We start from the raw sequence: 143,448 nt of genomic DNA, 5'->3' as shown, positions 1-143,448 counted from the left end.
GGCAGTTATCAATGCGGTGGTATGATATGATATATAGAGAATAACAGGTTACTGTCCCATAGTTTTGTAATATATCAGGCGAGGCTTAGAATAATATAACGGCGAGGCTTGCCGAGCCGTTAGTTTATTCGTGCCGAGCCTCATATGTTACAAAACGATGGGACAGTAACCTGTTTTTCTGTTTATCATTCCACACTTTCCTAAAAATCTGCAAAACAATCCATTTTTGATATTTAAAAAGTACGCTGATTTTGCTGAGCCGGCTTTTAAACGTTGACATACATGTAGCAACGGCGTTCTAAAAGACGACACGAATAATCGCTTAGTTTAAACATCGTATTGTTTTCACTACGAATGGGAAGAGTACACCCGCTTTAATTATAAACGTCTTGTATTGGAGATCAGGAATGGATTGCAACGAAAATTTAATCGAAGAAAACACTTCACCGAATAGTTTGGAGACGCCATTTTGGAGATGTGTATTGAAATTGACATTTTATGATGGTGTCAACATTGACATAATCGCGTTAAATCGTTTGATCAAATAGTTGAGGATTAGCATACAGTTATCATTTGTCTTGACTTTCTGTGCAACACTAACACTTGCGAGTGCAACAACTATATCGATATTTAAGACTAATTGTCCCATTGATGACGTCATTAAACTTCTGTAGTACGGGCTGTGGTGATTTTTTTAAAATAAACGTTTTTGTGATTTATGACTTTAAACTAGAATAAAATATGTACGTTCTTGGTATCAACTTGTTTGTTTTGTTGAACCTGATTCATGTTGATAGAAATAGTTGACTTTATTGCAAATCCCACGTAACTCCAAACATTGACTGATATAAGAACTTCCTGTTGACCATGATATACAAAATATATCAGGCAACGTTATATCAGGCAGATATCAATGCGTAGGTATGATAAAAAATTTTTATCATGGTCAACAGCTAGGAAGTTCTTATATCAGTCAATGTTTGGAGTAATGTGGGATTTGCAATAAAGTCGACAATTTCTATCAACATAAATCAGGTTCAACAAAACTAACAATTTGATGCCAAGAACGTACATATTTTATTCTAGTTTTAAGTAATAAATCACAAAAACGTTTATTTTTTAAAAATCACCACAGCCCGCACTACAGAAGTAAGATAACGTCATCAATGGGACAATAAATCTTAAATATCTATATAGTAATTGCACTCGCAAGTGTTGCGCAGAAAGTCAAGACAAATGCTCACTGTATGCTTATCCTCAACTATTTAAACAAACGATTTAACACACTTATGCCAATATTGACACCATCATCAATATGTCAATTTCAATACACATCTCCAAAATGGCGTCTCCAAACTATTCGGTGAAGTGTGTTCTTCGATTGAATTTGTCGCCGCAGTCCATTCCTGATCTCAAATTCAAGACGTGTATAATTAAAGCGGGTGTACTTTTCCCATTCGTTGTGCAAACTACTTTTTTCTCTATACGATGTTTAAAATAAGCGATTATTCGTTTCGTCTTTTCGTACGCCGTTGCTACATGTATGTCAACGTGTACAAGCCGGATCAGCAAAATCAGCGGGGATCCGTACATTTTAAATATAAAAATGGATTGTTTTGCAGATTTTTAGGAAAATGTGGAATGATAAAAAGAAAAACAGGTTACTGTCCCATCGTTTTGTAGTATATCAGGCTCGGCACGAATAAAATAACGGCTCCGCAAGCCTCGCCTTTATATTATTCTAAGCCTCGCCTGATATATTACAAAACGATGGGACAGTAACCTGTTATTCTCTATATATCAGACAGATATCAACGCGGTGGTATGATTAAAGACAACTCAATGACGCGAATAAATAAAAACAGAAAACAGTGCTAAGGTTGCTTATTAACGTCAATAGTTTATTTCGGCGATCGCATTCCTAAATTCGGAATATGGTGTCCTAACTATTAAGTTAATGTGAGCAGGAGTTATCTTTCGTATGTGATTATATTTATATATTTATCGTAACACAATAAGAGTCAAATTTGGGTATGCTAGCTGAGTGCTCGTACAAAATATCTTACAGTTTTAAGCTTTTTAATAAACATTTTACTGCATACCTTTAACATTCTTTATCTTTTTGTCCATTTCAAGTATAATGCCGTTATACATAACATCACTCAAGTCCGCGAAAAAGCGCGGGCGTTTTTATCAATTTTTAACGTCGTGTTACGTTAGCTGTAAACATAATCTCTTTGACAACGCCCTTTTAGAACATTTAACCCTTAGCATTGTTTTGCAGATTTTCGTTATTGAAACGCTCGCATTGGCTCGGGAATGATGGTTTAATAACTGTCCAATATTGGTAATAATGAATGCACGCACGCACACAAAGGCAAAATATTGTCCACCACATTGTATGAAGGACACATACGTCCAGTACTTATTTGATGTATTAAATACTTATATAATAAGCAGGAAAATGGCAGAAAATGGCAGACAAACATTTTTACCTCAGCTTTCTCGGTCTATTTGGCTCAATACCAGTGTACATTGTATATAATTTTACATTCAATGGCCCTCCTGGCAATACTTGTATTACATGTTTGATATATAATAATGTTATGTCGACGTTTTGCTGCATGTAAACGTTAATAATCATCAAATCGTTTTCCTCGTTGAATCGTGACGACAAATTACTGTAATGGTATATCAGTGTGTTACGACAATGTAAGACAATGTAAATTACACGTGTAAACAAATATATATCTTCAATATGCTGCGAACGATTTGCCAGTCAAACAAATCTAACACAGAGATGTGAATTACCTCAGTGAATTAAGGAGATGTTTTTTTCAATCTTGCAATCGATTAGTGACTTACACAAACGGTATCGGTGTTCGACTTATTATGGGCCATAGCTATTTTTTGCATTAATGGCTTTGTCCGGACTATGATAATTCTTCGAGATACCGTATGTTTTGTTAGGTTTAATTCACGGTGTACATGTACAATATTTTGTACTAGACTGTATCATGTTCAGTCGCAGTCAGTCATTTTATGAATTTTTAACTTTTAACAGATACTTTATGCCTTCTTTCTAAGCTGTTCGGCATGTTCCCGTGCTATGTGTGTAATTGTTTATAGCAAATGTGTTAAATGTAAGCATCAGAAATGCCGCCTTTTATACATCCACTGTCTATTATCGTGTTTGATTGAATATTTGGAGCTAAAAGGAAAATTGTTAGCAGAAGTTCAAACAAAGCGCTCAAAACGAATTTTGCTGCCCAGAAATGTAGTATTTTGACTTTGGGTAAATAAAGATACATTCGAAATATATATTTTAAGACGAGCAATGTTACGTTGTACATAAGTTTAAAACAATTTCTCTGTCATCGTGTATTGAATCAAAGGCATTTGACACACTGTGTCCGAACTTATCGTGTTTCGTGTCGCTGTGGTTGACTGATTTCACTGATTGAGAAAACATCATATTATTTTGCATAGACGGGTATGATAGTAAACTTTTGTAATAAGCGTCCAGAATAAGTGGATCAATATGGGCGAACGAAGACAGTCTGAATGCTGGATGCACTTCCTGTATTCGCGTGGAGGGAACATAGACCGGTAATGTTTGGTTTGAGATGAAAACTGGACGCATTCCCTGTTTCGTATAATCGAAGCCTGCTGATAACGTTGAAAGAGGGCTGGTCGATTTTTTGTTGGTTTGCAAGCCCTGAGTTGAAACGGGTCCGCGAAACGCCGGGTACAATGTTGGTATAGATGGTGACCCTGAATAGCAGCTCCCGGATATATTTAGACATGCCAAGTTATGTGTCGAGTAGGACGATTGGCTAGCAGATATTGAAACGTGATTGTCTGTGGACTTTGCATCTGAAAAAAGTTTATTGTTTAGATAAAATCGCATGTAAAAACAAGCGGCCATAGTATGTGCTGACAATACATCGTTATCAAACATACTACTCGATACGAAATAATGTTATACTTTGCATTTACACAATGGCTGATATTGAATGCACTTGTATTTCAAATACTGAAAAACAAGTATAAGTAACAAGTGTTTTTTTCTCTCTATGCATACGTCACTCGCTACAATCAAGCTACAACAGAATATCGCTTTAAACAATAATCAATCAGGAAATCATACTTAAAGTAGTACAATTTACAATATTAACAACTTTGAATTAATCGTTCATATTATTGTGTGCCCAAATTGAGCACAGGTTTAAGGTCAATACATGGCATTACCTGTGCATTCCTCGTCCATCTCGGACAGTTTCCTTTTGAGCGGAGGTGTTAAGTTCTTTCTGCCGTCAAGAACAACTCCAAAGCTGGCCATCATGGCTTCCAGAGAACTTCTGTAAGCAACAGATATATAAAATATATGATAAATATGTCGCTGAAGAAATTGTGTACCGAAACGGGGTATTTAGTAACTACAGCTCATTGCTTTACCGTTTGATTTGCCAATTTAGTTAGAAAGCACTTAGTATGTGAAGCAAATCGCGAGTGTATTACTACGTATGTTGTTTTGAAATATGAGAACATAACTTTAGGTCAATCTATCGCCGTCTGGAATTGGTATGTTTATTATATTAGTCTCTTTCTGGAAAAACTGGGTTTGATGCATGTGCGTAATATGTCGTCCCATATTGGCCCGTGCAGTGCGCACTTGCTAATCATGGGCGGCAGTTTCCGCGTTAACTGGATTTACGTTTTGAAGAGTATTCCTTCAAACGGAACATTCCATAAAAGCGGAATGTTTATTCCCTGATTAGCCTGTATACACCGCATAGACTTATATGTGGTGAAACTTTTCCCACATTTATTAACCTCGGTTTTCTTCGGTGGCATAAAGGGGACGTAGGCAATATTTTATTTAACAGTCTCTATGACGTGCGCACGTCATAGCTATGCCGTGCGCACGTCATAGAGTTACATAAAGGGGGCATAGGCAATATTTTATTTGACAGTCTCTATGACGTGCGCACGTCGTAGCTATGACGAGCGCACGCCATAGTTATGACGTGCGCACGGCAATGGTCATAGCCTTGACGTGCGCACGTCATAGAAATAGTGAAATAATATAGCATAGGAAATATTTTATTTAACTACTTCTATGACGTGCGCACGTCATAGAAATAGTTAAATAAAAAATAAAATATTTCCTATGTCCCCTTTATGCCGCCGTAGTTTTCCCAGTACGAGGCTCACATTTTTAGGAAGAATCCTAGTACAACATGCATGTCATAACAAAGCTTCAACAGAGTATATAGTGTCATTTTGTTTTATTAATACAATAAAGTAAACTGTAAGTGTGTCCTATACGAACATATGATTAATCGGGACTTCATAACGCGTTTTTAAATTAAACAGTATTCCTGTGGTGAAAACTACTAACAAAACGTGCAAACAATCTGCAGACGACATTGTTTTGACATTTCAGATAAGATTTTGGATGCAATAGTGCGATATTTAATAAGTGGCCCGTTTATGGCCAAGACTCATGATAAGTTGACAGCTGTAATCAGCGCTCACACCACGCGCGCTGCGAGTTCTCACACGTTATCGCGAGATTATGACGCGCGATGATTGGTCCCGGCGTTCCCACCAGTGGGCACTGGGCTGCAGTCTCTTTCGCCGCGGGGGAACGTGGAAATTTAAAACTTGAATAAACAGTCGACAGTATGCATAAACGCCTTAAATTGCTTATTGACTACTTTTTCTTGTTTAAACCCCTTTTATAACAACAGAAAAGTAAATCGCTTTTCTTAGCTATGTAGGAGTTATTATTAGGACAAGTCTTTAAGTATGTTCATGTTGGTTGAACAAATATACATGCTGCATACGAATAACGTCGAATCGTATGATTTGGCACATTGCCTCGAATGTGTCCTTGTTTCATGAGCAATCTTGACAACCTACTCTCAGATAATTTGCTGGTTCCAAATATGCAAATGTACTTTTTTTTATAGTTCCCAACATTAAAGAAACATCCACTTAATTATAAAATATAAACGAAAATTTGAAGAACGAACAAACGTGTTCGATTTTCGTTATGATTCTTATTGAAATAAAACTAAAGCTAAATTATATATGATAATCATTCAACACACTTATGGAAAGTTTCACTCGTAGTAACTTAAACAGCTTGGAGAAAAGTTATACGCCGCCATAATCAGTTTTAAAGTAGTATGCGCAATATATGACTTGTTATCTGCAATTCATTCAGATTGGTATCCACCATACACGTTTGTTGAAGTGCAGAAAGTTATCATATCGTTTTGTCGATTAAAACTAGCCAATACATCTACGGTTGATGAGCCACAAAAAAGGTCCTGATTATAAATGAACGAACACCCAGTAGCTCTATATATACATGTAATATATATTTTTTGTGTATGCGATTTTATAACGTGCAATTATCACTGAACCGGTTTTATGCGAAATATTGGTTAAACCTCAGATGACTGAAAATTAATTATTTTATTCAGAGCAAAGTTTAAAGCCGGTGTATGGAAAAAATATTACCTGCATTTGCCTGCTTCTCGAAAACCCTTTGCAAATGGATTCCGTGCGATCTTCAAACGGGTAATCTGGGATATAACAAGGATGAGTTTATTAAGCTATAATAATGCTCAAGTGTAGGTTATCCCATTTAACCAAATACTAGTAATATACATTTGTTTGTAAGTGTGTGTTTTTTTAACGGGACAAAATCAATTTTCCAACGAAACACAACCCATGAATGCCTATAACAATGCGTTTTGAGTTAAACACTTTTAAGGAAACAGACAAACCTAAAACACAACTACTTTATAGACACCAAAGCCTTAGATGCGAAATATGTAGAAAAACGAACGCGACACTATATGGTCGATAGATTGTTAAATAATGAATGTTAGAACCATGCGCTAAAAGAGCACCACATGGAAGCACTGAATACAATGAAAATGTTGTAAAATCTTCAGTCGATGTTTTATGCCAACAATATTTATTTTACGTGCCCTTAAGGATATAAAAACAGAATCATAATATAAATGGAATAAAATACGCATTTGCTGATGTTATCAAAGTCGGCAGGCTTTTGAACATTGAAGTGCTGTTATAATGACACTTTTTCCCTAAAACAATGATAACGTATCTGCTTGAACCTTGCTTAAACAAATCCGAGCCTGCTGAAACACTTGGTTCTCGACACAAACAGCTCATTTTGATTGTTAGCGCCGAAAACGCATGCTACTTTCGGAAAACGACAATTTTATCAAATTCTGTAATGGTTTTATCAAACTTTAGAACAAACGGTTTAGTACTTGAGATAATTATTTTAGATATATAGTAGCGAAACACTTCAGACAGGCGACAACAATATCTTTTTGAAGATTTTCTTCAGGAAATCGTAGATTTTGTTAATCGATTAAGGTATTGGCGCTAATCCTGGTAGAACTCGATTAACGCAAACATCCGCCATTTTTATCGGAGTTGACTTTGATAACAACAATACTTTACACAATTAAACAAGCATTAACTGGTTTAAGAGCCCAATATGGATGGAATACACTTAAAAGTATCTCTGTGTCAACTCAGTGTTTGTTTTCGATTCGATTACGTTTGTCACTATAAGCAGAGAAGGGGCAAAGGTGGCATTTCAATGATTGTCGTATCGCTGTAATTTTATTGTCATCGTCAATTTGAATGCTATCCACCGGTACATGCAATCATTTCCTCGCATTCTATTTTGAACACAAAACAATATAAACGTTTTGCATTTCAACTACACGTACAACTAATGGTTTCACTTAAAACATGGGGGCGTGATTTTTCACAACCGTTTCGGTATAAATGATTATATTTGTATTTTTGATTTAATATGATTGCGTGGACCTATCATCGAACTATATTTCAGACATTCCCATGTATGTGAGATGCCTGACTGTAGTGGTCAACAACAAATAGCGAAACATATGCTTTGGCTGGACTCATGTGTAAAATATCAAATGATGTAAAGTCTTTAAAACCGCATATCAAACTTTTAATGTTTGACATCATAGGGTATGATTGGCGGCAACATGAACTAGTACAGGCAAATATCGAGCGCACGTGGTGTGATTTTGTATACTACAAAGGCTTCAAGTTTGGTCGGCTCATTTCGGTTTATTGGACATTGAACTGGCGCGACGTCTGGATTGCGACTTTCGAGACATCACGTGTCCGTCTGTATGGGTTACTTCCGTGCGACCTATGAAAGTACGCCTGTCTGACAATTTTAATATATCTTATACGTATCGCTTACAACTGATCATAATAAAGATAGTTGGCTTGATAAGACCGGTTATCCCATGTTATCACCTGAAATCACAGTGTATCACATTGAAGGTAAACGAGTAAATCGATTGTAGAATCAGGTGAGACTGAATTATCAGATCACACCATACAGGGACATGTATGTGTAAATAACAGTCAAATATTGCATCACTTTAATGATGTATTACACCGTCTGGCAGATCAGATGGTTGCAACTTAGTCTCTAATTTGGTAGCGTATACAAAACGCAACCATCAATAGATTCGAATCGTTAACATGCATCCGTTCGAGACGAGTATTCGGCTTCGATGACACAGTGGAACACAAATTATTATTTACCGGAATTGAGCACGATTATCCTGACAAAATCGTATTTCACCATATGAACATTAAATATCCACACGGCATGATTGTATGCAACCGTATGCTATCGTTTACCAATGCTGTGAAATTGACCCACTCAATCATTTATTGACATGAAGCAAACGTTCAAAGCACTGCCTCCTACATGTATAGTAGCGGTTTAACTCTTTTGCAACGTACTTCCTCCTGTTTTTTTGGCAGTTTGGTTCTAATAAGGATCTATAAATTAGCCGCTATCTTTAAAGACTGTGCTTCATGCATACTAGTATCGCCCCAGATAAGCCTGTGTTGTTCACACAATCAAACCAGAAAAGAAACTTTCTGCTTTTATGGTACTTTTAGTTGAAAGGAAGTGTAAGTCGGAAAGGGTCGTCCCAGATTAGCCTATGCTGTCCGCACAATCTAAGCAGGAACGAAACTTTCCGCTTGTATGGTACTTTTAGTTGAAAGGAAGTGTAAGTCGGAAAGGGTCGTCACTGATTATCCTTAGCGGGCTGCACAGTCTAATCTATGACGACACTAAACGCCCGTGCATTAAGCCAAGTTGTTCCAGAACGAGGCTCAAATGAACACATGTTTTAATAAGCAATGCTTATTCAAGTACATGCTGGTAGTTTACTAAAAGCACGGTCCCGTGCAAGAACACATTGTACATAATGCATTACCTCCTGGTTTTGGTACGCGGTGACTGCGATGAAAGATGTCTGAGGGAACGTAACGGAAACGCTGCACGAACTGTCGCCCTTGTCTGTGATAGTGATGCGCGGTTGGAACTTCTGCATCGACAGTAGGGATATCTGAAACATACAGCGGGATTTGTAGCGCGATATTTTCTCACGCAATAGAGTACAACTGTGGACTTGGCTGTTTTTCAGCATGTACAAATAGGTATTTTACTGTCGTGTCAATATTGGTGAAAACATTCTATGTTTGTAATGCTAGAGCATCCATTGGGGAGTTGTCGTATAAAAAGTATACATCATATAAATAAGATAATAGTTTGAAACAATAACAGGCATTAATATTGATAATAAGTCAAAATATATCATTACTTTGATTTTTAAATATTGTTATACGAGCTCTATGAACCTTAATCTCAAATGTAAAAACATATTAAAAACTTACATGTAATTAAATCATATGATTACATTTCCGTATGCATTCTAATAACACATGTACACATGCGAATATAGTTTTATCAAACATTTTGGTTATCAACTCTTTTCCTTTAAAGATTTCAGAATTATGCACAATACATTCTGCCATTGGCACAACTTTCAAGATAGTACGTTGCGTGGGATCCATTGATTGAACGCGACCTGCCCTGGTGCTGGGGCCTGGTTATTGTGGTGTATGATTCATAAGGTACAAACTGTTGATGTTAACGTTGATGGATTATGTGCAGACCTGTCCTGATGCAGGGGCCTCATTGTTGGTGAGTATGGTCAATTTGGTATGAATCTTTCTGGCTACGGGAGCGTTTTGTTTGTGAGTATATTTGATTTTGTACGAACATTTCCATTATCCATTGGGTAAGAATCTGTCTAAGAGCAGGTACCTCATTGTTGGTGATTTAGATGCATTGGGTACGAACCTGGCCGGGTGCAAGAGCCTCGTTGTTGGTGAGTTTGATCAATTGGTAATGAATCTTTCTGGCTACGAGTAAGTTTTGTTGGTGAGTACATTTGATTTAGTACGAACACGTCCATTATCCATTTGGTAAGAACCTGTCTAAGTGCATGTACCTCATTGTTGGTGAGTTAGATGTATTGGGTACGAACCTGGCCGGGCGCGGGAGCCTCGTTGTTGGTGAGTTTGATCTTCTCGAAGGAGACTACCTGCGCGCTGAGCACCTCCCCCGCCATCGGGGATTCCGGATGTTCGTACGACTGGTTCCCCTTCAGTGAGTCACCCACGCCAGCTACCATCCATCGGGAGCTGGAAGCATATACATGTATGTACACGAATGTTACCATAAACGTAAAATTAATGTACATATAGTTGCACTTTGCAAAAATTCAAGAAGCTCTAAGACGTGGTTTTTTTAACCAACGACGTTTTTTCTGCTTTGGCATTGTGAAGACACACGTCAAGCGGTTCGACGTAGGCGTCACGGTTCGACGAACGTGATACGATAAAGGGATTAGTTTCAAAGAAAAGGGTTCGTACTCTTCTTTGCAATTTTTTCTCTAATTATTTTGGCAAGTCAAACCGATATGAGCATGTCGACAATTGAAAACTGCGCTCAAAATGTATAAACAATATAGAATTTTCAGTTCAGTGCATTATAAATAAGGAGATATTTTTGCTTAAAAATATATGACAAACAAGTTCAATTAAGTTATTACACCGCAAACGTACGTAGAAATACATGTTTTATTATTATATTATTCTTGTTGAAAAGTTAGCCTTCGGCGTTGTTCAATGTGCATGTTCAAAGACGGCCATGATTATGAGTAATAATAGTTTCTGTTTTATTGGTATAGTTTCACATGCGAATACAACGTCAGCGAATGATTTGAAGTTAATGTAAAAAAAATCGCTACCTGTGGTACACGTATCTGTACTTGTGCTTGTCCACAGGCACAAAATCCATGGCGACCCGGTACTTCGTGAGTTTCTTCAAACCGGAAACCCGGATCCGAAGCGCGGGAAACATGCGTCTGCAAGAATATATGGTGTTATTTGTTCTATTCTGTATTTTTAAATTGCAATTACCAGTCTTGATATTATAAATAAAGCTTTAAATTTATATGTATTATAAAGCGTATTTTTCAGTTAACAGTTGATTTTCGCCATATTATTTTGTTATTGTTTAATGTAGTACCAACGACATAGCTTTTTTTCATATCTTTATTAACCTTATTTTACTGTGTAAGTTAAAACAATCTGTATTTAAATAGCTAATTAATGTAGATGTTATTTAACCTAATCGTAAGATCTTGTATAAGCGTCTTGGTTTATACAATAGCATAACAATTAATGTATAATTACCTTCCAGTCTTAGTGATGATCATCTCTGTCCCGAGTGAGTGAAATGCCTGCCAGAGTTCACCTTGACACAACTCCATCTTGATGACGTCACCATGTTTGTCTGCAACAGAGGTTAGTTCACGATTACATTTGTTATTTACTCCAAATACAATCACGAGTACACAGTTAATAATTTGTGTACGGTTGTTTTAATACCAAAACAACAGATACCTATAATCAACATAGTAAAGTTATTTTAACCTGCTCGAGGCATCGTTGCAAACGGACAATATTTTAATTATTGTTTTAATAATACACTTAAGTAGAGTAAAAGAATCGCACTGTCTTTTAAAAGTCCCCGAATACTGTGTATGTATTATTTTATAATACCACCCAAGGTTATGTAGCGATATAATCAAATAATAATTCAAAGCCTTCAGTACAACGTGTATATGTAATTGTGCAGTATTCCAAATTTTGAAATTCATATGAGCCGTGCTTTGGAAAAAATGGTTTGATGTTTTTGTGTACAGTATCGTTCAAGATAAGGCAATGAAGGGACCACACTATCCGTTTTAATGGAATTGTTTGGTTTTAGGAAGTCTCTAATACACCATTACCTAGTATGTGCGGAAAGTTTCCTCTCAGATTAGCCTGAACGGACTGCACAGGCTAATCTGGGACGACACTTTTCGCGCATGCAATAGGCCCGGATATCCCAGATCGCGGCTCACATATAATGCGAACAATTAATCATCGCCAAGAAACTGAACGCACATTACTAATGATGTTACGTGATTGACATGAAAGGTACAGCATGATAAACCCCATAATGTGTAAAACATTGGCAGTTTTAAAATTGCAATACATAATTAGCTTGTATACACGCAGTACTCACCTGTCATTGGGAAATATATCATATAGATCGCTTTAAAACACACTCGTACATTTAAATTTAAATCGACACTATTCAATGCAACAGATGTGAAATATCAACCACTTCATTGTAAATGCACATGTTACAACGATTAAAGGTTAGAGCCAATATATGCATTATAACATTTATAATAAATGTCAGAAAACATGACTATTTTCAAAACAAATTGTTGAGCGTTGAAACGTCGTTGCTCTTTTTCGGATATTTAATATCTCTGTATATTTAATGAACTTTGGCAATTCAAATTCACGAAAGTGTTATGTATCATACTACGTCGGGACAGTTACAGTGAGAAAACTGCATTTAAAAAATACATTTCGGGATATTTGACACAAGAACTGGTTCCATAAATGCGATATAACATGAAATACCAGTCTGGTTTACGTTAATGTATACATTACGCAAAATCATGCTTATATTTTTTAAACCGGTAAAGGACGAATTAATCCGTACATCTTTTAAAGATTATTTTTTCCATATATGTTGGGATGCATATCGAACATGCAAATTACATCTTCTGTTAAAAGGCATGCATTAAAAAATACACATGAAAAATAAAAATCAAAGAAATAAATTCTTATCTTAACTGTTTCACTGTATGCGCATTTATTTTCATGTCATCATGTAAATATTGCAGTTTTGCGCCATATTAGTAATTTATTTTAATTTTATCAACATAAACAAACTGTCTTAATTTGTTAAATAAAACAAGATATAAAATTAAATAGAAGGCTATATGAAGATCTTAACAGTAAGTTTTCTTATATACAAAACACAACTTCATTTAAAATACTCATAATCTCGAATGTATAAGTAATTAAACAATCAGTACATTTACAATGAAAATGTTGGTCTATTTAAATAATCGTCATTAATATTTAAGTATTTTTAGTTAAGTAAAATATCGAAATTCAATGCGTATTTTTTTGGAATTTCATTGTGCAACTCAATTTATAACAAAACGTTCAGAAATGTATGTAAACAATGTTCAAACCCACCCGTCGTTTCCACTACGGTCTGATGGGCGCATCCCGACTCTTCACCCATGGAAGCGCACAGAGACTCTGCGTCCTGGTAACGGGAGTGCCGACCATGAATTCCTTTTCGCGTCTCCTCACCACTTTTGTCAACTGTGTTGGGAGTGTCCGCAACCAGTGTCCGAGCGCGTCTTTCATGGGGAACCAGAAGCTCATCAGTAGAGTCGCATGGTTCCATCGATGGATTAGGCGGACATCCGTCCCTTGAATCTCCTCTAAGGTTTATATCATTCACAAGTCGCTCCCTGACTGTCGCTTCAATAGAATCGCCCATTTGGCTCAGAATTTCAGCAGCGTCCGCGGCCTCCCTTGCTTGCTGCTTATTGTTTAACAATTCATCAACGAAAAACGCGCGCGCTTTTGCACTGAGGCAAGCCATGTTGATCTATAATCGCGATATTTTTGTCTGCGGTTTATTATTCCTTTCTAACTGTTTGGCGATGGTTTTAACCAGTAATTAGATTCACTTACAATATCGTTTCTTCAAATATGTATGCGCTAATTTAAATTTGCAATAAAGTACTATTGCGCCCAACATGTTATTAAACAATAACATGTAATAGACATGTATACATTTGATCCGTGAAATGCATAAACAGTCAAATGTAGTCGCTGTCAACCGTTTTATTGAATGCTAAATATCAATAATTTATATGAATTCAGTCGTTTAGTCGATTACAAATTTAAGTACACGCATCCCATGTTTAAGAATGTAAACCAAAGCAAATTCATTTTGTTTTCGTAGAAAAATTCAAAATCATGTTCTCAAACCAATTAACAACCCACGATTGAGAACGAATCAAAATCAAAATACCGGTATCAACATTTTCACAGACAATAACCCCATATCTTTCAAACACCAATGATAGGGCGAAAATCTCTTGTTTTAGTAAATTTGAGAGTAATTCAAATGATACATTATCTACGACGGTGTGAATATTTTCAACTCGAACAGTTGTCCGTGAGACTTTGGGACCGCCTCTCGTTGTCGGATTGGTCATTATGTTCGTGTTTGCCGATAACGTTTTGTCAATTATTATAGCAATATTAAACGACTCATCATCAAATGTAATTCAATAGGATTTTACATACCCGTAAAACACGTGATACGCATTTAGCGATTAACGCCAAAATGTCATCAGCATGAATATTTGTAAGAGCTTTTCATATTTTGTATGTCTTTTACCGCAGTGTTTTATTGATTTGAATAGAAAATAGGTTTATCCGTCCGTCAAACGTTCCGTCCGGGAAGTGAACCTTGAATCACGACAAAATACATATGGTGCAGAAGTCAGCAATATTTAGAGTATTTAAAAACGTTATGAGCAATATGTGCAAAAAATTATATAAATCAAATTAGGTTGTATATGTACTTTATAGCATAATTTGAGAAAGTTTCGACTGATTAGTATATGAAAGGTACTATGTCTTTGAACAGTTAAAACTGCTTGATTTTTTTTAATATGTAAAATGCTTTCCAAAGCAACTTCCCCGCATGCCAAAACGAACAAAAAATTGTTTATATGGAGCTCATTTTCTAACTTTTTACAGAGGTGCGGTTATGTAACCTTATACATCGGTAAGCGTTATTAGCCTATCCTTATTTATATCGATTGTAATGTTAATTTGGATGTATGGTGAATATAGGACAGTTATGGTATTATGAATTTCTTCAGTAAATTATTATCACCAAGTTTGATATACTAGTATATGAGGCTAGCTCTGGGAAAAGTGTGTTTAATTCATGTGCACACAGGCTAATCATGGACGACACTTTCCGCCTAGACTGAATTTTTGTTTAGAAGGGACTCCCATATAAACGGAAAGTGTCGACCTTATTAGCCTGTGCGCAATGCACAGGCTTAACTTAACGCATATGTATTTAACCCTGTTTTCACAGAGCGGGACTCAATTATAGTTGCGTTAGTATTGTCTTTTGTTTTTTGTCAATCCCTCGCGTATAAAAATATGTTCGTTTCGAGTTACTTCAGTTTAAAGTATTGTATATTAATTGATATACTTATTAAACGCATTTGTATTATTTAAACTGTTTGTTAATGTAGTTGAGTTGTATTAACAAAGTAAAGAAAATGCCGAACATGAAAATAATGGAAAACAATAACAAATGACGTTGAATTTATGACCATGTAATAAAAAAATGAGCGAATTAGGTTCGAGACCCAAATATCTTAAGTTGGTCCTTAATTGGAAGCTATAAACAATAAATCTGTAATAAGGTATTTCACTCCGTATCATATGTACCAACGCCGAAAAAAAAGAGCAGTCTAATTTGTATACAGTTTTAATGGCTGGACACTTGATGAAAATGTCGAATCAAAGTTAGAGAATTTATCATTATCACCGTCATATTTGCACCTTTCTTTTCACTTTATCTTATAAATGCTAGCTGCCCAAAACTGTTTATTTCATCGATGATTGATAACCATTAGCTAATCTCAGTTAAAGACGTTATCCAAATGAAATCGTCTGTAATAATTTGTAGGAGGCCTTCACACCTTGGCTGACATATGCCTTGACCACAAGGTTTTGACACCGTTGACAAGGAATGTGACCATAAGCCAGGTGTTACATTACCCGAATACCAAACATTATGACCTAGTTCCAATTTCGACGACCGTTCCTTTTCTTCAACCCTGTAGTTTTTGTGATGTTCTGGTAGACACAACGAGTCTATTGTTTTTATAATCGTGCTCATGGAATATCCGACCAAAACTTGTTCAGTATGGCTGCCGTGGCGTAGTGGATATCGTGTCTGCCTAGCAACCGTGATGTCAATGGTTCGATCCCTACTGTGGGAGCGTTCTTTAGAACTCCTTTAAAGACACCAAGAACCTAGTGCCATGAAACGGACTCAATGGCGTTTCAATAAGCAAAACACTATCGATGAGACATGTATTATAGGAATCATTTTATGTAGATAGCACGGGATTATTCCCATAGTGGGTCACTTCAATACCAATCCTGGTCAGTGAAATTATTTTCATGTCGGGGGAGTTGTAGATATTATTATCAGTGTCATGTTCCGTATGCACTATTGTGCCATGCTTTAATGTTGATCAATTATGTGAGGCGCGCGTCGATTCATTACAACTTACGACCATTTCACTAAAGGCCATCCTTAAGACATTATAGAAATAGAAAGAACTGTTTTTGACATCTTCGGTAAGAATCACTTTAAGTAGTAAAGTTGTATTTAATCTGTTGATGTAAGTGGCGTTTCATTGTCAGCACGAATCATGACAATTGCCACAAGGATCTTCGTTAATTGGATCATGTACAGAGGGATAATTATTTAATGGGATCTTTACTTGCATCTCATACTATACCACATATTCACGTTTCAAGCATTAAGGAGACTTGCTATGTGACAATGGGTATTAATGCAGGTTCAAAAGGTTTGTTCCAGATAGGCCCGTGCGGGCTTCACAGGCTAATCAAGGATACCATAAACTGGAGTTTATCTAAGAAGAGACTTCCTTTCAAACGATATAATGCCATAAACGCGGAAACGATTATCCCTGATAAGTCTGTGTGGACTACTCATGCTTATATTGGACGAAACTCGAGGCACATGCGATATGTCCCATTTTCCCAAAGCAAGGCTGAACTCAATGTATTAGGACGGGATTGAACAGTGAAGATATGTTATTTTTATTGAACTATGTACCTAAGACAACCACATTTACTTTAATCAAACAAATCTAAATACGAAATGTAACTGCGAAACAAGTTGTCAGTCCCGTGTATAAATTATCGTATTTGTCTTTCATACGGAAACCACGCGGCTCAACCTCGTCACAATCACAGGTTAATCTCAGCGTCATCAAAGCTTCATAATGGCTCATTTATTTCTGCCCGAAGTTGACAATTACAGATTACTCGTCGATCCCAAGGGTCAAACAGAGCTGCGTTTGTCAACTGAGTGAAGACCCAAGTATCTGTATCCGTTGACTCCCTAATCCTTGATACAACATCGGGGGATATCACATGGGATTACGGGGTTATCTCCTCTTGTGTAAGAATGAAATAATAGCTTTACCTTTGGCTTGTCGTCAATGATCTTCGATACATTAATAATACAGGAGATATATACTATACAGCCCACGGGGACTATCGACCATTTTGCTCATTTAGACGATGAAGAATTCTGGCTGCTTTTTAACGGGACGAGATGTGAATCTAAAATTATTATCACTTTGATAAACACTCATAATTATTTTAAATATCAGTAGCAGTAGTAGTCGTAGAAGCAGCAGAACTAGTAGTGGTAGTAATAGTAGAAGTAGTAGAAGTAATAGAAGTTGTTGTTGTTGGTGTTTTAGTTGTTGTTGTTGTTGTTGTAGATGTTATTGTTATAATGGCTCAAATACAACTGTGGTTTTGTTTTGCTGAAATACAATTATGTTTTCTAAAGCAGAAAATCAGCGTGACATTATACAATTTAAACCAATTTATTTAGGGCTTATTTGCCAATTCGATGCCCATTTTCAAACAAGCGCTGTTATTTACTTTCGCTCCGAGATTAAGCGCTTATTTGTAGTGACAGAAAGATACTGCTTAACATCATGCTGTGAAATTAATTATTTGTTTGTCATTAAATTTCGAGTTTCAAGATATTCCAACACCTGAACAAATACGTAAAATGTAACGCCTGTTTTCGACCATGTATTTAAGGCGCAATGATAATATTACGACAAATTAGATAATCTTATCCAGTGAGCATCATCATTTTAAATGGAGAAGGATACGGGCCAAATCGCCCGCATGAAGTAGCAAACAGTTATGCGCATATACAATATACATACATATCTTATTATCACAACCTCGAATTAAAACTAATACATGGCAGAGCAAAAGTAGGTGGATATTTCCTGGTATAAGAAATTCACTATTAATCATTTTAAACGCCATGTCTTCAAAGTTTAATTATTGGCAATTTGATTAAACTGAAGAGTTGAGCTATTCCAAACCTCAAATGTATACTTTTAATTTAGAATATAAGTATGAATTTTCATAAATAGTAGCATAGATATTCAATGAGATTAGCTTATTTTATATTTAAGGTAAACCACCAATTGCGATTACAATACAGGACAACATATACAACCCTGAAATGAACATTAAAAAATTATTATATGTTTATTTCAGCATCGGTACTGTAAATGCAAAGCATGTGAGGTGTACAACAGATTAATGGGATGACATTTAGCCGAGCAATAATCACTTAGGGAGAGTGAAATAATTGACGCGTACACAGCATCGCGATTAAAACTTAAAAGCAATAAAGTGGAATATACATTTACCATGGTACACAACTACCATCTCTCTAAGGCACTATACAATGTACAAGTATTAGCTTATTGTGAATTGACTCGATTGCGATTGTTGAATTTTGTTTTTATGGATTTTATCGCATTTGCACGCGTTTGGAACGATATAATGTCATCGTCCTTGTTTAGCAGCCTTTGATAGGAATGTATTGGGTTGTAGTATGTCATAATATAAATCAAACTTGTAGAGTTTCAACTCTTTTAATTATCAGCAAACTTAGCATGCTTAAATTCTTTAATTGTTTAGCTACGATAATATTGGAATAAGAGAGTGAAATATATCAAAGCTCGCGTATCGCATATTACCTGCTGTATAAGGTATTTCGCTATTTTTAAGCGGTAATTGCGTGATTCGTCACCTTAATGTTAGTACCTTGTGACAGCACTGGCACGCGATGAGATTAAAGACGTTACCGCTGTTATTTGAAGATAATGAACTGAAAATTAAAGGAATATTAATTGTTTGTTTGACTTTAGATTATCGCTGGCAGTTGTTAATGACCATTGACACCTGCTTTGAAGTGCGTCAGCGAAAAGTTGCATATGCGGTAGAACAATCTTCGATCGGGACGTTTATACAGTGGATGAGTAAGTAAACAAAACTGCATTAAATGTGAAATTAAAAAAAGTAGCAACATCGCTCTTCAATTAAACGACTCCCTTAACTTAATGCCACTTTACCCGTATAATCTGCATTTGAGTTAAATTACCAGCAGGCAGATAAGCTAGTCACACATTTCAGGACAACGTCTGTGGTAAGATAACCAATTCACACTTTCGATGGTTTTATCAGTAATAAGTTAACCTATTCACACTTTCCAGGGCAATATCAGTGGTCAGATAATCTATTCACCCTTTCCAGGGTAATATCAGTGGTCAGATAATCTATTCACACTTCCCAGGGCATTTTTAGTGGTCAGATAATCTATTCACACTTTCCAAGGCAATATCAGCGGTCAGATAATCTATTCACACTTTCCAGGGCTATATCAGCGGTTAGATAAAATATTCACACTTTCCAAGGCAATATCAGCGGTCAGATAACCTCTTCAAACTCTTTCGAGCAATATCAGCGATCCGATAACATACTCACACTTGTCTAGGGAAAGCTTGGCAGATCGCAGCTTGTCGGCAACTAGAGCCCCGATCCTTGGCGCGGGGGTCGCAGAATAAAGCTAATTTCAGAGACCTTTCGAAATGAAATAAGCGGAGCGTTTTTATGAAGCAACCTTGGCATGTACTCACGCGCAGTATCGCAAACGAAATATTGCGGTTTTCACATCGCCGAATAGGGGGGAGACACGTGGAAACATGCCGACTTTTCCAAAATTAGCTCTCGTGTTGTTACAGATGTTGATGAAAGGTCGCAGTTAGATTGAAGAAAATGCTTAGGAGTAGCGTATTTGTTTTCGATACAGTTATAACGTGTCGAATTCCGAATTCTTTGTAAATCGGAAAGCTCTTAAAACCGAACATTCACATAATAGTTTAACGTTGAAATTAAAGATTTTCGCTTGACACATATTGACACCTTTATCCGAACTTTGACCTAACAACACTGTTCTTAATTAAGTTCAAAGTTCGTCAATGCATGAGATCGTTCAAAACATTTAAACTTAATCAACTTTACTTAATTCGTGTGTGTATTTTAGTTATTAAAATATTTAAAATGTACAACTTCGTTTTTGTATTTTATTTATTAAAATATTTTTTTTATCGTGTATTGAGAATTGAACAAATTCGACCGATCCAAAGATCAACAGACTGACAGACCGAACTTGACAAAGCGATTCCTATGCACACCAGTGCTGTTTCATTCCCTGCATTTACAACAATATTCTACAATCGAACCCGGGTCACAAACAACGGGGCTCTGAGCAGTGGCCGTACGGCATGACGCATTTTCAGGACTCTTAAAGCCCACAGTTTGAATCACTCTCGCTCCTCTCCGCCCATGTACATATATAGGTAATAACGGAGAGGGACATTAACCAATTCGTATTGGCCATTTTACGGTCAATAAATGAACATAGCGCAAAAGAACGCTCCCATTTGTTGTATCATTATTCATATATCAGATACTGGATTTGACAAGTGCTGATTAGAACCGCAGGGCAAATGTCAGCCATAGCTGAACATCCCTCTTAACACAATCTATGCCCGTTGATGTCAGAAGCCTTTAAATAACACCTCGGGATATCCCGGTTTTGACCCCTGGGTTGTAGAAGTCATTCATCATTGTATTCGTTACATAATATTTGCACGACGGATTTTGAAGGCTTAATATCGTCAACAAACGCAAATCAGCAAGCGATCGTAAACATGACGATTTATTTTTAAGACATAAGGTTCTTAATACAAATTAATGAGTTTATGATATTTTTTTGATTGTTTTAGTTAACAAGAATGGAAGTCATGAATCTCCGTTAATGGTACAGTGGTGAAATAGACATACTGATAGTGTCCACACTGTAACTGTTGGTTCGTGAGCTACCGCCTACCGGTAGTGTCCCTGTTACGAGGGCTGCTATAATTCAAGTGCTGTACACAGTATGCATGCAATATGTTATATGTAAAGAGATACATTAATGGTTAAAATATGTAACGTAATAGAGAAGTAATGCAGTAGCATGTTCTTAGATAAGCAATTATTTAATTAAGTGTGTATTAGTGTTTGTTGGTTTTGCTCGTGTCATGTCTACACATGCACGTTATCATTGTCTTTGTACGTACCATTGTTGACGGCTACAATGTCACTTTCATAAAAGCAAATTTTATTCATAAATTTTGCAAAAGTTTCAAATTGTTGTACTACTGTGTTGTTATCACATGTATCAGAAATTGTTTTACATACACATGTCTTTATAAAGCACATTTATGTATATTTTAATTTAATTGAATCCAACTTTTCAAGGACATATAATCTTTTAAAAAATCCTTCTTACAAAAAACACACACAAACGGTGCTTATTCGGCAAACGTTTGACATTATATTTGTATTAGAATAATATAGCAGTTGATTGTTGATATTTACTATTTACCCATGGCATATGTATTGGCAATACTAGCACCATTTGAAATTCAATGCATCTCCTGTTCGCTGCTCTCACAATCGGCTATCCAGTCGCGGTCAAGAGAATGAGTAGACTTATACGTTTTTGCCCCTTGAAGTCAGACTCCAAAGTCGACTAATAAGCCACCGACTTAACACAAGATTAAATCCCCATACATAAGGAGATTGCATAGTTTTAGTCTGCCAATTATTCCAAACCAAACACTGATATTTCACTATCGCCTGTTGTCTTCACTGTATTCGTAAATGAATTTGGTGCAAAATGATTCGATGACGAAATATTCATTGAATATGTAGCTTAAGTTCATTTGCAGTCTCTTCGACTCAATTATAAATAACATTTAGCCTTAACCACGCGTTTGATTTACCACCTAATGATATATTACAGCAAGATAGACCAATTCATGACCTACGTGTATTACACGCCACGTAATAGTACAAGGGCATCACTTGCTAGTTTTGTCTGTTGACCAATTATTGCAGTCGTTTTCCGACGTCCTTGTCCAATACAGTCATTTAGAAGAATAACTACACAGAAATAGTAAAAATAAAAGAAATGACATTCAACAGTTTGTTGAAACATTATAGGTAATTTTAAAACTTCGATAAATAATAACATTATTGTTGGTATCTTGCTCAATGATCAAACAGAAATGAAGAAATACAAAATCTAAAATAATATTCACTGATCTGTTCAAATAAGGAGAACACAAATATCACTGTAGTATTTATACAATAAACATATTTAAAAGTTCTTATTCTCCTGGTCGCAACATTGTTAAATATACTAAAAGCTTTTGTTTTAATCGCAAAAAATGCTCAATAAAATCATCCGACCTTGCCAGACTCTAAAATATCACATAAAACCAGATTGGCGATAGTCCGACTGAAAAGAATAAAAGTAACGCGTCGAAAAGACACATATCTCATGCCTTGAAAACAATGATAGTAAATCTTTATAAAACATTCACTTTTATTGGTTTTTGTATGTAATACAAAGTCCATACTAATAATGAGTATAAACCCTGTTAAATGACAGTGTGTATTGATGACTTTTTGAAGATAGACATAATTATTATTAAAAGAAAGGTTAAGTTTAAAGGATGATTACTTTTGGTTCTGTATGTATGTACCATAATGTGGTACTGTATGTATGTTCCATAATGTACCGTACTGTGAACAAAGAATCGCTTTTTAAAACTGGTTTAAGTATACGTGGACATTGAGCGATCTTGTGAAGATTCACAATTAACTTGCCGAACACACTGAACTTACATTTCAGATATACAAAGTTGCAAAACACAGCATTCGAAATCGGTCGGAGCACACGTAACAAAGTATTTCAGACTTTATAATGCCGTTTAGTACCTTTAATGTTATGCATACCTCATATTTCAGACTCTTACACAATGCATAGTACACCACGAGAATAATCAACATATGCGTCATTTATATTCCATCTAAACGTATAATTACTCTTTATTCGGTAAAATAATTAATTTGGTTTAAAATGATCTGTAAAACCCTTTTACATAAATATTGATAAATGGAGTTTAATTGTCCTTGAAACCATTCTAGATTTGTAGTAAATCAGCAATTAACAAAAGAAATATTGACAATAAAAGGTAAATATTTATCAGGTTAATTATCAAAATTAATAAAATAATTTAAGGAACTTCCTGACATATTATTACAATGTCACATGTTTAATGTTTGTGTCATACATTCAACAAATACAAGCAGTATGTATATCAGAAAACACAATTAAAATAAGAAATAGAGTCTTATTATAAACTCAATTTAGATTATGAGTTATCCTCACTTGAAATTGTTAAACCATAAAGCGTAATAAAAGCGAAATAATATGGAGTGTTTCGGTCGTTTACGTGAAAGTTTGATCGCTTCTTTAAAATGCATGCTATAATACAACAAGTCCGTTTAAGGTGATATGCTTTTAGACCAAATGATACTGGTTCGAGAACGTGCAAACAGAAGGGGTAATCACTTGACGATCAAGATGGTGACTTCCGTGCCGAGACAGGTATTTTTCATTCATATTTGCTCTATATCTCGACTTTACTCGCTACGAATAATCTTTGCGGGACCTGTAATTTGTTATCCCGCTAAGAAAGTTCTTAGCGAGTTAAGTCTTGATAGAGAGCGAATAATAATTCGAAATAAACACTAATCATTTTCTCGCTGACATGGCAAGAAAGTAACAGGAATTAAAAACACAGAAATAATTGAAGTAATAACAGGTATACAACGGCGAAAAAATACATGACTCGGCATGGACGTCGGCATCGTGATCGTCACGTGATTACCCCTTCTAATTTCTTTCCGTTTTTTTGTGTTCGTAAATTCGAATTGTGCTGTTATACTAGATCAATGAAGTTCCGATAATAAATCAAGCAATGTTAGTTCTTTATGAAATCGTAATAAATAGAGGATATTTGTTGAAACTAGAGGAATATCGATTTTAATTCACTAGTGATCATAGAAAATGATATTTTCACAAGTGGCGCAGTCACGAGTAAAAATATATTTTTTCTATGATCACGTGTAAATTATAATCGATATTCCACCAAATCTAACACATTGTCTTTTTATTGTATGCTTCAAAAATGATCAATTTTGTATTTTTGCCATTCCGGACCTTATAATTCCCCATCGGTCGTCCCGAAATGTTATTACATATGAATGTTCAAATGAAGCTAATCCATATTTTCATAAACATTCAATGCAGATAGTAGTCGCCCTTGGTACAATCGGGTTCGCAATTGGGAAACCAAAGATACCTAACAATAGTTCAAGTAAAACAATGAAAATTATCGATACTTTTCATTGTTATTTTTCACTGTTTGAAACAGTGAAACATCAGTTTTAATTGACTGATATCTCTCTTTCAACCAATGGAAAGCATAGAATACATGTATACATTATAAGGAAAACCATAAAATATGCCCGTCCTGCGGATCGAACCCGGGTCATCGAGGCGCGAAAGCTTACTCGCTACCGCTACACCATGCGGACATTTATATGAGCCGTGCTCTATGAAAAAGGGTTTTAATGCATGTGCGTTGAGTGTCGTTCTAGATAAGCCTGAGCAGACCGCACAGGCTTATCAGTGACGACACGTTCCGCTTAAACTGGATTTTTTGTTAAGAAGAGAAAAAAATATCATACACGCGGAAAGTTTCGTCCTTGATAAGCCTGTGCGGACTGCACAGGCTAACCTGGGACGACACTTTGCGCACATGCATTAAAACCCGTTTTCACAGAGCACGGTAAATATATATTGTGTTGATATAACACTCTGTCAGTAATCCTCTGTTTTTTTTTCGAAGTTAACAGCGCTTTTAACGCTTTGTAACTTTTACAATTTCTAATGACGATTTTTCCATAAACGAATATATATTTGTAAAATTTTATTTTTTGTATATTTAACGCTATGTCGGTGATACACTGATACGCCTAGTTATCGAATAAAAAGTGTTTTAAACTTTCTGTAATATTTACGAGTTGTAATGATGATAATCAATAAACGGACATATACTTTTAACATTTTCTTTATCGGGAATCTTATTTTTCTTGCTTGAATATACTGCATATATTATTATTTTTACATATTTTGCAGTTTTGGAAAACTGTTAACTAGTATACTTAATGCATTTAATGACAACCTTTAATATGCCGTGGACAAGTTTCTTTAATATCGTTTGCATATGAACTGAAAAGTAATCACGGTTATACAATGACTCACCCTGTTTAATAACTAATGTAATATGAAATAAGCTAAGGATAAGACTTATAGTTTGTTTTGTTTTTTTACAATATTTAACGTTTTGGTAGATTGTCTCCAGCATTGTTAACTACGACATATATCTATGTAAGTCATATTCTTGTGCACTGAGTTACACGGAAAAACCCCGCACGTAATCATTACTCAACATGACATTAAGTAAATAATATCAACGGGATCTATTTTCACAAATACATGTAGCATTTTGTACTTAGAAGAGGAATTACACATGGTGTGCACATTTCAACTTTAATAATAGCAATAACCAATAGGACAAATAGAATCTATAACTAGTTAAACAATCATAATTATGTAAACGTGTATAATTTCGACATTGACACCTGTTATAATGGGTTAACTTTTGTTTTCATGGCATTTTCATATCCGTCTTTCAGTTTACTGATCATGAATTCCAACACACGCCGCCATGTTTCTTTCATTGAATCAGTCAATTTTCTACCCATCTCGTGTTGCAGCACCTCTAAAATCGCAGCAACAAAAATGTCAAAGTTCTCGGGCTTGAACCCTTGGTAATGCACGTGTTGCTGTCCCAACCCGAACAGCAAAGGCGCCATTGCGTTTTCGAGGTCATCAATATTGTCGACTGCCGCTCCTACCGCTTGCATGAATCTCGAGGCGTGTCCGCGGAAATCTTTGTCTCGCACACATAAGTCATCCGGAACGTCGCGGAACGGAAATAGTTTCTTCACGTGCGGATTCAGGGCGAAAATGAGTAGAAATATTTTGGCTCCGACTGCCGGCATGTTATTGGACACGAGTTGCCAGCTCTTTTGAATGCTATGCTTGTCACTTTCAGTTAAAACGATGTTGGCTTTGTGACTTTGAGAACACATGTGTTTTAGTTTTTCTTTTTTATTTGCTACAACTAGCGACGATGTGCAACCCATATTTATATAGCGTAGCGCTTCGCTATCACGAATATGATGTTTTCGGGATAAAATTTAACACGCTTTTTACATTACTAGTATACTCCCCATAACAAGATTTTAAAAAATAAAATAAAAATGACGCACATATGTCCAGTTCAGAAACTGTTTAATATCGCAGATCGCTGTGTAATTCGCATGAACACCTATTAATTACGCTTACATTCTTTATGTTTAGTCCCTCATTAACATGTATTCACTGGTTGCTGCAATGTTCATCTGTATATCTTTACAATACACTAAACTCATATATGGTTTAGTCATTTGTGAACATGTCCATTTACTTAGTGCTTTGGACATAATTTGTTCAAAATTATTGTTGGCAGTAAAATATCTTAATTATCTTTAAATTCCAAATTTTCCATGTGAATGTTCTTCGTATAGTCCAACTACACATTCTAATGTAAACTGACGTCACTATCGTAACGAATCCAGTCAAATATTGCACATTGTTTATATCGTGGCCGACTGTTCATCCTTTGATCTCTTTCGACACACGAACGTGATCGCTTACCGTTTCCGGTTTTATTTCCGGGAAATCATGCGCCGCTGCAATTGCCTCTGCTAATGAGACATGTGTACCATTGATTTCCAGTTAGGTAAATACACCTTTAATGATTCTGTATGTGGTAAACAATGTCTAACGAACGTTTGAATCCGATATAATATTATACTGTAACCATAAATCATCAGTCGTTATAAAATGCTCCGATCAATTCAGGTCCTATTCAAAACGGAGAGTACGGCAAATCTTGTCTTTTGATATTGGGCATTTACCTTTAGAGTTATCGAGCAATGCGATACAAATCTACTTTTCTCTAATTTCCATTGTGTCAAACACACATTTACGATTTTTGTTTTTGGATATTTTTTTTAAATGGGACTAAGTGCAAACAAGGTTGTTATAAAACAAAGATGAATGTTGAAATTATATGTAGTTCTACTAAAATACCATTTGAAAACTTAAAATTTTTTGTGTACGAAAAACGACAATATGAGGCAACGTTAAATAATTTCTGAACTATCACCCATTTAAAGGTAACAAATTAATGCATATGTATATTAAGATGATATATTTGTTTCATTACAAATTGATAACGATAATGTAACTATGGATGACATAGCCTGCATAAAATATTTTGCTTGATAGTTTGCATCCGCTAAAAGACAATTTTCAATATCTATTGTGCAATCTTTCTAGATTGCATATATGTATGCAGTATTTTGATATATATGTGGTATAATTTTGATTTTTGTGTTGTATAATTTTCAAAATATGTTTATGTTATAAACTTGCATATTTGTGTGCAATAATTTCATTTGTTCGTTGCAAAATGTTCATATATATGTTCTATAATTTGCATCCTGGGAAATATTTTGAACAGGCGTGACTGAAAAGCGGAGATGGCTAAATCCCGCGTAAAGGGCTTTACTTGGAAGGAAAAGGACTTAAAAATATTAAAGCTGAAATTTCAATAATTAGATGTATGCGTTATTTATTAAGATTATTAGTACATTTATGTTGTATATATTGGAAAATATTCAAAATAAAACATATGAGGCCCTTTATGTTTATAGAAAGCCCTGTCCTTGGAAAGGGACACTTCCCGCTATTCAGTCATACCGATTTGAAACGAAGGATTTCATTTGACAGAACTTCTTTCATCATTGTGAAATTTAACCTCGGAGGTGATTCAGGAAACTTAACAGATACAATTTAATGAATATTTAAGTTATTCACAATTTTAGAATGTTTTAACATATCTTATTGTGGTAAATTGTTAAGTAAACTTTACGAGAATCGATCGGAATTTGTGCGATCAGTTTTGTTGGTAGAATTTCGTAAAAAAAGGACTTATCATGTGAGCGCCTTCGAACTGGAGAAAACGATATGGTGTTTAAGTTAAAAGAACATGTTAAATTAAAAATAGGGTCGAAAAGCCCCGTTGATTTTGGTCAGAATAAGGCTGAAGCCAAATAGACACAGGCATTAGGGCTTACTGGGTCATTGTCGACCTGAAATGGCCCACAAGTCATCCGGGTAAGACTAGAAGCCGATTCATGTCACCCTGCGCTTACTTCAAGCCGACCTAAGTCATCCCCGCCAGACTAGAATCGGCTTCATGTCACCATAGGGGGACATGAATCGGCTTCTTGCCAACCCCGGATGACAAGAATCGGCTTCCAGTCACCCGTTTTTTTTAACCAAACGGCATCGCATCCAGGTATCTAATGTAGGCAACGACATCTGACCTCCGCAATTAATTAATTTAGTTTTTTAGACATTTAGCTCTACTTTCGTTTTTTTGTAGTATTTTTACACACATTCCCTCGCATATGAACGACCAAATCGTGTATTTTTTGTTGAAAAAGTAAAATTGTTGCCGAGGGTTGCCTCTATGCTGATTTCGAGGGTGACTAGAATCGGCTTGAAGTCACCCCCGGGTGACAAGAACCGGTTTCATGTCACCCCGGTTGACTACAATCGGCTTCATGTCAACCGGGTATTATAGGACATATATATGAAAATTTTACAACAAAACATATGGAATTATTGCACACATATATGAAAGTTTAGAACACACAAATATTTTGAGAATTATACCACACATATATCAGAATTATACCACATATATATCGAAATATTGCATACATATATGAACTTTTAGAACAAATATATAAAAATATCGAAAATAAATACGAAATTATGCAGCATATATGTGTTATGCAATACATATATAGGATTTTACCATATAAATATATGAATTAATACAACATATATATGTAACTATACCACACACAAATGGAAATATAGAACATACATATTCAAATACACCACATAAATTATATGGAAACATTGAATTTTGCAATGTATGACACGCCATAATAAACGACAGGCTTACCTCAATGGCAACGTTAATCTAATGCTAATAACAATAAAGTTACAACGATATACACTTCCAGTGTCTGTTCTTAAGGTGTTATGCATGACAAACACAGATGGAAGTAACGTACCCTGGATAGTATATGGGCACAGTAGCACAATATATTCAAATAAATATATAAAATCATGTTTAATGAGAGAAAAATTGACAAAGAGCCATGAAAAAAATCCCCACCCTCTGATATTGGATTCATAACAAGGTCATTAACAAGAATTTTTCATAGACCTGTATTCGCTGGCCGCAAAAATAGCTTTAGTCCAAAGCATCCCTTGGTCCTCTTATGGGCAATTGGACAAACTTTCAAAAACAATACTTCAAAAAAATCTGTCAAGCCGTTTACTCACAGTCGGCCCATAACCAAGCAATATTTTTGAGCCCGTTTTTGAGAATAAATCTTGCACATACTTTCAAACAATATTTTTTGAGTTTTCTCCTCTTAATCGATAGCTCGCGTCCTATTCCTTTAAAACAACGAGGCATGTCACACAAAGTAGTACGGGGTTTAAGCAATATGTGTACTCTTCAACTGGAGGTGAAAATGTACTGCAGACTTGTTCATAAACAAAAGTTTATAAGAAATCGGATGGCTCGAATTCCGGATGGCTCGACTGTACTTGTATTGCTTATATATGATTTCAAGCACGTGCCGTTATGATTTCTTTCACATTATGCACTCTTTACAGAAATGTGCGAGAATCCAATTGATCCCAGCCAGAACGGCTGCTTGAGGGCTGGGGTTTGGAAGAATGATCTTAACTCAGTCATGCAAATCACGAGCAGTTACGGGCAAATAAGGGGCTTCTACTGCAGTGTAGTTGGGCAGGCGACGTCCTCCTACATGTTGTCAGGGAGATACCTCGTTGGCACTCCTAACACGGTCATCATGGGATGGACCGTCGCCTGGCAGAATTTCAAAATGAAAACTGAGTCGTCGACGTCATGGTCCGCCATATCGTACACGGGTGACGTCATCGAGTCAGTGTCTTCTGACGTCATACCAGACTCAGCTTTGGAACGCCGTTAGGACAAATCGCGATCGGTTTACAAACGTTAATTGTAAGCTAAATTAAACGTCAAGAAGAATCATCTTCCCTGATTGGACGCTTAATAAGAACTTAACATGTCCTTTAAATGACTTACCTTCTACACAATATAATCGTCTTGCAGTTTTTGCCTTTATACTGTCTAGTTATTACATTGCCTAACGTGTTAAGGATGTAGTGAGGGCCGCTGCGACGTGATGCATGCGTAGATGAGACCTTTAACAACCGGGTACTACGGAATACCGTTAGTGCCATCGTGGCTACACATTAAAATCCAGAGGGCGATAATGCGAGAACGCGATAGTACGATGGCGACAATGCGACAATACGATGACGACAGTGCGACAATACGATGGCGACAATGCGATAGTACGATGGCGACAATGCGACAACACGATAGTACCATGACGATAATGCGAAAGTGCGACAATACGATGGCGAAAGTGCGATAGTACGATGGCGACAATGTGATAGTCATGTCGTAAAGTCGCCATCGTATCATCGAATTGTCGCCATCTTACTATCGCATTGTCGCCGTCATATTGTGGCAATGTCGGTATCGTATTGTCGCATTGTCACCATCGTACTATCGTGTTTTCGCATTCTCACATTGTCGTCATCGTGAAAATGGGTTGAATTCTTTGAACTTGGTTATATAAAATTATCAGCGCGTTTTAGGATTTGACCCTTACCTGTGCATGAGAGGCGAATATGCAGACCGCGACGCTTGTAATTTTGAACTTATTGTTCGTAAGGTTGGCGGCCCCGGAAGTGAAATTGATTGGTTAGTTTCGTACACGAAGTAATTATCACAAACATCGAACAGAGATATAAATAACTGAAAGGTTTTTTAAATGGACTTAAACGAATGAGTTCAAATTGCTAAACCAGTGAGATGGGAAAATAAATGATAGGCTTTTTTTTCAGCTTGATGTGTTTATCTGCAAGTAAACCGTGACGTGACTAGAGTGGTTTTATATACATTCATGCGTTATAGCAAGTGACAAATAAAACTCGAAATGTATTTATTTATCAGAGTAGATTGCATTTACTATAAGAAATTTTGGTGCGAATCCCGACCATTATTTGCAAAAACGTTCATTTCTATCTAAGTGGTGGCTGTAGTTCCTTTGCATGCACATTTATGTAACGATTTTACTTTTGTAATAAATTAATCAATTTGTTTGAAATCGCCCTTTTTTTGCAACAGATGAAAAGGTCTCTTTAAAATGAGATTTATAAGGACTTGCAACAATTTTGTTGCTGTTACATATTTTATAATTTACATATATTCTGAAATCTGAATTTACTGCGCTTGTGCATTTCGTGGGATTGTGTTCTTCACGGGTCCTTTTATAGTAGGAACATGCATATTGGACAAGATCATTGCATTTGATAAGAGTAATTTATTTTTCAACTTGTTCATCTCCGTAGTATACGTTTAGTTGTGAGATGTTAACGGTTTCCTTCCCAAAAAACAGGCCTTCGCTGCGAAGTCAAAGTGGGTGGGGAACACTACTGCTTGTGGATTTCGAGTTGCTGGAACTTTGGAAGGAAGCTGCTTTTGTGCAATATTCAGCGATTTTGCGAGCTGTGTGTTTGAAGTCGGAGATATATATTGCTGAGATTATTGATGTTGTGTACGCTGTCGTGACAAATGATCCGTTGAGTAATTGCCAAGTTTGACTACGAGGAATAATAGTAGACAAAAAATGTCCAAAAACGGAACACAATGAACAGTGACGTCAGCGCACACACCTATAGTGCGTTCAGTAAGCGGAACGTTTCCGGTTTTCTGTTTATTAATAGAACACAGTCTGTTGAACGACCCGTTCGATTGCAACAGTTTCAAGATGGCGGAGCGTATTGCATTACTGTCGTTTTTACTCGATGGATTAACCGATAATTCGGAAATAGAACAGATTCAGATAAATAACTCGATTGCATATGATCATATTCAAGTCATGCCAGGTATTTATGTGTATTTATGTGTACTATTTTGTTAAATTGTGTAAAACTATTCGATTATAATGCTGATCATCGTTAAAGTTATCGTTATGCAAGTATATTTTTTCAACATATTCAGGCTATTGTTAAAAATGGCAATGATCAAGTAATGTTTCGAATCCGTTATTCATTGTTCAATCTTGTTAAAGCTGACGTAGACCAAAACATATATATTAATATAAGCGTTTTCTTTATACAAATAAATAAGTTATATTTTAATATAGTTTATTCATTTTTAGGTGTGTTGTTCCATGAGAGAAATGAGCCAGTTAGGGTGGAAGGCTATGCTGAGCAAATTGTTCCACTCTATACAGACATAGATTTCAGGTCACATTTCCGACTACAAAGGTCAACTTATCAGGTTTGTCAGCTATTGGTTTGTTTTCTCATCCACATACTATGACTCGATTGGTCATTGTCGGCTCGCATACTACTTACATGTACCCCGGGTACTTGTAAGTATACGAACATGTTCCCCGGGTACGATAAATATACTTACATGTACCCGGGCGATATAAGACTGTACCCAAGCTGTATTCCTGTCCAAAATCCGATGTCGTAAAATGTGCTACCCATTAGCATGAAACGATATTGTTTACCTTAAACATACTTTTCTTTAAAAAAAAAGCATCAACGTGCTTTTTGAGTATGAGTTCTGATAATATCTGAGCCCATTAAACAGAAAATTTACATGATTAATTTAAAAAAAATAGCCGACAACGAGCAGGAATAACTGGATAACTGAAATATTCAATTATAGCTATCAATTTCAGTTAACCAGTTATTCCTGCTGCTGTGTCATAGTATGCTCGATTGGTCATTGTCGGCTGGGGTACTACTTACATGTACCCCTATTAATTTACATCATGCATGTTTCTTAATCAATAATCATGCAAATAACCAAATTCTCCTCTTGAACGTGTTGTATGTTTGAAGTTTTTGTGACAAAAACTGGGCGTATGTTACTTACAAACTTCTTCGAGAAAGTGGTAAGTGATGGAAAATCTGCCTGGGGCGTACAAGACCCTTTAGTATCGATTACTGAATTGTTTATTTATGATTAATTTAGCTAGTCAAAGTTCATTTCTGTTCAATATGTATTAATATTTGGAAGTTTATATTATAATAAAAGTTATTTATAGGGAATTAAATAAACTACACATTCTTTTGCAAGAAATTTTTATTGTAAATGTATGTTTCATTTATTTTGTAGGAACTCTGTGAAGCTGTGGCCCTTTTATGGTACGTGAGCGATCAATGTCTGTGGACAAAAGAATTTTGGCAACTTTGTGGATGCTTGGGAACCAAGAATCGTACAGGAGCGTGGCTGACCGATTTGGGATAAGTAAAGGTAAGCAAAGGAAAATTGATGCCTTCTCAACTGCAAATATGGTTAGTTTTTTCCTCGGTTTGCAGGAAAGGGCTCTAGCATTCAATGTAAATAAACAAATGAACGAGTATTTATGAAAGATCCTTTAATCAAATGTGCTATCCGTAACAGTATTTACAATAAAATGAGACTTAACTTAGAAGCTGCACTTCATTTACTCAATAATTTGTCAAGCTGGCATAGTGGATACGGTGTCCTAGTGATGGGGACCTTTTGGGTTCCACCCTTTTTGTGAGCGTTCTAATTTTCTTCTCCATACACACCAACTTTTGATTCTTCCAGAAAATGGACTTGTGAGTCTCAAAATAAGCGTAATGTAATCAAGCTACATTTAAAAAGGCTAAACACTATCATGAATTATTCCATTTCTATTACAGGAACTTTACATCTTACAGTCATTGCAACATGTAGAGTCTTGTCTGCGATGATGGAGCAGCATATCAAATTTCCGGAATCTCGGCATGAGCTGAAGACCATTGCCGATGGATTTCAGCAACGATGTGGAATGCCGGGTGTTGTAGGGGCTGTTGACGGGACTCACATTGCATGTCCTGCTCCAATATCGGAGCATAGGTCCTCATTTTTCAACAGGAAAGGGTTCGCCAATTTAGTTCTCCAAGTAGTATGCGACAGCAATTTTAAAAGTTTTGGACATATACACAGGATGGCCAGGTTCTGTTCACGATGCCCGTGTATATAGGAACAGTCCAGTGGCACAAAAAATTGAAAATCTCCCAGATGAGTTCCATGTGCTCGGGGATTCAGCATACCCCCTGACAAGACATCTCCTTGTTCCATATAGAGATAATGGACATTTGGATTAATTACAATTTTTTTAACAAGTGCCGTTCGTCGACAAGAGTTGATGTGGAACGTGTCATTGGTCTATTGAAATGTAAATTCCGGCGGCTGAAATACTTGGACATACTCATGGAGCTGGAGATACCCGTCGTGATCTCTGCTTGGTGTGTCCTTCACAACTTCATTCTGCAGAGAGAGTCAGACACAGAACCTGAAGTGGACACATTTGATGATATAGGCATGGATGCCTCTGAGGCAGTGGCAGACGGTCAGGCCCGCCCAGAAGCAGAGGAGAAGAAACGTGCCATTACCCTGGAATTGTGATGAGAAATCCCTACTTCGATATGTGTGCATATGTTCATGCTAAATGTGTTATTAACAATTGGAAGCCAATACCTGTTTTGTAGGATGATGTTTTTTGTGGTGGACTAATGATTTTGTGAAGGTAAAACGCCTGGAAAATATTATTTAAATTCAAATGGTATTGCTATTATTAAGCATGCTTTATTGTTTTGTATTGTTGGAAAGATTATGAGCAGAATAAAAGGTCAATTATTTGAGTATTAGATTGATTTTTGCAACATTAATGTTTAATACAGTACAAAATGCTGTTTCCTGTAATATCATGTTCTGTGTCATGAACAATGGCGTTTACAACACAATATGAACATTTTTAAATAACAATAATACGCCCATATAATGTATTGCAGTCTGTCCATTACATTCAGTGCTTTCACTGACAAAAAGTTGGAGAAACAGTATCAAACACCTTTATGAGAACTGAAATGTAAACAAATAACAATTTTATTTACTTTGTCACAGTAGTTCAAACATCCAAACATCACATTAATGAAATCTATGTATATTTAATAATGTATCAGTGGGTGATACACGCGTAAGCCCTATCATTAGCCCAAGAAGGTATTGTTTTTAACTTTATGGGGAGGTTTTCCACCTTAAGGAGATAACGACTTCTCATGAACAATTGCATATGCGAGTCTATGGCTAGTAAAATTCGAGTCCTTTGAGTAAACCTAGGTGACAGATTTATGTTGAATGAATTTGCAATATAAGCAATGACAGAATTTTCCAACATAATAAAGTGGAAGCTGATTTAAAGTGTAATTATTACTAACACACATTAATATGCTACTTTGATTAAAAGTTTGTGTTTTTACTAGAACCGGCAAACATAGTAAGCTTAACTGGTATGGCAACTAAATAAATTCTTCAGCTTTAAAGTGTATTATATGAATGCGCTAAATGATACATATATGTTCAATTAACCAAAGAAAATCGTAAACAAACTGAGAATTTAATAATAACACAACGACAATTATACTAATTTTAATATATACATAGATAAAAGATAAGCTCTGAATTCCCCATAATGCAAGTTCATCTTGGCCTAAAATAACTGGAAACTTTACAATGAGACAATGACGAAACACAACTCAACACATTAACACTCGCTGTTTGCAGGAGAAATGGAAATCTCTAGACAGTTCAACTTTTATTGGAGGTCAGAGCCTCAACAAGTCGCTCCAGTAGACGATTTTTTGCTCCGCGAAAGCAGTCAAACGCTCGTTATGGGCATCCAAGTGGTCTAGTCTCTGCGAATGTTCTAGCATGTAGCCCCGGAACCATTCTGGAGGGTCTTGGCTCCCACTTTTTCTTTTTCTGATAAGAGGGGTAGCAACAAGATCATCAGTCCCCTCTGTAGAAGGGGTGGTTGCCCTTCCTGCTGGCTGGTCAATTGGTGGGGGAGTTGGTGCTTTATGAACCGTGGGTCTACGTGGCCCAGGTGGCGGCTTTGCAGTTACAGTAACATCTTGCTTTAAGGTTCTATAAAGGTGAAGATCCGTAATTATTTACCGATTTTTAAATATATTTTCATATTTTATTTATAAAGGTTATAAAAAAACAATATATATATATGTTATTGGACATTACAATAAAAAATGAGCAATAAAACTTGTTTTGAGCTCAAAATAAAGTGTCCTCCAAGTCAATTGTGTTTACAAACAATCAGTTTATTTACATCGCTGTTTACTCGGAAAAGAGAAAGTGAAAGTGACTCAGGTCACCAAAAATATAACGATGATTTTTAACGTTTTCCGGTATCACCCACAAAGTAGGTCTCTTCTTAATGGTTAAAACGTTTGTAGTGATCAAATAAGTTAGTTTCTGCTTGTTGAAAGTTGTTTAAAATATAATTAAAATTGAATTTTCTTTTGGCTATTTTTAGCATATGTCAACGCTCTGGGCTACACATCACGTTAGTTGCAAAAATGTAAACATTTCTTCCAACTATGAAACGGGTTTATCTTCCATAATTCTTGACAACGTTATACCTAAGCTGTTTTATTAGCAGTTTTTATGCACGAGTAACTGAAATCCGGTAAAAAACAGACCAGATGATATGCATAATAACTGGTTTTGTCACCTTTATAGAGCCTTTAACTGCAACAAAGCAAACAGCATGGTTACAAGTGAGATGGTATATGCATGTTTTAATAACAAGTGATGTGTTTAAGAAACACTATGCCCCCTCTTGAGCGATTTTTATCCATATATTTGACCTTGAAGGATAACCGTGACCTTTCACCACTCAAAATCTGCAGACCCATGAGATACACTGAGATACACATGCATGCCAAATATCAAGTTTCTATGTTCAATATTGCAAAAGTTATGACCAAGGTCAAGGTTATGGGACAGAATGAAAGACAGACAGGCCAAAAACAATATACCCCCTCTTCTTCGAGGAAGGGGACATAAAAACTTATTTGCTTACTAGAACATTAACTAAAACAATACATTATTTTTTTAGAAAATTGTCTCAGTGAATAAATACTAAACAGGAAATCTCATAAATTGTATCACAACCTTTTTTAACAGTTAACCCTTAATTATAATAACAAATACAAAAACAAAAACGAACCGGGCATTGACGACACAACCATCGCTGGTCTTACAGATGGATCTCCAGCAAATAGCTCATCCATCCTTTGGAAGTATTCCCAGCTTTTTCCCCCGCTCCCACTAGTGGCATGCTGGTCCACTATCTTCTTGTCCCTGAAAAAACACACTCATCAGGCTTAATAAATTGATTTTTGCATTGATTGAATATATTTTGTTTTTAGTTGACATATAATGAATGAAACACTTTATTTTTAGACATGACATTGAACTCAATAATCACTTTTTCAGTTCTATGTGTGTGTTGTTTAATTCAACCAATCCAAGCAAGACATTTTAACAAAATCAAAACAACAGTATCTATAGAAAGATGAATAACAGAAAAAGTTGCATATTATGGTTTGCATATTACTTGAACTTCATCAGCCGGAATTTACTGTCACAGGCCTCACCTGTAACATGATTTCCTTTGTACTAACAATAACAAGAGATGTGTTCGTCAGAAACACAATGCCCCCTACTGCGCTTTGAACCCATATATTTGACCTTTGACCTTGAAGGATGACCTTGACCTTTCACTACTCAAAATGTGCAGGTCCATGAATACACAAGCATGCCAAATATCAAGTTGCTATGTTCAATATTGCAAAATTTATGCGCAAGGTTAAAGGTTTGGGACAGACAGCATGACTGACAGGCCAAAAACCATATTTCCCCTCTTCTATAATACGAATTAAAAACTTACTTAAACTTCATCAACCGGAATTTACTGTCACAGGCTTCACCCGTGACAGTAATTCCTTTGTGTGCCATCTCTTCTGCTTTCAATCTCCACACGTTTTTGTTTTTGAAGGATGCGGAATCAAATTTCAGTTTATGTTCTTCATAAAGAGACAGCATCAACAATAACCCTTCATGGGTCCATCGAACACCTAAAAACAGATCAACCAGCCATCACATTTTAAGCTTTGAAGTCATTTTACCATATGTGTATACAAAAGTAACAGTGTTTTCCACAGGCCATTTAGTGGTCCATCGTCGGGACGCGTGAATTGCGAAATCAGTGTCCGAGGGGCGTCTGAAACTTTCTGATCAGTGTATTATTGCAGTTACTGCCACTAATCAGTCTTAAGATCAAAGCCATATTAACTTCGAAGAAAATTTTGAAAGCCGAATAATATCCTCTGTCAATTACATATATCGCTTTACCCAACTAAAGCCCCCTATAGGCGGAGCGACGTCATATTGGAAAATCAATACTGGCCACTTAGAGTGTACGCTTTGTATGAGCGACAGCACTCGTAGCAGGCCAGTTACTTAGAAGACTGATGGCAACAGGTTGTAATCCACATGGAAATTGTGCATTTCATGCATAAAACTGTAAAAATTATTTGACTTGTTTAACAAATTAACATTAAATTCATTACGCAACTGTTCATGTTTTGTAGAAATCTCAAATGAGCATCATTAAATTTGTAATTTGAATGTAAATGTTTACAAGTTATCAATCCGAAATACACATCCGAATGTTAAAGCGACATTAACAAATTTAAACTTCAAATAAACAGTGCTTTTTTGTTTCGAACTTTTGTTTTAATATAAAGGACGCAAAAGTTATGCAGCATATACAAAATCGTTTAATTTGATGGAAAGCGTGAATGTATTGATTAATTATATTATTGCATGCATCACGTCGGGTGATTTACGCATGCTCAGTGGCAATATTTCATCAAATCTTTGGTCACTTATGCAGATATTCCCTTGATACTTTAAACGAATGGCAATATTTGTGTTTATGAATTTCTCGAGCAATATTATCATTAATATTAACCAGCATTTGCTTTTATTAAAAATGGACCATACAGGATTATAGGGTAATAATAGAAACTGGAAAATTAGCAATTATGCAGTAATATAGTCGGTATGATACAGATGTATTAGGGGAATATTCAAGTCAGGATTATACTATTTATGCTGGGAAAGTTTAAAACCATTAAAAACAATTTAAAAATGATTTTTATAATTGATTTTATAGCTGTTTTTTTCTTGAAGAGTCATGGCGCACAAAATGACGCCATATGACTCTTAAAATGTATCAAAAAAATAAAATGAAGTAAAGAGGGGACAGTCCTCCCTTACCCACCCCATCGGCCCGGGACTTCTGAAAAAATCTTGAGTAAAGCACTGAGTGACTATCTATATTTCTAGGATTCTGATTTTGTACTTTTAACAATACCAGAGATTGTGTCCATGAAAAAAATCATGACATACCTTTCATAACACAATAGCACCAATATGGTTAAACAAGTATTTAATATTGCGTGTGTACAAACAGGAGTTTTATTAATTAATTATTAAAAAATAACCTGATGCAGATGCAGTCGCAGCTCCTGAGTCTGCAGTTCTGGAGTCCAAACTACTTGCATCAACTGATTGATCTTCGGTGGCCGGAACATCTGATAAATCTGAAAAATCCTTCCTGTTTTACAAACATGGAAATTAATTCATAAATAATTTTTTATTTTGTAGGTCAAGAAAGTGTTTTTCAGATAAAACAGCCAAAGCCAAAAATATGAAACAGAACAAATGGACTGAGAGAAACGATATGTTAATTGTAATACTCAGAATTAAATAAACTGAAATTCAAGAAATTCTCTCAGGGGAAGGGGCCTTTATAAGGCCATTGCTTAAGAAGCAATACAGCCCTGAACTGAGTTTACTTTCAAATGTATGAGCTTTTGACTTGAACCGAACTTAGTTAACAAGTTCAACTACAATAATTATTGTCAAGAAACTTTATTTTTGTAACTAGCACTTAGAAATTAAACAATGTTCTATTCAGTTTTAACGAGATTATATAAATTCACTATGTAACAAAATCTGCTCATTTAAGTGATTCTAGTATGTAAAGCTTAGTAAATAGTGTATGTGATCATGTGACCTAATCAGCTAGTACAATACCAGAATCTTGCTCTCCATCAACTGTCTGACTGACAAGATAGCGAATAGTGTCTTCATCTAAAAGATAAACAAAATACATGATTAAAAAAGTTGATTTGTGTGGAATATGTAATTTATGTAGTGTAATTATTGTTTTATTTAATACATTTCTAAATGAGCGCACACATCGTTTAGACTTTCTTTAACAAATCAATATAACTAGGCCGAGTAAGACCTGACCTAGTTAGTAACTCGGCTGAATAGGATTAAGAAAGTCAGATCATTTCTGGCTAAGTTTAATTCCTTGGTACAAACCCTTTTCATCCACAGCAAGCCTGTACGTCTCCTCATCAACATGGAAGGAAACCCTTGTTCCATCAGGCAACTGCAGAGTCAGCTTCTTCAATGAACTAAACATAAAACACAACATTATACGGGCAAAAGCCCGCGAAGCGGGCGTTGACCGTTCATACATATGGGAATTTAGACCTAAAATTACATAAGAATACCACATATGGATACGTCTCAAAAAAATTTGCCACGCGACATATATTTTCGCGATGCTATTTATGGCCTTGAACAAATCAAAAACACTTTGACATATGCTAAATCACATGTAAATACATACCTCAGGAAAAGTTATATCAATGACATCATAATTGTGTAGCGAATCGCACTAAATATTCTCGCATTATTTGTTTTTCTTCGCAACCGTTCCAGAATTAAGTCATTACTCAATTATCTCCCCTGAATGCTCTTCTTCAGTGAGTATAAGCCGAAGACTGGTTCACTACATATAGTTACAGTCTTTACCAAACACAATTTAAGTGAACATAACCCGTCTTAAATATATTGCCGAATCTTAGATTTCTGTCGAATTTATTTGCTTTGATCTTTTCGATATCTTATTGTTATTATTATCCTGACAAATCACAAACGCTTGTTAAAAAAGTATTTGTTTTAAACATTATAGTTGGCATCTCTATTCTTCCAGTATTCTCGCGGTATTTCAATAACGACACCCTACTGTTTATTTGTCAGAATATGTGACGCATTTTCATTCGCTCTCAGAAAGCATTCTATACATAGATGGTGACGTCACTTCGTTATTGTGAGTAAGACCGGTGTGTACACAAAGTCTCAGAAAGACGTTTTACGTGTGATTATGAGCAATATTCTGGTAAGTTGTCGTTGTTATCCACCAGAAACACATTTATTCACAAAATTTAAAGATATTCCGATCTAACTGTTTAGTCTTTTAGCTTTAATTTTTAACGTATTTACACCTCGTCTGCTCGCACTTTACCGATATCCCGAAAGGTTACATATCACTATAATTAGTTTAGGCCTAAAACCACAAAATCCGATACCGTTGGATTTTCGTACTACAATCTTACGTAAAAAATCTTCCAGATTCGAAATCAACAAAAAAACAAGACATTTATAAATTGTCTGCATTATTGATCAAATTTTAAGATATTTGTTGGTTTTCCGTTTTTAGAAGCTGTTCTGCGAAGCCGAAGGCAAGAGCTGAGCATCATACAAGCCATTCTATCCAGCAAAACTGACAGTTTTGGTTTACAGAAATCAACAAAGGAGGGATTCCTGATCTATCAAATTTCCAAGCTATACACACAGTTATTATCTGTGGTGATCTTTATTGGTTCTGCTTGTTTACTTGGATGGAACATGTGTGAACTTTTATAGAACTTTGAAAAGTCTATATATGTCTATCTATAAACAAAAATCAGCTATTGTATAATAAGATCAGATGTGCAAACAATGTCAAAGGGTTGTTAAATTAACAATTTGAAGGCAATTATGCTGAAAAAAAAGGAAGTTCCCATGCAAATTTTGTCTGTATATCGACAAGTGTCTGCCGATAATTGTCAAACTAGTAATACAAAACTTACCACAAGTATGTAAAAGCACTAAGTACCTGTGATCATTTTTAGTAAGATAGTGTAATTCTAAACAGTAGCAAATAGCTTGTTTAGTAAATGCATAATGTAATTATTATGATTTCCGTTCTATTGTGTAATTAATAAATTGGTTGTTACTTGTTAATCCATGATAAATGTTTTATGGCTAGTACAAAACCAGCAATGTTAATTTTGTAAAAGGTAATACAATAACACCACTTAGTAATTTCATATACGTAAATATTCTTGAAATGTAGGTTGATGATTGTGTTTTAGTTTTACTTATTTTGTAACTATTATTTTATGTGCAAATAAATGATGTGAAGTGTTTTGTATCTCCACACAATACCACATACCTTTTTATATATGTACTGTGTTATGTGTTATTTGAATGTTTAAATAAAAAAAATGGATGATATAACATGATGCATTCTATTATTTGCATTCATATTGTAACTATAGAGCTAAGTGTATGCAGTTTAGACTGTGATTTTAGAATTGCTACAAAATGGCTAGTTTTTTAGTGGCGACAAAATTTAAACTATTCAACAATAGTTTGCGAAAGAAAATTAGAAACCTGCAAGATACCTGTATTTATTAAATATTTTAATTGCGAATCAAGTATGTTGTTATGCTGTTACACTAATTATACATTGATAATAAATAAGAAGACAATTAGTGGTGTTAACGTTTCCCAACAGTAGAAATCATTCTTCTGATGAAGTCAGTGATATACAGACGAAAGCTGTTATTTGACAGTCTAAAACTTATTGGATTAAACAAAAATCCTGTCAAATTTGTCAATCAAAATTGATTTGACACATCACATGATTTTGATTATGTTAAATCAGTGTACTGTATGCTAAATGCAACTGCTTTAGCAAGCTGTCAAGTTGAATTGAGACATTTGATGAAACAAACTGTTTCCTGAGTAGGAACAGTACTTAGCGTCTATATGACGTACCATGACGTCGAAAGTCTGCAAGACCTACTAAGTAGATCGAGAAATGTACTTCGACGTACAATTTTCACCGACCCTTGAGTGTTAGCCAATCAGAAGACACCTTACGTCTGTTGCTTTTAGAGATTTTTGACATTGAACATTATTATTATTATTTATACCGAATTATGCCACAATCGACCGCTTACTCATAGATATTGTGCGTATTTATGAAACATTATTATTATTATAATTTATACCAAATTATGCGACTATCGACCGCTAACTCATAGATATTGTGCGTATATATTGACCTGGCGTGGCGGAATTAACCTCTGACTTATGCAAGTTATGGTTATCACAAAATACCACCAACGGGGAGTTTATAATACATTATTTATCCCATTAATGCTTGGTAACTGGTTACCGTTGGGAATTTCCAACACAGTAATGCGCTGGACGGTCGTGATACTCCGCCCCGCATGATCATTTCAGACACACAATATGCTGAACAATTTAAATTTTAAAAAGGTAACAATTGAATCTTCTTCAAATTTGTATATAATCTATTTCAATGCATTAAATACTTGAAACTTCTATGTGACGTTATTTTGCCATTCTGATATTTTTATTCATTTTGTCCTCAACTAAAGTTTTAAACATTTATTATGAATAAATCTGAAGGAAAAGCGGCTCAAGAGACTAGTGTTTTGATTGGCTGTTCAGAAAATGTGTACGTAGAAGTACAAACATGTATGTCGAAGTACAAATTGTACTTTGTCGTACAAATATATACTTTGAATTCCTGTGGCTAGAAAACAAAAAAATATATAAGATGCTAGATCTTCAAGCTTGGAACATGTAACTCGTTTTAAGATTGATTTTTTTGGATGCATTACTAAATTATTGCAACAATTATCATATTTTGAACACAATCATGTCCATATATTTATTAATAATACATGGTTATCAAAAAAACTTAAAAAGCTTTTGCCCGTAAATTAGGTAGCACCTATAATCATATTATTAGAATTTACTATTAGTTAACAAAAGTATAAAATAAACTTTTTTCGCAGTCAGAGTGAATTGAATAGTGTTCTAAACATGAATTGATATAACATATTATACACTGAAATAAAAAATGTGTATTTAAACAACATAATAACGTATCATTTGGGTATGATTTAGTCTATCTGTTTCATAAAGACTATAGGCCGAACGCCTGTAAAGATACAAACAACATCAAATAAATAAGTTGCTTTTAATAAAATAAACACATTTTTATTTTAAATATACGCACAAACGTAAAATACATAAATAATGTACAACTTTACCGATGTTGCATTCAGAATTTTGCATAAAATTAAAAATATCAAAAATGAACAACAAATTTCTACAACCTGTCCGCCATCTTTGTTCGCTATGAGGTCATAATACACCAAATAGTTTCCCTATATAATTCAATGTAAAAGCGACAACTTTGAGCGAAAATAAATGCAACATTTTGCACATAGAGACCCCCATAACCATACCTTTTCTTAAAGGCCATTCTAAGCGGAATCGATTTATGCAATAAAAAAGATATGTCATGTACAATGCAAGAAAGAACTTGACACAAATCAAAATCGACTGTTTTTGCAACTTTTTTTTTCGGCCGTTTCTTAGTGGAATGTAACCTTTTCTAGTGCAATGGTTTACTATAGTCTTCAAGTGTATCATATTTCAGGGATTCAGTAGTGAACACCTATTCATGCCCTACCATTATCTCCGCAAGATAACACCTGAATAATGGTAAAAAGTGTAAAACATGCCTTCCTGTCAACTATGATATTTTTTTAGAGAGTACAGCCCTACATGAAGCGTTCATTTAGTGTATTGTAACCTATAAGACAACGTTTACTGTTAACATCGCGAAAAATAAGCACTTCTCGATATTTATTAACCAATTTTCTATGTGCATGCCAATTTTCAGACCGATCTTTCACGTAGAAATGCTTTAAAATGCATTTTATTATAACGCCTGATAAGCCATGTGGCTTTCGCGTTCGGAGCTTTGATTTATAACGGGCGTTCAGGCGTAAAACGATTACCCTAAATAATTACAATCGGTCAAAATACTGGAATATTGTTACAAGCTTTGTAGAAAAAGAAGTAAACAACTATTAAAACGTGTTCATGAGCTCTTTCAGCACAAATTGTTGCGATTTGAGATGCTCAAGACGAGTTTTTGTACATTTTTTTTCTTATTTTCCTCTGAAAACGTATTTTTTTCTTAAAAACTCACGATGCTCCTTAAATTCGTGAAACAAACGCATTTATTCCGTGAAATTTGCCAAAACGCATCATATCTCACTAAAAAAATGATGATTTTCTGTAAATACAGCTTCTTTGTGACTAGGCCTGGTTTTGCGTTTAGGTCATAATACACCAAATAGTTTCCCTATATAATTCAATGTAAAAGCGACAACTTTGAGCGAAAATAAATGCAACATTTTGCACATAGAGACCCCCATAACCATACCTTTTCTTAAAGGCCATTCTAAGCGGAATCGATTTATGCAATAAAAAAGATATGTCATGTACAATGCAAGAAAGAACTTGACACAAATCAAAATCGACTGTTTTTGCAACTTTTTTTTTCGGCCGTTTCTTAGTGGAATGTAACCTTTTCTAGTGCAATGGTTTACTATAGTCTTCAAGTGTATCATATTTCAGGGATTCAGTAGTGAACACCTATTCATGCCCTACCATTATCTCCGCAAGATAACACCTGAATAATGGTAAAAAGTGTAAAACATGCCTTCCTGTCAACTATGATATTTTTTTAGAGAGTACAGCCCTACATGAAGCGTTCATTTAGTGTATTGTAACCTATGAAAACGACCGCCCAAATGCGTTTCGTTTCGTTGCGGAACGTTCTCGCCGAACGGTCCGTTCAGTTACGGAAACGCGCGAACTGTTCCGAATGTTCGTAAAACGTTCCGTTTACTGAACGCACTACTATTATTACGAATGAAAAATATACCGGCCAAGTCCTAAATTTGAATATTTAAATAATCACAGGAGTTTGAAATTCTATCCATAAAGCTAATCTAATGGCTAAATAAAAAAATACCCCTATATAGTATAAAGACTACAGGAGTGAAACGCAGCAGACCCCCGGACCCGCCCATTTTCCAGTAAACAAGGGAAATTACTGGAAAAACAGGGTACCCTACATAAACCCACGGTATAATAATCAAAAGGCCGGGGAAAGAAACTACGAACACTGCTTACCGTGCACTACCTTCCTCTTAATTCACAATTATTCAACACTTTCGGCTCATCGTCGGATCCATTGTGTGTTGTTGTTGTTTTTTAGGCTAGATTGCACTCTACCGGTACCCAGTTGTTTACCGCTATCGACAAAGCGGGCGTTTGGGGGCGGTAGCTCCCGATACTAAGGAAATATATAGGATAAAAAGGATTATTAGGTGTTGCGTTAGGTGTTAGGTATTGGGCGCTTAGCAACGATACAATTATACGTTTTTCCATTCTTGTTTACGTACCGGTAACGTGCAATCGTCCCGTTTTTCTTCCAGTAGTTCTTCTGTCATTGGTCTGTGTGCTTGTTGAACGTAAAAAGGGTTGTTTAGCTCCATTAAGCCATGTGGGTTTTTTTGGATAAAATTTCTGACAGTGGGCTTTTTTTATCTTTGTGAAAACATTAGGCGCACACTGTTCATATTGTGGAAAAATGAGTCGCGCAATGTTCAAAGTGAGAAAAATTGGTGGTTACTATTTAACATTGTGAAAAAATTTGTCGCGCATTATTTAAAATTCCTAAAATATCAGTTGCAAACTTTTAAAAATTGTGAAAACAAGTGTCTCGCAATGTTGAAAATTGTGAAAAATGAGTCGCGCAATGTTGAAGATTTTAACTATGAGCCCCGCCATATTGACAATTATGGAAAAATAAGTTGCACACTTTTAAAAATTGTGAACAAATGAGTTGTTACTGTTGAAAATTGTGAAAATAATTAATTGAGAATTGTTCAAATTTGTGAAAATATGAGTCTCAGTAACGACATCAGCACCCATATGCCACTCAGCGTAACAACATCAGCATTAGTCGCTTACTGTTGAAAAATGTGAAACATGAGCACCGCCTTGCGGGTGCAGACCGCTCATCTATTTTTCTTTTAAAAGGTGTAGGGACCTATCTCAATTTGAAACACAAAGAAGGGAGGGGTGGAGTGGAGAGGGGTGTATAGTGTGGGGGTGTGGTCATTTATTACATTAACTTCCAAAAATGCAAAAAAAATGCAAAATCAAAAAAAACTTTAGGGGGGGGGGATTTTTGGGTGGGATGGTTGGACGGTATTTCAAAAATAAAAATAAATATTTGTGCTTTTGAATCATGTTTGAAAAAAAAACAAGAGATGTGTTTGTCAGAAACACAATGCCTCCTATTTCGCCGCTTTGAATTTTTTTATTTTTTTTACCTTAGACCTTGAAGGATGACCTTGACCTTGAACTTTCACCAATCAAATGTGCAGCTTTATGAGAACACCACTTTGAAATATTATTTCTTTGACCTTTGACCTTGAAGGATGAACTTGACCTTGAAGGATGACCTTGACCTTCCACTACTCAAAATGTGCAGCATCATGAGAACGCCGCTTTGATTTTATTTTTTTACCTTTGACCTTGAAGGATGACCTTGACCTTGAAGGATGACCTTGACCTTGAACTTACACCACTCAAAATGTTCAGCTTCATAAGAACGCCGCTTTGAATTTTTTTAAATACTTTTTTTTAACCTTGAAGGATGACATTGACCTTGAACTTCCACCACTCAAAATGTGATGCTTCATGAGATACACATGCATGCCAAATATCAAGTTGCTATCTTCAATATTAAAAAAGTGATAGCCAATGTTAAAGTTTTCGGACGGACAGACGCCATTTATTTGACATTTGACCTTGAAGGATGACCTTGACCTTCACCTTTTACCACTCAAAATGTACAACTTCATGAGATACACATACATGCCAAATATCAAGTTGCTATCTTCAATATTGAAAAAGTAATGGCCAATGTTAAAGTTTTCGGACGGACAGACACCATAAATTTGACATTTGACCTTGAAGGATGTCCTTGACCTTTCACCACTTAAAAAGTGCAGCTCCATGAGATACACATGCATGCCAAATATCAAGTTGCTATTTTTCAAAGTGAAAAAGTTATGGTCAATGTTAAAGTTTTTTTCGGACGGAAGGACAGACTGACTGACATACTGACGGACAGTTCAACTGCTATATGCCATCCTACTGGGGGGCATAAAAAAAAAATTCTGGGGTGGGGTATATAGTGTGAGGGTGTGGTGGTCATTTATAAGACGATCTTTAATTAAATAATGGGGGATTGAGGGGGGATTCGAGGGGGGGGGGTGGTTTGGGTGGAGTCTATTGTGGTATGTCAGGTAAGAGTTTTTTTGTCAAAGTATCAATCAAATCTAATCATAAATAAAGAAGTTATGGAAATTTTAGCAAAATTTAATAACTTGACATTGAAAGTCAAGGTCATTCAAAGGTCAAGGTAAAATTCAACTTGCCAGGTACAGTATCCTCATAATAGCATGAAAGTTTTTGAAGTTTAAAAGCAATAGCCTTGATACTTTAGAAGTAAAGTGGATCTTAACACAAAATGTATCCATATATTCAAAGTTACTTAGTCGAAAAAGGGCCATAATTCCGTAAAAATGACAATCAGAGTTATGCAACTTGTCTTTTACTGTCCCATTATGATAGTTTGCGAGTGTTCCAAGTATGAAAGCAATATCTATGATACTTTAGGGGTAAAGTGGACTAAAACACAAAACTTAACAAAATTTTCAAGTATAAAGGGCCCATGATACCGTCAAAATGCCAGACAGAGTTACATTACTTTGCCTGCACAGTCCCCTTACGATAGTTATTAAGTGTTGCAAGTATGAAAGCAATAGCTTTGATACTTTAGGAATAAAGTGGACCTAAACACAAAACTTAACCAAATTTTCAATTTTCTAAGTATAGAAAGGGCACATTATTCTGTCAAAATGCCAGTCAGAGTTACATAACTTTTGCCTGCACAGTCCCCTTATGATAGTTAGTAATGTTTAGCAAGTATGAAAGCAATAGCTTTGATACTTAAGGAATAAAATGGACCTAAACACAAAACTTAACCAAAATTTTCAATTTTCATAGTATAAAAAGGGCACATAATTCTGTCAAAATGCAAGCCAGAATTAGCTTACTTTGCCTGCCCAGTCCCCTCATGACAGTCAGTAAGTGCACAAAGTTTGAATGCAATAGCATTGATACATTATGAGAAAAGTGGACCTAAACGCAAAACTTAACCGGACGCCGAGGCCAAGGTGATGACAATAGCTCATTTTTTTTTCAAAAAATAGATGAGCTAAAAATAAGTTGCACGCTTTTTTAAATATTGACCATTTGCATCGCGAATTCCTATAATTTGTGCAAAACAGCTATCGCTATTAATAATTTAGGAAAAAAAACAAGTCTATCATAAAAAAGTTTTCAGTTTAAAAAAATTCGTAATTATTTTTTATTTAAAGTTGTTTACGGCCATTTCATATTACTATGATATTTTTTTATAATGATATTGTGTGCCTGTCTAATTTGTAATTTGTTCAAGTTGTGCTATTTTTTCTTACTTGGTACCTGGCGACACACATTTTCAAGTCTATTTCATTAAATTTGGCATAGATATTTATAAAAATGGCATCTTATGAACCAGTAGTCATAGTATAAGCAACATTGAAGCCTAATATGCATTCATCTATTATTATTTTGGGCACAAATAATTTTACTGTGTATGGTCTCTACATAAAAATGCTGATTTTTTTCTTACTTGGTACCTTGAGACAAACATTTTCAAGTCTATTTCATTAAATTTTGCATATATATTAATAAAAATGGCATTGTATGAACATGTAGTCATAGTATAAGCAACATTGAAGCCTAATATGCATTCATCTATTATTATTTTGGCACAAACAATTTTACCGTGTGAAGACCTTACATAAAAATGCTGATTTTTTTCTTACTTGGTACCTGGCGACACACATTTTCAAGTCTATTTCATTAAATTTGGCATATATATTAATAAAAATGGCATTGTATGAACATGTTGTCATAGTATAAGCAACATTGAAGCCTAATATGCTTTCATCTATTATTATTAAGGGCACAAATAATTTTACCGTGTGAAGACCCTACTTAAAATGCTGATTTTTATCTTACTTGGTACCTGGCGACACACATTTTCAAGTCTATTTCATTAAATTTGGCATAAAAATGGCATCGTATGAACCAGTAGTCATAGTATAAGCAACATTGAAGCCAAATATGCATTCATCTATTATTATATTATTTGGGCACAAATAATTTTACCGTGTAAAGACCCTAGATAAAAATGCTGATTTTCTTCTTACTTGGTACCTGGCGACACACATTTTCAAGTCTATTTCATTAAATTTGGTATGGATATTTATAAAAATTGCATTGTATGAACCAGAAGTCATAGTATAAGCAACATTGAAGCCTAATATGCATTCATCTATTATTATTTTGGGCACAAATAATTTTACCGTGTGAAGACCGTACATATATTAAAATGCTGATTTTTTTTACTTGGTATCTTGCGACACACATTTTTAAGTCCATTTCATTAAATTTGGCATATATATTAATAAAAATGGCATTGTATGAACATGTCGTCATAGTATAAGCATAGAAGCATAATACGCATTCATCCATTATATTTTGGGCTCATACAATTTTACCATGTTAGCACCATATATCAAGTTGCAGATTTTTTAAATATTCGCCACATACCCACAGGCATTTTCATTAAAGAGGCCTTTTCACAGATGTTGGCATATTTTGAAGTGTGTCATTAAATGCTTTATATTGATAAATGTAAACATTGGATCTTAAAAGCTCCAGTAAAAAATCAAGAAAAAAATTAAAAAAATGAAAAACAAGTAGACGCTGTCAGGGATCGAACCAGTGACCCCCGGAGTCCTGGAGTTAGTCTAAAGTAAAACCGCATTAGCCCTCTAGGCTATTCCGCCGGGTATACACAGTGTAAGTATTTTATACCTTATATAAGCAATCTTCGTAGTTTCGTAAATTTAAACGACAACAACAGAACTCTCCAAATTATTCAATCGTTTCGCCTTGCAACGCTTTATATTTTTTAGGTTTTCAAATCGTCAAAGATACATATAATGGCTATATTGGACTAAGGTAAATGTTCAGTAATACTGTTTCCTCACAAATATCATAACTAAAACGAAAATTTGCGAATCGAAAACAACATTTTTCAATTTTGTCAATTTACAAAACCGTGAAAAGATCCCTTTAATATCTCAGAACAATAGACCTATATATTAAAACACATGGCATCTAAAGAACATTTTATCATAGTTCAACATGGTTCCCAGCCAACCTGGAAATCAGGGAAAACCTGGAAAAAGACTTTCACTTTTTCCAGTCAGGGAAAAGTCAGGGAATTTGGGAAAAGTTCCTAAAATCAGGGAAAAATCAGGGAATTTTGTTTGGTCAGACTTTCCCGACTAATGTCGAGAAGTCCATACAATTAAAGCAAATTATTTCCTCTGCATGGCTATGGTGACTTTGTAGTATACATGTAGCTTAGTTATGTCTGCAACTGCTCTTTATTCAGGGTGTCTAAAAAACACTGTATAATGTGAATTGGGAATAAGACATCAATTAGGGAAAAAATTGTGTTTTATCAAAAGTGCATAATATGCAGTTTTATCTGTTGTATTTATCTAGTTTTACAAATTATAATTAAAACATATACTTGCATATATAATAGCATCATTTAAATTGATTTTACATCAAAACTGGATTTTTTATTAATTAAAAAAAATCCTCATGAAATGAAACTGTGTCCATGCCGCGCATGGACACGGTTTTAAAAATACACTTTAAATGATAAAAATTCAATCACTGTTAATGAAAAGTCATGGAAAAATTCTTATTAAGCTTAAATTATAGATAATATATTACAAAAATATAGGTAGATCATGAAATGAATAGTTTTGTTTGAGAAAATCGTCAAAATGATGTCCATTCCCAGTTTGATGTCTTATTCCCAATTCACATAATACAGTGTTAAAACAAGAAATATGTCGAAATTATGATCCTGGAAGTTTTATTTTCCATCAGGGAATAATCAGGAAATTTTGTTCATACAAAAAGCTGGGAACCCTGTAATAAAGCAATATAGAGGCATGAAATGCATTTTTCTATTATGATATGTCCACAAATTATTTCACTAAGTGATGACCCAGCTTGAATATGAGGATTTGTTGAATATTTTATGCTAACCGACATACATTTGTAGTCGTATATCAGGATTCAATACCTATACCTTAGTGAAAATGGCATCGGAAGAACATTTGTTCATTGTACTAGATAGAATGAAACATTATATCTATCCATCTTATAGTTTATTGCAGTTTCAGTAATATTCTGTCTATAAATGATTTCAACATGATATAATTATAAATCATTGCTAGCAAATGTGTATATATGAAACAAAAATTAAAAATAGACGGGTTATTTATTTCCCATTTATGTATATATATATATCTATGTATACATCTTTTGTTGTAAACAGTTATGCGACATGTGTCAGAACACGGCCAGTACAAATATATGGACGGAATGATTTGTTCACTTATGTGGGTGCACATGTAAGTTGGCTCCACTTCACACGATACAGTCATTGTAGTTTAATTGAAAAACGCATCTTACAATGTGAGATGAGTTCTGGGTTCAAGCCCCAGCAGTGGCCTATCAAGTGTGAAATACGGAGCCATTTTGATTAAATATACACAGTTATCTATTTAAACAATACAATTAAATATAAGGAATAATGTTAAAGGGGCATTGCTGCTTAGCCATTTTTGGGATTGTATTGTGATTTTTGGCCAAATTTGACATTGAATAACAGGGTTTAAATACATCCAACGCATAAATGCTTCTAAATTTGTAAAAACAAAACAAGTCGAAGTGTGCAGAAAATTAAAAATTTGCAACTTTCTGATGTCTAAAAGTCATTAAATGCCACTTAAAGTTTTCATTTTTTGTACAAAATGACCGATTTAGTGCTGTCCATTATTGGTTAATATTTAAAGCTGTCAGGTCCAAAAGCGCTCATTCTGTAGTTGCAATAATTCAACTCTAATTAAGCTTTATAGCCAAATGGGCTGCTTATAGTTGCAATGAGCTCTCTCTTGTCCATGGGTGCAAAATGTTATCAACAATGCAAGGGTTAAGGAACACTGAAACTGCAAGAACTTATTAAAGTTTACCTATCTAAACCACAAGCTCATCCAAATGGTACCATTAAAGCAAGAAATAATTGATTTTATTGACTTATGTTATGTTTTGTACGCTGCATCCGCAGTACACCAATATTTTGCACGTCGGGTTATATGCCCCAGCCTTTAAAGTCGATTACGATGTGGTATTCGATACAGAATACACTGTTTCAAATTTAAACATAAACATATCAGCGAGAAATGTGTATTTAAACATCGTCGTTTTTTATAGGGTGCATGCAAAGGATTACATTGTTGTACATCCGTATGTAGTCCATATAAACGGACTGCCAGAGCCTTTGATAACTCTTGCTATGGCGGCTCTGGCAGTCCATATGCACCACTTCATAAACATGGGTGCCGTTCAGCGCAGCGAATCCGTGCGCTTCACTAAACAGACGTCGTTCGAGACAAATTGAGGAAAATAATGAATAAACTTCATGAACATGTTACTGAATGGCAACCTACGGATGTTATCCTTTGCATGCGCCCTATAAAAACACGACGATGTTTCAACACACTATTCTCGTTGGCATTTCTATGTTGAAATTTGAAACAGGTTATTCTGTGTCGAATATGGTTATGGTTGTCGACTTAAGGCTACATAACACTATTGAATATAGGCAAGTTTTTAATGCAGTTCTGAACAGTATACGTTAGCCATCCGGCAAACAACATGTTTTGTTTTGTTAATATTTTTGTTGTATGTGTTGTATTTTGTCTGTATTGGTATTTTTATACCTCATATCGCATTTGTTAATGTGGTGAGTCTAATAATAAACTGGTAAACTTAGTTCATGTCACGGCCAACGAAGCTATCTACATTAAATTTCCTTAGTGTGGTTTCTACAACCCGAAATGATGCTCTTAAAATATGTTACGATAGTATGTTTTCATTTCATACTTTGATTGATATAACAAGAAGACTATCAGAATGTCCGTTATATAATTAAATGAACAACGGCGGTCATTTCGTTTAAGCTGTGTAACATTACGGAGTAAAATTATAAAATTAATAACATAAAATAAAAAAAGTTAGTATTATGCAGAAAGAAATATATTCAACATTATACGTAACACAATACAAATAATAATTAAGAATTATATGAGCACATATGAGTAAAACCTAAATATGATAACAAAATAAAATTGTTTTGCATATAGAGATGTATTGTAAAACAAAATACAATCATGCACTTGTAATTTCCCATATGTACATAATTAACGAACAACCTCCTTCACCCAACCACCATCTACTGTCCAATTTCTGCGAAAGCTGCCTCATCTTTGTCACAAAAGTTTTCCGCGATACCGATCGTTTTTCGCTTTGCATATTTGTAAATGTTTTATGGGACCTCGTTCCGACGACTCTGCATAGATTCTCTGCTTGTAAAAAAAGTGACGATGGCTTTTAAGTCCTCTTCCCGGCGGAATTCTTTTTCCCCGGAGAACTGTTTGACGCCATTCTCGAAAAGGTTGGTGTAAGTCTCCTGAACTTTTCTGGAGAAGCCACCGGCAATCTTTCCGTGCCTTTCCAGGGTGTCCGCAGTCGTTCTGGCTCCAACCGAGCTAATGCTCTCTGATGAAAATAACAATGCAAATGCAGCACGGTCGTTTTTATTAATTAAATAGATAAAATAAAAATGCATAACTATCAAAAGATATAGAATATCTCCATAGACTTTGACTTAATTGAGTCCGTGTATAAGCAAGACTCTAAGATATTTTAAATAGCATGCTGCAAAATGTCATTCGTTCAGAAACGTTTTATATTTGAATTACCTTTAAACTCTCGATTTAGGAATTCGTTGACAAGGTCCGCCTCCAGCTTGTTACCGATCCCACCTGGCAGATTGACGGTTCGATTCCATATGAGGTCATTTCTTAGACGTTCTGGCAACCATCCGTTCATTGCTGGAAAGATATATCAGATACTGTTTAAGGACATCTGAGAAGAACTCAATGCACACGCACGCACCCCAAGCCCCACACACAAAGATGATATATACGTATGTTGATGTTGTTTAAAAGCGTACAAGTAGAACCATCGTGGGACGTAAATAGTAGTCAAGTTATTGCGTAAGCTTACATGATATTAGTCGATGACCTAGTATAATGTACTTCGGATGGTTGCGAAGAAAGAACTGCAACAAGTCTGATTTCCAGAATGCCACAATCGTATTTCCGTCATTGTGACGTACCGCGTCTCTCCGACATAGATCGTTGAGGCTTTCCCAAACCAGCCTCTGTGTATACCGGAATTTTGCATCGGCGTACGGTTTACGGGCAGCCCTCTTATCAGCCCTCTTGCAGTCTACGCTGCAGTACCACACCGGAAGCCCTGCGATCCCCAACCTGGCGCAAACTCATCCTCAGCCCCGAGATGAAAGAAAGACTATGCCTGCTGGCCGTTGACAAAGCTCATTGTGTGTCGCAATTGTACGTGTTTTAATACAACAGAACTCAACATCTATATACGAAACACGATACGCGAATAATACTTATAGCATAACGTGTACACAGTACTTATGAAGATCAGGCGACTTGTTTAGCAGTACTTATGTAATTACACGTCGTGTTAAATTATGTATAATAGGTTTATACCTTTGTACCCAGCATTAAAGGTATTTATGTTTTTTTATACCGATATGTAAACACAATTATGTCTAAATATTTTTCTATATGAGAACAAAACAAAAACAAGAGCAGCGCCTTGCGGGTGCAGACCGCTCATCTATTTTCTTTTTAAAGGTGAAGGGACTCTCATTTTCAATCACAAAGGAGGGAGGGGTGGAGTGAAGAGGGGTGTATAGTGTGGGTGTGTGGACATTTATTACATTATCTTCCAAAAATGCGGAAAAAAATGCAAAAAAAAAATTCAGGTGGGGGGTGGGAGGGTGGGTGGGGGATTCTTGGGTGCGATGGTTGGACGGTATTTCAAACATGAAATAATAAAAATAAATATTTGTATTTTTAACCGTTTCAAAAAAAAAAATTGGGGGGTGGGGTGGGGGGGGTATAGTGTCAGGGTGTGGTCGTCATTTGTGAGATGATCTTAAAAAAAAAATAGGGGGTGGATTCGGGGGGTTGGGGGAGGGGGTGGGGTGGGGGGTGATTCTTGGGTGCGATGGTTGGAAGTATTTCAAACATAAAATAATAAAAATAAATATTTGTGTTTTTTAACCGTTTCCAAAAAATAATTCGGGGGGGGGGTCGGTGGGGGGGTATAGTGTGAGGGTGTGATGGTCATTTGTGAGATGATTTAAAAAAATAATAATAGGGGGGGATTCGGTGGGGGGGGGGGCGGAGGGCACGGGGGATGGTTTGGGTGGAGTCTATTGTGGTATGTCAGATAAGAGTAGTTTTGTCCAAGTATCAATCAAATCTAATCATAAATAAAGAAGTTATGGCAATTTTAGCAAAATTTAATAATTTGACCTTGAGAGTCAAGGTCATTCAAAGGTCAAGGTAAAATTCAACTTGCCAGGTACAGTAACCTCATGATAGCATGAAAGTATTTGAAGTTTGAAAGCAATAGCCTTGATACTTTAGAAGTAAAGTTGATCGAAACACAAAATTTAACCATATATTCAAAGTTACTAAGTAAAAAAGGGCCATAATTCCATAAAAATGACAACCAGAGTTATGCAACTTGTCCTTTTACTGTACCCTTATGATATTTTTCGAGTGTTCCAAGTATGGAAGCAATATCTATGATACTTTAGGGGTAAAGAGGACTAAAACACAAAACTTAACCAAATTTTCAATTTTCTAAGTATAAAGGGCCCATAATTCCGTCCAAATGCCAGTCAGAGTTACATAACTTTGCCTGCACAGTCCCCTTATGATAGTTGATAAGTGTTGCACGTATGAAAGCAATAGCTTTGATACTGTAGGAATAAAGTGGACCTAAACACAAAACTTAACCAAATTTTCAATTTTCTAAGTATAAAAAGGGCACATAATTCTGTCAAAATGCCAGTCAGAGTTACATTACTTTGCCTGCACAGTCCCCTTATGATAGTTAGTAAGTGTTGCAAGTATGAAAGCAATAGCTTTGATACTTAAGGAATAAAATGGACCTAAACACAAAACTTAACCAAAATTTTCAATTTTCATAGTATAAAAAGGGCACATAATTCTGTCAAAATGCACGCCAGAGTTATCCAACTTTGCCTGCCCAGTCCCCTTATGATAGTTAGTAAGTGTACCAAGTTTGAATGCAATAGCATTGATACTTTCAGAGAAAAGTGGACCTAAACGCAAAACTTAACCGGACGCCGACGCCGAAGCCAAGGTGATGACAATAGCTCATAATTTTTTTTCAAAAAATAGATGAGCTAATAAATTGTACTTATTAACAGTATAACATTATTAGGGGCGAAGATTTCCGACCAGAGTTCCGACAAATTGGGGAACTGCGCAGCCTGACAGAGGTACCCTTACTTGCAGTTACTGCCACAGCAACAGAGAAGGTACAGCAGGATATACCGGTACACCAAGGTCTGCTGTTGTCCGACGATGCGTTATCCGTCGGCGTATTAACCGACAGGTAAATGAGACAAAATACCACAATCCTCGTAGCAAATATTAAATGCTTAGCAGTAGTTTTACATAATTGCAATTAACAGCAAACGTCGTATAAATAAAACTGTATCCACTAATAAACGGTTTTATGAATCGAAAATGATTCTAAGTTATGTAAAATCGCAGGGCGGATAGGAAGTGTGCCATTTGGTTGACTCATTTTGCATAACGTGTCATCCAATCGGTGGGAATTGTGCCAGTAAGTTGCCTAATTTTGTATAACGGGTCAGCCAATCGAGTCACGTTCACTTGACAGTTAACGTTTCCCGCGCCTAGCGTCCTTTAGTAAAGCGCACGGATTCGCTGCGCTAAACTGCACCCATGTTTATGAAGGGGTGCATATGGGCTCCCAGAGCCGCCAAAGCAAAACATTATCAAAGGCTCTGGGAGTCCGTTTATATGGACTAGCTCATTCTGTAGCTTGTTTGGACTATAATCTATAATGCCGCCAAGTTTCAGCAGATTCGGCCCAGTGGTTCTGATTTTATACGCCGTGACTAGCTTTTATTGAGTATTACTCACTGACTTATGCATATGAGCTCGGCTGTTTTCGGAGCATACCTGAGGTATTGCCATAGCCAGCTCATCGTGTCATGTCGTGTCTTTTCGCCGTCCGGCGTCTGCCATGCTAAAACCTTAACATTGACCCATTGTACCCACAATTTTCGTACCCACATTTTTATTTCGTAACCAAAATTTTCGTACCCACCTTTGTTTTGTACCCAAAATTTTTGTCCTCACATTTTTCTTACTCAAAATTTTCGAACCCACATTTTTAGTTCGACTATTATATGAAATATAAAGTGGAGCTTTCCTACTCACCCCGGCGTCGGCGTTAGCGTGCAAATGTTAAAGTTTGCTACTAACACAAATATTTCCGATGTCCCTTGACATATTGCTTTCATATTTTGCATACTTGTTTACCAACATGACCCAAACCTATAAACAAGAGCAGACCACTGTATCAAGCATTTTGACAGAATTATTGCCCCTTTTATACTTAGAATATAAATATTATTGATAAAGCTATGTTAATGTTTGTGTACTACCCCAAATATTTCCTTTGCCCCTTGACATATTGCTTTCATATTTTGCATACTTGTTTACCAACATGACCCCAACATACACTGTAACTCCAATATAACGCTCTCCGTTATAACACTGAATCCAATATAAGAAGAGCAGACAACTGTATCAAGCATTTTGACAGAATTATTGCCCCTTTTATACTTAGATAATTGAACACTTTGCTTACATTGCCATAACTTCTTTATCTATGATCAGATTTTATTAATAATTTGACAAACCAACACTTACCTGTATACCACAATGGATTCCACCCAAACAATAACCCCGCCCCAGTTTTTAAAATTTGTTTTCCTTTTTAAATTTTTGAAAGATCATCTAATAAATGACCACGCCCCACATTATACCCCCCTCTCAACCCCCCTACCCTCCCATCCCCCCAAAAAAATTTGTTTCCTTTTTTTATTTTCAGAAACATAGTCTAATAAATGACCACACCCCACATTATACCCCCCTCTAAACCCCCCTACCCCCCCCCCCCCCGATTTTTTTGTTTCCCCTTTTTTTATCTTCGAAAGATCATCTTATAAATTATTGAATATGAAAATTTTCCCCATAATGGCTTACGTTATAATGTCAAGCACTCGAATAGTCGAGCGCGCTGTCCTTTGACAGCTCTTGTTTAGTCCCCACTCATTCCATCCCGCGAAACCCTTAAGGTTTCGCAACTCTAGTAATCAAATAAATTATTAAAATTATTTGATAAATAGGTATTTGTTTTGATATTCGTGATTTGCTATATATATATATATATATATCTATGATCCTGGACGTGGTTGGTTGTTAGGCGACAGCGGATATCCCTGTCGACCATTCCTAATGACACCCATATTGCATCCAAGTAAGATTAGTTGTGATTTTAAAAATCATAATTTGTTAAAACCAGTTTATTTAACAAAATCCTTTCTATTGTTGGTATAATTTGCAAAATAATCTAGGTAAAAATGATTTTTATTATATCAATAATATGATTTATTTATTAAATACTCATAAAGATATTACCTGTAATAATTATTAGATAATAAATTGCTTAATACAATAAAAACAACATAAATACTAATATGCTGTTAAAAAAATAAGGTTAAATTAAAAAAAGATTAATTATTATGAGCATGATATAATAATCATTATTGCCACCATTACCACAGGAAATGAAGCCGAGGTGCGGTACATAACCAGGCACACACGAGCACGAGAAATATTATTGAGAGGTGCTTTAGGGTTTGGGAGCGAACCTTCCATATATTGCATGTGGAGGTAAATTTAATATTTGATTAAATAATAATAAATTTAATAATTGAATGAATAGCATATGTTTGTCAATACAAAAGCAGTAAAAAATCAAGATTCATTAATATTTTATCCAGGAAGATTTAAAAGCAACGTTAATGAAGGTTGATATTAAATAATTGGTACTTCAGTTCATATTCAACATCCTTGTTTATACTAATATATAATTGTCATGAATGCATACTTAAGTATTTACTGCCAAGATTGCCAATATGAAAATAATGACTAACATATTATGTGAATAATGCAGTAAGAATTTTATTTTTAAATTAATTATTATAGTCCGCCATAGGCGAATGGATATTGTTTTGGTGTTGCCCGTCCGTTCCTCCGTCTGTTCGGCACTTTATTGCCGGAGCCATATCTTGGAAGAGCTTTGGGGGATTTCATTGAAACTTGGTATGAGTATATATGGATAAGGCACGCCTAATGGCATTGTACACCATCTGTTAATAACGGAGTTAAGGCTCTTTGTATCTTGAAAAAAATGCTTTTTAATAGCAGCTTAGAGTTTTATCTCCATTAACACATGAGCCAGAGTCATGATACTTTATTATTTAGCCATTATTGTTCTATGCATCAATGGATTCTGTAATAACCTTCCATAATTCTCCCCCCTCTTCTTCCTTGCTGTGTGTCAGATTCATATCTCGGGGTAAGGTCATGGTTCATGTCTAGGGTTATGGTCCACCTAACAAAATATACTTCATGTAAGGTCATACCATTCACATCAAGGGTCAAGGTTACACAAATGCTTGATGTAATGTCGTACGCTAAACTTCTAAAGTGACCAGCATTTTTCTAGGATTAGTATACATCTTTGTACTTAGAAATTACAGGTTATAGATTTTGTGCTCCAACAAGGGAGAGCATATAGTCGCTGACTTGTCTGTCCTTTATTCTGCCATAATTTTATCTGTTTTGGCGTTGTCCATCCGTACTCTTTATCTGAATGAGATTGTTTTGGCGTTGTTCATCCGTTTGTCATATTATTTCAACGAATTTTCTTGTTATTATTAGTATTTAATTATTAATTACAAATACATTATGGCATTTTTCAGATTAGAATGAAGCCTGCAAAGGTAACGAGGATAGTGTTGGCGTGCGCTGTACTTCACAACATGAGACGGATGTGGGGGGAACCGAACCCGGATATTCAAGACGACCTTGACGAACAACCGGACGTACAGAACTTTGATGTACCATTGAACGGACGTAGTGTTAGAAATCGATTGATTGAACAGTATTTTGTATGATGTTAAAGAGTTTTGATGATGTTTTTTTATTTATTTAATGTTCAATTTTAAAATATCACATGCATTTGCTATTCTTGTTTACATGTAAATGCCATTATTTCTTCTGTAATTTTTATAAAGAAATAGTGCAATTTATGTGCACTACAAGCTTTGCATTGTTTCTAAACAGTAACAACTTTGTAAAGGAAAATGAATTTTTTATTGCAATTAACATTGTGAAAATACATGAACATAATGAAGTCAAATAAATAATATTATATTAACTGTTGTTGTTATTAACAAATCAATGAATCAAAGAAAAAGAGTTAACAGTAAAATAACATTAACACGAATAATGTTTTTAATGTTTTTCTAATTTGTCTTTAAGTAAGTCTGCAAGCCGGACCACTTTCTGAAGCATTCTGCTCCCGCTCTGCTCATCTCTGTCCGGCTTTCCAGTGCCTCTAATTGGGCATCTTTGAGAGTCCTTAAAGAACAATGTTCAAAAAGTATGTCACAAAGAACAATGTTCAAAAAGTATGTCCCAAATAACAAGTAATTGATCTTACATTTTAATGCACATTCTTTTAATGAAATTGAAGGTTAAACAAAAATACATAATGATATCGAGCATTAACATTTCATGAACTTGCCAATTAAAAAAATAATCCCACAAAAAGAATAGTCCTGATTTATCAATAATTATAGTACTCAAGTTTACAAATTCCAATGTATACCTCTTTCTGCTTCTGTCACTGGACATTTCTGTTGAGGCTGATGTAACAGATTTGCTAGAATTGAACAACAAATATTCGAATATATTTTAATTTTAAGTTATTTAACTGAATAAAAGAGGAAAAAAGAAGAAAATGTGGTGGTGGTAGTGGTGGAGGTTGTAGTAGAAGTAGTAAAAGTAGTAGTTTCATAAGTATGAGTAGTAGCAGTAGAAGTAGTATTAGTACTTAGCACTAGATGAAGCAGTGGTAGTAGATATAGTAGCACTAGAAGTAGCAGTAGCATAGTATTTGTACTGGTAGTTGTAGCACTTGTAATGTTAGTGGTACTGCAAGAAGTATTTGTAATAGTAGCATTACATTTCATAATGTATACAATTCATTATAATAAATAATATAGGCAATGTTAAAATTTACAAATAAAAAATATTATTTCGTACATGTTCCTTTAAAGACTTTAATAATTTTGATGAAAGAACTTACCGGTAGTTTTTTCCTTGGTTTTTGACGAAATTAAATTAAACAAATCTGAATCTATTACGATAAATAAGTTTCCCCTCATTTGACCCCTACACATTGCACCAACACGGTGTCTTTTTGGAATCGCTCATTAATAACACGGGTAAATTTTGCGAAGAAAAAACTACACATATTCATATGAATAGCATGGAACTTATCAAAACCGCATTTTCAAACATATATGTGCATCAAACGTATAAGTGGCGAATATTTGTGCACTTTTGATATAATTATAACTAAGGAAAAACTTTCTATTTACACAAAGCACGTGTCAAATAATAAAAATTGAGTTCACCCAAATATTTTTGGAACAGTCGCTGTGTAAAGTAAACGTCATTCAGTCTGTGGATGTTGAAGTGGACAGTCGCATTTCGGTGCTTAAACGTTAAAGGGGCCGTTTCACAGATTTCGGCATATTTTGAAGTTTGTCATTAAATGCTTTATATTGATAAATGTAAACATTGGATGTTAAAAGCACCGGTAAAAAATCAAGAATAAAAATTTAAAAAAAGTATAAAAAAGTAGCCGGTACCAGGGCTCGAACCAGTGACCCCCGGAGTCCTGGAGTTAGTCTGAAACAAAAACGCAGCCCTCTCGGCTATTCCGCCGGGTATACACAGTGTATGTATTTTATACCTTATATAAGCAATCTTCGTAGTTTCGTCAATTTAAACGACAACAACAGAACTCTCCAAATTATTCAATCGTTTCGCGTTGCAAAGCTGTATAATGTTTAGGTTTTCAAATCGTCAAAAGATAGATATAATGGCTATATTTGACTATGGTAAATGTTCAGTAATACTGTTTCCTCACAAATATCATAACTAAAACGAAAATTTGCGAATCTGAAACAACTCTTTTCAATTTTGTCAATTTACCAAACCGTGAAAAGATCCCTTTAAAGGATGCAGTTTTAAGTGTTTGTAGGCCTACTTACTGTCTTCAACGGTTTCCGCCACACCGAAGGGATCTGGGATGTCCATGGCGGTAATAATATCAATCATGGGCAGCCCCAGGAAACTCGGCGATGGAGGAGTAACCGCTAAAACGATTTGGATTTAATTTAAATTAATGCGTGAATGTGTTAAGAGTGTAACTGATTTTGTTTCGAAAATGATTGGAAAGGATCTTATGTATCAATGACAATCATCAATGGATAATTAATAGCACAAGGTATGAAACGAAATCGTTTAAATTATTCGATTATTTTTCATACTGGTATTGATTATATTTGGGTATGTTAAACATATTTATTTATGTAGATGAAATATCGGGAATATCTTTCATGTATATTATTTTAATCTTCAAACAATATTGAACAAACCGATGACGGTATCTGCGTCGTCCACGATGCCGTGAAAAGAGGCCGAGGTTGCGAAAAGACTCGCCACCGCCTGCGAGGTTTGTGACATCTCTGGCAGTGACGGTCCTCCCCCGTAGCGGCAGCGTGGTTTCGCTCTCTTGAAACCTCGGATTTCGCGTTTTTTGTCTAAAATAAATATAACACAGGTGGATACATTTCATTTCGCCTCTTAAATTTCTTTAATATGCTTGCATTTCTAGGTGAATTGTTAACCTATGAATTGCAAAAAAAACAACAACGTGTTTTTACTAAAGCAGTCGAGGGTTCGAGCCACTCTCGGGCAAAATATATATCCCTTAGTGCTTAATTTTGTCATAAGTTAAATCTCTTTCACTCGTTAAATAGAAATTCGTCTTTTTATGTAAATCTATAATAAAAGACATACTAATTCTATATTTACCGTGTTTCTCCACTTTATTTTTACTTGTTGGAGAGTCCTGGGGCCGTTGCCGCAAGCATTTACCCCCGCTAAAAGTTCACCCCCGATTTCTCTTACTCGAGCAACCATGCCCGGACCGCCCGAGCCATGGTTCGCTCTAAGCTTGTGAATGTTTGTTTTCATGAAATCTGTAATCACGTCAATTTCTCTGTCGCTAAAAGCTTTAGCCCGTTTTGCAAAGTCCATTGTTTAAACGTTGTCTGTAAAATTGACAATTTGCGCGAAAATGACGTCATGTTTAGTATTGCATTGTTGGTAATTTTACTGCGGTAAGTTCACAAATTTCAATGGTTAGGTAACCGCGCAGTAACCATCGTTTATACAAATGAAAATAAACGGTGGTAACTTACCATGTAAATAACTGCGGTAATCAAATTACAACAGTTAATTTAAACCATCGTTTATACAATTGGCTGCTTCTGCAGTCGTGTATAGCCTCAGAGAAACTTACGAGTATAACACTCCATTTGGTCAGGGGTAAGTATGAGTAAGCCGGCATTACAAGTTCAAATTTAATATAAATCGTAATGAATACACAAAGCTCCCAAAACAACATAATGAATGCTAAAAAAGAAAGGCCAAGGTGAAATAATAGTAAGGTTAACAGTTCGTAAAAACTTTATCATTTTATGCAGAACGGAACAGAACAAACATTATATAAAGACTTATACATAAGTACCTCGTCTTAATACACACAGTATAGAAATAAGTATGTCACGTTTTCAATATATTTAAGTTCAATACAAATTAAAAGTATGCAAAAAGTAAACTTTCAAAACATATAGTCTTTAAATGACAGAAAGAATGTGTAATAAATAACGGTTATATGGTATTATTACTCAATGAATTGCGAATTACAAATGTTTCCTTTATATGTTTATACAACTTGACCATATTCGTGTTTTTTCGGAAAAAGTCAGTAATTGGTGATACTTAAGCACATATGGATTAACATATACATAACGTTTAAGGTATTATTTGTCTTATAACACTATAACATGGACAAATACAAACGAAATGAAACTCATCTTTAATATCTCTACTATTGCAACATAAACAGTATCTTCCTTTGCGTGGTAAATATTGCAGGCATACCTCTCTGTTTAAAAACTCTATACATGTCCAATACAGGACTTGTACTTTATTTGCCGATGCCATTCTTGTTTAAATGTATCTATAAGTCTATTTCTAAACTGGCATATAAAAGAAGTAGCACACACAGAGCTATGGTTTTTAAAACATATCCATAACTATCGGTTATCAGCTTTTTAATATGTGAAACCCAATTGATGTGTCCTTTATGACACTCTTAAATATTCATATCATACACAGTATGGAGAATAATATGATTTCTAAATTTTATTTTAAACCATTATTTTAACATTCTTATAAAACGATTAATCTAAAGAAGGTTAATCTACCCAACTCTACATAAACACATGTATTACAACTGTTGAGTCTTACTTGTAGCATACGTTTACATAACTTTAAATGAAAACGTTCTATTTCTTTAGACTTTGTAAAAACCCATGTTTCGGAGGCATAATTAATAATCGAACCAACAAATGCATCAAATAACTTACAATGAATTTTAGGTTTAAGACACTTTACGCTTGAATAAAAGAGTGTTCATAGCTTTAAGGGCTTTAGCTACTAAAAATTCTTGGTTTAATGTGAAACTACCTGTATGATGTATAACAGTACCTGAGTAATTAAAATTATTAACTGTTTTGATGCTATGGCCATCGTATGTCCATGTTTCCTTTTGGCGTAAACGTAGTTTAGTTTGTGAAGTGTTTACTTTATGACCCCAAGTATCACAATACAATAGAAGATTATCCAAAATGGGGTTGGACTTATTCGGGAATTTTACCCAATATGGCCATGTCATCTGCTAAAAGGAGTTACATGAGTAAAATATCGTCTATAGTTTAACTTGATACATTATGTTGTAAAAACATTCAAGGTCCTCTACAAACAGAGAAAAGAGCAAACGGGACATTACCTTCACCTTGGCGTACACCAACCAAGTAACGGATGGTACACGTCCCAGTTCTCCATAAACGAAGTTATTTTGTGTTTGCAACCTCACACCTAACACTTGTTTACAGTATCGTATATGTATTCTTTCTATCTGAACACTATTATTTAACCCCCATACTTCACAACCATAGCTTAGAAAAGGTTCAATAATTTATTAAAAAGATCAAGTCTATGATTAACTGATATATCTGGGTATTTAACTAAATTAGATTTCAGCTTGTATATTGCTTTAAGAGCCTGTCCTGAGAGTGCATCATACGTTAATGAAAAAGAACCCCCAGTGGTAAATACTATGCCTAGGTATGTAAAACTATTCACTATTTCTACAATGTGTCCTTTGTAATAAAAATTTAAATTTCGTCTATTCTGTCCTCCTTTTTTAAAAATCAATATTTTTGTTTTATTCACATTAACGCATAGCTTCCATTTAGTACAATACTGCTCTAATAAATCTAATCCATTTTGCAGTCCGGCTTCCGATTCTGCAAATAATACAATATCATCAGCATATAACAATAAAAAAAGTTTTAACATACCAAGATTAACTCCTTCAAACTTATTTAGCATAACATGTTCCTCGATATCATTGAAATACATTGAGAACAAAAATGGCGATAAAGATTCACCTTGTCTCACTCCCAAATAGCATGTAAACGAATCGTGACTGGTTTAATTATTAAATTTCATTTTTGATTAAACAACATTGTACATCGATCTAACTATATTCAACATTTTACCACGTACCCCTAATTTTATCAATTTATACCATATGATATCTCTTACTATAAAGTCAAATGCTTTCGTAAAATCGACAAAAGCTGTGTTTAGTTTTTTATTTTGTTTTAAAGGGGCCTTTTCACAGATTTCGTCATTTTTTAACTTATTCATTAAATGCTTTATATCGATAAATGTAAACATTGGATCGTAAAAGCTCCAGTAAAAAATCAAGAATAAAATTTAAAAAAGGAATAGAACATTGCCCGGACCAGGTTTCGAACCAGTGACCCCTGGAGTCCTGCCAGAGTCCTGAAGTAAAAACGCTTTAGCCAACTGAGCTATTCCGCCGAGTACACATATGTATCGTATTTTATACCTTATATAAGCAATCTTCGTAGTTTCACAAAATTTAACGACAAAAACAGAACTCTCCAAATTATTCAATCGTTTCGCGTTGCAACGCTTTATAATTTTTAGGTTTTAAAATCGTCAAAAGATGCATATAATGGCTATATTAGACCATGGTAAATGTTCAGTATTACTGTTTCCTCACAAATATCATAACTAAAACGAAAATGTGCGATTCTGAAACAATTTTTTTCAATTTTGTCAATTTACCAAAGCGTGAAAAGATCCCTTTAAAATATGGTTAATAATACCCTGCAGTACAAAAATATTGTCAACTGTTCCCATACCTTTTCGGTATCCGGCTTGAGCTTCTATGTACACATTGTATGTTTCACCCCACATGTTCAATCGACTATTAATTATTTTACTAAATAATTTTCTTATCGTACTTAACAGTGTTATTCCTCTATAATAATTATTCGGGTCACCTAAATCCCCCTTCTTATGCAGCGGAACAATAAATCCTTCGCTCCAAGCCTCTGGGAAATAACCTTTATCAAACATTTTATTAAAAAGTAAATGTAAAACCCTAAGAGAGGATTCATTTGTAACACCGTGTTTAAGAAACTCATTTAAAACGTAATCAGGGCCAGCAGATTAACCATTTTTTTTTAAGATTTACATGCCTTTTTAATTTCGTCTTGAGATATTTTAATGTTTAAATCATCGAACATTACCTGAAATTCCTCATTTAGGTATCTTTCATTAAACAACAAAATGTCTTCATCTGGCTGATAAAAATGGGTGTCTGGATCATTAATGGATTTGAAGTATCGAAAAAAAATCATCAGTCTTTAATTTATCTGACTTGCATGGCTTTACCGATCCCTTTAATAAATTCCAATATTGTTTTGCATCTAATAATCGGTTATGTTCTAAAATCTTTCTCTGCTCCAAATCATAATTATATTTATGTTTTCTAACTAAACATTTATAGTTGCTACGGGATTGAACCATCAAAATTCTATTTTCATCCGACCTGTCCGTTCTATATATGTTCAAGTTATTATAAAATTCAGATTTTGCCCTTTGACACTCGTCATTAAACCATTGATTACTGTTATTATCGCGATGTTTACCTCTAACTTGAGTGTTTATGGTCTTTTTGAAAAAGGTGAACAGACATCATCAATTACAGTACACATTTTTTCTAAACAATTATCTAATGACGCCGAACTATTTGTAAGATCGATATCATTACATATATTAATCAAACATTGAGTAGTTCCTGGATTATTGAAAGATTGTATATATATATCTTTTTTTTCATTATCCCATTTGAATACTTGCGGTACTTTATCGCACTCATTTATAACCCTGTCATTAACACAACAATTATTTTTAACAGAAGTCATGTGAAATTGTACTACACAGTGGTCAGATAATACATTCGAATCAAGTACTTCAAACTGATCAATACATGAAAATAACAACGGCGTACACATAACCAGATCAATAACACTCGATCCTCGATTCGTTACACAAGTAAACTTTCCTAATTGACAATCGGCCCCTACTCTACCATTTAACACTTTTAAACCAGACATTTTACAAAAATCAAGTTAACATTTACCATTCTCGTTTTCATTTTTATCTTGACTTATCCGCGGTAAAATAATATCTACAACTTAATCATCTGGTAATAAATTGAAACGGTGTAAACCATCATTTTCGACATAATCAGGTTTACTACCAATTCTTGAATTAAAGTCACCACAAACAAGAAACTCACAGTTATTATTAAAATTACATTGCAATTGAATCATATCGTTTAAAATTAGATCAAATATGCTTTCATTAACAAACATTTCTCTACTACTTCCTTGTGGCACATTATATGCTAAACAGAGTAAAACATCGCTCTTGCTTTTAAACAAATTGACTTTTAATTTAACCCATATAAAACAATCATCGGTATTTTTAAGAATTCAACATCGTTTTTCAATTGATCAGAGATAAATATTATTATCCCCCCACAATCTCTTTTTGAGCCTTTTAATTTAACACTTTTGTTTAATATATAAGAATGAAACCCATCCACCGAATAATCGTACAGTTTGTTCGACCATGTTTCAGTAAATAATAAAATACAGTGGAACCCCTCTTAACCGGACATCCCCGGGACCAAGAGGAAATTCCGGTTTACAGAGGATTCCGGTTTAGAGGGGACATTGTCTATTTTACTGTCAGAAGCTCAATTACATAGCTGATGTGGAAAAAACACTTTCAGCAAAATTCAATAGTTTATTTACATATAACATTTATTGATACTGCATCACATAAGAACAACACATGTCACTTAATCTATTGATTCGAAAGCAATATCATTCACAACATAAAACAAACAGTGCAACCTGAAAAACAAACAATTTTACACATGTATGCATTATTTAGGTGAATTTAGTTCCTTTTTACACTGAAAACAATCTTCCAACCACACAGCCACCCATTAGACGCTTTAAAGTCACCAATTCCTAGTTCCTTAGCAAAGCTTCGTGCCTTTTCCTGTATGATCGGACCAGAGATCGACAATGACTTAGTCCTTACAATTCTGAACCAGTCCAATACAAGTTCGTTGATGTTTCTAAATTTAATTTCATTGTTAACCCGACTTTTGTTTGGTGAAGAGTTGTTTTCCCAATGAGATATGTACGTAGACTTTTTTCGCACGATATCCCCGATCGTCGACTTACCTACCCTATATTTCTCTGACAAGAATCTTGAGTGTAGGTTTAGGGAACATCTCTGATTCTTTTATGAATTTGATTTTGTCTTCTAGAGACAATTCCACGCGCCTTCGCTTAAAGGAGGTTCGGACATTTTTAGTCTTGGTTATCTTAATTAACAATTTGAAAATTTTAATGAATATCTTATTGCAACTGCTTCAAGAACTCTGCAAATCACCATTTTATATGACACTAAATTAGAATTTGTAATAAACTACACAAAATATAATAGCATTAAGATTATTAAAATTGTACACTGCTTCCTACATCAACAACAAAACACACTTAAGAACTCTGTTTGTTATCAGTAATTATAATCAGTATTATCACCTCTATTGATTGATATAAACATCACAGGACAAGTATCTTTAAATTGGTTTGCGATTTTTACAGTTTACAAATTTTCGACTACCTTTATTAATTTCACGCGTCTTTATTCCGCTATTCACAACTTTTCGACACTAGGTCTGAGGTGCGATAAACCGGCCCTGAGCGGTTTAGAAGGGTACAATTACGTATAGAATGACCCAATTTTGAGCCAAAGAATGACCGGTATTCGGAATTGAGGGGATTCTGGTCTCGAGGAGATATTTTACGCATGGTATTATAGGGAAAAAAATGGGACCGGACAATTTGTCCCGTTAAGAGAGGATTCCGGTATAAAGAGGATCCGGTTTAGAGGGTTTCCACTGTATCGTTTTTTGCAAACAGTTCTTTCATTTCGACCGACTGCAGTTTATTGTACCGTTTTCCAACTAGTCCCTGTACATTTAACATACTAAGTCGAATCCCCGTGTTCTCTCCACAGCTGTCCTATTTCTGGTCCAATTCACCGCGCTTGGCTGCGTTCTGTGTCCGTGTTTTATTAATAGTACCGCTACTTGGTTTTTGTCCAACACTCTGTGTGTTTCTGGTCGATTGCGCTTGTGAGGATTTACCACTTTTAATTTGTTTTACTGCATCGGAGTAATTCGCTTTTTGCGTTTGATTTTGCGAACAGTCTGTGTCAATTTCGCTCGTGATTGATCTTCCCCTGTTGGATTTATCACCGCCTTTCGGTAAGTAGCCATTTTCTTTACTCATGCTTTCACTACGATCCGCGTAATTTTGCCTACTTTCGCTTTGTGTGTTTTCAATGCAGTCTTGATTGTTTACATCGAGGTGGGCGTTTACGATGAAAGGATTTTGTTGACTTTTGCTCTGGGTAAATGTAAACACCTCGTCCGTTCCAGCTTCATCACTGTCCTCATCATTTTCGAGACGTTCTACCGCGGTTTCGTTAGAGTACACTCTACTCTTATCATGTGTATGACTGGTCGGACACTGTTTTAGCCTATCTGTAGCGAGCATGCTGTACCATTCTGGGAACATATCGCGTACCACCCGTCCGTTGATGTACAATCTAGCTGGATATTTTATTTGGACTTTCTGATGTAACTGTCTCGCTTGTAGAGCTTCATGTGATTGATACAATTCCTTTCGCGCTCTCGCTATTTCCTTTGGATATTGCCTGTCTATTCCAAACGGGCTTCTCTTTAGCTTGTAGGCCCTAGCAAGAATTGTTTCTGTGTCAACGTAATCGCGAAAGCGGACTATCATTGGGCGTTTTTGATCATTCAGATGACTATTAATTCTTCCCAGCCTGTGTGCTCGGTCTATCATCATGCCTTCTGTTTCGATTTCTAACTCGTTCTCAATAAACCTTATCACCAATGTTTTGTCATTGTACGACATTTATTCTGACAGGCCATATATTACTATGTTGTTTCTCATGTCTCTTGCATCCCTATCAATGGAATGGTAACACATTGACCTGGTCATTTCTGATTGCCATTGGCATACCTGTTCTAGTGCACACACTCTGTCGTCCAAACGTTTGAAATTCGTGTTTGCTCTCATTATGTCACTTCTACACTGTGTTATTTTATCTTCAACGCTGTTAATTTTTTCGAGAATGCACAACAGTTTATCATCTTTATTAATATTTATGAACTGTTCTGTGTTACTGCTACTCACTTTTTTCCTTTTCGGTTTTCGTTGCACTGTTTGAAAGCCGTCAGACGATCCGATGCCGCCATTGTGTCTTTGTTTGAATCGGTTTTGCACGGGTATTGAGTATTCCGTCTCAGATATTGAGTCTGATTCATCCATAGAGCTTATAGTCTCATCAACCGATAAACTAGCCATTCCAACTGTCTCGTGAACCACACATTCCACTACTTATACTTTTAACACTTAGAATTTTAAATATAAACACCGCTCGATCAATTTTTTATTCCGCCCGCAATCAACCGAAAATACGTCATATAGACATATATTATGCAGAGAAAGTATTATCAACGTTTTGGCATTCGATTTTTAATTAACTAATGTGCATCGTGTAATTAAAATTGTCTTTTAAACGCCCAGTTGCTCTCATTTTCATAGGCATTGCATATTTAATCTTGTGTTATGGTTCAATGTGTTTATTTTGAAAGTTATAGAAATTGAAGTTTGTACACATATCGTTTAAAGTCCAAATTAAACTTTCGTACTCTTGCTAAGTCTATTGCTTTCAACTCAAACCAACGCAATAACAAAAATTTTACAACAAGACATAACACAGTGGCCTTTTGTTTCATCGAAATGAAAAACGGCAGAACCGTAGATATCATTGTCATAACCGGAGAAATGGGAATTATTTAATGATGGGTATACACTTTAAAAAAATGTTTATTTGTGAATAGATTAACGAGATAAATAAGACAATAAAACATGGCTCGCACAATCCCTTTAACTTTACTTGTTCTCTTTTATTTTTCTCCTTTCTTCTTGATTCTTTCTTAACATTATTCTAGCGCGAGGAAGCAAACGAAATGTCAGAAAAGGTGTACACTACATAAATAAGCCATGGACTAATGATGTATCCATGCTCAATGTTACATCCTGCCTTATAATAATAATACTGTCCATACAAAAAAAATTCAATTCTGTAAATACGTCATTGCAAATTTATAACCCCTCCAGGTTTTTAGAATAAATGTAGCGGGAAGAATTGTATTCTTCTTTTCATATTTGTTTGTGAGCCACGACCATCGACGAGCGCTAGTCCCGATCATAATCAGGCTATTGTAAATAATTGTATGTAAGTTTTAATAAAAGTCGTCTAAGCAGTTAAATTCAAAGAGCAGAAACAAAAATCCTTGACCTTTAGCCTTTAATCGTGATATTGACCTTGAACCGTGGAGAACGGGATTTCAAACAAAATATGTGGACAATTTGTAAAAATCCAATAGGAACTAGAAAGCCCCAAAGCGGAAATACTATTATGTACTGGACCATGGTATTTTATCGTAGAGTATTTCCCGGCATAACGCAAGTAATCTTGAATTTAATTTCGTCATTTATCGCACAGACTGCACTCACACTTTAAGAACAACAAGAAACAACTGAGCACTGATTTAAGAATGAAAAAAAATCAAAAGGTATTTCAAATCATCAGATTGTTAAACCCATAAATCGAAACACGTTTTTAAACCCAAACAAAACTTGTCCACTTACATATAAGATGTTTCAAAAGCAAACACTGTAACACAACAATTTAAATTGCCAATTGACAATAATATGTGTAAAAGTAACACTTTACGGACGCTAAACACTAAAACGACCGCATCAAGAACTTGGGCAAGAAAAATAACTACAACGAAATGCAAATATGAGAAATATACGCTTTGCAAATCAGCATCATTTTTTATGGCATATTTTTTATGCCACTCCAGACCCCTTTACTGACAATGCAGTAATATAGATGGCGTCTTTATCTCCATAAAATAAGCAATCCTCATATGCCCTCCTGTACGTACGCACATTTTACAAAGAACATTTTATGCAAAATAACATTAAAAACAAACATAAATTATGGTGTTACAATTCAAATAATTATAAGCACTATATAGTAAAGTAACCGAGAACTAGTTTGAAGTTCGATTCCATAAAACTATAAGTAGCACATAGTATAAACACAATTGCCAGCCTTGCAATGAATTTGATCAGCTGCTACCATAATGTGTTTTCAACTCAGTGAAATACTTGTCACGAAAAGTTTCATCAATCTAAAAAACGTCGTGTTTGCTACGAAAAAAAAAACACGAACAGTTAACAACGAATATGTTGTTTTGTTTAAAACAATGAACGTTTGTGTCTAGCGTTTCGGCGCAAAAAACATGCGTCTGGGCTAGAACGGAGTATCTTAGGTGTCTGCGTGCTATCATTTCAAAATAAAGCATATCAACCCATTGACAGAACAACTTTACTTAGAAGAAGAGATTTATGTAGCCCATCCAACTTACCCGATTAAATAGTCGGCTGTCTTTAACTACATGCTATATACATAAATCAAAATCTCTTATATCCGAAAATGGCTTTGTTATAAATTGGTATTTTTCACATTCATAAGTTTATCTTTAATTGCATCATATAGTATGCTAATTACAAAATGTAATGCATTGTTAAACAATTGGTTTATATACTACATTAAAAAATCAATTGAAGTTTTTGTGACTCGACCAGTGGATTTTTCCTCGCATTCAACAATTATCTCCGTACCTCCAAACATTACGCGAACAATGACAAACCTGTTTAAACCACTGCCAGATAGTGGAACATTCAACGACCCTATTTTCTTACATCCGTCCTCTGTGACAAATGTCACATCATGCTGCGTTGTACAAAACAGAGGCAAAGGTGCAACCGTTTGATCAGCGTTGGAATTACTTACCTCAGAAACATATTGATTTTCACCAACAGTTAGTGTTTGACCTGACCTAACCATGACATGAAATATATCAATACATCCGATTCCGCTATCATACAACTTTCGCTTTTCTAATGGATGTTTTGCTTCGTCAAAAGGGTATGTAGTTTGGAAACCATACGTGTATTTGGACACGCGTTCTTTAATGGAGGTCGGACAGTGTCCGAAGATGACTGCTCCCTTCAGCACAGCAAGACCAGCATCTTGTGGGACGATGATTTTCATGGAGGGAAACTTGTTCTGAACGGCTTCCCGAAGCAATGGAGACTCGGAGTATCCTCCCACCATCAGGATTGTATTCACGCCTGACGTCTCACGCTTCAGAAACAACGAAGAAAGGTGTTGCAAAATATTGTCCACTGACTCCTTAAAGAAGGATCGGAAAATGTCGTAGTCCAGCCGAAGTTTTTCGCCAACCAGCGATATCTTAAAAACAAAATAGTTTGAGTTGGTAACTTAAAAGAAAATGTCATACCACACTTTAAATACGTAATTGCAAACTTAATATGTATACTACATAGGTAAAATCGCTTCTAATCAATACTCTTTAACATATGTGAACACTTCATACCTTATTCGCGTGTGGATAGTTCTGTATTATGTGTTTTAATTCCTGCCCTTTTGCTTTTAGAAGATCCGAAATGGCTACAGGAATCCTCATAGTCACTTTCCCTTCAGATTTTAAATCAGTTTCTCTTTTCTTAACTTCGAAATCTCGCAGTAATTCTATATAGTCTTCCATATGCGCCGTCTTGAATTTGTCTAGTATATCTTTTCCTAAAACAATAGCAGATTATAGCAGACACACATGATCTCTTTGAAATACATAAACCATAATAAAATAAATGCAACTATAAATGACGATACATGGTTTCATATTAACATTATTGTAATAACTGTGTAACTACCGATCAGTTCGCCCATAAAGTCCAAGAAGGCTTTATCTACGACCGTTCCACCCCAGGCTCCACCTGTAGCTTTGTACAATTCCTTCAGTTCGCCTCCAAAAACCACCTCGTGGACTGTGATGTCGATGGTGCCACCTTTACAATAAATATTGACCATTTTAAATACGTTGTTATAGATAAATATAAATAAGCTCTTAAGTTCACTTTATTTTCGTCTATAGATAGTTATACATACCTCCAGCATCTAGAACCAAATACTTTGTTCCTGATCGGAATGATGAAATATCACTGCCTCCATCTTTTTCAACTGGAAGGTGTCTGCAATATATGGACGCCGCCTCCGGTTCCAAAGCAATAGTCAACTTCTCCGGCGAAATCCCAGCCTTTAAATGTAAACAGATATAACAATAGCAAAACAGTTTCAAGGAGGAGATACCATGTTCAATCAGGTACGAATATGATATAAAAAAGTAAATGACATAATGCATTATTAATAAAAAAACATATTATACATTATTGGTTAAAGACACCAAGAACGAAAATGAAAATAAAAACTGTGTGATTGCACAATCGTGTCTATGTGTAATTGTTGTATATAAACGAACATAAATATAAGAAGTTTTTTTATTGCACGTTTTCTGAATTTAAAAATATGTGCCGTGCTAAGTCAGGGAATGTATCATGTCACTTATGATAAACATTTATAACATAAGCATTTCAAGGCCTTAGCCAAAGTTTGTCTTAATATTTAAAGGGTCGTCCAAACTTTGGAAGTTATAGAAAATCTCAAAGGTTGGCTCCCAGTTGGCTAATTATGTTTCAACTATGTGGTAAATTTCGCAGAAGAGACACAGTGGCCGCAAAGCTGGTTAAATTTGAATAATAATTTTGGTTGGTAATTTATGTTGAACGTAAAGTGATACTGTGTGCCTATATGCTTGTGTAGCCCCAGTCATAACAATTCTATACGGAATACCGTTAGGGCCATCGTGGTTACACATTAAAATCTAGAGGGCGACAATGTGATAGTGCGATAGTACGATGACGACAGTGCGACAATACGATGACGACAGTGCGACAATACGATGACGACAATGCGACAATACGATGGCGACAGTGCGATAATACGATGGCGTCAATGCGACAACGCGATAGTACGATGACGACAATGCGATAGTACGATGGCGACAGTGCGACAATACGATGGCGACAGTGCGATAATACGATGGCGACACTGCGATAGTGCGAAAATACGATGACGACAGTGCGACAATACGATGGCGACAGTGCGATAGTACGATGGCGACAATGCGTTAGTGCGATATGACTATCGCATTGTCGCCATCATACTATCGCACTGTCGCAATTGTATTATCGCACTGTCGAATTGTTGTCATCGTTTTCGGTATTCCATAATTCTTAAACTGCGTTTGGTTTGTTTTCAGGTTTTAAAAGTATCTCTGTGTGCGAAAGCCGAATCGAACCCCATAATTCTTAAACTGCGTTTGGTTTGTTTTCAGGTTTTAAAAGTATCTCTGTGTGCGAAAGCCGAATCGAACCCCAAACCCGCCAGACCGAGGCCGAAGCTCGAGAAACCATATCATGTCTCCTGAATCAATTCTAAAGAAAGTACCGGTTTGCGCAAGCCCTGTGGATAACTCTTCTTTTGTGTTTGAAAATTTTGACTGACTTGCGCAATTTTGGTGAGTTCGAACGCCCGTATCACTGTTGTAAGTGAATAAGTGGGAATGTGCAAATTTCATATAGTCATTATGTTTTGGTGAAATATTGTTTTAAAGAAACACTTTCAATACCTCATGAGCAGCAAGTCTCATAAACTGCTTTGCTGAATCGTCCCATATCGCCGGAACGGTAAGTACCCAATGTATGTCACTTGCATCGAGTCCACTGACCTGTTGCTGAGACATATTTGTCAGGCTATCCATCATGAATCTAAAATGCATTTGCAAAAACTATTTTTTTTTTATAATTTTGCTTCGAAGTTAAAGTATTTTTTTATGTATTCAATGAATTTAACTAAGTATACTCTGTTGTTATCTTTCTTTAATAAAATGTTACTAGGAAATTAGTTTAGTCCTCACTGTTTAATACTTAAAGGTCAGACATAATACTGCATGTTTAAAGAGTTGCTTTAGCAGATGACGAACCTGTTTTAGATTACAAAAAGTATATGCGGTAAATGCATTCGAGTTACAATTTATTATTATATTAATTTTGATATACACAACTATTTACGGATGAATTTTAACCAATGCGACATACGAGTTGCGTAATAATTGTCTTGTTATTCACTTACAAACCTAATTGACAAGGAGAACACTGTTCGAGCTGGGAGGCTTTTTCCGCATTCGTCATCCAGCATTGTGTCTTTATGGATTGGCTGAAACAGTGTTATTCCGTTATTCTGTCGGGTAAGAATAATATGATACTATAAGTAATAAAACATAAATTATTTATACGATTCGTTTCTGATTTAATGCGTTAAACATTGTCCAAAATGCCAAACATAATCTGTTTAGTACCGCCTTTAATGTCGACTGTCGAGCTTTAATATTTAACCATGATAATCATGCAACACACAATACGATACGTATTGCTTCAAAATGTAATGTCATGTGTCCTGATCGAGTGCCGTTGTTCATTGTCGAGTGTCGTATCGTTTGTCCCGTTATTTAACGTGCATACACTATATTTAACAAACCATTATAAGACGTCCAAAGCGGTTCGATGTTAAATTACGTGCAACTTTTGACACTCAACTTATGTACATATGATTAAGAACGACTTTATGTAATTTTTCATTTGAATTCATGTAGTTGATATGCAGACATTATGTTGTTAATATTAACGTTTTTTTTATGCGGAAAGGGACATCATTTTGCTAAATTGCAGATCAAAGTTATCTTTCTTGGTCTGTGACTTCAAATGACGATCTCGAATACATTGGTGAAGCACCTGCACGTAAAACTTAACCAGTTGTATGTAGTATTATTTGGTGACATCAACCATTTTTCCAATGTCGTTAAACTCAATCAATCATTTCTGTACTATCAAAATGGAACAGCACAGACAAGTAAGTTGTTTACACTTATTTTAGCATAAAGCTTTAACAGATACAATTTATCATACGTTTGCAATATTGTTTAATGAAATAATCATTTAGAATCTACATGCACAATGCAAAGATGAAATCTTATCGTCAATAACGGTGATAAACACATATTAAAAACAATAATACATATATATATATATATATATATATATATATATATATATATATATATATATATATATATATATATATATATATATATATATATATATATATATATATATATATATATATATACATGAATATTATTGCTGCGCTAATTTATTTTAAACAATACTCGAGTTAAATTATAAGTACTTGTATGGTGTATACGTAGAGCTAGAGCTAGGACCCTGGTCGGCCATACTGCGCGACACTGTACGGACAGTACTGGCCCATCAAATGCAGCACTAATGCATAAGGCAATACTCATTACGCGTGTATTGTTTCAAGTATTAGACTACACTCTTTGAGAACTAGAGAAAGATGTGAACTATTTTAATAATGGATATATAAATGCAGCAACATCTATGAGAAAGACTACATTTTCTCAACAAAGATAAAAATTACTCATGTACACAATCCTAGGAAAAAATCAAAATAATATAGATCTATTTGATTTATTTGCGATTGGAATATCTGCTTTCAAAACCCACAGGAACGAGTGACAAAATTTTAGCAAAGACAACATGACACTAAAGGGTTCAAGGTCGACGATATTGGCCGTTGTAAAATGTTAAAATACATTATTGCAGTATTTACACCAAACGTATTATAAATTGACAACGAATAGTCAAAACTAAATAACGCATGAATTGACATCTTACCTTGCCCCAAAGCATCATTTTGAATCTTTGAAAGTAGAACCACTTTTTGTGGTCTCCATTCTCGCTGAGTTCGCTGTATTTCGTTTCCGCCTCAAATCCAAACTTGTCAAAGGTTTTGCCATCCGGTTTTATTAACACGCACGTCGGGCCTGTAATTGATTGAACTAATTTAGCATTTTTGTTTCTAAATTTTAAATTATACAATAGGAAGTTTCACACAATTAACAACAAACAACGTATTTATATTGCATAATGCCTAACATGAAACAAACTATTTCGTTATCTCAGTATCCTAAAATCGAATGAACACGACTTGTTTGTAAATATATATTCGTATTTCTTGTTAAAATGTGTTCGTTTATTCAAATAAAAAGCTAATGAAGTGGTCCATTTAATTAAACATATCACTATAAACTCTATAAAAAAGCAGTGTTGGAAACGAAACAAGTATCGCTTGATATCGTAAGTGTTAGGATACTGCATAAAAATCTGTGACAATATAAAGACATATCAATATAAAAAGAAATATGACTTACCTAGAACAAAACAGTTTAATATTATCTAACCTTTCAGAGACATAAGCTTGCTTCCAGACCATTTCATAGTAGACATTTTGTTTGGATCAGTATCGAACTCATGTTTGAATGAGAATGCAATTCCGGAGTAGGTCGTTCCGAAATCGATGGCGGCCATCAACAGACTATTTCTAGTGGCCTGTAACATGAAATACTTTTTTTTTTGCTCATTGGTCCTCTGACGGTGTAAGACTAAAGGTTCAACTTTCGCCCGCCCGTCTGTCCGTCCGTTCACATACATATCAATATGGCCGTCTGTCCGTCGGACAGAAAACTGTGGTTGCTATGATAACAGAAAAAAACACTTAAACAACACTCAAGCTAGGTTGTTGAAAGTTGGTATCTTGATAGAGATCCGTATGTGGAATATTAACGTGTTTTTTGTGTATTCAAGCAAACAATTTTGCCGCTTTAGTTACGGAAATAATTAAAAGGTAAAAACTCGATCCATCATTCACTTCATGGCATTATGTGATATATCAAGACACTTTTTATGATATTCACATAAATCTCAACTAAGGGATCAGTCATCTAGTATTGGTATGTCTCATACCTCATTTAATATGTATAATTCATATGATTTATAATATAAAGTATACCAAAGTTTAACAGTTTTGATGATATTATTATGATTCACAAGTTGCATTATATATGGTTAATGTGGACGTATATTTGGGCATGCTTGAACCAATTTAATTGCTGAATATATGTATATGTTCAGAAATTTGTTGATATGTCTCATTTAAAAAAAAGCATAACGTTGGCCGTGATTCACATTCTACAATGTAAAAAATAAAAAACAAACTGTTTGTCTGTAAAGGCGTTTTTTATTTAAATTTTGAATCGTCCACTTCACGATTTTTATGGAAATAGTATGTATATATTTCCTACTGGGTATAGAAAAATTTAATTGTTTTGAAGTGACCAAACTTTTTATTTAGATAGAAATACGACATAACTTCGTAAATGTGCTTAATATTGACTCCTTTGAACAATTAAGTTGATGTGCCTCCGAATGAAATTGTTCTAGGAAAATGCACATTCTGTCCCGCACGTCTAATCACTTAAGACGAAACATTTTTAAGGAGTGCACTGGGAAGTTGTACATGTAGTTAAAGCAATGCCGTATGAAACCCACATGATCACTGAATGGCTAAGTCACTATTGGTAGTATGCATATTGGGTCCACATGCTAAAATCATAATTAGAAGTGCTCTCAGCGTGTGTGTGTGGGTGCGTGGTTTTCAAACTATCCAACTTATGGACTTCAAAACGCAATACTTCATTTCTATTTGAACCACACATCAATAATAATTCTACCCATGAAACAGAATTTCACAAGCGAGATTGAAAGGTTCGATGTTTATCCATAATTTAATTCACTTGCATATTCATACATCAAACAAGCACATGGTCGATGGACCAGCATTCACCATTTCCAGCTTGTCTCTAATTGCGTACACGTAACGTAGCCAAAATCACATTTCAGAGCCAATAATGTAGACACCAGGCAAATATCTAGCTTTGACAAGGACACTGCTACATTCAGTTTCACCATATATTCCACAAGCTTCATTGTGATTTATTTTGTTTCCTTTTATTAACTAGAAAACAAATTTTTCTGAATTATGTTAAAGGTTAGTGCTAAAATCAAGAACACACCAACAGCATTTGAACCACCTTTTCTAAGTTTTTTTTTTTTTAATTTTGTGTCTCAAAACACAAGATAAACATGTTGATCTCGGTAGCCAATCTGACAAACGGATTTCGTTTATATGACTGCTGAGTCAGATAAGTCATAAAAAGCCAAACGTTATTTTAATAAAAGTATTAAATGAAAGCTAATTTTTTAACTGATTCTATTTTATTCGATTTGTAAGAAAATACACGCGCATGATGAAATTTAAGACGATAGAGCCAAAACACGCGATGTTAGCGTTTTGCAACAAAACATGGCTCAGTATTTTAGCGTTTGATTTGTCATTTAACCACAACAAGAGGTTCGCTCACCTGAGAGGAGTCGGTTCATTCAATCTTTACCAAATGTCAAACTTGACCTAGATATTGTCCAGACAAACATCCTGGTCAAGTTTCACCATTATTTCATCTGCGAGTCATGATCAATGTACCTATGAAGTTTCATGATCCTAGGCGTAAGCATTCTTGAGTTATCATCCGGAAACCATTTTTCTAAGTTGAGTCGCGGTGACCTTGACAGCCATTGTGTGAATACGTTTTTTGGCACTGTGACCTTGACCTTTGACCTAGTGACCTGATAATCAAAAAGCGTTCTTGAGTTATCATCCAGAAACCATTTTACTATTTCAGGTCACCGTGACCTTGACCTTTGACCTAGTGACCTGAAAATCAATTGGGGTAATCTACGAGTCATGATCAATGTACCTATGAAGTTTCATGATCCTAGGCCTAAGCGTTCTTGAGTTTCATCCGGAAACCATTTTACTATTTCGGGTCATCGTGACCTTGACCTTTGACCTAGTGACCTGAAAATAAATAAGGGTTATCTGATCAGTGTATCTATGAAGTTTCATGATCCTAGGCATAAGCGTTCTTGAGTTATCATCCGGAAACTATTTTACTGCTTTGGATCACCGTGACCTTGACCTGTGACCTAGTGACCTGAAAATCAATAGGGGTCATTTGCGAGTCATGATCAATGTATCTATGAAGTTTCATGATCCTAGGCATAAGAGTTCTTGAGTTATCATCCGGAAACCATTTTGATATTTCGGCTCATCGTGACCTTGACCTTTGACCTAGTGACCTGAAAATCAATAGGGGTCATCTGCGAGTCATGATCAATGTACCTATGAAGTTTCATGATCCTTGGCATAAGCGCTCTTGAGTTATCATCCGGAAACCATCTGGTGGACGGACGGACCGACATGAGCAAAACAATATACCCCCTCTTCTTCGAAAGGGGGGGGGCATAATGAGAAAACTGCCCCCCACCTCCCAGCAGCCATGTTATTCAACTGACCGGAACCATTTTTTAACTCAACTCTCGTTTTAAGGAAACAAATGTTCTGAGCAAATTTCATGAAAATTGGACCAAAAATGTGACTTCTACTGTGTTCACATGTTTTCACAATATACATATAGAGAAAAATTCCCCGCCCACTGGCGGCCATGTTTTTTCACCGATCCCGACCATATTCAAACACGTCCGAGATATCAATAAAACCAATGTTTTGACCAACTTTCATGATAATTGGGCAAAAGTTGTGACTTCTAGAGTGTTTACAAGGTTTTTCTATAGCCAAATAGGGAAAACTGCCACTATATACATATAGAGAAAAATGCCCCGCCCACTGATGGCCATTTTTTTTCACCGATCTCGACCATTTTCGAACTCGTCCGAGACATCAATCGAACCAATGTTTTGACCAACTTTCATGATGATTGGGCAAAAATTGTGACTTCTAGAGTGTTTACAAGGTTTCTCTATAGCAAAATAAGGAAAACTGCCCCGCCCACTGGCGGCCATGTTTTTCAACGGATCGGAACCACTTTTGAACTCAACCAAGATATAAATAAGACAAACATTTAAACAAAGCTACATGAAAATTGGGCATGAAATGTGACTTCTACAGTGTTTACAAGGTTTTTCTTTTTTTAACCTAGTGACCTAGTTTTTAACCCGGCACAACCCAGTTTCGAACTCGGCTGAGATTTCATTGGGACAAAGCTTCTGACCAAGTTTCATGAAGATGGGACAAGAAATGTTGCCTATAGAGTGTTTACGAGCAAATGTTAACGGACGGACGGACGGACCATCGTGACCTTGACCTTTCACCTAGTGACCTGAAAACCAATAGGGGTTATCTGTGAGTCATGATCAATGTATCTATGATGTTTCGTGACCTAGGCATAAGCGTTCTTGAATTATCATCCGGAAACCATTTTACTGCTTTGGGTCACCGTGACCTTGACCTTTGACCTAGTGACCTGGAAATCAATAGGGTCATCTGCGAGTCATGATCAGTGTATCTATGAAGTTTCATGATCCTAGGCATAAGCGTTCTTGAGTTATCATCCGGAAACCATTTTGCTTTTTCGGGTCATCGTGACCTTGACCTTTGATCTAGTGACTTGAAAATCAATAGGGGTCATCTACGAGTCATGATCAATGTACCTATGAAGTTTCATGATCCCTGGCATAAGCGCTCTTGAGTAATCATCCGGAAACCATCTGGTGGACGGACGGACCGACATGAGCAAAACAATATACCCCCTCTTCTTCGAAAGGGGGGGGGCATAATGAGAAAACTGCCCCCCTCCCAGCAGCCATGTTAATTAACTGACCGGAACCATTTTTTAACTCACATCTCGTATCAAGAAACCAAATGTTCTGAGCAAATTTCATGAAAATTTGGCCAATAATGTGACTTCTACTGTGTTCACATGTTTTCACTATATACATATAGAGAAAAATGCCCCGCCCACTGGCGGCCATGTTTTTCCACCGATCCCGACCATTTTCAAACACGTCCGAGATATCAATAAAACCAATGTTTTGACCAACTTTCATGATGATTGGGCAAAAGTTGTGACTTCTAGAGTGTTTACGAGGTTTCTCTATAGCCAAATAGGTAAAACTGCCACTACATACATATAGAGAAAAATGCCCTGCCCACTGGTGGCCATGTTTTATTTACACCGATCTCGACCCTTTTCGAACTCGTCCGAGACATCAATTGACCCAATGTTTTGACCAACTTTCATGATGATTGGGCAAAAATTGTGACTTCTAGAGTGTTTACAAGGTTTCTCTATAGCCGAATAAGGAAAACTGCCCCGCCCACTGGCGGCCATGTTTTTCAACGGATCGGAAACACTTTTGAACTCAACCAAGATATCATTAAGACAAACATTTTGACAAAGTTACATGAAGATTGGGTATGAAATGTGACTTCTTCAGTGTTTACAAGGTTTTTCTTTTTTTACCTAGTGACCTAGTTTTTGACCCGGCACAACCCAGTTTCGAACTCGGCCGAGATTTCATTGGGACAAAGCTTCTAACCAAGTTTCATGAAGATGGGAAAAGAAATGTGGCCTCTAGAGTGTTTACGAGCAAATGTTAACGGACGGACGGACGGACGGACATACGACGGACAAAGACCGGTCACAAAAGCTCACCTGAGCAATCAGGTGAGCTAAAAAGCTTAAACAAGTTGTTTTTCGCTGTTTCTTCTTAGGTAACAAATTTAATATGATCTCGTTAGGGGACATGACTTTTAAATTTTTAGTTACACGATATTGTTTGCTATATACATGATTATCTTGTTTTAAGCATTTAAAGGAATATTTAAAATACAAATTACGTTAGTAAAATATGGCATAACATGTTGAATTGAATACCGATCTATAAGTAAGACCGGTATGTTCAGAACGCAGTGAGCCCCGTTACGAAACAATCTTACATACACACTTCTTTTAAACACGATAAATACTAATAGTCAAGTGTCATAATTATGGGGATACTTTATTAATATTATTATATTGAGATACTACAAGTGAGTGAACTGGAACATAACTTTTTGAAATGCTCTGGAAATAAACGCGAGAAACACAGACATAGGCAGTTATATAAGGATAAACAAAAGCAGTTTGATAGGGAGATCAAAAAGCGCAAACGACAATACGAACGACACCAGCAAACTGAACTCGAGGAAATCTGCACAAAGAATCCCAAAGAATTTTGGCGCCACATAAAATCACTGGGCCCAAAACAAAGCTCCACAATACCCATGGAGACACTTGACGAAAACGGCGACATTGTATATGACAGAACAAGAGTCCTTAAAAGGTGGGAGATTGATTTTAAAAACCTATTTAACAAAGCAAAAGCTTGCAAAGGATCAAACTTTGACGAACAATTTTATAATGATGTCAAACAATTCAAAACCGACATGGAAGAACACTGTATTGAAAACCAGGAGGACAACTCGTGTTCAATTTTGAACGCTAACATTTCCATTGCTGAAATAAGAAAGGCTGTTCTGATTTGTAAAAATGGCGAGGCATGTGGTGAAGACCTACTCTCGTATGATGTGTTCAAAAATGAAAATTCATACAAGCTCCTCCATGAACTATTTAACAAATGTTTTATCACCGGGATAACGCCCGCGTTATGGTCATCGTCAATCATTAAGCCATTACCGAAAAGCAGCACAAGCGACCGCCGTATACCGCTCATCTACCGTGGAATAAGTCCAATGCCGGCGGTAAGCAAAATTTTCTCAAGCGTTTTATATAGCCGACAAACAAAATATCTGGACTCTAACGATATAATAGTAGACGAGCAAAACGGCTTCCGGAAACTGCGTTCCTGTACAGACCATCTATTTACACTATGTTCTATCATCCGAAATAGAAAATCGCCAGGCTTACCAACATATGCGTGCTTTATTAACATGATGAAGGCCTTCGACCGGGTTGACAAAGACTGCTTGCTGGCAAAACTATTATCCGTCGGCGTTCAAGGACAGTTCTATAATATACTGCGACATCTGTATAGCACTTCTCGTGCAAGGGTTGATGTCAATGGGCACCTAACGGACTACTTTGACATAGAATGCTCCGTAGAACAGGGAAATAAAATATCGCCTACCCTATTCGGACTATACATAAACGATATAGCTGTAGAATGAAAGTGCATGAACTTGGGAATCATGATTAACGGTGAAAATATATGCATACTTCTTTACGCGGACAACATTGTTATCCTGAGTGAAAACGAGGACAATTTACAGAACATGCTTAATTAAGTGAGTGACTGGTGTAAAAACTGGCGCATGAAAATTAATCCAACAAAAACGAACATCGTGCACGTTAGAAAACATAGCCCAAATAAAACGGATTACCTCTTTAAAATAATAGACGATATCATTAGTGTTAAACCGAGTTATAAATACTTGGGTTGTGTATTGACCGATACGCTTGACTTCACGGAGACAGCAAATATATTAGCGGATTCTGCCGGTCGCGCACTTGGTTGCTTGTTAAACAAAGCTACTCCATTAAGTGGACTTACATAAAAAGGTCTTCACAAAACTCTACGACACCAGTGTAATCCCGGTGATGGCCTACAGCTCTGGGGTATGGGGGTATAAAAAATACGCAAAATGTGACACGATACAGAACAAAGCCATCCGGTCGTTACTAGGCGTCAATAAACATGCGTCGAACTTGGCGATAAATGGCGATACTGGATGGCAAGCGCCCACAATGCGACATCACCTGAACATGCTCCGCCTATGGGACCGTCTCGTCAAAATGCCAGATGAAAGAATTACAAAGAAAGTATTTTTGTGGGATCACGCACACAGCCACGGATGGTGTTCAGACGTGAAACCTGTTTTTGAACAATAAAATTTACTTGACCTGTATGCTACTAAATCCATGAGCAACCGTCGCTTGACAATTTGCTATGCCATGCTTAAGAGACATTTACACGTATATATGCTGACCAATGGCAACACGATCTCGTTTCCCAACCCAAGCTCTGGACTTACCGGCAAATTAAACACGTATTGGATATGAAAATTATGTGTCTATGCAACTACCAAAGCACTTGTGATCTAACATTGCTCAAATAAGAACAGGTACCTTGCCGCTGCGCATTGAAACCGGGCGGCTTAGAAACTAAAAAATCGAAGAAAGACTATGCCTTCTGTGTAAAGAACCCAATCAGGTCGAAACAGAATATCATTTCTTATTTGAATGTCCATTCTACCTTTGTTTAAGATAATCATTTTATAACTGTGTATCAAATATTAAACCAAACATAACTAACATTCCATATAACGAGAGGCTATCATGTATGCTGACTGATAAGAGACTTATTTATAAATCTGCATTATTCATTCAAGATTGCTATATGAAAGGATCGGAAGCATTATATGTATCCGACATAAATTAAACAAATCATTATGTAAATTATATTACCTATGTAAATACTATTACTTATTTGTACATAAACTTGCAATACTATGATTGTAAGTCCGCTTGTTAATAATTGACACAAGTTATTGATCTAAACTATCAATGTGTATACTTTAAACAATTTAACTCTTTTTATTATCGTGATCTTTGTTGCACTATTTTGATGTGATTTTATTACTACACCGATAACATGTCAACTCAGTGACTCGTAAGCCATTCATATGGCTGGGTAGTACAATGTTTTGTATATATATTTGCTGATAATACTATTGATCGTATTATTGCTGTAAATGTCAATGATTATTTATGTACTATGCGTCATTTCAATAAAATATACAACTACAACTACTACTAGTACTTAATTGCCAATGCGCAGAAACGGAATGCTCCTATTACTCCGGCATTCATCGACAACCAGAAAAAACGTAAACTGAAAAAAGGCGACAATGTTTTTGACCTAATTGTTCGCATGTATGCTATTTAATTGATCGTCTAAACGCAATCAAGTTGGCTTGCTTCACCGTTACATCCAATCTCCACGCAGAGTTGTCGTTCCTTGCTCTCACATACAACTCTGCGAAAGGCTCAGCACGCCATTTTGTCTATAAAATAGCTAAAACCGAACAAACGCATCCAATGTATATTTGATTGGATATTTAAGATCTCATGCATTAAATTAAGAAATATGACTTTTAATTGTACGATAAATCGTGCAAATACTTGCGAGTTTTAATGCAACTCTTTGGAACTATTTTATTGCCCATTTACGCAGATGGAATCATTCCAAGCACTTTACATATGTAAATAATTAAACATAATGTTTATTGAGTGACGTTAGGAATCGCTTCGACCATATCAATTTTATAATAATGAATTAAGACTGATATAAGATATCATGGTATGAGATGGTTTTCTTTAATGCAGTGAATGCAATGTAACCGTCGTGCAAGAGATTGTTTAGTATACTGTAACCTCAATGATGAACGCTTGGTAAGATCATGACATGAATGAGACGCTTTCATAACAATAGTCCGTTCTGAGCCCAACACAGAGGTGAATGTAATGTAACCGTCGTGCAAGAGATTGCGTTACATCTAAACGATCAGCCAAAGATACCGCACTATTGACAATACATTTGTTACATTCGCCATACAGTAGCACAGTTTTATTTGTGTACAAGCTCAAAAATAGAATTAAAATTGGATCGCTAATTGGCATAGCTCGTATCATTTATCAACGCACGATACAAGATACAAATTTAAAGGTTTTACAAGCATAATAAACGGCTTTAATACCGTACAATAATCGATTGGATATGTGCAATTTAGTAATTGAAACTTCAATGTGTCTTGAAATTATTGAAGTATTTCAGAGCGTATTTTGCTAGCTATTAATATTGACAAGCATGTAATACCTGCACTTTAATGTCCAGACATTTATTTTTCTGGCTTTGTAGATTTCGCATAATTATGTGTTTCGTTTCACTTGCATTTATCAACTGTAATTCTTTAACGTTATAATTACTCGATAATATAAAACCTGGAGTGGATAGAGATTATGTGTACGTAATAATTGGTTCAGTTGAAAGGACACAATATAGATGGAACTCAGCTGTTTAAGAGTTCTTTGCTACACAGATACAAATACCTGTTCATAATAACCTATTTGAAACACTTTCGGTTTCGACTATTGATAGCATCACCCTATAAAAGCTAGTCCGAATTATTCATTTTCTGTAACTTTTGCACACTTGAAATGGCGATAGCGGCCATATGTACGTTGATGATATGTTTTCAAACTTGCATTACTTCATGTGTTTAACAGTTTGGGAAATTGATCAGTGAATTACAACATAATAAGTACACTTAAACTGTTTACCGACGCGCAGACTGAGGCAAATCAGATTATTCGACAGCATTTATTAACCAGCGTCATGTACACTAACATATGTTTTAGGGGTTAGATTAGTTTTGCTCAGATAAATGATTTATTGCGGTTTATTTTTTCGAATTGTTATTAGGTTAACTTGGTTAAATAAGGCAATACCTCAAAATTCTTATAAAGACATCTCTGAATTGAGGGTTTTAAACAGGAACAAAGTATTTTATCTTATTAGATTTTAGATAAAGCAATATATCCTGTAGATCACATGTCTTAAGGGAAGAGCGTTCAAATGAGACCCATTTTTGTGACAAAATTGTATACATTTATGTTAGTTAAATGTTGATTTAATGTATACAGTTACACTGCTTTAGTAACAGTGACCAAAATAGACAAATATTTATGTCTATTCAAGAAGAAACAGTTTTATTTATATCTTATATAACATTTGTTGTTTATGAGCATTAAGATCGACCTTTTTATTTACGGGTAATGAAAATTGCTCGTATCAAATATAACGCAATATAAAGGATTTGCACGCTGGAGAAAACAGCGTGTATATCGTACACAATCGTTGCTTTGATATGTACTATTTTAACCGATACAATATTGCATGTGCCGAGACATATAATGCAATATTTAATCGGGTAATTTAATCCACATACATTTAGCAAGCACTTAAACACTTGACTACAATATGACAACCTCAGACTTGTGTATGCCTGTCTTTTTACAAGACACATTTATATGTTTCGTTACACATGTCCTTATCTCGACCTGTGCTGAAGATTATCCATGATTTATCGTTTCAATTGTTTGTTTGTAAACACACGTTTTTGAATCCAACCAAATGACACAATATCCTATAGTTTGTTAGCTGGACATTTGGTATTGTACTTTCGATTTACGGTACAAATGCACGGTAATATATAAAATTTGAATTTTTTTTGACTACCTACTAGTAATATTTTGCACTGTCAAATGGGCAAAATATGCATGGTACTTACCATTATTATTGAGTGTTATACTCGTTTGAGTCAAACAGGTAAAACTACCTGTAAATATTTACCCCAATGACGCACTTTCGATTTTAAAAATTAATATTAATAACATAAAAGCATATACCATTAGTATTAAAGAAAACCTTTTGATTTATAGAGTCTATACCATAACAACATGGTTTTGAATAAATACCAAACTTATCATAAATTCATGTAAAACAAATAAATTCTTACCATATTCGCAGGCACTTATTTTCGCTGTCGCTGCTAATCGTGTCTTAGGCGGAAGTAATAAGACTTCCAAGTATATTCCGTCTTTTCTTAATTCTCAACGGGTGAATAGTTTCATAGTGATTGAATGCGTTATTTATATCTTCGACAAGTTTAAATGATTTCTTTAAGACGTTTGTCGTGTATTAGGTAGAACACATTACATTTACTACTGCATCAGACAGTATTGGGTACATTTAGTATGTAGTTGTTTTTGGCCTGGGGCGTAGCCCTAAAGTACGGAATCCGGATAGGGCCAAGTTGACTGTTGCGTGTCGACCTTCGAGGTCGACACACGACATTCATAGCCATTCTCTCGACGCTCAATACGACGCGCGACAATCATGCGACAATCAATATTTGAGTGTCGCATATATCGCGCTGGGTTTTAGAAAAAAAAATCGCAGAAAATCTTGACTGTCGACTGAATTGTCGCGCGTCGTATTGAGCGTCGAGAGAATGTCGCTTGAATGTCGCGAGAATGTCGTGTGTCGACCTTCGAGCGCGACACTTGACATTCTCTCGACATTCTCTCGACGCACGATATGACGCGCGACATTCAATATGATATATCGCGAGAATGTCGCCTGTCGACCTAAAAACCACACGCGTTAATATTCGAAGCCTTTCCAATTCGCAAAACAATTCTGAAGAATTCGTGAATTCAACCCCATCGTATTGATTGTATAAAAAAGTCAGCAAATAAAATAATATTTAGTTTAGTATTGATATAAAGAGGAAACAACATTGATTTGCTAGTACACAATTTTGTTCTAAGTATTTATAGATTTGTCTTTATTTCTTATGAACTATTAATAAGGATGTCGATATAAGCACAATTCTTTTACATTAATATTTAATCTCAACATACATTATCAAGAGAAAGTGTTGTTTGTCAATCATGTCAAATAATATTCGCTTTACATTTATTACTAACTTACTATTCTTCAGTTTTCATAAATACGAAAACGTGTTTGAATGTAAAAGTATTTTCGAAAAACGTAACAAACAGACGGTATTAATACAATTTGCTATTTATTGAGATCTGGTGTAATTAATTATAAGTATAATCGAGGTGTACAATATTCCGTGTTTTTTTTAGTTTAATCGTTCTTTAAAATTAATACAGCTATACCTCTAAATGATATACAAACGTGAACAAACGTACATCCTTTGTATATGCTAGCTAATATCTGTACACATATAAAAAAAAACATATTTAAAACCATTAAAAATTGAAACAATTTTACATCTTTAAAAATAACTAAATTTAAACATTAAAATAAAAAATAAAAATAAGTTCTTACCATATTTTCGTGCAGTGTGTCGCAAATTCGCTCATAAACAGGCCATAGGCGGAAGTAAAATGCTATGATTGGTCAATGCAGTATTGATCTCCAAAAGTCAATTACGATAGATAATATTTTGAGCATAGTTTGCGTAGGTATCGATCCGTTTTGAAAGATTGGATTTAAGTCCGTTTGAAGTATACCAACCGAGCTACATGCAACACAAACTCATTAATTTGTAAAAGAACTTTTCAAAACGATTCGAGTTCCACCCAGGCTGGACAGTTTGCAGACTAAAAGCAAGCGCCAGATCTTTAAGTCATTAAATTAATGTTCTTATACGTTACATAGTTATTTAAGATCGCTCCAAATACCATCGATAATCGTCTGGTATATGTTATCTCTTGTCAATTAGGCTTTCTTGAATAAGACATTCAAATCGTGAGTTTATAAAAGAAGGGACCGTGTAAAAGTGGCATCTGTATGTAGTTTCACAGAATAAAATGGCTAATTCAAGTGAACGCGATTGCTTTTACATAAGCTTCACTGAAACGTTAATAAAAGAACGTCGTGAGTCTGTAGAAACCCGACGAGTTCGTCAGGAACTAAAGGAGTTAAAACAGTTCATTGACTACTTTTATCACGTGGATGTAAAAAATTACCCGATTCGATTCGTGACCAGCGATGTTGTGCGTCTCTTACGGGAGATTTAAATTTACACTTTAAATGCGCATAAATTGGCAGTAAACCGTGATCATTCATTTCCACTGTACATGTTTAGTTCAACATATTTTAGTGTATATACACATTCATTTACAAACAATTACAAATAATAGACAGATTAAAGTACATGTATACAAATGGATTGGGCCTAGAGTTATACCAACATCATCGAAGGGTCCTCTCCCCAGTACATGTACAGTATCTATGAAATGTGAAAATTGTAATAGGTTATTTGGTATGACACCCGTTGAAGATCCTATTTTATCAGTTTAAGCTAGAATGTAAACATTAGTATTCGATTGAAAGGCAGATATGTTAAGCGTTTTAAGTGCGTTTATTACATGATATTGTTCGTTTAATGAAACTTGGTTTTTGATAATCTATTGAATGAAATGATCTATGGTTCAGTTCATGCTTAAGTGTGTTAAATCTTCAAGTACAAGGCTAGAAGTTATGGTACATTGACGGCTATTAGTATTTAGACCACATTTATTCTGATGCTAATGACTAACTAGTATTTTTATATAAAGGATGAGTTTTTTTCATTATAACTTACACTGTTAGAAACTGATGGTGTATACACCCTCAGTGCATGTTATCCCATCACTCACTTACTAAGGCTCGATTGGTCATTCTCGGCTCGGGTACTACTTACATGTACCCCGGGTACTCTTAAGTTTCATTACATGTACCCCGGGTACGGTAAATAAACTTAAACATACCCGCAAATATTAGATTGTATCCGAGATGTATATCCGCCCATAACCTGATGTCGTAAAACATGCTACCAATAAACGTAAAACAATATTGTTTACCTTAAACAAACTTCTCTTTTAAAAAATCTGCATCAACATGCTTTTTAGTATGAGTGTTGAGAGGACGCCGTAGGAATAATCAAGTAATCAAGAATACGTCTCTGTTTCTGCTTTTATTTCCTTTATGTATAATGACGATAAGGATTGACGACTAACATTGACGACAATGATTACAAGCATTGACGACTTACACTGACGACAAGCATTGGCGCCTAGATGTAACATCGACGATTCTCTACAATAAATGAAATTAATAATAAAACATGAATAATAAGATTATAGAACAACAGATATGCTATTCAAAGTATAATAATATGATTATAGGTGCTACCTAATTTACGGGCAAAAGCTTTTTAAGTTTTTTTGATCACCATGTATTTTTAATAAATATATGGACATGATTGTGTTCAAAATATTATAATTGTTGCAATAATTAAGTAATGCATCCAAAAAAATCAATCTTAAAACGAGTTACATGTTCCAAGCTTAAAGATCTAGCTTCTTATTTATTTTGTGTTTTCTAGCCACAGGAATTTATAGCTGGTTCGGTGTCTGTGGTATAGTGGATGGATTGTCTGCTAACTGGCTTAGTCACTGGGAGGTCTCTGTGTTGATCCCTTAAGTGGGTAATTTATACCAAATTATGCGACTATCGACCGCTAACTCATATTGTGCGTATTTGGTATAAATTATAATAATAATAATGTTTAATAAATACGCACAATATCTATGAGTTAGCGGTCGATAGTCGCATAATTCGGTATAAATAATAATAATAATAATGTTCAATGTAAAATATCTCTAAAAGCAACAGACGTAAGGTGTCTTCTGATTGGCTAACACTCAAGGGTCGGTGAAAATTGTACGTCGAAGTACATTACTCGTTCTACCTAGTAGGTCTGGTAGACTTTCGACGTCATGGTACGTCATATAGACACTAAGTTCTGGTCCTACCCAGGAAACAGGTTGTTTCATCAAATGTCTCAATTCAACTTGACAGCTTGCTAAAGCAGTTGCATTTAGCATACAGTACACTGATTAAACATAATCAAAATCATGTGATGTGTAAAATCAATTTTGATTGACAAATTTGACAGGATTTTTTTTAATCCAATAAGTTTTAGACTGTCAAATAACACACACTATGTATTGAAAGCCATACCTGGAGCTTTTGTCTGTATATCAATGACTTCATCAGAAGAATGATTTCTACTGTTGGGAAACGTTAACACCACTTATTGTCTTTTTATTTACAATAGTCAATGTATAAATATGTGTAACAGCATAACAACATACTTGTTTCGCAATTAAAATATTTAATAAATACAGGTATCTTGCAGGTTTCTAATTTTCTTTCGCAAACTATTGTTGAATAGTTTAAATTTTGTCGCCACTGAAAAACTAGCCATTTTGTAGCAATTCTAAAATCACAGTCTAAACTGCATACACTTTGTAGCATTTTGTATCTACTTCTATTTTACCAGACCACATCTGGCGTTGAAATTTCGGCAATTGCCATTAGGAACACTGATTTTTAATCGTTAAAAGAAATCTTAATTTATTTTAAGAAATATTGTACGAAGTTTTCGTTGATTTTGAGCGTTATAGAGGCTTTAAGTAATAATTTATTACAAACGATAGTTTAGTTTTATGTTCTATAGGATATTAGATATGCATGATTTGAAAGAGTACACATTTTTGAACATATTATATATGCGTATGTATTAGCAATTGTAATTTGATAACGATATGAACCTGGTATTTATTATTTTCATATCTATATTTGTAGAGAATCGTACGGTGGCATAAAGGGGACATAGGCAATATTTTATTAAACAGTCTCTATGACGTGCACACGTCATAGCTATGACGTGGGTACGTCATAACTATGACATTTAGAAATAGTAAAATGAAATATTTCCTATGTCCCATTTATGCCGCCGTAGAATCGCCATGTATTGCCATGGATGAATGTATAGCCATGTTTGCAATGACGAATACAAGAGTTGAAACCGGCGCATCTCTCGATAGTTGTACTATAATAAATTGAAGATCCCAAATCCCGAACAACTACAATTCGGAATAAAGTTATTAGAAAATAGTGCGATACGATACGTCATTGTAATTTGCTCAATCTGAAAGTATGACGATTGTCATACTATTAATGCCAATAAACGCAAAAATTTATATTTGTTCTTATAACCCAAATCGAATTTCGTGTGATTTTATATAGCATCACTCGCAATAATAATAAATGTAACGCCTGTGTATGCAATAGATGACAAGATGGCAACGTGTACTTATACCTTAATCAGCATATGCGTGACATATGGATGATCATTTGTTCTCATATATATTAAAATGTATTTAATTCGAGACACCTTTATCGTATGTGGGTGTATTTTTTTAATGCAAGAAATATATAGGGCATTTTATTCCGCCAATAATTGCCTGAATCGACTCAAAGAAATCCTATTTATCGTATGCGCAACCGCTTTTTATTTGTGTAATGTATTATATCAGCGTATATGTGGTAATTAGACAAATTGTTATTTTATCTGTAAAAATATATCCCAATTGTCATCTATAGAAATTAGAGGTAATTCATAAAAGCTGGCATTACCCATAATGTTAGTTTAATATCGCATACAATGATCCGAGAGTAATTTATTTTTTAGTTTTTTCAGTTGTATGAGGATATATCGAGTTTATCGCAATGTAACCGTTGTTCCTGGTAATACAAAACTATCGGATCAATATAACTTCTTACAACTTCTTACGTTGATGTATAAATGTAGACGCCACCCTAACCCCCTGTATACATATATGGCAAGAGTTATATGTTTGACAAATTTGGAAAAGACCGAGGCCGCTTAGCTGCTCAGAAACTCGAAATTTCTTTTTAAACAAATTGAAATTTATTAAACCATAATTCATCTATGGAGACGGTTAAACAAAGTATGTTATTCTGATAAAGCCCTAGATCTATATATATATATAAGTTTCAAAAAATCTATTTCATTATTTCAATTTACCATTAAAATTACGGCCAGCGTATCATGCTTAACGAATGGGTCCTTTTGGTTCTCGATATCAAGTTTAATATAAAAGGCGTAAGTGGTTTAAGTTCGCAGTTAGAGAGATCAATACAGAGATTTATTAAAAAGAAACCGGTTAACAGATCCAATTTTACTCAATAGTCCGAACAGTAGCCATTATCATAATCAATATTAATAACGGAATGGGGACGGTTAATATCCTTTGATATTAAGATACATTTTAAAAAATCGTTCCAAAAATATTGTTTTATAGTTTTGTTGAGAACGTGAACGGATATAGATGTGCCTTTTTCAAGAATTTAAAAAGCATGCATAATAATTTATGAGGAACATGTTTACTCCTATCTCCTTTGTTTAGGAGGTAATGCCATTTCAGTGGTTTTCCGTTTATTTTTTATATATACTCGAAATAATCATCGAGTATGGAGAGCTATGCGCCTAGATGGATAGACAATTGTTGACGTCCGAACATTAGAGACAATATGAGTATTCACTGGTAGTTCGTTGTGCTGTTAATGGTTGAAGTGATATGTGTATAAATTGAACATTTAAAATCAAACTAGTACACAGTATGAATGAAACAAACTATTTTAACTGGGGTTTTAACTGCAGATATATGGTGGTAAGGTGTAACATCCTAACTTATCATCATTCATATGTGATTGCCTTTGTGTTATTTCACTATAGGGGATCCGTTTTATCAACATTTAAAAGAAAACACATGAGTAGCGTATTCCATTGTTTATGTAACATGGATATACACCAAGTTTTTTGTTTGTAGCGTTCAATGCTTGTATTGTTTTTTTTATGTTTTTATAGCGAACAATAAGTGCTCGAACAAGTACTTAAAAGAAAAAGAAGGTAGTTATTTGTTGCGGTCGATTATCGATTTCAAGATATTTTGGGGGCGATTGCATTCTGCAATTCGCCCCATAGGTAACATAATATTCTTATACCAAAGAATGTAGTTCGTTACTGCATTTAACCACTTTGCATTCAGATTCTGCATTCGCAAACAACATAGCTCCGATGAGCGCGTTCCATCCATGGCAACGTCTTTTCACTGTGGCATTAGCATCCGAGTAACACGCAGTCCTCGTGGAAATGTATACAGCGACGAAAAATCAATACTGAACTATCTATACTTAACCGATACAGCGCATTTGTGTTCTTTCGTTTTAAGAAATCAACTGCGTTCGCGATATGGGATACACAATTTAATTACCACGCGCTAAATTTGTTACTATCAAAGTAAACATCTAAATGTTTTCTGCGCTACAAAGTTTTTATATGACAATTCGCCCGTGCTTTTCATGCCAGTTTTGAACTTTACACACGAAATACCGGTTATGATTGTCACATTCACAGCAGCTAGTTAATTTGCGTTAATGTTTTCCAAGTAATCAAAACAATCTCGTATATGTCCGTCCTAACAGCAGAACATTATCAACATTTATTTTTTGTTCCCATAAAGTTGCTATATGACCTGCACTGCGTCGGTGTGACTTAAAATCCAGCAAATAATTTAATTGAATATATATATATATATATATATATATATATATATATATATAGATATATATATATATATATATATATATATATATATATATATATATATATATATATATATATATATATATATATATATATATACATGATGTATAGAAACCTTATAACACCGTTTGTCTTCGCGAAATCTCAGATACATATAACACTTAGTCGGAGTAAAAACCTAGGTCACCAGTTCAAATGATAATAATCAACATTGTATGCACAAACGTTTCGCAGTTATGAATTGGCATGTACGACAATGAATTGTTTTAAAAAGCAGCATTTACTTTTAACCCCAATAGCTAAATCATATATTATGTTGACAGCCTGTTAACCTTCCTTAATTCAATCTGTTTTATTCAACAAAGGTGGTTGGTTGGCATCACGGTGTATAGTGTTTTTGCGACCACAAAATTTGAGCAAAATCGCCCCACCAGTACTTTCAGTACTTTGATTTAATTGGTTACAAGTACATGTGTGCTTTCATATTAGATTTCGATTAATGCTGAGGTATATAACGTCCTAATCGTATTGCGTTTAACATCAAGATTGTTAAATGTATTAATCATTATCTCCTGTCACGTGTGCAGATATAATACTCATTCGTGTTGATTAACATTCTCTGACTTTGGCTGTTAGCGTGTCGGAAGGTATTATGTGTGTTTTTGTGCAAAGAACTGTAGGCTTTATAATTAGTTTTGCTATTCCTTATTATACGTAATTGCTCTGTTCTAAATTAGGAATCCGACCTTTTTAGTCATACGGAGATATGATCATATGATCTGATTTTTGTTGTAATTTTCGGCATACCATACATATTTTTCTAATTATTACTCATACATCAGAGTTGTTATATTATATTTATAGAAAAGCTACCAGCGATAATTTTAATTCAAAATACAAATAGCACACAAACACAAATCAGCATGACTAAAACACAACAAACTAGTACATAGCAAAACATAAAACATAAGTATCGTTCGTACTATAAGAGTACCCTCAGTGACTAATTATCTGTCAAATAAAGCATTGATAATAAAAAAACTTTTCACATGAATATATAGGAAAATATAATCATAGGCATACTAATCATAACAAAACAAATAAACATGTACACATTACTTAATTTGAATGAAATTCGCTCAATATGAAAATAAGACTTTAAAACAAGCTCTTTATATTATACATTTTTATTCTGATTTCTATATTATTTTGTATGAAAGTTGTGTTTAAATTCTAAATTAAGATACACAAACAGTAAATGAAAATCCCTTCTTAGTTTGATGAATAATAAACCATAATTATCAACTTTATCATTTTATGAATATAATAGATTACAAGAACAGAAGGGATATTTCTTCCAGTCAAGCTGCACTTTGCACAAATCAGCTTAATACGGCGAACAGAGACATATAAAACATAACCTGTTTATATCTCATTAATGTTTATTATGATGATTGTCTTCCAAAAAAGGAAGTTAAAGTTATCCTGCCTTAATTAACGTCTTTAATGCAGGCTATTGCAAATTTATTTGAACAAATCAGGAACTGTAATCCATGAGTTAACGTTATTTTTTTACGATTGTGTTGCAGATTTTGACATACTTAAACGATTACAATTTGGTTGATCATACCACATTTTGGCTAATGCATAACGTAAAATGTGTTCCGCTTTAAATTTTGAAAGCTGAGTAATTTTATATCAGTTAATTTCAGCGAATATAGATTCGTGTGTTTCATTTAGAGTACATTTAGATAAAATAAATATATGCATGTCTTCCGAACGAATCGTATTCCTCATACAGTCTTAATGGAGAATCGATTCAAACACAAACAATGTTACAATAAAATGCTACTACTGTATGTTAGGATAAACTTAAACGGGCGCATATAGTCACGTAAGAAAGTCAACGACTGTGCGTGTTATTTTTCTTGTGGATTCTTCTTCAAATTCGAGCATTATCTCTGTGCCGCCCAAATATAACCTAACTAAAACCCCTCGGTCCAAACCGCTTCCGGAAAGCGGAATCACAACACACCCTACCTTTTTGCATCCATGATCTGTGACATACTTAACATCTTTCTCAGTTGTGATATAAAGTTCAAATTTGACTTCACTCTGATCAACATAACATGGATGATAAGTGTATTGGTACTGTGTTTCACCAACAGATAGTGATTGGCCTGCCTCAACGAACACATCAAATATGTCGACACACATGTCACCGTCATCCGTTTCTATAAGCTTTTCCAATGGATGCTTTTCTCTATCAAATAATTCACTTACATCAGTACCATACGTGTACTTGGAAACTCGTTTTGTTATCGAGGTCGGACAGTGTCCAAATATAACTGCACCTTTAAGAACCGCGATACCGGGATCTTTTGGAATGATCACTGTCATTCTTGGGAATTTCTTCTCAATGGTCTCAATAAGAAAAGGCGACTCCGAGTATCCGCCCACCATAAGGATGGTTTCAATACTTGTGGTATCAATTTCATGCAATAATTGTTTTAGATGCAGCACGATATTGTCAACCGACTTCTTAAAGAATGATCGAAAAATGCTGACATCCAAACGAAACTTGTCGCCTGTTACCGTTGCCTACAATATTGGAATTACATGCTTTTATGATGTATGATAATACATGTATATACACTTGTTGGAAAACTGACAACAGATTCTTGTTAAAAGTTTTCGCATTTATGTTTTGAATTGGAAATAATAATTACAAACAAAAATTTCTGATTGTTTGTTCGATTCAAATTCAAATAACGAATTGATCAATGATTTGTGTTTAAAAAAATACATCGAACGAAACCTACCATATTTGCGTAACGCGAAGACTGTAATATCTGCTCAATTGTTTCGCCCTTGTTTTTCACCAGCTCAATGAGAGACAATGGAAGTCTAATCGTCACAAGTCCAGGACTTTTCGAATCCGTATTTCTTTTCTTTATCTCGAAATCCCGGAGCAGATATAAGTAGTCTTCTATATTTTTCTCCTTAAAATGCTGTATTATGTCTTTTCCTTTGAACATATTTTGACTTTTATATGTAATGTTTTAATGCATCATTTTAATGCATGTTAAATTATAATTTTTCTTTTTCTTTAATTATGTTAGGTGTTCAGTGCAGAATACTTTTATTAAGAATGATTCTATTTAATAAAGCGGGATTTATGTTTCCCTTCAAAAAGATGTTTTACCTGTCATGTTTGCTATAAAGTCCATAAAACCCTTGTCCACCTCTGTTCCACCCCAGGCACCACCAGAAGCTTTGTAGAGTTCTTTCAGTTGTCCACCGATACCAACTTCATGTACTGTTATGTCAATAGTTCCGCCTGTACAATACATCAGACTGGATTTGAGCAAAAGGTATGAACATCAGCACATAATTGATCTTACCACATATTTTAGAAAAAGGGTTCAATATGGAATTAATATTTACGATTTTCACAGTTCCTTCAATATAATTCTGATTCTACTTAATTGAATGTGTATGTGTACTGCTCAGTTTTTTAACATGATAGAAGAATGTTTTGTAAAATGTATAAAAATGTGTGGCATTATTACGCATGCTATCGTATTGATGCATTTTCCACGGGAAACGTTAAAGTTAGATTGGACTTAAATGAAATAACACAATCATGCAAAAACGGAAAAAAGCAAACTGATCCGATTTCTGTTTGGGGAAACATGCACTAGTTAATAAGTGAGTCCTCTCGCCGTGTAACATAATCACAAAATTAGTACACTAGGTTTTGAAAATGTGTATAAAAGCACATATGATCAGTTAACGGAATACAGTAGATTAGACGTACAAAATAGAACTAATACCTTGAATATACCATCCCTGTATTAATCATAAATAGTTTGAACATTCTATTGTGGAAAACCCGTGTTGTCATGTTTAGGCCAACGATCGTGGCTAATTATCCCCACGTTTTAAAAGCGTGGGATAGTGTATTGATCTCCATCTTTCTGTCCTTCCGTTCGGCAACTATCTTCTCCTACACTATACCACTAGAACCTTGAAACTTACACACATGGTAGCTATGAGCGTATGTGCGACGTTGAGGGCGACGGAATTTTGAACCGACCCCTAGGTCAAAAATTATGGGTAACAACATGCGACGCACATGATAATAAATTTTGACCCAGAGGTAAGATCAAAATTCCAAATAGTGCACCGTCGCACATATGCTCATAGCTACCATGAGTGTAAGTTTCAAAGTTTTAGTGCTAATAGTGTAGGAGAAGATAGTGGCCGACCACCCCACCCAAAATTTTGTTTTAACATAACTTCTTCATTTATTTACCAATTGACTTCAAATTAATACTGAGCATCTCTTGACAACACAGTCTATCTCGACCATCCATGTCCACATTACCCATCCCAGCGCCATCGATAAAGGTAAAGGCAGCTTGGTTCCCGTCCTCTTTCAAATTTATCGAGAGGTCCAGGGGTACTACTTCCCCGTAGGCCAAATTTTTTTTCGCACTCAAAATTGTTCGTACCCATTTTTTCTTACCATTTTTTTTCGTACCCAAACGTATTTTCGTATCCAAACTTTTTCGTTCCCAAATTTGTTTCGTACCTAATTATTTCCTACCCAATTTTTTTTTGTACCCAAATTTTGGGTCGTACCCAAAATAAAATTTCGAACGCACATTTTGTTCGTACGCATTTTTTTTTCGTATCCAATTCTTAGTCGTTCCCAATTTTTTGTCGTACCCAAACTATATTTTCTACCCAAATTTTTTTCCCACGCAAATTTTATTTCGTACCCACATTTTTTTCGTTCCAAATTTTTTTTGTTCGCAAATTTGTGTTCGTACCCAATTTTTGTCGTATCCAAAAAAAATTCGTAACTAAATTTTTTTTTCGTACCCAAATTTTTGCTTGGCATATTTTTTTCGTACCAATTTTTTTTTGTTCCCAAATGTTTGTTTTAAACTAACTTCTTCATTTATTCACCAACTGACTTCAAATTAGTACTCAACATCTCTTATGACAACACGGTCTATCTCAACCATCCATGTCCACATTACCCACCCCGGGACCCCACTTACATAGACCATGCCCGACCGAAATTGCGTTTTAAGATAACATCTATGCGGCGTGGGGATACGCGTCGGCCTCTGCCGCGCCACTTCATGTTACAAATTATACCCGATCGTGATATATTACGTCTGAATGTCATGGTACATTTCAATTATGCCATGATAAAATATAATTAATTTTATATTGAAACTAAATAATTTAAAAAGAAATATTATATCTAATTACCTCCTGCATCAAGTACGATATACTTTTTGCCCAACTGAAATGATGAGATGCCGCAACCCTCATCAGCCTCAATTTTGATATGTCTGCAATATATCGATGCCACCTCGGGTTCTAAGGCGATGGACAGTTTTTCACTGGAAATCCCAGCCTTTATGACGAACAGACGATGTCAATAACGGTAAAATTATTCAAGTATGAATATGACATTTGCTTCGATTTTCATTTGTATGATGTTTGTTTAGAGTTAAAACTTAGATTACCATATTTGTACATGTATATGTTTATTGTAAATTAGTGTATGTGTGCGTATAGGCTACAAGTTCGTTCGCGACATACCTGTTGAGCTGCGAGTCTCATGAAATGCTTTGAAGCATCGTCCCAAATAGCAGGAACTGTGAGAACCCAGTGAATGTCTTCAGGAGTTATGGCAGAAACTTGTCTTGAAGCCATACTTTCCAAGTCGTCCTTCATGTATCTGTTAAAACAATTATAGGTACAATCAGCTAATGATCACAAACATTAATTTGGTTGTGTATACATCTTTACATATTTACCATCATAAAATAAAAGTAACATGAAGAGAACGTGCTTCGACGCTTCCCAATCAGGATATAACATTGCATGCAAAATAGTCTTAAGCAGTTCGGTTGGATGCCATGTACGTAACATTGGTACCGAAGCTCTTTACAAACGTTACTTAAATGTTAGCCATTATTTACTTCAAAAAAGCCAAGACAAAAAATGTAATAGAAGGTTCAGTATTGTACATATGTATGATGCATCCAAAAACAAAACAAGACAAACATGGATAATTTTTTATCCTATGCACCGTAATGCATTTGTTTTCGCACCTGATGGACAGGGAGAACACGGTTAAGACCGGGAGGCTTTTACCATTCTCGTCATCCAACATCGTATCTTTATGTATCTCCTAAAGATAACATAATCACTTCTATAATTTGAAGCCATACTAAAACGGATTGAAATAGTTAAATATGATGTACAGCAAATAGATCTGCACTTAAAATGAAAATACATGACATACACAATAATCGTAACAATCGTTTACTGAGACATTAACTCTACTTGGCATGACACAACAAAATGACATACATTATTTTGCAAAAGCGCGTCATTTAAAATGAACAAATAGATCGCTTACGTACCTTCTCCCAAAGTAACATTTTGAACCTCTGAAAGAAATACCAGTTTTTCTGCTCGCCTGTCTCACAGAGTTGACTATATCGCGTCTCAGCATCGTAACCAAATGCCTCTAAGGTTTTGCCGTCTGGCTGGATTAACACGCACGTTGGAGCTTAACAGCAACATGTCTTGAAATTATTCATGGTTACAAAAGATAAAAAAACAATAATCGATATAAATAAATTTTAAAAATACGACAATAATATATATATATCTCCAAACAGTATTCATATAAAGAACTTAGTGCTAGAGCAATATATGTTCTCCTGTTTGTGAAGCTCAAGTTCCACTGTGTCAAGAATAATAATATTTCTGTTTTCAAAGTACAGAAAACGTTTGAAAAGAAAAAATAATAAAAAATTATACAATTTCAGATATTTGAAACAATTAAATGTTGAACCTTTCAAGGATTGTAGCTGACCACCTGCCCATGTTTTAGCCGAAATGTTACACGGGTCTGTTTCGAACTGATTTTTAAATGAAAAGGCGTATCCAGAATACGTTGTTCCAAAGTCTATGGCCGCTACCAACAGATGTCCACCTTCATTTTTCTGATTGAAAATGAAAAAACACTACTTATTAAATAAATACACGTTGTCGTTCATTCCTTTTAGCGCGGTATATGAATTCACATTTAAATATAGAATTTATATGTTTTGGTTATTACTTCTCAAATACTTGTGTTATTAGCAGAACATATAAATTCTATATTTAACTGTGAATTCATATACCGGTGCTTTAAGTTGGCTAACAGTTCTATAAGATTATAATGATACATTGAGGTATGAGATTTTAGTTATCGCCAATGGGATTAAACGTTTTTATTTCTGTTCGAAAATACAATAAAAACACAAACTTAAAAATACAATAAATGTATTAGAAATGGATTGAAACGAAAGATCTAAGGCTTGTAAAGTTTCACGCCTATAGGTAATACTTTCAAATATAAATGACTATCTTTTAAGCACAATATTATATGGTTTATGTCAGACATAGAAAAATGAGCAATACACATGTATTGTTATAAAATAATAAAGGATTAAGGATTGTTGGTACAAGGGCTAGAAAATCAGCAACTAGAACATCAACAACTACTTATGAATCAGTTGCTAACGGATTGTTCTGAATACCGCTAGGACTCACTGATAATTGAAGGACACGTTGACAAGTTTAGAGTGTTCATTCTCCGGAAAGTAAATCGTGTATTAACGAAAGGAATGGCATAAGTATTTACATCGCCTTTTATTCCGAAGATACTGCAGAAATAATAATGTTCAATAATAGTTTGTTTTCGAATAACAAACGGTCAGGGGTATAGATTCGTAAGAATGAGATAAAGAATGAAAGTACAATAACTGTAACTATGGAAATTTCAATGTAAACACATTCTTGTTCACGCTTCATCCGGACCCAGTTACGCTTTTGTAACAGTCTCCGGTTCACTGGTTTAAAGAAGCTTTTTATAACAGACAATTTATATAAGTTTCAAAATAAGAATACGAGGAAAGCATCATATAGTTAAAAACGTTCATAAAAACTGTTATTTATGTTTTTCATCGATTTATGGGTACCTTTCTTATACATTTTTTCATTTGTCGTTAAAAACTATTCTTAGCTCCAATCATGATTTTATAAACTAATGAAAAATTCTACAGTTTAGGGAACGTTTTATTAAGTACTTAACAAAATTGAATAATAACTCATATCTTCTTTGAAAACGGTGGCATCATACGTAAGGAATATATGGTTTATTTGCAGTTGGTCTGTATACAGAATTTAAAAAGATTTTGTTCAGCTTTAGATAAGGTACATATTCATGATGTTGATTTACTAATAACTGTAAGAAGAATGAAAATAATATCATAATGAAGACCTATTATTTAAAGTCATATTAATGTGCATGTACTTCAAAAATAAATCGTTTTTTTTTATTAACTGATACGGGAAGAGTTTTATAAGAGTTTTATAAGACTGGTTTTATCATTATAACATTTAAGCAATACAGTTCCTTCATATATAATTTCTTAAATATTCAATGATTAACAGTCAAAAACTAAGAAAAGTCTTAAATTTAATGAAAATGATTATATATTGTAAATAAAGTTATACAATTTTACAATTATGTTTAATGTAAAAATTAGAAGTCATAAAATAATTATCCAATTATTCTTCTCATGTTCATCTCATTTAGTAAATCAGTGCCGTATTGTCTATGATACTTTTAAAACCAAACATCGCAGAGAGACTAACACTAAAAACTACAAATCTACACTTAAATTTACAGGCGTAGAAACAGGTTCGAAAACTCTTAGCATCATGATACTTAGGCGTTTTGTGACACGTCTGATTCGCAATTATTTAATTGCAGACTATGTACATTTAAAACAATTGAATTGAATTGAATATATGTGTACCAGAGAAGCTCAAATATTTACAGTCATATTGAAACACCAGAAAAAAATCACCATGAGATACCTATTGTTTTCTATCAACTGGACTTAAATTGAAGGCAAGTTACCAAATGTTAAGTGCAGGGGCAATACATTTTTCATATCATTTTTCCATAAATCAGATATACACTACTTTGAGCAGTATCATTGTTTAATATAATTTCCCTGCTAATTAACTTTTTATTGCTTTAGGATTTATCATTTCCGAACGCAAATTCCTGCATTGGCAATCGCATTAAAGGTTTACAAGAGCGATCAAATAAATTAACCGTAAAACATCAAAGACATATATAACGTGTTGTTTTTGTTATGATTACTTTAATACAGTTCTATCAGAAAGGAGTAAGCCTAATGAGCAGAATACCTTCTGATTACCCTGAACCTGCTTTAAACGGAACAATTTAATTGTTATTCATCTAGCTTGTCACGCAATAATGTGGGTCAAATTAAATATCTCAATTGTTGAAAGAATAATACAATCCTTTCATGAATAAATTGCATTGTTATCTTCTTGAAGGAAAAATGTTTACAATGTATGTACATGTATAATGTTTTGTTTTTAGTGATATAAAAATATATATAAAAAATAAATAAAAAATCCTTTCATGATATAACATAGCGGTAATTTTAAATCAATGTGTCAAAATATATAATATATGCTTAAAAATGTTATTTACTTTATTTCATCCCCTTATATTAACATTTGTTAAAATAATTAACCAACAATGAAACATTTCCGTTTGAACCTGAATATGTTGTTCGTTTGGATTCTTAAAATTTAGTAACCAATGAAGATGTCGTTCAACTTGTCTGGTTAATGCATTATCTCAAACCTTGTCAAAAGTGATCAGCAGAACCTATAAAGAACAAAAATACAATACCTTATCAGTGTCAAGTGTTTTTGACGAGTTTTTCCCCATCTTTTAGTGTTCATGGAGCATGTCCGTTAATGTTATGTAGCTATGCCGCCAACAACGTGTGTCAATCGCTTTGGTATGTATGAAAAGAAACAACAGCAAACCTTTCAGTTGTTTTTTATGCGCGAAACGTTAAAGACATATGTAACGTCAAATAAAATTACGATGTTTAAAAACTGTTATTACTGATGGTAGCAAAGCTAACAATGGAAAGTAATAAACTTAAGAATGACAACATGTGCTCTTAAAAACGGCATATGTTTTGTATCAAAAAAAGAAATAGGTTTCTTTGAAAGGCAAATAAATAAGATCCAAACAAATAAATAACTGATAAACTTACAAAACAACCGGTATGCATTAAATTCCGACCTTTCGTTGACGTTTTGACCCAAATGTATTCTGACATGAAATGATATTATGGATTATATTTAACTGTATTCACCAGTCACATGTCTGTTTACAATTATAACAGTTTTTTCAAAACTTCTTAAATCCTTTTGTAAGTCTGCATAGTCGTAAGCTTACGAATTATAGGTGTGTTATGTGGATAACCCAAATGCGAGTACATGTTGAAACATAGATGTTAATTGTAAATTATTATTTCAGAAAAATCAGGCTTCATGTAAACATAATTTTGAAATTTGTCTCTACAGTTTAATTATAAAAAACTGCCGCTCCATGGCGGTGGCCCTTATTTAAATAATGTCTGTGTGTAAGGCTTTGTTATACATTTTATGCTGTGTTGTATAGACAATTTTTAACATGCTTTGTATTTTCAAATATATATTTATATATTGGTTTGATTCTATAAGTTATTATAAGTAATTATTACGGCGTGATATTGTTATTAGTTAAACAAAAGTTGCAAATGCTGAAATTCGTGCCGCTATTTGTTGTTGGGTATGGCCACTTAACGGTAATTATTATGTATTTGTGCGTATGTTTATTAACGTAATGGTCATATTTCACAGCCTATCTATCGGAAGAGATATAAGTTTGCAATACACATCTGGAATTACTTGTCGCACGCGCTGAATCGCGCTTATGGGTGTTAGTAGGCCCGGCAATACTTTGCAAAAAGTATGTTATTTAAAGGGGCCATTTCACGTTTAGGTAAATTGACAAAACTGAAAAAAGTTGTTTCAGATTCGCAACTTTTCGTTTTTGTTATGATATTTGTGAGGAAACAGTAATACTGAACATTTACTATTCTCTTAAATAGCCATTATATACATCTTTTGACGATTTAAAAACCCGAAAATTATAAAGCGTTGCAACGCGAAACGATTAAATAATTAGAGAAGTTCTGTTGTTGTCGTTATATTTTGGGAAACTACGAAGATTGTCTATATAAAGTATAAAATACATCAGGCATTGTATTCGGAAGAATGGCCGAGTGGTCTAAGTGGTAGACAGTTTTACTCCAGGACTCCAGGGGTCAGTGGTTCGAGCTCTGCTGAGGGTTACCGTTTTTTCTTTTTTTAATTTTATTCTAGAATTTTAATAGAGCTTTTTGTATCCAATGTTTACATTTATCAATATAAAGCATTTAATAACAAACTTTAAAACATGCCAAAATCTGTGAAAATGCCCCTTTAAGTAAACAGAAACGCTTCAATTGAATAAAGCAAAGCAATAAGTAAACACCTTGTATTGTTTTTGTTGATAAAACGTGAACCAAGTCATATTATCTGAATTTCTTTTATGTAGAACCAACTCATAGCATCTGAATTTATTTTACGTATAACTTCGGTTAAAAGTGGTCAAGCGCAGGATCGAATTATGTTAAGACATACAATTATAAGTGTATAATTTCTGACATATGAAGGTAAGCTGGTGGTTAAGATTATTTTCAGATTAAATAACTAGTTTTTATTTTGCTTAATCATATTTTATTTGTATCTGACTGCAAAAATAATTGTTTTAAAATGTTGTACTGTTAAATGTGTCTATAATGTGTTTAATGTATAGACAAACACAAGTTCTTGAATTGAGTGATGGTCGATTGGAGGGCAAATCTGGTGAAAGCAACCGCTTTAATATTTCCTGAATTGCACGATGAATATATGAATGTTAAACTATTTCAGGCTATATGTCTACATCTTTTTAAATAAAGACGAGTTGTTCTTGATACTATTATTGGTTTAATGTCATCGTGTCTCAGAAAATTACGATTCTGGTTCTCTAGACAGAATACAATAATTCAGTAGTTAACCGGTAATTATATTAAACAATATCACAAATCAGTAGTTAAAGGGTAATTATATTCAATTGAACATATATTTTTTCTAATTTGAATCATGATGCTATGTGGTTTATCTGTATTGACATGTACATGTTTTTACAATTCTCTGAGAAGTCTGAGGTTTGGATCTCCGTCAAACTGATATTGTTTGACAATCGGTTCCAAGCTATTAAGACAGGATCACATTGCATTAAATTGTTTCTATTCTTCGAGTGAAGTAGAAGCTTCACTTTATGTATATTTAAAATTTATCGTATAAAGCACAATTATATAACCCAGGAGAATCCTATGAGAGCAGTCATTAAAAAATATTTTATTAAAAATAGTTTTACAATGGAAATGAAAGAATTCATAATTGCATGAGTGCCATACTCTATTACCACTGAAGTAATGAATATAATGGTATGACCATGCATATTGCTATTATCCAAATAATCCAAATGGTCCTGATCAATTTATTAATTTTGCTTCAATGTAGGCCTACATTGAGTATGAAAATGTATGTTCAACATATAAATCGTTGTTTATTATTTAATTATTAGATATAATGTAATGACTATCAATATATTAAAAAAAAAATTTTAAGCAAATCATCATATTTTACCGATAACCTTCATTGTAATTTTGCAATAATCTCTCCAAAATTATGCGGTGTTTTGCTTTGTCCGTCGTATTGAGATACATCATTGATAGCATCATATAGAAGTGCGAATGACGTCACCAACGGTCTCGTGTAAATACAAATGAATAGACGTGTAAATATCAGTGTACTTTTGGAAACTCACCGATAATTGACTTAGATCTAGTAAACGTACGTTGAAAAGAAAGGATAAAGGGACGGAAAATAAGGAAACTAAATGCTATGTAACTAAATTGCAGATGACGGATATTTGACCAGTGTACACAAGATCTTTGATAATGGATACTTTACTTGATTACGGCGAATCTTAGATAACTCCATTTCTTGGACTTGTGGGCATGTAATCGTAGATAACTGAATTTTGGATGTCTACTACTTCACTTATCAATCGTAGATTTCAAGCGGATAGCTAATATATAGATAACTGTGACCATCTACTGGTGGTAAACGAACGACTCAAATATATATGGTTGTATGTGTAGATAAACGATTTGACTTGAAAAACATTCTTTATAAACGTTCACGGACTTGATTAGTCGTATTGTGTTGTGATTAGAATTTGAAATGTTAAAGATCCATAAACACTGTCAAATAATATTATCCTATATCAAAACTTCCAACAATTTCAATAGAAATATCCTAAAACAAGTAGCATTAAAGCAAAACCTAGAATTAATTTTCCACTATTGTTCGTTCAACTTTAATCTTTAATCGATGCCGATGAAGAAAGGCACTATTAAATTCAAAATAAATGTAGAGTGTCTATAATTATATGCAAGAACTCTTAATGTTAAGGTAAAAATCCAGAACGTTTGTCTATGGTGAATAAGATACATAGTATATGTTTATAGAATGATGCTTACGTTTGTTTACTTATCGATTCCAGCTTGTGACGTACACAATTACTAGTATTTTACAAAAGTTTACAAGTAAACTGTTGATTAGTGTAATAAAAGTTGTAAAGTTGTCGTAACTGGATCTACAATGTTAAAACAAATATAAGCAACATATTTTGAGAGTTTTGAGTGTGTGCTGACGTATTTAAAAATGTGAATCGTGTTGATTTAAAAGTGGTTGTACATTAACAGACGGGGTTATCACGTGACAAACAAGATGGCGACGTCCATACCGAGGCAGGTAATTTTCGTCGTTTTATACCCTTTACTACTTGTATTATTATCTTTTATTCCGCTCACTTTCCAGCCATGTAAGAAAGAAAGTTACTGGATTTTTTTTTCGAAGTAATATTCGCTCTATATCTCGACTTTACTCGGTGCAAAATTTCTTAGCGAGATGACCTAATTAGGGCTCCACTAAGAAAATTTGCACCGAGTAAAGTCGAGATATAAAGCGAATTAAAATACCAAGTAAACGCTAATCACCTTCTTACTGATATGGCTGGAAAGTGAGCGTCATTTAAAAAATAAACAGAAGTAATAAAGGGTATAAAACGGCGAAAAATAACTGTCTCGAAATGGACGTCGACATCTTGTCTATCACGTGATTACCCCGTCTGATTATGACACGAACGGCATTGCTTAGTTTGTAACTGGAACGAAATTAAAGATGAATACCATTTTCTGTGTTTGAGGACAAGTTATACTATTTTATATAATATACTATTTTTAAACGTCCGTCGTTAAATAAATACAATGAATTGTTAAATTATAATAATAATGTGGCATTGACTAAACTGTCACTGTTTGTGAAGAAGTCTCTTTAACTATGGTATGTAATTTTAAATGCAAATATGTAATATGCGCACTGTACTTTTTGTACCCGTGTGCTTCTAATCTGTACTTATTAAAATACTTTGTTCATAACTTACTTTTTACCAAGTGTTCTTGCTTAAGCTAAATATACATATAAATATACCCTTATTACCACAGTTTGTGCCTGTTGCATTTGAATGTTTAAGTTTTGCCAAGTTTAAGTTGTATAAATACAGGGGGTTTTCTGCTATGTTAAAAAGGCCGTAAAACGGACCCGATCCCAAAGCAAACGGACATGATCCCAAACTGAAATTATTTATAAAAAATCCCAATTTCAAAAACAAAAATCTATTAAGTCTTATGATTATTAGACTCTTTATCTCAAGTTTGTTTTTTAAACATCCTACAAAATATATAACTATAATTTATATGATGTTTTCCCAAAATGGCAAGGAAAAGACTGTTGTGTCAATATGTGTTGTTAAAAATCTCACTTTGGTCCTTTTTGTCGATAAAAATTCCCAAAATTGCCACTTTCATCGATTAAAACAAATCCCAATTTGACCAGACTCCTTTGTCCAGAATGGCTAGAAAAAACCTGAAATACCGTATGTTATATGTAATTTGTAAAATGCTCATACGAATGTTTGTTTTATTAAACCATCAGAATGCCTGTTACGATCATACGTGTACATGTTAAGACGATGTACTTTGTGCAAGACTAAAATAAAATGTATGTCTGTCATCGCAATTTAAATAAATAAAAAAAATAAACATCCCATAAGTTGAACTTTTAATCACACTTGTGCGTAAAATTATCAAGAGCATCATAATTTATACTTTCTGATGAACGGTGAAATAAAGGTAATACATGTACATATATCTGACAAGACTTCAGGACAACACAAAACCACATTGTAAAGACTCTAAACCATCTTTATGTACTGCATCTCACAAAAAAAATAATAACATTCAATATAACAGCAAACATTTGTAAATTGGACTAGTATTTTCACATATGTGTATGCTGACAGATAGCCAAAAAGCATATTACAGTTCGTTGCAAAAATGAATGACTAATAAATTCAAAATGATAATGAACCAATTTTAATAGTTTATTAAAACTTACCAAATTTGCTATCTGAACGCAATCATATATCACACATAAGTGCCTTCTACATAAACATGTTTGAAACCAGCAAATTTTATTATGATAATAGATATCTATAAGATATACACAAAGGATATACCATTTAAGGTGATTTATCCGTTATGAAGATATAATTTATGATGAACGTTTATTTTGAAAAACTTTAATACCCCGTTCCTAAAAAAAATATTTTTAAAAGACCACTGTAGATTTAAATTAAAAGAAGCACTTCTATTAAGAACCCTTTCTTAAAGTTCTGTATAGGTAATAAAGATATACACACTCGAAAAGATCGATCTACTGAACACACGCGTGTTCTAAAACTGCATCATAGAAAATATACAAATGACGTTTTAAACGTATGTAATACCAAAGCGGATTATATTGATTGAATGTACAACACATGTTTTATCATTAGAAGGTTATGTGCAGTTATCAACCTTTAATACCATTACATTTTATCTTCGTTATCTGTGTCATTTTCCGATTGTATCTTCATTTATAATATATGTGGGTATAGCTCTCACGTGTATGTTTAGTCGCTGTTAAACTTGGCTTCTAACAAATTGCCTCCTATTACATGAATTTATAAAATTGAATATTTATGTGTAAGATTGCCTTGTACAATACTTATTCATACATGAGGTTTGTAACAGACTTCAATGCCGTCCCCAATCGGATGGTTTATTATCAGGAACGGGATTCCAATACGTTCCAACAACCAAGCTTTAATACTTGTTGTAATGGCAGGTTCCAGATTTAAGTTTTTAATTAATGTTTAACCACAGGTTTGGTATGAGAACAATTAACTGAAATAATGTCCATTTTCACCATGTGACCTTGTTTCCACAAACCCGTTTTCATCAACCTAGCCTTAGAACTTGTTGAATTGACACAGGATCTATTTTTTGTTCTCAGTTATTTCTATTTCTATAGCAAACACAATTTTGCCTTACGAAATAAACTAAACAAACATGCATATTAACCATATAATCCTCTACTAACAACTGAGTCTCATCAACATAGCTAAGTACCTTTCGAGTAATCGCAGGATGAATTTGGACGGACAGATCAACGAACGGATATCAAATACCGTTCATATTTCCCATATGTCCATCTGACCACGTACCAAGTTTCATCAACGTAGCTTAAGAACTGTACGAGTTATGACAATATCAAGATATTAGTTTTCAATTATTTATTTTACTATGTTACTATAGCAACCAGAACTTGCGACTAAAGATCACACTGAAATATGAGCGATTTTTCCAATGTGGTCCTCTATCCACATACCAAGTTGCTTCAACCCAGCTAAAGCACGTTTTTAGTTATCGCATGATCAATATTTTACTTTTGCATTATTTCCGTATCCTTAGCAATTACAATTTTCTATGAAAAAAAAAGACTGAATTAAGGAGCATATTCCCGATTTACTATTTCAATAAACATAGTAACAACTATTTTATTCTGACGAAAAAACTGAAATAATGTGCATTTTCCTCATATGGTCGTCTATTCACATACCAATATTTGTAAACTAAGCTCACGTATTTTTTTAAAGTCGCATGACAGACACACAGGCGGACAGAAAAAAAGACGAACAGGTTTGCGGGGCGGGTATGAACTTAAATTTTCCCTCCATGAAACCGATAGACTAATTAGTAATTATCAGGTGATAAAAATACATGAATATGTCTACATAAATGATTAATCTTTCGGTTTTAAAAGTGTTGTAACAGGTAAAATAAGTTGTTGTTTTTTCTACTGTTAAAAATATATTCTGCAAAAAAAAATCATGTTTGAAACATCATTTTATATAATTTAAATACCTGACACATGGTATCGATAAAACAAATCAAATGATTTTCAACTAGGCATAAATAAGAATTCAGTTCGAGACCATATTATGTGTGTTGCACGTTAACACCATTTCATGTTATCATTTGAGTACTTTAATCTTTGATTTGCAATTATGTATGTAAATATAATGTTACATATATGTGTATGAAGTATTAATAATTGGCTTAGCGTGTGGCGCGGCATGGCATAAAACCATTATAATTCTCCTTTACTTTGCTCTGATCAATGTGTGAGCTGTCATCTATTCAGTGCCAATAATTGTGAATGTAACGGTTTGTCCATGCCTATTAATTCATCGATTAGGTAAAAATAAAAAATACCGGTACACATTAATAAGTACGAAATATTACGATGTTTAATTTTTCCATTAGTAAGTATCAGTCTAGTGACTTGTGTTACAAGATAAAGCAAAACAAGAAAGATTAATTATCATGCAATTGTTGACTAGCGAAATATTCCTTTTACAATTTACAACAAAGCACGTTAAATATACATGTATTTATAATAACTTTAAACGAAATGACGTCGACAGCGATGACTAAAATGGTATTATTTTTATGATTTTATATATCACTCTGTCAGTTGGTCCATTAGTCTTACCAAATAAAATGTTATAACTGTGTGGAACGAACTACTCCCATATTTCTCAAGCGATTAAAAGGAAACATACAATATGTCAACACCATGAAGTGTAGAAGTGCAAGATAGTGGTCTCATGCCAAACTGTTTACACATTCTTAGTTATTTTCCTTGAATAAAGCTAACTAAGCGGTGCGGGTGTATAAGTTACGTTGGTGACAGCTAAAAGGTATTATAAGTTGATATTATTTAATTGCTCTTGTTATTTTATCTCTCGGCTTTGTAGTGTTTTAAACTGTATTGTTTGTAACAAATGTGAGTGAAAACATAGCGTTAATGTGTTATCTAAAAAGTAAACGTACCGGTATTTATTAAACGAAATACCGTTTGAACTTTTTTAGTCCGCTGTTATAATTTAGTTTTTATCCATTTATTAAAATACGTCAAGCTACAACTAAATCTAATTGATCCAACCATAGCTGAAAAATCCATTTTGGAGCCAGAATTCGCACTGCGCAGGATTGTAGCCTGAAGATGTTGTAGTCACGTGGGACAGCAACGCTGTCGCTTCCGGGTACGGCCGCCAGGCGCTAAATGGTCGACCTTTCTTCACAAATGACATCACTTCCTGCTGGACATTCCGTTGCCAGGCAAGGTCATCCATGGTCGGATTAGTGATATAATCAGGAATGAATCCAAAGTAGGCGAAAACGTCCCACATATGGAACGAGTATCGTGCCGGAAACGGAATTCCAACCGGGTGTACCGGAACTGACGGCGATGACGTTACAACGTACCGATAGACCGGTGACGTAAACGTCGCCGCGGCGTAAAAGGACATGACGTCATTCGGACAGTTTGCCCGGATGTCACTCGCCATGCTGGTCAATTGAAATTCCGGCGTGGATTGATTCACTGGATACATTTTAAGTGCCGTCGATAAAGTCAGCGGCCCGAACGTTCCGATGGTAGCGTTAATGTGGCTGACGTACAGGTCCCAGGTCCACGTGCTGATTGACATGTCGCTAGGGTTGTAATCCACCTCGTTTGCACACGACCCTTCAATACAGAGCGCAATATATTCCAATGTATCGACGAAGATATTTATGGTCGAGGACCATTTCAATGTTACTTAGTAGCTGATGTTAAGATTGGAGATAAAATATTACAAACTTGACAGTTTTGGCTCGTGTTTTTATTTTAATTTTTTCCATTTCAAATAATAAACTAGAATGCATCCTTGTTATTCGGCTCTTACCAATCAACAAAGGGACGTCAACCATATTGCCTTTTCTCCAAACCTCAAACGGGGCATCCGGAATTACCAAGCCTGAAGACAAGAATAGTTCAAGCTTATCAATTGTTAAAATAATAAGTAAATGCAAAGAAATCTTTAGAAAAGCATTTATGTAGTAGGAAAACATAGTTTTCATAGCAAGTCACAGCACTCCAACAATATAGCTTTTGAATTAAACAAATGTTAAACCTTAAGATTGTATAAAGTTAAACATGTTAATATATTTCACATTTTGTGAATCAATGTTAGCCATATTTCTAAATAATAATTAAACTCAGATCAACATAACGATTATACAAACAAAACATTTCGTTGTTATCGAAACTACTTATTTCGCAGTTGAACATTGATGGTCGTGTCCGCTTTGAGGAACGCTCGATATAGCAGTTAAAATAGTCGAGTATATGTGCGTGTATTACCACCAAGAGAAAAGAAGAGAAACTAATGTAAAAAAAAAATATCCACCACGAGAAGACGAGAAGACGAACATCTGTATCCCTACCTCAAAGGTCAATGGTGAAACGTTGAACGTGGCAATAAGACATCTTGTCCTGACTAAATTTGTAATTCTTCGTTCAATTATATTATACTCTGTAACAAATCCGGTTGTATGTGAAATTCAACCGATCTTTATTCTTACCATCTACCACAGCGATAGCTCCATCAAAATATCCTTTAGTTGGCAAGTCGGCTTGGTCCACCATAGCCCAGAATGGGTACATGTTCCACGGCACCGCGCGCGTCACATCCGCTGACGTCAGATTGTAGAGACACGTGATGTCACTTATGCCACACCCGGCGTTCCGAACAAATGCGAGGTTATCTATGTAAGCATCATTTGCGGTTTTGTTGTACACGGCAGAGGCCGAGAGAAGCCACGCCTGTTGAATTTAGAGACTTGTTGAACATCCCAAAACAGCCTACGCCTACTAATAATCAAGAGTACAAACCCTCGTTTAAAATAAACATTTTATTAAAATGTGTTCAATGCAAAAGCTGACTTTTAAAGGGACCTTTTAACAAATCTTGGCATGTATTGAAGTATTTCATTAAATGCTTTAAATTGATAAATTTAAAAATTTGATATAAATAGCTGCAGTAAAAAAAAGAATAAAATTAAATAAATAAAAACAGTAATCTTCAACTGGGCTCGAGACACTGACCATTTGAGTTAAAGTCTTGCACTTACACCACTTGGCCATCCGTGCTCATACAGAAGGTGGTGTATTTTATACTGTTATGTAAGCAATCCTCGTAGTGACACAAAAAGTAACAATAACAACCGAACTCTCCAAATTATTCATTCGTTTTGCGTTTGAAACGCTTTAAAATTGTCAGATTTGTAAATCGTCAAAAGATGCATAGAATGGATATTTTAGAGCATGGTTATTGTTTAGTATTACTGTTTACTCGCAAATATCATAACTGCAACGAAAATTTGCGAGTCTGAAATAAAAAAAATAAATTGTGTAAATTTACCAAATCGTGAAAAGGTCCCTTTAAAACAATTTGAAACACTTAGAAAAGGAACTCATATCTGACCTTCGATCGTTTTCATGTAACTATAATATTATGTATTTAATATATTGAACGTACTATAATTACCGGTATTTTCTAGTGTGGGACAGGCCTTGGTATCGAGGCGTCACATAGACACGAATTAGTTACTACCAAATAGCAGACTAAAACTTTCACCTGCCTTGTGAAACAGTCCCTTGCACATTGGAGACGATAGTAAGGCTACTATAGCAGTCCCTCCTGAACTCTGACCAAACACTGTCACCTAAATCGATAAACAAATTACATTTTATAAACATCGTATAGTCATCTATGAAGGCAATTCAGAAGATGGTGGCCTATTTATATAACCATCCACACAACAAAGTTGTTAGGGGAATATTGGTTCAAGGCTGTCGGTCAGACTGTCCGTACGTACGTATGTTTCTTTTCATTCCGTGACAAGACATGACAACTATAAGCGGTATCAACTTGAAAGATAGGTCTAATTTGGGGAAGTACAGTGCTTAAGAGAAATAATTGTTCCCTCCATATGTTAAGAACTATTGCACTTTGTTCTTATCTTAATTATATCCAGGGCATATCTCGAAAAATAAAACCAAATAGGAAGGAGGAACAATATCAGCTGCCAAAGCGGTTTTGGTGTAATTTGAGGCCCGACAATGGCAGTTCTTTTTAAAGTGAGACTGCACGATTTTGTCAAATACTCATGAATTTATACAAAATTTGTAAAAAAAAACTTAGTTATAGTATCCATATATTTCAATATAAATTAAAATAAAAGTTAAGAAGAACATTTGTCGAAAAAATACGAAATAAGCCAGATATTTAATTCTGAAATCGAAAATGTCTGTACAGTCGAATTCGCCAGCATGTATATCATGCATGTACGATGTGAATCTAAATTTAGTTTTAAAGTAGATTCGTTCATACGACACAACGACACAATTTTGTTTTACGGCTCATTTTAATTTCCTGCAACGATATATATTCATACGACACACGAACACTAACTCCGATCCTAATAAATAGACGAATGCTTCGGTTATTGTAGGAAAATATGTACGAAATATCTTTGTCACAATCGGCTCGGGGCGTTAATTTGTCTTTGCTGCATTTTATGAAATTCGTCTTCAATGTCTAATTTGTCTTGCCTTATTGTAACATATTTTTATCAATATATATTACAATTTAACACATATAACAATCATGCAGTCTCACTTTAATAACTACGCGAGATGAATTTAAATACATGTCGCTAGATATGGCATGGCTGGTTTGGATAATAACGATAACGATTGCAATTAAAACGATTTTGGCGATGGTAGTGCTGCCGAACAAAACATACCTGATTCGGGTCGCCCCCAAAGTTGCGAATGTTGGCCTGCACCCATCTAAGCACCTCGATCATGTCCATGAAGCCGTAGTTACCAGAAGTGTTGAGCGACGAGTGATCCGCGAGCACTTGCAGCGCCATGAAACCAAAGGCGTGCAGGCGATAGTTGAAACCCACGTACACCGTGTCGGTGTCGACCGCCAGCTTCTCCGTTGGACTGTATAGCGGCCAACTGCCGCTTGATATCTGCAGACTTCCGCCGTGTATCCACACCATCACAGGTTTGGACGCGTTTGTGTCGAGTGACGGCGTTAGAACGTTGAGGTACAAGCAATCCTCGCTGCCTATCAATGTCGTGTGATCATCTGGGTTGATCTGAAAACACGTGTTGCCGTAACTTTTGGCCGGAAATATCCCTCGCCAACAGTTTCCTGTTTTGGGACTGAGAGGTTCCGGTGGCTGCCATCGTCTACTTCCAGTCGGTGGAGAAGCGTATGGGATTCCTCGGAAGCTGTAGGCTTCATCTTTCTGGAAACCTGACACGCTTCCGCATTCAGTCCGTACGGTGACGTCACTTATGACGTCGTAGACAGCGAAGCCAAAAAGCATAGACGAGAAAGTGAACCAAAATAGCACCATTATTTTACTGATTATGTTTAACGATTATTAACACACAGAACACACGGGACTTTTAACACCCGCAATAAGATCGAACACTCCATAAGTTAAATGACCCCAATAGCATGAATACACAGATAAATGACAGTCATCACAATGTTCTGAAACTTCTCAAAGCAACGAATAGATAAGAGGCCACGTTCCAATGCACTCTTATGCTGTCTGACGAAGTTAATTGGCTAATATCATGTTATTTATATCGTCGTGCTATTATTTCTGACACCATTTTCAAACGAACAAGACATTACATACACAGGTGTATCATCGTTCTCACGAAAAGGATTAGTCTGTTCATATGCCAACGATTTCATCTTATTGTAACATAAAACTTTACTAATGACTTATGCATAATTACATTGGTGTACGTCCCGACTATGTTTGTGTGAACGTTTTAAATAAATCTACATACAGTATACGGTATAAACCGTTTAAATATTTACCCATTTACACACGCGCGAACGCGCACATTCAAAATTGATGGCGTTTTATTGATTTTAATCAAATCGAACAAGAAAAAGATCTAAATATCGAGTTTCCTGTCTTATAAACCACCATATGACCTCTAGTTAGGCTAATCAGGTACGACACTTTTCGCATAACTTTATTTTCGTTTAGAACAGGCTTCTTTTAAACTAAAAACTCCATAAAAGTGTCGTCTTTAATAGCGTGTACGAACTACAAAGGCTTATCTGGGACGGCATTTTGCGCACATGCATTAAGCACAGTTTTCCCAGCACGCGACTCTATCTCATGCGAACGACGTGTTAAAATGTAACATGTCGCGGCCGGGCGATCCAAACCGGAGTTCCAACGAGCCATGGGTGTAAGGCGGCTCACACCCCTGTAAAAGTGTTCAGTTTCGGAGACGAATACCTGAAATATACTTTATCGTCGAAGAACTATATGAGCATACATTATGAGAAAAAAATGTTCATGTTATCGTTATGAACGATGCTGGTCACGTCTGGAATCAAGGTGTAAACATCAACGTGTGTTACACGCATACAAACTTCACATGTTTCTGTGTATGTGTGTGTATTTTCGATGTTAATGCGGTACTTTCGCGCATGAAGCTGCACTAAAACTCCTGCCTTACGAGACTCACAAAAGTTGGAAGTACTTATGACTTATAGCTGCACTTTCAAGCTAACTCCAGTATGGTAACCATCAACCATAGTCACAAGCGCCGCGAACGATGATTGAACACTGGTCACTTTACTGGTCTTAGGTGAGAAGTGCGTGTATTCAACCACTGCGCCAACCGGACAGCCTGTTCAACTGTCAATGGTTTGTAAAGTATTTTTTATGATGTTAAATGTTGCAAGGTAGCGAAATATTTCGCTCATCCCCATTCCACTTTTTATTTTCATGAAGTCAGTTAGAAACCTCTTCTTAGAATACATTTTAGGAATTATTATTACTGTCGTGTTCTAAGATCTATTGGTGTTATCCCATGTATTAAAACTGTTCGGTTTTATTATTTTTATTTACGTTTTACGACGATTTATCAATAACTAACATTAGTGATATGAAACCATAACATTTGCGAAGGTGAAAATAGTAACAATATCGCGAGTCTTTATTTTGTTGTTTTGATTTTAAGGTCTATGAACCTGTTAACCATGTGGCTGGTTTAACTCGCAATTAAAGAGAGGCCAAAATTAATTAAATTAAAACATCGCTGTTGTGTTTTTTATTCTTTAAGTACGAATGATCAACCGTCTTGTTGTTTTAAATGTTGCAAAATTGTTAAATACGCGAGTGAATTATTAAAGGAAATTTTAATTTGCATACCGGGGGTAGTTAATGTTACACTGTTGTTTTTATTTAAATAGCTTTTATGTTTGCAGTGAGTTATTACATATTTCTATGTACTTAATTGTGTACGCATTAATGAATCAAAGTTTCTTTTTTTTTTGTTGATGTTATGTTTAAGCCCGTTTTTCCCAAATTTCATTAATATCGCCGATAGACGTGACTATTGTAAACTAACATTCTTATGCAGTTGACCCAGCCAAAGACCACACTGGATTGGATGATAAGAGGAAATAGTGGATGTCATGTGAGACAGAAATACAGTTACATACTGGTAAGTTCCCTATGCGCTATGTGACCGATCGGATCTTGTGAATGACGTCACTTCCTGTTGAACATTCCACAGCTAAAGCATATCTTCTAGAGTTGGCCTTGTTATATAATCAAAAATAACCACCAAATTCGCAAAAGCATCGAACGAGAGGAGTGCTTTTCTCATTAAGAAATTAAATCCCAACGGACGTATCGGATATGACGATGATGACCTTACAATGTAGCGTTATACTTGTGACGCTAACATGGAAGCGGCATAGTAAGCCATGACGTCACTCTAACAAAGTTGACTCTGATGTCACTCGCCATGTTGGTACTCCGGAGTTCCGCGGTTGACCGGGTACAGCATCAGCGCCTTGTTTAACGTCACTGGTCCAAACGCTCCGAATGTAACGCTAACGTGCCTGGTGCAATGCTTCCGTGACCACGTGCTGACTTACAGATCGAGCTTCAGCATCTCTACGTCGTTCACACACGACCCTGAGTAAATGCAAACAATCAAATTTCAAAATGTTATACAGCTAAAGTAATCAAGTGCACATGCTATATCAGTAGAGCATCTACGTTTTTGAATACTGATTTTCTTTATTTGCAAAATATTCGACTCACAAGCATTATTGTTCTAAAGAAGCCCATGCATATATTAATTATATGTTAAAGACATAACATGACGTTTGAAGGTTTCACATGCTGATAATTATGGATATTTTGTTATTAAAAACTAGCCCTCTACATCAACATTCGAAATATTTAAGCATATTTTTTTAACTTGTGTGGTGTTGGTATTGTTTATTGGTGTGTTGTTGTTGTTTTTGTAATTATATTTTCCGTTCTCTTTGAACATTATAAACCCCGCCAGCTTATACCTATCAAAAAGGGATATCAATCATGTTGCCTTTTCTGCAGGTTTCAAACAAGACTTCAGGAATTACCACCCCTAACAGACAAAGCAGTAGTTTTGAAGACTCCCGACACGTATCCAAACCATCATCGGATTCAAGTCTTTATGGTACCTCGCTACCTATAGATGCTAATTCTTATCCGTTGCATGGATAGAATTCAAAGCACCTGTTCCGTATATGTAAGCCAAAAAAGTATCCCGACAGAAGTATCCAGTGTTAAGACTGCTAAGTACCGGGGTGGGGCAATCGTCTACATCCGGTTGCAGGTGAAGCGTAAAAGATCCTCCGAGAGCTGTAACCGCCGTCTTTTCGGAATGTGGAAACTTTGCCACATTTTTTCTATACAATAACGTGACAAATTACGCCGTCAATAATGTTGACATAGGTATAACAATAAAACAGATAAGGTCAATTACCTTTTCTTTATTTCAATATAAGATAGACTGAATTGTGTTTTAAAAATAGTTTGCTGACATCCACCTACGCAAAGAGTAAGCATTCTCCAAAAATGATGGAGACATTAAAATCCTTTTCAGTCGGAGCAATTTCTTGAATTAATTTCCATTTTATTCACAATAATGTGTAATCATTGAGTACCCAAAACCCCATGAACAATGTACTACGTGTATGTGCATAAAACAATCATCGGCTTTTCCTTATTAAAGAGAACGAATACTGCCTGAGCCACTGATAGTTACTGGGTATTCTTACTGCACTGTACTATTGTTAAACACACGTTTATAAAGTTAACATTACAAGTCAATTTTTTTTATATGTTATCTGACAAACTGAACATGAATGACTTGTATATAATACGCTACAAATGCTGTTGCATACGTGTTACATGTTGTTAAATGATGCGTGAGCGTGAAATTTCTGAGTAAGATTCTGATACGTTTATCGGCCGCGCTCTGGGAAAACTGGGCTTAATGCACGTGCGTAAAGTGTCGTCCCAGATAAGTATGCGCAGTCGCACATTCTACTCAGGGATGACACTGCGCCTGAACTTTTCTTTCAGAAGAGGCTGTCTCTCAACAACAACAATCAATGAAAGCGGAAAGTGTCTACCTGATTAGCATGTGCGGACTGTGCAACGACTAATAAGGGATGACATTTTACGCACGTGCATTAAGCCCAGATTTCCATGACCGAGGCTCATAGGCACAGCGTTAATAACCCTAGAAGGCAAACAAGATACGGTAATTGATAAGTTGGACAGACTGAACTCGTACCAAAATTATTGATGATATATCAACACATGTAAAAGTATCATTAGTTTTTATATTAATTGCATGACTAATTAAAAGACTTTGTTCTCAATCATACATACACAAGAAGCGTTAAAGTTAACATCAACTTCTTTTGCGATATAATTGGTTGAAACTGAAACTAATGTGCTTTTTTCATATCGAATTTCAAAGTATAAACTGAATATAGCATAAAAAGTACTTTTATTTTAAATCCGGTTTATATCGGTATCTTGTAACTTAGACTACATGTGTGTTTGATTGGGGCAAAGTGGAAAAACTATTCATATACAGCGATGTATTTAAACGAACGTAAAAATCGTTCAATGCAATGTATATTGAAACGTTAAATACACCACAACTCGTATTCGTATATTTGTTCCGATATATTTTCAGTTTGTATTTCAGTAAGCAAACTTAATGTATGTTACAAATTGATATATTACGTGGGTTATATTAGCGTAATAGAGACTCGTGATATCAGCTGTAGCAAGTTTTTTTCAAATAATTAGTGTATCATATTCTCATTATTTGCATTAGAATTACGCGTATATACTTTATAGCATATTTTGAGGTCCGTGCCCATCCATTTTGGTCTGCCGGTATTTCATTTACGCAATCTCAATATTTATTCAACGCCGATTGTGTTTGTAATCTAAGCGGCTGTAGTCAACAAACGCTGAGAAAACAAAATTAAAAAATGCATTTGACTTTTTCGGATACACAGTACTAGACCTGCATTATTTTAAGCATACACTATTATAAGCGTGTTCTGTTTATACACTTGGAGACTTTTCTAACGCATCACTTAATCATATCAATATAGCTCCCTTATTTTTAAACGGATTGTGTTGAAATTTGGACCAATAATAATTCAACACATATCTGATAATTCCTGAAAATTTAATTGAAATTGAAAAAACAACAAAATCTGAAACTTAACAAATTAAAAACGTCACTTCTAAAGTCTAATTCGCCAACTCTTACAACGTAAAATAATAACAATGTGAAAAGTAAAACGCATAAACTTACACGTCTTAATAACTGATCGGCTTGCAACATGCCGATTGAGCCGTTGCGCTCCTGAATATGGATTTAGGATTTATTTCCAAATACATCAGGGCAGAAATGCCCATGAGTACACAAAAGTATACAAAAGATGTTCTACACATATCAAAGTCAAGGTCATAATAAAACATGCATATTGTTACACAATGTTATGAAGTACAATATATTCTCTATAAAAATACAGAGACATCTGGACAAGTGAAATGTTTTACAATCCGATAATATAGCATTTGTTATATAATACGTAGTACAGAATAATAAATGTACTGAGGAAAATATAACATAATGTAGATGTTTATTCAGGAACAGAGGCAATATGCCCATCATTCCGCATGTAACACGTGACAAAGAAATATATAACCGGTTAATGGTGAGATATGTTGCATCATGTTAGATATCAGTCAGATATATGCTGATACATCAGCATGTAGTTTTGATTGTGAAAATACAATAAAAGATAAATAGATAAATAAACGTTTGGAAGCAATGGAAGGAAAAAAATATGTATATATAATTAATATAACGTGTATTTGTCTTAGACCAGGGTTATTGGGTCATTTCGGAGAAAAATGTAAATTCTAGTCTAATGAAATGTAACTAGAGTTTATATATTAAAAAGTGTAAATTTAGATTTGAACGGTATATTTAGTATATATTTGAAACACAAAGGTGAGTTAACACACAATGGATATTAGATCTAGGTAGCCTTTTTTTTGGGGGGGGGGTTGAAATTGTATATTCCTTGTTAGAAAGCCAAAAATATAGAAAAACTCACGTAGGCATGCCATAGTGTTTGATTTCAGGTACACATATCTCAGTAATAAGTTTAAAAAAAAATGAAATTGCACATGTGCTTATTTGACTACATTATGTGCAAGCTAACGATAAAATCATTCATCCGTGACGATCGGACGCTCCAGCAAGTGGGGAAGGTAGCCTGCAAAATGCAAAGTGCGCGATCGCGCTGCTGAATATTCATACGAGCTATATTGTTTTGTAAATTAATTTTATGTTTTCCTTTTGTAAGAACCCACAAAAAATAACTAAATTAAAATAAAACTAGAATTATATCGCGTTTCACCATTTTCCACGAGCAAAAATATGGAACCACACCTACCCCACGTGCTAGAGTGTCCAATCGCCACGGATGAATGATTTTATTGTGAGCTTGCATAGAATGTAGTCAAATAATCATATGTAAAATTTTTAATCAATATCTTTACTCATAACTGAGATATTCAAGATTGAAAAGTGATGCGTTAGAAAAGTCCCCAAGTGTATTTAAAATTTAAGAATACAATATAGTTTGATAACAATGTGCACTAGCCGTGGGTAAATTGTGCCGACCCTAATCTGTGTTGTGTTCCATGTTGAGTTTTCGATCGTGTTTGCTTGTCGATCACTACACAAATATTACTAGAAAGTTTGCGATATTTTTTGTTTCATTCGATCATATTCGTTAAATTAACTTCTTATTAACAAAAAATTTCTAAGAAAGAATGTAAATGCATATTCTGATAATAGTAGGAAAACATATAACTAACGAACACAGAAATTGAGCCCTACTACCTATCCTTATTGTTTTGGCGATTTGAAATTTTAACGTGTTCAAAAAGATAGGCATGTATCTACCATATCAAATGATTAGTATAGTCTATCCTGCTTCCGGCGATTTCCGATTGCAGGGCGGAAACGACCGAGACTAGTAATAAACCTAGTTCGTTCTACGCAGTTTGGGGAGCAGTAACGTCGTCAGTGATATTTTGCAAAAATCTTATTTGCGATCAAATATATAACTATGAAGTTGAACTAGCTGAATAGATCATACAAATCACTACTATATTGCAGAATTCCTGAGTCAGTTTCATTCAGGTAAGTCTCGATTTTGCAACGTTTGCCTTGCCATTTCTGTCAATAGTTTGTTGTGTTTACGTTTATGGCTCGTGCCTTTAAACCAATCAAAACACCGGAGCTAAAGGTCACAGGGGTCGCGTGCGGAATGTAAACAAATCGCTGTCAAGATCAGCTGAGATAGCATAAATAAAGGAAACCGGTAAACATGTCAATTTTGCCTTTTATTAAAATATCTTCTTTAAGTAAAATGTTCGTAGTTATACTCTTCTGTATATATAGCACACAAAAATGATGATTTATTGAAACTCGGACGAATATGTATGACACGGAGACAGATTGTATGCATCTAAAGCTATCCGTCTCACTTAATTAACATACGTCATACCATATGTTACAGAACTAATAAAAATCGTTTCGCTTGTTAGCTAAAATTGCTGTTCTTTCAAATATCAAAAAAATATTGAGTAGTAATTCATACTGTAATAATTATGTATGCTTAAAACAAAATTAACACTATTAAAAACAATGTATGTAATTCGCCTATTTTGATCTCTAAGGTACCATAATAAGCAATTCACCAGGATGTTCATGTTCAACAATCAGCCGTCCTGTCCCTGGGGTGGGAACTTCAACGGCAACCGACCCATGATGATGAATGGGCCCCCGCCATTCCCTGTTGGGGGTCCCAGGCCACCCTTGCCCTACCATATGTTGCCACAAAACTCTCGCAACTGGCAGGTATGGATTGGTTTGTTTAGATAGTTTTATATGTGAAATTAAGAAGTGATTGAATAACAAATCAATGCAAATAAAAATGTAGATGACATGTTATATAACGAAAAGATAATTAAAAGCCAGAATTTCAACTCATGCAATTTTGTTCATGAATATTTCAAGTCTTCAATTTGACAGTTAATATTGAAATGATATAATGGATGGAGTGTTTGCATTGTGATGTCTTATCCCAAGTCAAGCAATAATCTTCCTGTTAATCTTAGTATATGTTTTTTGAGAAACAAAACACACATTAAGAAAACAATTAGCTGTACATGTTATTTGTTGTACAAAACCATTGAATACAATTATTAATCTCAAAATCTTATTTTACTGTGTTTATCATGGTTTTAATTTGTCCTGACAGTCCATGTTGTGCTATGATTAGATACACAGTTCATTAAGAGATCTCATATTCATTGTTAAAGCTTAATTAAGTTAGACTATTGTCTGTCCTCTTACTCTCAGCGATGTGGTTGGTACTACTACTAGGCGACCCTTGTTTGATCAACGTTCCTGGAGGCATGTGAGTTTGGTTGGTGGTCACCATTTAAGACAGATGGGGTTGCCTCCTAGTATTCCGCCCCCCTCCCCCTTCCGCAAAAGCTATACCACACTAAAATTATAAATATCTTCCAGTAAAAAATAAAAACCTTGAAATTGCAGCTACAATTCAAAAATTGTCCCTACTTTTGTGAGTCAATTATTTAATTATGTAAGACTGCTGGGTCACACTCAGGGTCCTAACATAATGCAGCCTCAGGCGCAGAAGGAAGGCATGAAACTTCAAAATACACACACACACTAAATTAGACTTTCTTTAGGGCCCTGGACCTTCAAGGATGAGAGGGAGGGGCTTCAGAAGGGGGCGTGGCTTTTTCCATCACCAGGGCAATGCACAAATTGTGAATCAGAACATTATCCAAGACAATGTGCTTACACCCAGGGTAATGTTTTGTTTTGTAAAAGATTGTGTTTATTTTTTTATATTCTAATGTGACCATATTAAGAGCTGATTTAATATATATCATAATCAGTCTATATTATTGCATTGACATCAGGAAGTCTCTGTATGAAAACTATAGACAATAATTACAGTGTAAAGCTAAATATTAAGACTTAATGTTGTATACAAAAATATGCTGGTTTAATTTTTGCCTTTGTTGATTTTTTTGGCATTTTAATGTAGCAGTGATAACGTTACCCAGTAATGTCAAAAATATTGTGTTATTCTTACCAACTGTGTTAAGGATCAGTGTTGTCAGTGTGGTGAGCGGCTACAGAATAGTGGGGAACCAGGCATACACCTGTGTGACGGGGGCAGTGAGATACACATAGAGATGCCTGCAACATCATCTAGCAGGGAACCAGAACTAAAGGAAGAGGAGGATGACCTGGAGTCCAGGCTGGGTATGTGCTGGGAACCGGTTTTATGTATAAGATGTTTGTTTCTCAACCCTTTAGTGCTCAGACACGCATTTCTGTCCTTTTGTAGTCAATTAGACAATCAAATGAATTTAAAGAACTTTTTTTTTTCTAGATTCAAAATAATGTTTAAGGCTTTATTTTCAACCCTACGATACCAATGTGCAGCAAACAGTAACTTGCAGGCTTTTCTGGTTTTATGCGTGTAGCGTATAGCCGTTTTCACTTTGCTTGTGAGTTGGAAATGTTTAAGTATTTAAAATATAGATATACACGGTAAACACCAATTTATTGAGGCTAAGATATATGCATAAATTTATAGAAGTGATAAGAAAGAAATGAATGTTAAATTGTTTGAAAAACTTAGCCACATAAGTAATAGCATTAAAACTGTGTGATAGGAATCACAGCTTTATTTGTAAACCACATTTATTATATGCTTCTCTATAGAATATAGAATTCTATTGGTGATATAAAATTTTATTTCAGTGTAAATTATACAATTTTAACACTGAACTGAAAGTCTGTGAAAACTCACACACAAAAATCCAGTAAATACATTCGTCTGCCAGTGTCAGCTTTAAGTACACAAACATTATTTTTGCGTACTTGAATTTTTCTAACTTCTAGTAAATCATTAAAATTAAACAAATGTTGCTTTCAGTAAATGAGTGACAATTATTAAATTCATGGCTATAGAAAAAGTAAATATTAACTCATATCTGCTATATATATTTTGTATGTAACCACTTGTGAAGTCAAATTCACTCACACATTTGAACCATCAAATACCCTGTATGTAAACAGTAAAACTCGAAATAATTGAGTATCAAAAGACATCTTGACTAATAACAAGTACACATGTAAACTAATTAATTTCATAATTAAGTTTGAAATACAAACAAAAGTCATTAATTCTACTGGGAACCAACTAATTGAAAGTAATAAAATTACTGTTATCAACTAAGTAATATATAAAAGCTATATGCATCAACTATAAACATAAAGGAGATAGCTACTAGTAAAAATTTATTCAAACATTTAGTTGTGGAAACCGTTTCATTCATTAACAGTACTGAAGAGTGTTTCACCTCTTTTGGCAGTAAGAAATAAAAGAAAAAACTTATTTTGCATATTTATGTTCATATATGTATGAAATGACTGCTTTAAAGTAAATGCTTTTGATGGATGTATGTTAACATTGTTAAACATAGAACATGATGGCCATAGCTTAATGATGTTTTTCACAAAACAACATTACAAGGATGAGTTAGACATGATGAACAATAAAGTAATTATAACGTATGGCCCCTACAACACGCTCACAGACCAACACAATTCGAAAAAATCTTATTTGTATGGACTTTTTTTTCACAAACTAAGATTATGTTCAGTTAATCATATGCACATATAACACTTTTTTGTTCAATTGTATTTTCTGGTTACAGAGAAGCTCCTTGAGAACATGAAGGACTTTGTTCGTACCAAGTACGACACTGTGACTGAGGCACTGGAGGGTTACGTGTCAGACAAGATCGGAGAAATCACCACACTACACAGGTTTGCAGATCTAGAAAATCAACTTTCTGACAAAAGTGTTAAATTTTCTTGAGCGAGTATTTGTCGGACAGCAGTATTTACCGGACGTTCTATTTATTTCGTGTATTGTAACGCTGCAACGCAATTTGCTTCGTTAGATACTTACATATGTTTGTTTTCTTGAAGTTGACAGCAAAAATTCGTTAAATGCTTGTATTAAAGTTAAACAAGTGTGATGTTTTCAAATCTCGTAGGAATGTAATACACCCTCCTGGCGGGGGATATTAATAGCCCGCGCATGCTCAAAAGAAATCCCTTACTAAAACCCGAACTGTGTGCTTGAGATTTTCGTTAGTCTACTGTAATAGAGCAGTTCTCAATTATTTGTATTACAATCTTTTATTTTACCAAAAACTTATGTGTTTAACACGCACACATGATTTAAATTTCAGATGTTTTACATTCAAATTCCACACAATTTGCTGTATACATATATCTGAATTGCTCACTTAGTAAACAATTAAATATAATAGAAACAAATCTCATTTAAAATGATGAATTCACTGTTTGGATTTTCTCCCTAGAAAAATAATATTCTTCTTTCCACAAAGATCTATAAATAAACATGCTTATTTATATATTTTTGTTCGAACTGATATTGGAATCAAATTATTAATCTATTAGCACACTCAGAAAGCGACATATTTCACTATCAAAGTAATGTATTTATGTCATTTAAATGTTAATGTTAAGAAAAGTTTTATTTAAAGTCTTATTTGTTTCAAAATACTAAATTTATATAAATGTCCGGTATATACTTCTGTAAACACTCTAGAGGCCACAGTTATTGTCCAATCTTCATGAAACTTGGTCAGTATTAGAAGATAGTTTAAAGTATTATTTATCAATAATTTCCTATAATAGAGTTTTATTCAAATCATTTAATAAGTTCCTATAATCTATCTTAGTTCTAATAAAAATATTGCTGTCTATAAACATACTTATGTAATTAATCATAAATTGGAAGAAGATCGGGTCCATTTTTATTAACCATTTTCTGACAAATTTAAGCCTCAACTTAATTCTTAGTTTAAAATAAATCTGCATAAAGAATATGTTCCTTAACTAAAGATAATTTGAAAGATACCATTAAAATGATCAGAGATTTGGAATTAAATAATCATAAATTCTGGCGCTTAGCACTTAGTCTAAAAGTAGTTAAGCTTGATTGCTTTTAAACTAGAGTTATTTAGACACTCATAAGCCTGTTTTCTGGATAGAACCAGTTCTTGGTACTTTAATAGAGGAGAATGCATCCCAGGGCAGGTATCTAACACAGGATCACCTGATCGCCCGATGGACACCATATACACATATGCATGTGCATCCTCTTGGTACGGTCAACAAAGTAAAGTTTGCAATTGAATGTCTTTTGTAAAATTGTATGCAGAGAATGTCTTTACAATCTACCAAATATAATTGTGAGACAAATCTAGCCGTTAAGTCATTGAAGGAAAAGCTGAAAGATGTCAACCCAACATTAGTACTTGCCACTTTTAAATGTTGGTCTCCATTACATTCTTTCAGGGAGAACAGTGAGACCAAGCTGGCGTTGGAGAAACTGAAGACAGAGCTGGAAGAGAAGGCGGCCCAGCTTCTGAAACAGGAGAAGGAGGTGAAGGAGAGGCAGAGGAAACTCACAAAGGATCAGGTACGTGGCACGATGAGTCGTTCATTGAAAACAGTTTGTTTGTTTACCAGAACGAGGTTCATAGGCTGAAATTATCATAAGTGAACCAAAAGGTTTCATTAGAATAATTGCTTGCAATTTTTGCTTATGAACTATTTTGGCTGGCAAAAAGACAACATTTAGTGAGTAGTAAATCTTCACCAAGAAAAATTTAAAAAGTAATTTTGAACAGAATTGCAGTTAATCCTATAATAATTGATCACACAAAAAGAGTAAATATTTTGGGAGCTTATTGCTATTTGTCCTATTTAAGCATAAGTACTTAAGCTATATACTTCTTTTGATGTAATTTTATATAGTAAATACAATGGAACTGTTATCAACTCTATACCTTGGAAAGTTGTGTCAAAATATATTATTGTTTGATAACAATCCTCCTAGATGTTTGGTCATAGTTTTAACATAAAATGTCAATTTCTGTTGAAGTATTTTGGTTATTCTTACTTTTTGTACGATCATTGCCTTTAATGGATACTGTTCTACTCTTAGGACTCTTTCAAGCGGGACATGAAGAAAGAACGTGAAGAAATTTGTCGGCAATGGCAACAGCTTCGAGATGAAATCACTCGCATGGAAGAAACCCATAAAATCCAGAAGGTGCGTAGCCTTTGGCAACCATTTATCCTGGTATCTAAAACGTATATTTTAAGTCACTCGACCGGAAGACCCGCTTTAACTCTAGGTTTTGTACCCATTTAATATCTGGGTTTTGTTCACTTTGGCTGATATCGTAAAAAAGCCTTATATTTTTAGTGGTTCTTCTACTAGTCAGAACTAATTTTGCCTTTTTAGGTGTGTTCATTTCGATGTTGCAACTAAGGACTTATATGTTTATTGCCAATGTCATAATACTTATATTTTAAAATCAGTTCCAGATGCAACAGTTTGGTTTATTGGTATGATATGGTAAGAATCTAAGTATTAAATTCATCAAGTTACTAAGACCTGAAAGGATTTCCACCATCTTCTTTCTGCTCTTTTCGCAACTTGGAAAGCTAGTTCGAACCATAAATGCAAACTTGAAACTCATCCATCGTTGTTCCTTGTTTATGTTGGTTTAACTTAAATTGATGGTTATGACTTCAGACAGAATCTGATATAAACTGCTAGTGTTGTTACGGTACATGTGCTAGAAGCTTATGCTGGTTGGTGAAATTAAATGCCCAACAAAAAGCGACTGATATGTGCGAGTTTGTTTTGTGTTGAATGCATGCATAATTATGTCATAATGTGTTTCCTTGTCTATATTGACGCTTTACTTCTAGGGTGATAAATTTGTAAGCATTACACTTAGACGCGGTTGAACAACACTGGGAGATAGTTGGGTCCGGCATGGCAACTAAATGTGGTATTGCATTTAAAATGAAACTGGGGGATGCTCAATTACCCTTTAAAAGTATTCATTTTGCAATTATCACATTTTGCCCGTAAGGCTGACACGCGAGGTAAGCTCTAGATATTAAACTCGTTTATAAGTATTTCAAAATACCAATTGGTTCAATGATATTAATGTAAAATATCTAACTGTGAATGATCATATATTCGTGGGAAAAACTAAAGTGGTAACAACGGGTGTTGGATGACAAACTTGACTGTCCTATAAACATTTTCTGGTTGACACATCTTGTCATAGATATTAACTTCCAAGGCAATCATGATTGTCCATGAGTTACCCACAAATATTCAGTAATTCACAGTTCCTTCTACAATATGTTTGAACCGTGTAAGGTCAGAAAAATATTACATTGTACTTCCTTTTTGAGATTCAATGCTTTTTATGCTCCCCCAAAATATTTTAGGAGGAGCATATAGTCGCCGCTTAGTCTGTCCGTGTGTCCGTCCGTCCGTGCACAATTTTTGTCCGGGCTATTTTTCAGCAATTAATGACCGGAATTCAATTAAATTTTATGGGAAGCTGCACTACCAAGTAGAGATGTGCATATTATCAGCCGGTTCTGGTCGGATGATTTTTCACAGAGTTATGGCCCTTTGAAATTTTCCATTAACTGTACATATAGTGCAATTCGTGTCCCCCAACTACTAGACGTTTCCTTTTATCTGAATATATAGTGCAATATTGTGGCAAAAAAAACTTTGGGGAGCATCACCCGTCTCCGATGGTTTCTTGTTGTTTTTGTGATGCTAATGGAGATAATAAGGGGTAAGCATTCTATCTGTTTTACTTTGGAATTATGTGTTGCTGTGTTGAGTTGTTCAAGCATATTGTTCAAACAAAATTTGGGGGAGAATTTGATTGTGAGTGGTTTTAGGTGTATTTAGAACTGGTTTCTTCAAGTACTTTTAAAGTGAAAATGCCATTGTTTCTGAAGGCCACCTATTGAACAAAGGGACGAGTGGATGAAATTGTCAGACATCGTTGCTCTCATACCAACTTGGCAATGGATTGTCTGATTTAAAAAAGAACAACACAAATCCCAGTAATAGGAAAATAATAATTATTATATAATACTTGAAACTTCAACTCGAAAAATCAATCTCTTCATTTTAGTAACAGAAATTATGCTGAGTGTAAAAAAAATACTTGAAAAAAATAATAACACGGAAAATGGGCCGTCTTCAGATTGGACTTATTCTCTGAAACCACAAATAATAAAACTATCCCCATGATGATATGTAATGTTAAGGAACAATATAATAAAAATGTACTTTGCTCGACTATTCATCAAATAGTTCTAGCGACATGTATACTACTCATCCATTCGGCAGTGTCAGCGTAATTGTATAGTTAAGGCATCAGTTATTCAACTTTTGGAACATAATGTCGCATGACCCTTTACTTTTGAAATTGCAGAAAAGTCGAGCGCTGTATTTGGAGAGCTCTTGTGAATTGAATTAAAACAACAGTATTAATGTTTTTATGCGGTTATAAATTTAAAATTGTGATTCTGATCTAATAATTTTGTAATCTATTCCACTAGGGCGTGACCTTCATAACAAATTTAATGTTATGGATGTGAAATTTGGGACCTTTACATTTAGTGTTACTTGCACTAAGTTTCATAGTAATCATCGGGAGGTAAGTAGAGTCATTTGTAAGTAAATTTGATGGTTGCACAGAACATAACGCATTAAGTTAGTTTTAAATACAGAAAATCTAGTAAATATATATAACACTTTCATTAAAATGTCTTTAAAACTTCGAAAACACGACGTTTTGTTAAGAACAGATATTCTGATACACTACAATTTTGGGCAAAATTAATTCCTTGTTTTGTAATCACTTATGCAATAGATTTATGGTTAGCTTTGCAAAATATATGTACTTTTAGAATATGCTTTTTTATTTAGATGGATTAAGTAAAAAAAATGTTATTGACCAATGCTTGCCATGTTATTTGTTCACATACAGGGTTTTGATAATGTAATGCAGACATTAATGAAAAAATACTTTCACTCAGCATAAAGAAGAAGTGAAAATAAGTTAAATGCTTGAAACGTTATTGGAATGGGAAATTAAAATGCAGCAATTACATGCAAACATCGGAATATTTAATGTGTGGCATCATACATAACGGATGGATAAAACCTTAATATCAACGTTGAAGTTACGGAAACTTATGAACCGCGAAAAACACTGAAATTGAAAGTATGCAAGTGGATCTTTATCACAGGGTTATTGTGTCCGGGGTGGTTCCTTTGGATTAATTCTGCAAATATAAAGATAAGAAGAGTCTTCAAATACCCACCGATGAAAAGATTCTATCGTCCAAATTATGCAATGGGCCAGACTTTTGACCAAACGGTTCTTGACCCATTTAGGAGTACTTTATCCCTCCCCGGCGGCTGTTTATGGTCCCTATGTGATAGGGTCTAATCCCTAATTCTGCAATAGGGTCCAGTGTGTCAGGTAAAAGGTAAAGGTATTCAAAGGTTTGATTTTCTTTTCAAATTGCTGACCGAGCATAAACATAACAGTATTTAAAATGAACATTGACACCAGTCCACACATGTAATATTGCAATAAAAAAGCAAACAGGTAATCTGAAACTACAAAAGAAATGTACGACAATTTGAGTTCTTTTTTACAAACAGAAATAGTGTGCAATATACAAACTCAGAAAATAACAGGAAATGTGCACATACTAAGTTAGCGTAACCAGGAGCTAAAATAGCCATTAGCTTCAAATATCCTGTTTGTCTACAAAAATTTATTTAACGATGCTAATTTTCGCTTTCTTTGAAAGAACATTTCTAAAAATTACATTGTGTTTTTAGCGCAAATGAGTATTCGACAAAAAAATAATATATTCTCAACACAAACCCAGCACATGCACTACATAAATAACACACTTATTCGCGTTCTAACCATACCATAACGGAGTTGTCGGACTTTATTTTCAGGGTCGCGTCAAGCTGGACGTAGGTGGTCACGTGTTCACGACGTCACTTCTGACGTTGACGCGGGAAGCAGACTCAATGCTAGCGGCCATGTTCAGCGGCAGGCACGAGCTACTGAAGGAGGAGGACGGCTGCGTGTTTATTGACCGAGATGGCACTCACTTCCGGTAAGAAAAAAAACCAAACAGTACATATCGAGGAGAGTTCTGAGATGTGGTTTGTGTGTGCAAAGTGATGTTTTTTTTTCAAAACGCAATACATCTTGATTTCAATGAGTGTGTATTTGATTTTATAAAATTTATCTGGCATTGCGTATTTGTGTGTTTCGTATACGACATTTGTTGTTTAAAAAAAAACGCAAAAAAATCGTTCTTTATTACCAAGTTATTAAATGGGGCATTTATGATTATTGGAATCGTTTGATTATTCTTATAAAAGATTTTCGAAAACATGTTTGATCATTGTTTCCGCGACCTCATTGCAGGTATGTGCTGAACTATCTCCGGGATGGGGGACTCAATATGGACTGTCTGCCCAGAGATCGTCAGCTTCTGAAAGAACTCAAGAAAGAGGCTACATACTACCAACTTCATGGCTTGCTTCAGCAGATCGAAAAATACTTGTACTGAGAAGACTTTAAATGAGCCAAGTTCTGGGTAAATTAGGCTTCATCCATGTGCGTCAAGTGTCGTTCCAGGCATACAGGCTAATCAGAGACGACAATTCTGCTTTTATAAAATTTTTCGTTAAAAGAAAGTCCCTTCTAAACGAAATTCCAGTTAAGGCGGAAAGTGGGGCGACTATTCACGCGTATGCATTAAACCCCGTTTTCTCAGAGCGCGGCTCAGTTAAGATTTCTTTTTGAGATTATTAAGACCAGAAGTTGCAACTCTTTGCAAACATGAAATTAAGTGTGTAAGTGTTGTGAAAGGATATGCACAGCCGGACTACGACTCTTGATGAATGTTCAGCACATGTAGGTGCTGAACAAGGAATACTATTGGTCTTATTAAAAAACAGTAAGTGATTGTTTTCAAGTATTTGATACATGTTTTGAAAGAGCTTGACTTAATGTATCCCTGTATGCATTTTGACTAGTGAGACTGGATTTGTGAAGACATTTTGTTCTCTTTTGAAATGTGTAAAAGGACTGGAATGCTTTCTGTTTCTTACTAACAGTAGCTTATGCTGATGACAATGCTAGGAAACATATTCCATGAGATTGTGCTGTGTAATGTGGAGACTTTACTTTGGAGAAAAGTAACAGAAAGACATGTTGTAACATGAATGGGATCAAGACATGACATATTTGATGCAATTGTTCGGGGTTAAGCAGCACAATTTTGGGATAACACAGTAATCACACACTTACATGGACAGTAGTTATCTTGAGTCCAAGTTCAATATAGCTGCTTGACGATTTTAGAAGTACGATATCAGTTTCTGTTCTCTGGCAGCACACTATTCCGATCTCCTATAAATGTTGATCAAATGATTGTGAATTGTATAAAATGCTGAATTATGATTGTGTATTAGAATCGCATATTGTAATGGACGGAAACTATAAAGAAATCGAGACACTAACCAGTAAAATGACAGTGATTTATTTCTTAGCGAAATGGGTTAAATTCAAGGGGAATTTAAAATACCGGTATTTTTATAATTTTGCACATGTAAATGTATTCATATTATTATATATATTATTTATGAGGTGTGTGAATGCCTTAAATGTGATTAGTTCACAAATGTTTGAGAAATAGTATAAAGATATCACATTAAAAGCATTTGCCTAGTTGAATGTATTTCATGTAAATAATCGCCATTTAATTAAGTTTTTTCATTGCATTTAGCTTGCGATTGAGTGATATATATCTTTTTGAAATAGTGGTACAGTGTGAAAGAATGTGCTGTGTTAGAAATTCAGGTTAGCAAATATGTGATAGATTTGATTTGCAAATCCGTTTTTCGTAATATATTTCAGGAAACTATTTGTATTTGTGACTTTATATGGACTTTGTTCTTTTAAACTGTTAACATTTTATCAGTTCTCTAATAGAAATATAACATTCATAAAAATATGTTTTACGCCATATTTTTGTTGCATGTCGATATGCATTTTTTTTTGCTTCGCCTGCTCAACACTTATTATGCCCCCCTTCGAAGAAGAGGGGGTATATTGCTTTGCTCATGTCGGTCTGTCTGTCGGTCGGTCGGTCCGTCCTCCAAGTGGTTGTCAGACGATAACTCAAGAACGCTTGGGCCTAGGATCATGTTACTTCATAGGTGCATTGATCATGACTCGCAGATGACCCCTATTGATTTTGAAGTCACTAGGTCAAAGGTCAAGGTCACAGGTGAAGGTCACATTTACTGGAAATATGCATTTTAAGGATTTAGCATGGTTCAAACAAGGGAAACAACTACCGTTTATGCATGTTCTTTTTGTTACAGCATTTGCCTCCGTTTAAATTTAAATTTTACCAAATGTAAGGCTAACTGCATTTTTGTAATGCATTGTATCAATAACCATGCATTGTATCAATAACCACCACCACCACCACCAACACCCAACACCACCACCACCACCCACCACCACCACCCACCACCACCACCACCACCACCAGCCGTGTTGTTCACAGTGACAAAAAACGTATTCACACAATGGCTGCTACTACAACTTATAGCCCATATAGGGGGGCATGCATGTTTTACAAACAGCCCTTGTTGAAATAATAATGCTTTTTCGTGTTTATGATGACAAAGGCATTTTGTTCTGTAAGTTTTCTTGAAAAGAAAAATTGCTTTTCAACATAAATTCAATATAATTTTTACCACCAATTCTTTATGAAAGCGTGCGCTTGGTCTTCAACACGTAGTCGAATGTAAGATGTTATGAATTGTTTGCGCGTATCTTTCGAAGATACTGTTAACGGGAAAGTGATGTTCTATTTTTACACGAAACCTCTATTTAATGAGTATTTCTTTGCATTTTAATCATCTTTTATTCTTAAAAAAAGTTATGCAAATGTTTAAAGGCACGTGCGATTTTAATTGATTTGAATTTTACCTCTAAACTACATATATGTGTGTGTGTGTTAAGACGAATTGTTTAAAGTGTGATAGTTTCCCATTTTCATTTTACATTTTGTTTTCTGAATAAATAATGGCAACCATATAGTTGTGAGTTTGTGTGTTATTGCACCAGAATGTTGCTGTTTAGGAAAACAATCGACGGACATTTGCTCCAAAATATTAGGGGCTTGATTATTCTTAAAGATAATCGGCTGGCTTTCTAAAGTGGAGCTCGTAACACCAATAAAAATACTTCAAGCGTTGAAAAACTGCTGATACAAATTGAAAAAAAAGCTTAATATCTTGTATAATTGTATAATTTTGTTCATCATTTTGAACATCATGGACAATACATGTAAACAAATATGCTCTGACCCCATATATATTTGTGTCTGTTGTGTGTTGTGTCAGCGTCAGTCTGATTTGCAAAGTGTGAAAGTACCTCGTGTTTAAGTGAGATTTGTCT

The 143,448-nt window shown here is 34.8% G+C and overlaps 8 protein-coding genes across 13 annotated transcripts; 2 read left to right on the top strand and 6 right to left on the bottom strand.

The window, feature by feature from the left end:
- Window positions 1–3,306: 3,306 nt before the first annotated feature.
- Window positions 3,307–14,525, bottom strand: LOC127850517 (T-box transcription factor TBX18-like). 2 transcript variants are annotated; one of them, XM_052383618.1, is made up of 8 exons: window positions 13,579–14,525; window positions 11,665–11,764; window positions 11,217–11,333; window positions 10,452–10,608; window positions 9,336–9,467; window positions 6,535–6,599; window positions 4,252–4,361; window positions 3,307–3,876 (listed from the first exon to the last, which is right to left on the bottom strand). In XM_052383618.1, exons 1-8 carry the CDS (start codon window positions 13,994–13,996, stop codon window positions 3,341–3,343), a joined length of 1,635 nt encoding a protein of 544 aa, XP_052239578.1. In that variant the 5' UTR covers window positions 13,997–14,525; the 3' UTR covers window positions 3,307–3,340. The 2 variants fall into 2 exon arrangements, with proteins under 2 accessions (XP_052239578.1, XP_052239579.1); XM_052383619.1 differs by lacking the exon at window positions 13,579–14,525 and adding an exon at window positions 12,542–12,666.
- A 134-nt stretch (window positions 14,526–14,659) lies between these two features.
- LOC127850519 (streptavidin-V2-like) lies at window positions 14,660–31,158 on the top strand. Of its 2 annotated transcripts, none has more exons than XR_008035334.1 (3): window positions 14,660–14,770; window positions 19,446–19,556; window positions 21,366–21,621. XR_008035334.1 is itself a non-coding variant. In XM_052383621.1 (3 exons), exons 1-3 carry the CDS (start codon window positions 14,761–14,763, stop codon window positions 30,757–30,759), a joined length of 462 nt encoding a protein of 153 aa, XP_052239581.1. In that variant the 5' UTR covers window positions 14,660–14,760; the 3' UTR covers window positions 30,760–31,158. The 2 variants fall into 2 exon arrangements, 1 of the variants encoding a protein (XP_052239581.1); XM_052383621.1 differs by lacking the exon at window positions 21,366–21,621 and adding an exon at window positions 30,419–31,158.
- On the bottom strand, window positions 26,019–26,813 carry LOC127850518 (hemoglobin subunit alpha-D-like). Its single transcript, XM_052383620.1, has one exon. The coding sequence runs from the start codon at window positions 26,749–26,751 to the stop codon at window positions 26,188–26,190; it is 564 nt and encodes a 187-aa protein (XP_052239580.1). The 5' UTR covers window positions 26,752–26,813; the 3' UTR covers window positions 26,019–26,187.
- A 6,730-nt stretch (window positions 31,159–37,888) lies between the features above and the next one.
- LOC127850324 (uncharacterized) lies at window positions 37,889–40,966 on the bottom strand. The gene is made up of 4 exons (XM_052383289.1): window positions 40,860–40,966; window positions 40,265–40,363; window positions 38,644–38,830; window positions 37,889–38,054 (listed from the first exon to the last, which is right to left on the bottom strand). The coding sequence occupies exons 1-4, from the start codon at window positions 40,936–40,938 to the stop codon at window positions 37,889–37,891; spliced, it is 531 nt and encodes a 176-aa protein (XP_052239249.1). The 5' UTR covers window positions 40,939–40,966.
- Window positions 40,967–55,452: 14,486 nt separating this feature from the next.
- On the bottom strand, window positions 55,453–93,985 carry LOC127849656 (heat shock 70 kDa protein 12A-like). The gene is made up of 14 exons (XM_052382403.1): window positions 93,895–93,985; window positions 81,459–81,606; window positions 80,893–81,041; window positions 79,275–79,354; window positions 78,768–78,906; window positions 77,189–77,336; window positions 76,954–77,088; window positions 76,617–76,822; window positions 75,919–76,471; window positions 64,882–65,046; window positions 64,495–64,599; window positions 63,042–63,095; window positions 55,889–56,020; window positions 55,453–55,685 (listed from the first exon to the last, which is right to left on the bottom strand). Exons 1-14 carry the CDS (start codon window positions 93,895–93,897, stop codon window positions 55,453–55,455), a joined length of 2,250 nt encoding a protein of 749 aa, XP_052238363.1. The 5' UTR covers window positions 93,898–93,985.
- Window positions 93,986–100,873: 6,888 nt separating this feature from the next.
- LOC127851332 (heat shock 70 kDa protein 12A-like) lies at window positions 100,874–115,771 on the bottom strand. 4 transcript variants are annotated; one of them, XM_052385042.1, is made up of 12 exons: window positions 115,616–115,743; window positions 113,638–113,753; window positions 110,230–110,288; window positions 109,854–109,960; window positions 106,923–107,073; window positions 106,486–106,634; window positions 106,171–106,250; window positions 105,656–105,794; window positions 105,320–105,467; window positions 103,236–103,370; window positions 102,853–103,058; window positions 100,874–102,631 (listed from the first exon to the last, which is right to left on the bottom strand). In XM_052385042.1, exons 4-12 carry the CDS (start codon window positions 109,890–109,892, stop codon window positions 101,921–101,923), a joined length of 1,758 nt encoding a protein of 585 aa, XP_052241002.1. In that variant the 5' UTR covers window positions 109,893–109,960; window positions 110,230–110,288; window positions 113,638–113,753; window positions 115,616–115,743; the 3' UTR covers window positions 100,874–101,920. The 4 variants fall into 4 exon arrangements, with proteins under 4 accessions (XP_052241002.1, XP_052241003.1, XP_052241001.1 ...); XM_052385043.1 differs by lacking the exon at window positions 110,230–110,288; XM_052385041.1 differs by lacking the exon at window positions 113,638–113,753 and having other exon boundaries at window positions 115,616–115,687.
- A 2,718-nt stretch (window positions 115,772–118,489) lies between these two features.
- Window positions 118,490–123,064, bottom strand: LOC127851535 (para-nitrobenzyl esterase-like). Its single transcript, XM_052385357.1, has 5 exons — window positions 122,239–123,064; window positions 121,072–121,155; window positions 120,013–120,253; window positions 119,334–119,405; window positions 118,490–119,134 (listed from the first exon to the last, which is right to left on the bottom strand). The coding sequence occupies exons 1-5, from the start codon at window positions 122,863–122,865 to the stop codon at window positions 118,536–118,538; spliced, it is 1,623 nt and encodes a 540-aa protein (XP_052241317.1). The 5' UTR covers window positions 122,866–123,064; the 3' UTR covers window positions 118,490–118,535.
- A 6,856-nt stretch (window positions 123,065–129,920) lies between these two features.
- On the top strand, window positions 129,921–140,858 carry LOC127851386 (uncharacterized). Its single transcript, XM_052385134.1, has 9 exons — window positions 129,921–130,081; window positions 130,621–130,801; window positions 131,662–131,784; window positions 132,088–132,247; window positions 133,711–133,822; window positions 135,389–135,512; window positions 136,041–136,148; window positions 139,914–140,077; window positions 140,395–140,858. Exons 2-9 carry the CDS (start codon window positions 130,646–130,648, stop codon window positions 140,537–140,539), a joined length of 1,092 nt encoding a protein of 363 aa, XP_052241094.1. The 5' UTR covers window positions 129,921–130,081; window positions 130,621–130,645; the 3' UTR covers window positions 140,540–140,858.
- Window positions 140,859–143,448: the final 2,590 nt, after the last annotated feature.

This window comes from Dreissena polymorpha, chromosome 11 (assembly GCF_020536995.1).
Source record: "Dreissena polymorpha isolate Duluth1 chromosome 11, UMN_Dpol_1.0, whole genome shotgun sequence".
Classification (NCBI taxonomy): domain Eukaryota; kingdom Metazoa; phylum Mollusca; class Bivalvia; order Myida; family Dreissenidae; genus Dreissena; species Dreissena polymorpha.
This window is presented reverse-complemented; position numbering and strand designations above follow the sequence as displayed.

Excerpts from the sequence above, each read along its gene's own strand:
- LOC127850517 (XM_052383618.1), bottom strand. The coding sequence starts at position 13,996 with ATGGCTTGCCTCAGTGCAAAAGCGCGCGCGTTTTTCGTTGATGAATTG. Across the intron at positions 11,765-13,578 it reads GACCGTAGTGGAAACGACGG|ACAAACATGGTGACGTCATC; the intron begins GTGGGTTTGAAC and ends CCTCTGTTGCAG. Across the intron at positions 3,877-4,251 it reads GATGGACGAGGAATGCACAG|ATGCAAAGTCCACAGACAAT; the intron begins GTAATGCCATGT and ends AACTTTTTTCAG.
- LOC127850519 (XM_052383621.1), top strand. Across the intron at positions 19,557-30,418 it reads GACGTTTATACAGTGGATGA|AAATGTGCGAGAATCCAATT; the intron begins GTAAGTAAACAA and ends CACTCTTTACAG.
- LOC127850518 (XM_052383620.1), bottom strand. The coding sequence starts at position 26,751 with ATGGGTTGCACATCGTCGCTAGTTGTAGCAAATAAAAAAGAAAAACTA.
- LOC127850324 (XM_052383289.1), bottom strand. The coding sequence starts at position 40,938 with ATGTATTTTGTTTATCTTTTAGATGAAGACACTATTCGCTATCTTGTC. Across the intron at positions 40,364-40,859 it reads TGATGGAGAGCAAGATTCTG|ATTTATCAGATGTTCCGGCC; the intron begins GTATTGTACTAG and ends AGGATTTTTCAG. Across the intron at positions 38,831-40,264 it reads TGCGACTGCATCTGCATCAG|GTGTTCGATGGACCCATGAA; the intron begins GTTATTTTTTAA and ends ATCTGTTTTTAG.
- LOC127849656 (XM_052382403.1), bottom strand. Across the intron at positions 78,907-79,274 it reads GTGTTCTCCTTGTCAATTAG|ATTCATGATGGATAGCCTGA; the intron begins GTTTGTAAGTGA and ends AATGCATTTTAG. Across the intron at positions 77,089-77,188 it reads TTTGGTTCTAGATGCTGGAG|GTGGCACCATCGACATCACA; the intron begins GTATGTATAACT and ends TTTATTGTAAAG.
- LOC127851332 (XM_052385040.1), bottom strand. The coding sequence starts at position 109,892 with ATGGGGAAAAACTCGTCAAAAACACTTGACACTGATAAG. Across the intron at positions 107,074-109,853 it reads AAACACTTGACACTGATAAG|AAAAATGAAGGTGGACATCT; the intron begins GTATTGTATTTT and ends ATTTTCAATCAG. Across the intron at positions 102,632-102,852 it reads CTTCGCGTTACGCAAATATG|GCAACGGTAACAGGCGACAA; the intron begins GTAGGTTTCGTT and ends CCAATATTGTAG.
- LOC127851535 (XM_052385357.1), bottom strand. The coding sequence starts at position 122,865 with ATGGTGCTATTTTGGTTCACTTTCTCGTCTATGCTTTTTGGCTTCGCT. Across the intron at positions 121,156-122,238 it reads TTGGGGGCGACCCGAATCAG|GTGACAGTGTTTGGTCAGAG; the intron begins GTATGTTTTGTT and ends TTATCGATTTAG. Across the intron at positions 119,406-120,012 it reads AGCTATCGCTGTGGTAGATG|GCTTGGTAATTCCGGATGCC; the intron begins GTAAGAATAAAG and ends TCTTGTCTTCAG.
- LOC127851386 (XM_052385134.1), top strand. The coding sequence starts at position 130,646 with ATGTTCATGTTCAACAATCAGCCGTCCTGTCCCTGGGGTGGGAACTTC. Across the intron at positions 133,823-135,388 it reads GAAATCACCACACTACACAG|GGAGAACAGTGAGACCAAGC; the intron begins GTTTGCAGATCT and ends ACATTCTTTCAG. Across the intron at positions 140,078-140,394 it reads CGAGATGGCACTCACTTCCG|GTATGTGCTGAACTATCTCC; the intron begins GTAAGAAAAAAA and ends ACCTCATTGCAG.